The sequence below is a fragment of the Erithacus rubecula genome (assembly GCF_903797595.1).
Source record: "Erithacus rubecula genome assembly, chromosome: 18".
NCBI classification, from domain to species: Eukaryota; Metazoa; Chordata; class Aves; order Passeriformes; family Muscicapidae; genus Erithacus; species Erithacus rubecula.
In genome coordinates, this window is record NC_136670.1 from 8280595 (window position 1) to 8417764 (window position 137170).

At 53.0% G+C, this 137170-nt stretch overlaps 6 protein-coding genes, 2 long non-coding RNA genes and 1 pseudogene across 14 annotated transcripts; 4 read left to right on the forward strand and 5 right to left on the reverse strand.

Moving 5' to 3' along the window:
- Positions 1–1922: 1922 nt before the first annotated feature.
- SAMD10 (sterile alpha motif domain containing 10) lies at positions 1923–12789 on the reverse strand. Of its 2 annotated transcripts, none has more exons than XM_079321386.1 (5): positions 12683–12789; positions 7671–7864; positions 4898–5066; positions 3513–3653; positions 1923–3205 (listed from the first exon to the last, which is right to left on the reverse strand). In XM_079321386.1, exons 1-5 carry the CDS (start codon positions 12711–12713, stop codon positions 3141–3143), a joined length of 600 nt encoding a protein of 199 aa, XP_079177512.1. In that variant the 5' UTR covers positions 12714–12789; the 3' UTR covers positions 1923–3140. The 2 variants fall into 2 exon arrangements, with proteins under 2 accessions (XP_079177512.1, XP_079177513.1); XM_079321387.1 differs by having other exon boundaries at positions 1923–3248.
- Positions 12790–20708: 7919 nt separating this feature from the next.
- On the forward strand, positions 20709–45444 carry PRPF6 (pre-mRNA processing factor 6). The gene is made up of 21 exons (XM_079321382.1): positions 20709–21413; positions 22390–22558; positions 23389–23507; positions 23994–24072; positions 24718–24894; positions 25686–25841; positions 26494–26588; positions 27289–27445; positions 27654–27816; positions 30611–30729; positions 31372–31590; positions 32904–33026; positions 33819–33940; positions 35042–35180; positions 36328–36447; positions 37686–37862; positions 38615–38748; positions 39207–39298; positions 41278–41392; positions 43356–43482; positions 44201–45444. Exons 1-21 carry the CDS (start codon positions 20782–20784, stop codon positions 44351–44353), a joined length of 3387 nt encoding a protein of 1128 aa, XP_079177508.1. The 5' UTR covers positions 20709–20781; the 3' UTR covers positions 44354–45444.
- A 308-nt stretch (positions 45445–45752) lies between these two features.
- LOC306809669 (uncharacterized protein C20orf204) lies at positions 45753–52590 on the forward strand. Its single transcript, XM_079321385.1, has 5 exons — positions 45753–47231; positions 50221–50355; positions 50698–50760; positions 50863–51015; positions 51847–52590. The coding sequence occupies exons 1-5, from the start codon at positions 46929–46931 to the stop codon at positions 52003–52005; spliced, it is 813 nt and encodes a 270-aa protein (XP_079177511.1). The 5' UTR covers positions 45753–46928; the 3' UTR covers positions 52006–52590.
- A 4643-nt stretch (positions 52591–57233) lies between these two features.
- Positions 57234–66396, reverse strand: LOC306809897 (ammonium transporter Rh type A pseudogene; annotated as a pseudogene). The gene is made up of 4 exons (XR_013777849.1): positions 66280–66396; positions 59434–59805; positions 57581–58911; positions 57234–57441 (listed from the first exon to the last, which is right to left on the reverse strand). The product of XR_013777849.1 is annotated as an ammonium transporter Rh type A pseudogene (transcript).
- A 974-nt stretch (positions 66397–67370) lies between these two features.
- Positions 67371–71885, forward strand: LOC306809672. 2 transcript variants are annotated; one of them, XR_013776291.1, is made up of 3 exons: positions 67371–67584; positions 67680–67972; positions 68444–71885. It is a non-coding gene; the product is annotated as an uncharacterized lncRNA (long non-coding RNA). The 2 variants fall into 2 exon arrangements; XR_013776290.1 differs by having other exon boundaries at positions 67680–71885.
- Positions 69699–73134, reverse strand: LOC306809671. The gene is made up of 2 exons (XR_013776289.1): positions 73004–73134; positions 69699–70164 (listed from the first exon to the last, which is right to left on the reverse strand). It is a non-coding gene; the product is annotated as an uncharacterized lncRNA (long non-coding RNA).
- Positions 73135–75772: 2638 nt separating this feature from the next.
- Positions 75773–79783, reverse strand: SOX18 (SRY-box transcription factor 18). The gene is made up of 2 exons (XM_079321553.1): positions 79121–79783; positions 75773–77551 (listed from the first exon to the last, which is right to left on the reverse strand). The coding sequence occupies exons 1-2, from the start codon at positions 79521–79523 to the stop codon at positions 76701–76703; spliced, it is 1254 nt and encodes a 417-aa protein (XP_079177679.1). The 5' UTR covers positions 79524–79783; the 3' UTR covers positions 75773–76700.
- Positions 79784–94736: 14953 nt separating this feature from the next.
- TCEA2 (transcription elongation factor A2) lies at positions 94737–111969 on the forward strand. Of its 3 annotated transcripts, none has more exons than XM_079321351.1 (11): positions 94738–94949; positions 97260–97322; positions 97920–98025; positions 99127–99217; positions 104231–104364; positions 105771–105838; positions 106555–106698; positions 107031–107177; positions 109010–109081; positions 109635–110477; positions 110904–111969. In XM_079321351.1, exons 1-10 carry the CDS (start codon positions 94881–94883, stop codon positions 109641–109643), a joined length of 903 nt encoding a protein of 300 aa, XP_079177477.1. In that variant the 5' UTR covers positions 94738–94880; the 3' UTR covers positions 109644–110477; positions 110904–111969. The 3 variants fall into 3 exon arrangements, with proteins under 3 accessions (XP_079177476.1, XP_079177477.1, XP_079177478.1); XM_079321352.1 differs by having other exon boundaries at positions 105771–105827; positions 106544–106698; XM_079321350.1 differs by lacking the exons at positions 109635–110477; positions 110904–111969 and having other exon boundaries at positions 94737–94949; positions 109010–109126.
- A 141-nt stretch (positions 111970–112110) lies between these two features.
- RGS19 (regulator of G protein signaling 19) lies at positions 112111–127940 on the reverse strand. 2 transcript variants are annotated; one of them, XM_079321356.1, is made up of 6 exons: positions 127805–127940; positions 116965–117101; positions 116663–116799; positions 115244–115318; positions 114018–114252; positions 112111–113372 (listed from the first exon to the last, which is right to left on the reverse strand). In XM_079321356.1, exons 3-6 carry the CDS (start codon positions 116761–116763, stop codon positions 113184–113186), a joined length of 600 nt encoding a protein of 199 aa, XP_079177482.1. In that variant the 5' UTR covers positions 116764–116799; positions 116965–117101; positions 127805–127940; the 3' UTR covers positions 112111–113183. The 2 variants fall into 2 exon arrangements, with proteins under 2 accessions (XP_079177482.1, XP_079177481.1); XM_079321355.1 differs by lacking the exon at positions 127805–127940 and adding an exon at positions 119505–120063.
- Positions 127941–137170: the final 9230 nt, after the last annotated feature.

Consider the following 137170-nt stretch of genomic DNA (forward strand, 5'->3'; position numbering starts at 1 on the left):
TTGCTTGGCAAAAGATGAGGAGTGACCAAGCTGTGCCTCAGTCCAAGAGGATCCTGAGCAGTGTCTGCCTCCAGCTCCCAGGGTTCTGGTGCAACTCTCACCACCACAAGCTATCGCCTGTGAGGAAAACTGTCCTTGCTTGGATCCACCATCCAAACACATCCAGGCACACCCAGACACAGCCCAGCACACTCAAACACAGCCCAGCACACCCAGACACACCCAGACACACCCAGACACACCCAGACACCCTCAGCACACTCAAACACAGCCCAGCACACCCAGACACACCCAGACACTTCCCAGCACACCCAGACACACCCAGACACTTCCCAGCACACTCAAACACAGCCCAGCACACCCAGACACACCCAGACACACCCAGACACTTCCCAGCACACCCAGACACACCCAGACACTTCCCAGCACACTCAAACACAGCCCAGCACACCCAGACACACCCAGACACACCCAGACACTTCCCAGCACACCCAGACACACCCAGACACTTCCCAACACATCCAGGCACACCCGGGCACATCCAGACACACCCCAGCACACCCAGACACACCCAGAGACTTTTCAACACACCCAGGCACACTCCACCACACCCCAGCACATCCAGACACACCCCAGCACACCCCAACACACCCCAACACACCCAGACACACCCAGGCACACCCAAACACAGCCCAGCACACCCCAACACACCCCAGCACAGCCAGACACATCCCAGCACACCCAAACACACCATGCAGATGCATTTTGCTGTATGCCCAGAGATACTGAAGTCAAACCATGCCAGGGCTGCTCTGGATGCATCCCTGCTGCCTTGGGCAGAGTCCTGGGTGCTCCTTGGACAAACCATGGGCATTAGGTGGCACCAGACACCACCTGAGCCATAGTCCAGAGCCAGCCTGGAAAGATGCTCTGCTCTCACCATCACCATCCTCATCAGGACAAAGACCCAGAGCAGGGCACTGGGGCAGGACAGCATTCTCCTGCCAGCCCTGGGAGTATTTTTTCACCCTGCTCCTCCACCTCATCCTGTGCTGATGGGTCTCAGAAAGACACCCAAACAGGGGTCATGATTGGGGCTCTGGCCAAGAGCAATTGGTCAGGTTTCTGCTTTCTTCTGTGCCTCCTTTCTTCCATGCTGAGGAGCTGGAGAGAGCCAGAGCATCCTCAGGAGCACAGCAAGGGGCAGCCAGGCTCTGGGGCAGGACTGGGGGGAACCCTGCCTTTTCCAGAGGGTAGCCCAGCCCTGCTCTGTGCACCCCAGCTGCATTCCAAGCCAAATCTCCACCAGCTTACTGCATGAGCCCAGCTGGAGCCTGGAGAACACGTTTGTTCCTGTGCAGCTCCCAAGCTCTGGAGAGAAGCTCAGAGTCTCCCTCTAACGATGTGCAGACACCTGCAGTGTGAATCTGCTGTTTGGGCTTCTGGCCCCTTCATCCCCCCCAGCTCCCTGTGCCTCCCCACTGCTCCCACTGCCCCCCTGCTCCCCAGAAACAAACCCCTCTGTGGGGAAGATGGGCTTCATCCTTTTTTCCTTTTGGCTTCTTTTTCCTTTTCTTACAACTCAATGAATCCTCCCAGCTCTGTTGCTCATGAGTCTCCGATGAGGTGAGAAGGGCAAATTTTGCTGCATATTTGAAAAGGTCAGTATGGAAACAGGAGGATATTCTAATTCCTATGTCCTGGGGTGCCAGGAGCTAAACAGAGCAAAACCCTGGAGCTGCTTTCCTGTAGACAGAGTTGAGGGTCACAGACTCCTGACCCACAGGCAGACAGGGAAGATGTTCAGCCTAGCACGGGGGGATTTAGGGCTGCAAACATCTCCTGAGCATCCCCAGGAAGAACTGGAGGAACCAAATTCACAGGGCAGGTTCAGGTGTGGGAAGAGTCAGAAGAGCAATGAGTTAAAATAACAGTCTCTCATTTATTACCAGCAGAGAAGCAGGCAGGAGAGTGCCTGGCCAGGGAGCACTGTGACCTGCCTCCACATCCCAATGTCCCAGGGATTTTGGGGTGCTGCTGTTTTTGGACCCCCATGACCCACAGCCCTACCCTCATCACTTGAGGTGGAATGTGAGGAGGTGACAGCGTCCACCATGGTCAAAAATCCTGATTTACATGTGGATTTTCCTTATCTGCCCACAAGGACAGTCTGTAGCTCTGTAGGGGAGAGTTTGGGAAGTGGGGATGTAACAGCAAACATTTTCACCTTAATGATGGTGGAGGTCATCAGGAAGGTGCCTGGCTTTAGTGCCACCATCAGCAGCCCTTGGGCAGGAGGTCAGGACAAGAACCTGCCAATGCCTGGATGAGCAGAGCTCTGCAGAGCTGGTGGGAGCATGGAGCAGAGCAGGACCAGGGATGGGGGCAGGGGAGGACCTGGCACTCAGTGATCCCCCAGCCCCAGCCTGGGCATCATCCATCAGCACCCAGCAGCACCCCTGCCTGCTCCCCCAGCCCCTGCAGGGGCTCCCCTGTGTGCCTGCAGATGAAGGGTGAGCTCCTGGCACAGCTTCCTCCAGGCCATGGCACCCTCCTGGTGCATCCACCCTGCCTTTACTCCCAGATTTTCCAGCTCTGATGACTCAGCTCCCTTTATAACTCACCAAGTGGAGCTGGGTGCTGGGGTCTTGGCCCAGCCTTGAATTTTTTGGCTGGTTGTATCATCTTATTTGCTACTGATAACGTCACCTCCCCGGATGCTGGCAGGCAGCCCAGTCTGATGAGGAAACCAAAGCTCCCTAAATAAGCTCCGAGGCATGGACATGAGTTGCCGGGTGCTGGGATGTTGCCCAAGTGCATAATGCTTCAGTGTCCTGCACACAGCTCCGAGCTGTCCCTGGAACCACTGTCCCTTTCTCCACAGTGCTGAGCCCTGCCTTTTGCCATCTCCTTTTTTCCATCTCTTTCCCTGTGAACCATCAGGCTCAGGTGGATGGAAGTTCATCATCTGTCCCAGCAGCTGGTTTGCTGATTTTCCTCCAGCCAAGAGCCATGTCTGCTGGAAGAAACCTTCCATCCCTGCACAGGAACGTATTCCTTTAAAAGAAAGAGAAGGAAGAAGCAGGAGAGGAGCCCTGGAGTGTCTGGGAAGCTGTCTCTTCTTATTCCGAGCGTGTGGCTCAGGTCTCGTATCGGCGGTGCACAGCCCATCCCAGCGGAGCTCGGTTCACAGTGTTGGTGCAATCTGCCAAACAGACGGATCAGCTAGGAGACATTTCCAAAAGAAGCTGGAACAAGGTGGGAGAGGAAGGAATAAACATCCTGCAGGGTGGCACGTCGCAGCTCACCCGCTGCCAGCCCCAGAGAATCTCTCCCCTTTTGTGCAAAAGGCCACTGACAGATTTTGGGCTGTGCAGATTGTGGCAGCCCGTGCATCACAGCTCACCCCTGCGCTCCCTAAACAGCCCCATAACCCATCCCCGTGTGCCACAGCCCAGCCCTGCAGCCTCCCCCTTGGGGCTGCCCCCCTGGGGCTGCCCTGCTGGCCCTACCTTGGCTGAGCAGCTGCAGGTTCCGCACCTCCTCGCGCACCTGCAGCTGCAGCACCTGCTGCAGCACCTCCTGCCGCTGCGCCTCCAGCGCGATCCCCATGCGCTGCAGCTTCTCCCCGTTCAGCCGCAGCAGCGCCCGGCCTGCGAACACGGAACGGCTCGGTGCCCGGCCAGCCCCGGGAGGGCGGGACCCAGGGAAGGGCAGCGCACAGGGGAGCCCGTCAGCACGGGGCAATGAGGAGGGAGTGCGCTCTCACTGCCCGGAGTAGCGTGTGGAGTGACAGGATGAGGGGAAATGGCTGGCAGAGGATAGGGTTAAACTGGATATTGGGAAAAATTCACCCCTGTGAGAGTGGTGAGGCCCTGGCACAGGTACCCAGAGAGGCTGCCCCATCCTTGGAAGTGAAAGAGAAAGAGATGCCCCTGCCCACGGCAAAGGGGTGGGATGAGATAAGCTTTAAGGTCCTTCCAACCCAAACCATTCTGGTTCGTGACCTCAGTTTCAGAGAGCACTGGGTGGCAGCTCATGTCCCCAGCCTGTGTCAGGTACCAGGACTGCAATCATGTAAGCCATCCCCACAGGCAGCAGTGTTCCATTTCTCCACTCCACCTCCCATGAGGAGATGTTTTGGGGGAATGGGGGTGCCCATCACAACCCATTAGAGCTCTGGTCCCACCGAACCACTTCCCTCCAGTCTGGGGCTATTAGAGGAGGGATTGTAATCCAGCTTTTGTCCTTGCTTGCCAGCATACACTCACTAATGCTGCCTTTGTTGCCTGAGCAAAGGCTGGCTGAGCTCTTGCATTAGGGTTTTGCATCCCCCCCAGGCAGCTCCTGCCCTCACTTCCCTGCCACCATCCCCTGGCCCTGGCAGAGCTCAGTCTGGCCTTGCACATATTAAAGCTGGACTGGAATGATGCTCCTACACAGAAGTCAAAGCCACTGTCCCCAGGGAGAAAAGGAGAAGGAGCAGATCCTAGAGGTGAATCTCCTTGAAGGACTGAATTGGGAATTGGATTTGGACCTGGACAAAGACCTCTGAAACTTGGAGTCCAACTGAGCAGAGATTTTCCCCTTCTGCAAAAATTGTCAGTATTTAAAAAACTTGTAAAATTATTGTTTTTATTCTATGAAGCTAAGTGATTAGATGCTGTCTTATAAACCAATGTAATAATTTTAAAGTACTTCCAGCCTGTCCTGGAGCTCACCCTGGTGGCAGATGCCTCCTGCCCAGCCTGGGTCAGTTTCACTGTCACTCCTGCTCTCACCCTGGCTGCATCTCATGGGGAGAGGGGACAGAAATGGGGGTATGTCCATCTTCTGAGCCGTCACTGTCCACCAGGAGCCCGTGCTAATGGGGAATAACCCAGAGCACACCCTGTACCTGTGATGGCATGGTGGGAGAACGCCTCGACGTAGATGAGATAGTTGTGTGGGCAGTGCTTCTTCAGCCATTTGCACACATCCTGCTGGGTCCACAGCACCACTGGCTTGACCAGGCTGCCCAGCGTGGGGCTGGTGTGGTAGATGCCATAGTGGTCACAGCCACGGACCTGAGGGGAGGGCGATGGGAGACTGTTAGTGGGGTTAAAACCTGTGAGGAGGAAAACAAAAATCAGTGCATGGGGATGGAGGAGATGCTGGTTGGCTGCATAGGATTATGGTGACACTAGCAGACTTTGGCTGCACACCCTCTGCCATCTTTGGGCTCCCCCTGACATCAGTAAGGTTGTTTCAGCCTGGACTTATCTCACACAGAGCAAATCACACATCTTGAGCTGTGACTGCACAGGGGAGCAAGCCTGCTTCTCCTAGGGAATCCTCCAGGCTAGCTGGGAAATGGGGCTGGAAGATGCAGAAATCTCCCTTTCCCTGCTTTCAGCACCCAGGAGAGATTGGTGAGCTCTTCACTGCTGGTGATGCTGAGAATTCATCCTTGAGCAACACCAGCAACCATTGCTGCTCCAAAGCATCCACTTGTGCCCAAGCTGCTGGGACTGCCCTGGGCTGGATTACGGGCAAATTGGGGTGGAAAAGGCATCCCTGCTTCCCAAAGCACGAGGGGACTGGACTGCCAGGGCTCACCCATGCCCTGGACACGGCAGGGACAGAGCAGGAACAGCAGCTGATGCATGACACACCGGCATGGAAAAGGTCGACAGCGTGCGGCTCACGGTGTGCCAACATCGACCTCCGCGTGTGAACGCTGGCTAATTAAGCATGTCTAATAGAGGAGCAGGGATAATTAGTGTAAGAGGGACTCCAGACATCCCGCAGTTACTGAAACTAATGACACATTCGTGAGAGATGCTGCACAGGAGGCAGTGGAGGGCAGCTGGGCTGGGATGTGCTCCCTGCCCCATGCCAGGCATTGCCATGGAGCCTGGCCAGCCTGGTGTGGCTGCTGCTTGTGCCCGGGACAGCGTTTGAGCTTGGAAATGAACTGTTCGTCCAGCACAGCTCGTTGGGAACATTCAAGCAAGAGGGAAGAAGGCGAAGTAGGGAGGCTGTACATTAATAAGTAAGGAGTCCGTCTCCAAAGCAGATGGAAAATCCAACAGTCAATGCACAGGATGCAGTTTCCGAACGAAACCCTTCCCTTTGGGGGAGACCCCGGCAACTGCCCGGCTCCACCAGCCGCATCCCGGGAGTCGCTGCCTGCGGGAGCAGCCCCAGCCCACGCCGGCTGCGGGCTCCTTCACACTCGGCTGAGCGCGCCGGAGAGCGTGCCGTGGGGAGGAGGAGGAGGCGGCGATTTGCTCTGGATTCACTAACGAGTCATGATGAGGAGCGGAGGGGCTGGGGGAAATAACAACCAGCTTCCCGGGAGCTTTCCGCCAGCTTCCCACAGCTATTATCCAACTAACCCTCCGAGGCACGGGGGAAGAGGTGACAAACAACTGGCAATTTCCCTGGGCACGCACACGGCTGCACGCACATCGCTCATCGCACACAGCCCTGCACCGGGGACCATCCCAGCATCCCCAAACCCTGCGCTGCCTGCTCGGCGTGCATTCCTCCCTCCCCGTGGAGGGTCCCCGAGTGAGTCCCCGCGCTCCCCAGAGGGGCAGGGGAGGTGGAAAGGATCATGGGTTTGTTTTCCAGCCGGCTGAGCCGCGCTGTCTCTTTGATAAACTCTCAGCCGTGAATATCGAGCGCCGGTGTGGAGGAGAGCAGGCAGGAAGGCTGGGAGGCTGTTCTGGCAGGAAGGCAGGAGGTGACTGGGGGAACTGGAGGGTGGGAGCCATCCCTGGGCACTGCAAGGAGTAACTTGCATCACCTCCCTGCGATCTGGCATTTTTCTTTGCTTACGGCAACTTAAAAACCTTTCACTAAATCCTTCTGGGCAGCACATAGAGGTGGAGGAGGGAGAACTGTGATAAGCCACAGCTGGCAGCTGGAGGGTGGCTGGTGTGTCCCCATGAAGGAGTCATCTGAAGATTATGGGACAGTGTCACCAGTATAAGGGACATTGTCTCCCCTGGAGCTGCTGCTCCTGAGAGCATCATGACCATACCCATCTCTGTGGGATCCTTCTGAAGCCGAACCAGACAGGCCCTGTGATACAAAAGCATCTTCATGTTGGCACTGGAAGCCAGGCAGTTGGATTTGCCTTGTTTTCCTTCCAGCATTCACTGTCTGTATGGGCCACGTCTGAACCCAAATCCCAGGGTGTTAAGGAGGGGCTGGGAAGAACTAGAACCCACCTGCAGGGATGATATTCCTTCCTGTGTCTGTGCAGTAGTGAATGGATGGAAATTTTTGGCTCACAGCCTCCATAGTGCAATAAAGTTCCAAATTTTATCAAGACAATGGTCCAAACTTGGCTAAGAGATACACACAAGCGCTCAGCAATTTTAAGGCTTTATAAGGAATTTGGTCCTGGCATACTTAGTGCAAAATGGTATTAAATCCCAGCTCCAGGTGGGAGGGCAGGTGATGCAGAGAGGGGAGGTGACACAGAGAGCTCACCCCAGCACAACCTGATTGAAACACATTATATATGTGTATATATTGGTTACTATAACTAAACGCCCAATAATCATGAGGGCTTTCAGCAAAGCAAGAGCTGAAGGTCTGACCCTGCCGGGGAAGGGGCGATGCTCTTGCAGGGCTCCGTGGTCACAAGGAGCCGTGTCCCCTGGGGTGGGCGGTACCTGGGAGCCCTCGGTGCCCGGCTGCCGCAGGAGTTTGACGGTGCGGCCGCCGTCGGGGCGCTGGCTGCGGCCGTCGTGCCAGGTGAGGCTGCTGCCCGGGTTGCGCTGCAGGCGGTAGCTGAGGTTTTCGGCCGACACCGTGTGCTCCAGGAGGCTGCGGCAGAAGCTGAAGTGAGCAGAGGCGGCAGCGGCGGCTGCAGAGGGAAGGGGGGTGAGAAACGGCCATGGTGCCCCATCCTCCCCGTGCCTGGGCACCCAAAAGTGCCTTTTCCACCCCACAGAATCTGCTGAACTCAGGCTGTGAGCCCCTCTCTCCAAATCCTCCCTGTTCCTGCCTTCCTTTCCCATTGCCAAGAAGAAAATCCACCAGCCCAGGAGCCGCCAGCTGGCGCTGGGATCCAGCAGGCACCCGACAAGATGTTTGCCCACACAAACCCCTCGCGAGCGCCGTTTGTTTTGACACCCGCCAGCCGAGCAGACGCGGGACCCGCAGCTGATCCCCGAGACGTGCTGAGAACCTCCTGCTTGTCACTGCCACTCTGCCGGGACAGGAACCGGGAGGAGACCCAGGGAAGCTGCTCCTCATGGTCCAGGCTGACAGCAGACTGCCGTCACTGAGGGAAGGGGAGCAGAGAAACCCTCCCTGGGCAGCCTGGTGGAGAAGGGAATGCAGGCTGGTCCCCCAGCACAGACCATGGGTGCCTGGGGACAGCTACTGTGCACTCCAGTGATGGCCAAACACACACCAGCCCTTCAGCAATGACCACGAAGAGACATTTACCCACAACAAGTGCTTTTTGTCCCTTATTTATAGAATTTTAGGATATCCTGAGTTGTAAGGGACCCACAAATGTCACTGAAATCCAATTCCTGGTGTTTCAACAAGCTGGGGGTGTTGAGGTTGCAAAGCTTTCCTTTGAGGGGGGCTGAAGGGATCGAGCTGCCATAGGAGGAGGGTGAGTGGGTATTAGGGGCTCACGCTCTGTCTGCTCCGGATAAAAGCCAGACAGCTTGACATAAGCAGCTCTGATCCATGGAAGCAACGACCAGAGCATCCCCCAGCTCACCTGCTCCCACCACGGGGAGCCAGGAAAGTCATGAACCACCTCTGAGGGCAGAGCAGCACCCAGAGGAGACCCACTTGCAGCGCAAACCACCCTGGGAGAGCAGGAGGGCTGGAGAAATCCTGATGCAGCTCATTTTTCTAATTAGTGATGCTACTGTCCTGTCCATGGCACCCTGGGCACTGTAGCTGTGCTGGGATACCTCTGAGCTGGAAACTGCCCATCCAACTGGGTGCTGCAGCAGATGTAGACCTGGTAGGTCAGGAGGGGCTGGTGCCAGGGTTGTGTCCTTCAGCTGTGCCAGGGCTTACCCAGGATTTGCTGTAGGGAGGGAAGGGGGCTCTGGCCATCAGCAGGACCCATATCCATAGGGAGCTATGGCCTCCACAGCAGGATGTGAGCATCTCTGCTCCTGCAGCAAACACTGCTGGATGCAACACCAGGAGTGGGAGCAGATGGGAAAGAGGGGTGGAAGTTGAAGGGAAGAATGAACTGGGAAGACAGGCAGGTTCAGGGGCTTTGGAGGCATGGTTCCTCATTGGAGCAAGCAGTGGCTGCCCTGCAGCCAGAGGCCCTGGCTCCAGCAGCTCCTCCACAGTCTCAGTTTCCCCAGCCCAGCTCTTGGGTCCCAACTTTCTAGTCACCTGGCAGCACTCGACATGGGATGGTGGGGAGGGTGCTGAGCAGGGCATGTGGGAACACTTTGGAGCAAGGAAAGGATGGGGACAGAGGAGCCCCGTGTCAGGACAGCCCCGTGTCAGCCCGGACTGGCTCCATGCAGGGACATGGGGGTGACATCCAACCTCTTCTCTCCTTTCCGTGCTCTGCACAGGCAGTAGCCACAGCATTCCCAGGAGCAACCAGCCGCCCTCCATCCCCTCCGCCCCTCTTTGCTAAGCCGGAGGCTGTGCCCCCCGGCCAGGAATGCACATACAGCACCTCCCCCAGACCCGATGGCCCCACAGCCCCCCGGCCGTGCCCTGAAGACCCCTCACCTGGCTCGGGAGGTCCCTGCGAGCTGCGGATGGTGGAGACGCAGCAGAGGGATGGCCGGCCCTGCTGCATCTCGGCGGGAGGAGGGACGCGCGTGAGCGCTCGGCACCGCTGTCACGAGTGCGGCTCCATCCCTGCCTCCCCTCATACCTCGTCCACACCTGACTGATTCCCCCGAACGCCTCCCTCCCACTGCCGCTGAGCGCCGGCTGCACGCTCATCCCAGCTCCGGGCGGCCCCGAGCCGCTCTCACATGCACAGGGGGGTGAATTGCACCCCCTCCCCGCTGCCCCGTGGGCGTTTGATCCGGAGAGACGCTCGCTGCTTTCCTCTCGTGCTCCCGCCTAATCCCGCGGCAGGGCCAGCTGGCACTGGGATGGACGGGAAGCCTGGGGGGGCTGCTGCAGGGGACACCGGACCCACCGGCCACTAAAGTACCCTGGGGCCAAGCGGAGCCATGGCACGAGTGTGGCAGCGCCGGGGTCACCGGCGGCTTAGGGCAGCGGAGGAGCGGAGAAGGAGCGCGGTGATGAACAGCCTTGGAAGGAAGGGGCCGCAGGGCGCGGTGTGGGCTGCACCTGCTCCCGGCCAAAGCTCTCATGGCCGCGGTCGCTTTGGGGTTCAGAAGTGGGGACCGCACAGAGCAGGGGCTGTGCTGAATCCTGAAACGGGAATGCAGGAGCCTCCAGGCTGGCTGAGCCCGAGCTAGAGTGGGGAGGGCAGAGCTCGGCTCGGGTCCCCAAACAGGCACTGTGACCCCACTATCCAGGGTCCCTGTGCCCTCTCTGCCTGCCCCACTGCCTGCTTGCCACCGGGGAATCGCTGCCGGCTCGTTTCCATGGCTCTTTGATCCATTTTGGGCACCTGTCCAGCCAGGCAGGAGGGGAGGCCAGGTCCGGGTCCCCGCAGGGAGAGCAGCGGTGGGACAGGGTCTGCAGCAGCGGCAGGGACACACGCCCTCCCTGCCCTCACCAGGCACAACGCTGCTCCCGCTGCCGTTCCCTCTCCAGACACTTTTATGGCTGGTGAAACGTGAGAGCCGGAGAGGCTCAGAGCAGCAGCAGCTGCTGGTGGGGAGAGGGACAGGAAACCTCTCGGGGCTGGGCACCTCGGGGCAGGATGTGGCAGCATTCCCCTGCAAAACATTTCCATGTACGTGTCGAGTTTGCCCGGGCTGATCACTACCCGCAACCCGGCTGCCAGGGGACTTCCCGCGGGTGCTTCCTGCCCGCAGGTGACCAGCACCTGTCCGGGGGACACGGTGGCAGGCAGCCAAGCTGTAGGAGGAGCAGGCAGGGGCACAGCGAGGGGAGCCAAATGCCTGGACAGGCAAATACTGCCTGACTCCTGCTCTGTCCTCTGCCACCACTTCTCAGCTTGGCCTCGGGAACATCCCTGAGTGTGGGTGTCCCACAGACCTGCCCTCCAGATGGGACCATGTCTGCAGGCAGATGCAGTGGGGGCAGTCGGGCTTCCCGAGGTCAGACAGGCTTCCCGGGATTAATGGGAGAAGCTTGAAACAAGCTTCACAGGGAATGAAATCACTTCGTTGATTTTCCTGGCTGCCCCTGTGTGACGATCCTTAAGGGTGGGTCATCACACCGCATTTGGGAGGGAAAGAAACATTTAGCACTAAATACAATGAGGGATTTGCTTATAACTGGAGGTGGACTGGGGAGCTGTCGTCTCTCTTGCGTTCCTGCAGGCAGGTGAAGGGTGGATGGGAGCAGAAGTCTCTGACGACTCCTTGGACAGGGAATTTGCTCAGTTCAACGAGTGGCTTTGTGAAAAACTCATCCTGCTTTTAGTGGCATCTGCATGAGCTCAGCTGGCATTGCCATTGCCCTGGTCCCCTCTGTCCCTTCCATGTGGCTTCACCCCGGTGCATGGCAGAGGTGTTGCTTGCACTGGTGGAGCCTCCAGGGATGATCATTCCAGTGATGCTCTCTGGGATCCCCCAACACATCCCATCTTTGAAGCTGTGCCTATAGGATGGACTAGGTCCTGCCCTGAGCTACTCCCTAAGATCTGAGGAAGATGAAACCAGACTCAAAGAGGACTGACACCCTCTCCAGCTTCTCCAGATTCCCCTGGAGTGTGCTTGGCTCAGGCCCTGGGTGTGATGAGCATCACCCCAGCGCTTCCCTCTGAATTCTCTGCTTGCAGAGATGAGATGGGAGCCCCGCACAGGGACAGAGCTCAGGCTGGTGGCTGCCCACTGCTGGTGCCTCCCGAGGACAGAGGAGGAAGGGAACAAAAGGCAAGATGTCCTTTCTGTCCTCCCTGTGCAGCACGATGGGTGCCCTGGGCACAGTGTTTGGGGGGAATGTGCATGCCTTTGGGATATCTATGCTCCTGAGACTCCCATGGGTACTGCCAGGAGGACCCTGAGCACCCCATGCCAGAGGACTTCTGTAAGGTTGGACAGTGTGTGAGTGTGGGGTGAGGGCAGCAGACAGGACTCCAGTGGCTTTGGGAAGGCTCTCCTGGCAGGAGGCAGGTGTGAGAGCCCACAGACACGGACATCCTTGCCTGCAGTGAGCCCCCTTCCACCCTGACATGCTCTTCCCAGGGGTCCTGCCCAGCTCCAGCACCCCCAGGCCTGCCTACCCTGTCCTCACACCTGCATCCCTTTGCTCTAGCCAATTTTCTACCCCATTTCACTGGTACACCACAATACCAAGGGTAGGGCACGGGGACAGACTCTCCCCGGAATAGGGGAGTAAAGGGGAATGTGGAGGGACTGGCTGCCGGGATGGAGAGGACAGCACCGGGGATCGAGGGCAGGCAGACCCCTAGAACAGAGGGGACAGCACCGGGGGAGGGATGAAGAACAGACCCCCCAGGATGGAGGCGACAGCATCGCGGAGAGATGGAGGGCAGCCCCTCGGAGGGAGCGGATCGCCAGCTCCGTGCCCGCCGCGCACCTGAGCCCGCCCCGCCCGCGCCCGGTACCTTCCATGTCCTTGGGCCGGCCGCAGCTCATCCTCCGGCAGCGGCGCCGCGCTCGGGCGGGGACGGAGCCCCGCGCCCCCCGCGCCGCCGCCGGCACCGGGCGCTCCCGCCCGCCCCGCCCCGGTGTCCGCGCCGGGGGCGGCGCCGCCAGCCGCCACCCCCGGGGCTCCGCCCGCCGCCGGCCCCGCTCTGCCGCCCGCCCCAGGAGCCCCGAGCATCCCCGGTACCGCCGGGGTGCGGGCATCACTCCCCGGTCTCTGCCCGGAGCAGCATCCCCGCTGTCGCTCTCCAGCTGGGGGAACAGGTCCTTGGGGACACCAAGGTGCAGTGGGCACCACGGACAGGTTTTTGGTCATGTTTGTAGTGGGCACAGAGTGGAAAACACCTGGTTGTTCCCTCCACCCCAAATGTCTCTCCTACCCCCGACCTTCAGCTGGATGGGGAAGGCAGAGGAGGGTGCTCACCCCAATGGGTGCTGTATGAGCTCTCAGCATAAATGGGTGCCCCCCAAACCCCACTGGCACACCAGCATCAGGCAGAACAATGTCACCAGCACCCATCACTACCCCGGGGTGACAATCCTACAGATATTTTTGTAGATGCCTGCATTCATCTGTCACAGCTGACCCAGACAGGGACTGTCACTGCCAGCCCCTGCAGCCACCAAGGGAGCAGGGTCTGGCTGTGCACCCTGTGTTCATCCTGCACCAGGCTGGGAGAAGGCTGGGGACACTTCTGGCTGCCCAGGAGAAGGACAAGCAGATGTCTGTGCTGTGATACTCCACCTTTCAAGAGTTCCCTGCCACAGACCCACTGCAGCACAGAGCAGCACCTTCACCCTTGTTTTAAAAGGAACAACACCCACCTTAAGCACATTGTGTGATGATCACTGCCCTGTAGGCTGGAAAGGTGCAGCAGGTGGCAGTGACCTTGCACAGCCTCATGCAGGGTTTGTGTGGCTGTTCATCAGCCTTGCATAGCTACAGCATAAAACCCTCTTGGATCTGAGCTGTGCAGCTGTGTGTGTGAGAGTGAAGCACTTGCCAAAACTAAATTCAGCTCCCAAATCAATAGGAGCTTTCCAAAATTTTGGATGCTCAATCAGGAGCTGCTCTGGATGAGGCTCAAGCCCCTGACAAGGCTGGATGCTGGCTCAGCTCTGTGCTGGGAGCTGGCCAGGGCTGACACATTCAGCAAGCCAACCGTGCTGCCAGACAGGGAGTGGGGACAGCGAGTCACAAACCATTTGAGTAGGGGGGACATCAGACCCCAAACCCTGTATGGAGACTGCAAAGAGTCTACTAGTAAAAGATCCCTTGAGAATTCCTGGGGGGAGTTGGCATTCTTCCTCCTGCTTCAAGAGTGCGGGCAGGGCAATGCTGCTTGTTACAGGCAGATAAAGAAAGAACGTGTTCTCCATCCCTTTGAATTTCCCATTTCTCCCTCAGCCTTTGTCTACACACAGAGTTTTGAGCCATGGCAGAAATTTTTCATGGGAAATACGGTTAAAGAGGAGCCTTGGCAGGAAAAGGCTGATGTTGCTTGAGAAATGTGTGCAGATTACACCAAGCTGTTATTAAAAATAAGTGCTGCTCTGTTCTCAGCCTTTGCTTTCTGTGATTTTTCTGGTAGTAATTGCACTTCTCCAGCAAAAGGTTCACGTGTCAAGGGAATGGAATTCGTTTCCTCCTCATCTGCAAATAAGCCTGGTTCCAGCCCAGCATCCCAGTGGCCTGGGGATACTGTGGTGGGGTTTGGGTGCCTGGGGGAGTTCAGACTGCTCATCCATCCGAAATGCCAAAGGGTTTTCAGAAAAACCTTAAGCCTGGGGCTGCGTGGGGAGGGCTGGGGAAGTGGTGTGGTCCCTGTACCTGCACCATGCTCCAGCCATCCTTGGTATCACAGCATCCAGCATCACTCTTGGGCTGTCACTCAATCCCTTCCATGGCGGAGCATCCTTTAAACAGCCCCAGCAACTCTGTCTTGGGTTTTGGTCTGACTTTGGGTCTTTTAATGTCTGGTTGGGGACCTTACATAGTTAAATAGCAGGGAGGGAAAGCCCTAGACTGAGACACAGCTTGGGACACTCAAAGCACAAGCCAGGACCCCTTTTTCCCAAGGCATTGATGGTGTAGAGAGGGGACAAGTGAGGACAGTGGCTCCAGTGAGCTCTAGACCAACAGGCTTCCCCTTCACATGCGTATGGATTTGTGTAGGGAGAGCATCAGTGTTCCCATGGGTCCCACCCCTCCCCAGCACCGGGCTCTGGAGAGGATGCCAGGCTGGGATGATTCAGCACGTTCGTTTTTCAGAGAATAAAGGAAGTAATTAAACATCAGCTTTCCTCCCGCCGCGCCCCGCGAGGATGAGAGGGAGGAGATGAAAAGCCTTCAGACGGAAGTTATTTGTCCAAGGAGAAAAGTGGCTAATTTCTCTGGTGCTTGGCTTGTCTGCTTGTTAATGAAAACCGCTCGTCAGCAGGAAAAGGGAGCACCCAGCGAGGGGGAGGAACCAGGATCACACATCCCTCAGTGCCCGGGCACGTGGCCTCGGTGGCCTTGGGACATCCTGCCCTGTTGGGATGTCACCTCCACAGAGCCCCCATGGCACCCACCCACAGGCCCGGGGGCTGTGAGTGCAGCTGGGCACTGGGGACCCTCCCTCACTGCATCCCCACGAGTTGGGAACAGACACTGCCAAGCTCAACATCACGGAAGGGTTTTCCCAAATCCCAGCCCCCTCTCTCCCCCACCCCCCGATTATTTTTTTTTTTTTTTGTGCAAAGACTTCAAAATGAATTTGTTGAGGCACTTGCAGGGAGATAGAATCGAAAACAGCTTCGTGCTGAAGCCTCCTGCCTGGTGCGGGTTGATGGATGGTGCTTATCTCAACCAGGCATGGAAATATTTAGTGTTATGAAAATCTCTCCCTGAAAAGAATTTATTTTCATGCTGATAATAAAAGAACCAAAGCTTAGTGCTGCAGGGTGGGGGTGCTGCAGGTCACATCAGAACTCTGGCTTACAGAGCCCTGGAGGTACCTGTGCAGTCCTCTGGCCCCTGGCTGGGCAGGTGACCCTCTTGTCACTCACAGCATGACCTCTGCACCATCCCAAGGTTCATGGTTTACTGGCAGAGGACATCCAAGGCATTGCTCCCTCTTTGCTGCTCTCTGGGACACAGAGAGGGGTTGAAACAACAGAGGTTTATATAGATATATTTCTAATTGGAATTTGGCACATCGCGGTTATTTTCAAGGCAGCCTGTAATTATTTGAGAGACTCCTTTCCCTCAGAACAGAGGGCTGGCTTTTTTCTTTTTAATATTGTTTCCCCAAGTGAAATTGTGAATTTGCAACTTAATCCAATGAGAAGACACACATGATGTCACTCTGCAAGGACACAGCAGGACAGCAGGTTCCACCTCCTGCCAGGTTCCTGATCAATGCCCAGCAAGGTCAAAAAACATAAGAGTGGTATTTTAATTCTTTTTTGTATTTAAAAAAAAAAAAATATATATATATTTTAAGAAGGTGTTCATGAGTACTTGATGGGATGGGGAGGTTTTGTTGGTCCTGCAGTAGCTCAGCCCACCATGTGCTGAGATTGCCTCATGTCCAGCTGCAACTCTGCAGCAGCTGAAAGCTGGTCTCTGGCTTTTTCTGTCCAAACTGAAACCTGATGAAATTCCCACTAATTACTGGGTTTTATTTTTACATGTGTTGTAATTTTTTGGGGCCAAAAAAATTTCATCCAGCTCCATCTGCTCTCCATTAGGGAACTGAAGCTTGATCAGGATGGATCCAACCATCCTCACCAGGGTTCTCCCCAGGTTGGGCATTTCCACCATCCCAGTGCTGCAATTTTTCTGCCAGAGCTCAGAACAGACACAAATGAAAACCATTATCCAAGCAGAGTTTTCCAGCATCTCACAGCTAATGACCATACACCACCCTGCTGCATCTTAACAGCCTCAAGTTCTTATTTTCCCCAAGCCTGATTTCAGGGCTCGGGGCTGCATTCAATTGCTACTGAATCCGATTTATTATTTACATTGCAAGGTACAGCCTGGCATGAATTGATTTGCTGTGCTCTGATTGCCACTGCACATTGCTCTGGGATCTGGGAGCTGGTTGCTCACACAGCCAAGCTGCAAAATCAGAAATTATAGAATGCCAGAGTTCAAACTGCCCAGACATCCCAGTGTTCTACTCTCACCTTTGGCTGCATCTCCCAGGATGCAGGGAGTGCTGATCCCAATGGGAGTGGTGGGATGCATTAACTGGTGTCACCCAAGGGCTGTCACTCTGATGCTGCAGAGATCAGATGATTTTAATGTCACCCCTTACTGAAGGAGAGAGGTTTGGGGAGTTGGAGAGGGCAAGTGACTTTGGTTTTTAGGGTGGAGCCATGGATGGGAGTGCAGAACAGATGGAGAGAGCAGAAAGGATGGGGAATAACAGAATTGGGAAGCAAATGGGAGACCTGGTGTTTTGGGGAATTTAGCAGGCCTTTACCTTCATCACCATTTCACTTTCATCATCACCTTCACCTTTGCCTTCACCTTCATCATCACCTTCACCTTCATTTTTGCCTTCACCTTCACTTTCACTCCTTACCCTGCCCATGGTCGCAGCTTGCACTACCTTGAGTGTCAGGAATGAGTGAAAATCCCCCAAACCCAAGCCTGTTCCTCCAGGGCAATGATGGCCAGAGGCAGCAACTTTGCTGATGGCTCAGCTGTTAGAGATGAACCTGGAACAGTGGGCTGGAGGGCAGGACCATGGACATGCTGCCTTTGGACAGAGATTCTGCCCTCCCAAATCACCCAGCAGCCCAAAACACTGGGCACCTTGTGAAACATTGGTCCATCTGGCAGAGCTCTTGACTTTGGACATCCCCAGAAGAAAAGACAATTTTAAGGAATGCCATTTGGGCAGCAGCATTAGCATTCTGCTGGCAAGACACGGTGCCCTTGAGCTCTCTCCCACGTGGGGATCCTTCCCAGAAAACCCATGGCTGATGCCAGCTCTGCTCTCTGGATTGCTGAGGATACAAGCCTTGTGTTGAAGACCCTATAGGAATCTCTGCTAATTGTCATTGAGACCTCCAACAGCTTTGGAGGAGACTCTCAAAGGCAGCTCGCTCCCTCCCAGCTGCTGTGGGATCTTGGCACCTGCTGCTGCTGGCTCTGGCAAAATTCCCACTGCACACCAGAGCTCAGCTTGGGGTGCAGAGGGGAGCAGATGCTGCAGATGAGTCCTCAGGGCGCCTCTGTATCGTAGCATGGGACTAATTAAAACTTCAGAATGTATATTTACCTAATAGGGAGTTGATTTGTTAAGTAGGACATCCTGTCTTCAGAGGATTTCACGGTATCAGGTGATAATCAAGTGAGAACAGGCTCCAAAAGTGTTAATTTAGGAACTGAGACAACAGGGATTAAAAATAAGCCCTTGTTTTAGTCTTCTCTTGCACTTCCACATCTGAAATCCAAGTAATCATCCCATTTGGGAGTGCAAAGCAACGGCACCAGCACCCAGCAAGCACCACACAGGCTGAGGGGGAAATTGTGGGGCTTCAGTGGCTGAACTTGGGCTCTTTGCCCTCTCAGAGCTCAGCTGAGGAGCTGACACTGCTCCAGGTGTTCCTGGCACCTCTGGGATGTGCTGTCCCTGTGCCTGGCACTGGCACACAGGAAAGGGATGGATTTCTGCTCAGGACTTGTGGGCAGGTGTTTTCAACAAGGATTTTCATAGAATCATGGAACAGTTTGGGGTGAAATGAACCTTTAAAGTCCATTCCATCTCATTCCAACCTTCTGGCTTTTTCAGGGACACCTTCCACTAGACCAGGCCGATCCAAACCCTGTCCAGCCTAACGCTGAACACTTGCAGGGATGGGGCATCCACAGCTTCCTGAGCCAGTGTTTTACCACCCCTGCTGTAAAAATGTTTTCCTTATATTTAACCTAGATCTCCCCTCCTTTAGTTTAAAGCCATTTCCCCTTCTCCTATTGCCACAGGCAGCAGCAGGAAACAGTGCTTGGGACGAGCCCCGGGCTGATCCTGCCCTGCGGATGCATTCTTGCAGTGCTATGTGATATTTAAAAACACGAATTCCCAGCCTGGGGAGAGCCCTGGGGTTTGTTTTCCCGTTGTCCCGGGAGAAGCTGCTGCTGCCTGTGCTGTCCCCGGGGACACAGAGGCGGCTTTGTGTGAGCAAGGGGCGCAGTGACCCGGCCGTGGGCTGGGCTGCTCCTGCTGCGCTTTGGGCGGGACCCTGATCCCAGTCCTTGGCAGGATCCGCCTTGGTGAGCTCCTCCTTGCACTCAACCAAGTGATTTTTTTTCACTTTCAAACCTTTGTGAGCGATTCTGGCTGTTGATGTGCCCGGCATCCCCTCCCACCTCGCTTTCCTCAGCCACACACACACACAAACTGAGCTTGGGAATTCCCAAACCAGAAATGGGATGACTCTGTGCACCCAGGGGAGACCAGTGACCAGCTGTGGGTGTTCTCATCCCTCTGGGGTTTTATTCCCATCCCCAGAAGTGCCACTGAGGGTGGTAAGAAGCACTGTGCCAACATGCAGACCAGGCAGCAGCTCTCTGCAGGTAAAAGTGCAGAATATTTGCAGCTTTAACAGGTGCTGCTGCCCTTTACCCCTTCAGATTTTATTGCACCAGGGAGAAAACATCTTTTCTTCCAGCTTCACACCCTGCTTTCAGGTGTTTTGGAGGGCAGAGCAAGGCACAGATGCCCCACTCCTTCCCACCATGGGGATGGGCCATGTCCTGATCCTGGGTGATCCCAGGAGCAGCTCAGGGATTTCTCCCCACTTTGCTTCCCACCCCACCACCCCTCAGTTGCATTATGAGAATAATTGCTGATTAATTACCCCATTGGGCTTTTGGCCAGGCTCCTGCAGCAGCCCAGTGCCAGGCTTGAGTAGCAAAAGCAAACCCAAGGAGAAACCCATGGAGTGTCCAAAAAGTAGAGAGGGGCTGGAGAGGATGCCTGAGGGCTGGATCCTGAACAGCTCATCCCTGCTGTGCTCCAGCACAGGGAAGATCAACCCAGAGCTCTGAGTGCCTCTGCTGCCCAGGCTCAGTGGGACACACAGCCAGTGCTCTCCCCTGCACTCACCAGGACACACCAAACACAGGGTCCATCCCCAGAGATGATTAAAACTCATTTATGGTTGATTTTACTTAACCTGTAAACGATTCTGAGTTTTCTTATTGTGCACGTGTTGCTGTGTAAAGAGAGAATATTTAGAGCCCTAACACCAGGCCCATTCTGGGGTCACCCTGCTGCCATCCCTCACCTCAGCTCTGTTTTCAGCAGATCATCCTAAAAGTGAAATTCCTGCAGCTTTCAGGGCCTCAGCAGAGGTTGGGAATTTCCCTGCTGCCCCCATCCATCCATGGGTCAGAGAGGCTCCTGAAGGGCTCTCCTTTGTCCTTCATCCTCTGGCAGGATGGGAAAACTCAATTTATCTCCAAAACCCCCCAAATCTACCACATCCAGCCCACAGGGGCTCCATGATGCTGGATGTGCTAGAATGTGCATGCAGCTCTGGGTATTTAGAGGGGTCCAGTGTGACAGGCTGGGGATTCAGGGGGTCCCACACCCCTCCCTGGTGCTGAGGATGCTTCCATGGGCTCTGCCCTCACCCCAGGCTGGACAGGAGAGCTGGGATCCTGCAGCCTCCCTCCCTCTCTGCCACCCCAACTGTTTGGCAAGAGGGACTTTTTAATTTTTTTTTTTTTTTTTTTCTCCAGCAAAACCCAAAAATAGATTGATGGGAAGCGGCTGGGGGTTGGGATGCCATTAGCATGCAAAATGGGGCTATTTATCTTCCCTGCAGCTGGGTTCTGCTCCCAGACCTGGCAGGGGGAGGCAGGGCTGGTGCTGCTGCTGTGGGATAGGGACAGTCCCCAAAACAGCCCCAGCCCCTCCTGAGCCCTCTCACTGCCTCACACGGTGCTGTGTGACCCTGGGGACGAGGAGCTCGCAGTGCCAGGGTCACCTGCCCCCCTCACCCCTGGGGGACACCTTGGCATGGCCATCCCTGCTAAAAGCACAGCAGAGCTGGAATGAGAGAGCCTCAGAAGGAACGAGCAGAAAGCCAGCTTCTGCTGCCAGAGATAATTTGTCTTGGAAATTTTCAGCAGGGGGGAAGCAAGGCTGACACCTCGCAGCCCTGCACCGAGGCTTTGTCCAGCTGCAGGCTCTCCTGGGATGATCCCGGCCCTTTTCTGCCATTGTGCCTGGGGGTTGTTCAACACGGTGTCAGCTTCGCTCCCTGCAGGGCCGCTCGCCGCCTGGGAGGTTCCTCAGCAGCTGCTCGTTTCCTAATAAAAATAAAAATTGCTGTAAATGTTAAACTCCGTGACAGCACAGCCCAACATCCCGATCTCAGCCCCATCATCCCCATGACTTCATCCCCACCATCCTCATCATCCCTCGGGACCTCCGCGTCGCCAGGGGGCGCGCTGCTCTCCGGCGGGAGCGGAAGTGCCGCTCTGGCCCCGCGGGCAGCCCCGCCTGCTCCCGCCGCCGCTTCCGCCGCCGCCGCTGGCCCGGCCGCCTCTCCCGGCTCTGCTCCGGTCGCTGCTCCGGTCCCGCGTCGCTCTCGCCTCGCCGCCATCGCCATCATGAACAAGAAGAAGAAGCCGTTCCTGGGCATGCCCGCGCCCCTGGGCTACGTGCCGGGGCTGGGCCGCGGGTGAGACACTGCCAGGCCTGGCCTGACCCCCCCACCCGGTGGCTCCGCCGGGGCCCGGGGCTCTCCCGAGCCCTTTCGCTGCCCGGCTGGGCTCACACCTCCCTGCCCCACTCATCCCCGTCCCCGCGGGGTGGCCCCGAGCGGATTTTCAATGTTGTCCCTTCCTAAGGGTTCGCGTTCGCGCTAGCTGGGCGGGTTTTATGTTTAAAGGCGAGCCTGGCTCCGAGGATGAGTTCCCGGGTGCTCCAGCCGGCAAAGAATTGTGTCCCTTCTGATCTTGAGACTGTGTGTGCGTGGGAGCGTCTGAAAAAATTATCAAACTGGGGGCTTTTGTTGAGGGGACAGTGAGCGGGTTTGGTGGCGGCTGAGACCATTTTTAGGGTGTTCTTTGCTGGGTATGAGTTGTGTTCGACCCCAATGATTTTCTATTGCTTTCCCTGGGGAGATCCTGCTGGCTGTGCCCCATGGGATGCTGCCAGACGAGTGTGGGGGATCAGAAGAGCTCCAGCTGCCCCATCCATTTGCCTGTGGTGTCCCACAGGCTGCAGAGACCCAGAGACAGAGTTTAGAGAGGAGGCCATGCTAGGATGGGTGCAGAGCCATGAGCTGGGTGGTTGCAGTGCATTTGTGGAAAACGTTCTCCCTATAAAAGGTTGCCCAGAGAAGCTGTGGCTGCCCCTGGATCCCTGGAAGTGTCCAAGGCCGGGTTGGATGGGGCTTGAAGCCACCTGGGATAGTGGAAGGTGTCCCTGCCCATGGCAGGAGGTTGGAATGGGATGAGCTCAGAGATCTTTCCAACCCAAACCACTCCATGATTCCACGGACATTCCCCCTCCCGCCGGCTTTATGAATGCTGGTCACGGGGAGTGTCTGATGCCATTCTCCCAGAAGAATGATATTTTCCCTGCCTGCCTGAGCAGTGACTGTGACAGCTGGAGTTGCAGTGAGCTGAGCAGCCCCTGGTTTGTCCCTGCAGAGCCACAGGTTTCACCACCCGCTCTGATATCGGCCCTGCCCGCGATGCCAACGACCCCGTGGACGACCGGCACGCGCCGCCGGGCAAGAGAACCGTGGGGGACCAGATGAAGAAGAACCAGACAGCAGATGATGATGATGAGGATTTGAATGACACCAACTACGATGAGGTGAGGAGCTTTCATCATCCTGCAGGTGTTTTTTTCCAGATGGAGCAAGAGGCCCTGAGCTCCCTGCTCTCGCTATGGACTTGCTCTTTGCTGAGGCTTCAAACCCAGAATTTCCTGTAGCATGCAGGCAGCAAAACCTTTGATATTTATTGATTGAGACCTCAGGATGCACAGTGGCATGATGCTTACTGATTTTTGTTCTGGCCTTGCTCCATGGGTTATGATTTAATTACTGATACAGAACCCTAAGAGTCTTGGGAAAATATCTAGAAATAAGAATTAGTGTAAGCATTTCAGGGATTATATTTTTTTTTTATTCTCCACAAATGAAAGCTTGTGTGCTTTGACAAGATTGGACTTGATGATCTTGGAGGTCTTGTCCAACACTAAATGTGTGATTCTGTTCATATATTGTCCTTAAGTGGCCTGTGTAGTCTTGTGTGTTTAAGTCCCACTTGGGTTGGTTGAATGTTATGATATTCTTTCTGATTGCTTTCACTGGTACAAAAAGCAAAAGTGGTTAATGGAAGAGAATGGCTTTTCTATCCTGGGATCTCATTTATTGCTGAATAGAAGTGGTTTAGAGAGAGAAGCAATTTTGAAAGAAGCAATTTTGAAGCAGTTTTGCTTCAAATGGTGTGGGAGAATAAACACCACCACGGGGTGGTAGAAGGAGGATGCTTTTATTTACAGATGTGTTAGTCTGAAGCAGTGTTGTCAGAAACAGAAACCTACATTTTCAGGTGATTGTTAGCTGTAGCAGGAGCATAACAGAAGCTTAAAAAACCTGCCTTTTCTTTCTTTTTTTTTTTTCCTCTCCAATTTCCCAGTTCAATGGCTATGCTGGGAGCCTGTTCTCCAGTGGCCCCTATGAAAAAGATGATGAAGAAGCAGATGCTATTTATGCAGCTTTGGATAAGAGGATGGATGAACGCAGGAAGGAGAGGAGGTAGGAGAAGCTACAGCACTGGCAGGGGGTGTTCTCTGGGTAATTGAGGATGGCAGGTATTTTGCACCACTTGCTTTGATAGTGGATGTGGTTAAATTACTTCTCTGTAGTTAATTAAGAGTCACTGTAGTTTATTAAGATGATGTGGGGAGATGCTGAGCAACTGATATTGATGCATCACAGACTGCACAGTAGACTGGAAATTGTTAGAAAAGTCACCTCATGCTTGTGAACAGTATGTGTTACTTGTTAAATTCACTGCTCATTAAGAGGAGGTTAAAGACTGAAGACACTTGAAGATTTCTGTTTTTACACCATAATACTGTCTTATTTGATAAGGATCTCTTATTATAATGTTGATAATCTAATCTTGGAAAAAAAAAATGCCTTTTTTATGCCCTAACTCTTACTAAACACATTTTCATTTTAATCAAAGACTTGCCAAAGTGTTACTCTGAGCATAACCTGAGTATTCCTTTTCCTAAGGGAGCAACGAGAAAAAGAGGAAATAGAAAAGTACCGTATGGAACGACCCAAAATTCAACAGCAGTTCTCAGACTTGAAAGTAAGGAAAAAAATGTCTGAAATGTGGCTTTCTATGAGGTACAAGAGGTGGCTGTGTGTTCTGTTTTGTGTGTTTGTTTCTTTGCTCGGATTGTGTGTGTTGGCAAATGAGTAGTTTGATATTCTCCAGATTAGAATTAATTTCTGTTGGAAGAATAAGCACAGTTCATGTGGGTACACAAGGCAGTGAAATTTCTACCAATTTTGATGTGGTCAATTTTGTTTTTGTGCATTATAGAAGGTGCTACACTTCTGTCTTTGAGGGAAAATGATAACTTGTTGGCATTGCAGAAGTAGCTGAGGAGAATCTCCTAACTAAATCTTCTTTTAAATAAAAATGCATTGTTTAAGCTGTTGTCTAATGATTAGTAATAAACCACTCAATGCTCCAGGCACTAGGATTAATCTGAATGTTTGTAGCTCTGAATCTAATAACAAAATTGATTTGGAATCTCATTCTGGACTAAAACCAAATTCTAATTAAATACATCTAATTCTTTTGCGCCTCGGATTAGGAAAAAAAAATCTGACCCTTAACTGTTTAATTGATCTTGAATTATTTCAAGAAAATAAATCTATTAAGGAGTTAGAGCACTTAAAAAGCCATTTCTGCAGCAAATACTGATGCCAGCTCCTGTCTGAACAGCGGAAATTAGCAGAGGTCACTGAGGAGGAGTGGCTGAGCATTCCTGAGGTGGGAGATGCCAGGAACAAGCGGCAGAGGAATCCTCGTTATGAGAAACTGACTCCTGTCCCCGACAGCTTCTTTGCAAAGCATTTGCAGTCAGGGGAGAATCACACTTCTGTGGACCCACGCCAGACAGTGAGTACACAGCAAACCTGGGCAAGATGCATTAGAGATGAGTGTTAAACTGGGATTTGGGGGAAAGATACTTGACCAAAAAACTTGGTGTGGTTTGTGAGTCTGCCAAAGGAATTCTGGCTGTTAAACTCATGTGCTTGCTGGAGGCTTTCAGTGCACAGCCATTAGCAGAGAAAACCTGGAGATAAGCAGAGAAAACCTGGTTTTTGTTTTAAAGGTGAAAGAAAGTATTTCTTTTCTTATTTGCTGAATGCAGGGTGGCAATAGTTTTGGTGAGCATAACCATTTATGTCACAATAATATCTTGCAAAAAGGAACAGAAAATAAAGTTAACTTTCACTAGGTTTGCCTAGTTTTGGGGCAGTTGTGTTAATAATTGTTTGCTTTTGAGTCAACTGAAAATGAAGTAATTTAGCTTGTTGCTCTGTGGCCAGAGTCTACTGTGGTCACAGAATTATAGGAGCAGCTGACTGGCCCTAGACTGGCTCCAGGTGTCCATTGGGTTTCTTTGCAAGTGTTCTTGTTTGAATGTGACAGGTCCTGTGCTTGAATTTTTCACTTGTTGCTTATTTCACTGACTTGACTAAACTTTAGTAATTACCTATAGATTTGCAAATCCTGTATGAGAAATGTTTTAGGATCCAGGGAAGCCTTATGAGAAGTACCTGTGGGAGTTTGGCATCTGTGTCCTGCAGCTTCTGGGGAAGTGCAAATTAGCAAATAGTTTGAATTATTTTTGAAATCTCAGAAGAGGTTTTAGGAATTACTTTCTCACTTTTTTTTTTTAATAGCAATTTGGTGGACTGAATACTCCATATCCAGGGGGTTTGAATACTCCATACCCAGGAGGAATGACACCAGGCTTGATGACACCTGGGACAGGTGAATTGGACATGAGGAAGATTGGCCAAGCCAGGAACACTTTGATGGATATGAGGCTAAGCCAGGTAAGGATGTGGGAAAGCAGGATCTGTCACAGGTATGCCTGGGGTTAATGTGCTGTTTTAGAAAAGTGTTAAATCTGTTCTCTTGGGTGTTAGAAGATCTAAGAACAGCTGAGCTGTGAAATAGTTTTGTAGTCCCTCTCCCCAAATCTTATGCCCTGAAAATGAATAGAATTTCCTGAGAAATACCAGTTTGTCCCTGGAATTCTTGGTCATTATGGGAGAGCAGACTGCCTGGTTATACCAGAGGTGCCCTTGAGGCAAACAGCACAGGTAGTGCTACCAAGGGAAGCATCTCTTCTGTTCTATGTAGGGATGCAGGACAAATTGCTGAAAAATACTGATTTTTGACTTATTTTTCATTTATTTTTTTTTAAATCTAAATCTGGTTTATTCTAAAAAGAAAGCCTTTAGCTGGCAGGACTGCAAGACCTTTGGGTGACTGCTTATCATCAAGCTGCTTCTTGTATGGATTTTAATGTTGAAGTTGTGTATTTTAGAAATATAAAAAAGCTAATAAACAAGGCATTGTGTTTTTCTCCTTCCTTGCTTTTGAGAACAGAGGAATGTCTAGGATTTTTGTAGATCCACAGTCTTTTTAGGCATTCAGGGGATGTGAGTGATTATTTCAGTATCTCTGACTTGACTTTCCCAGGTGTCTGACTCTGTGAGTGGCCAGACTGTAGTGGACCCTAAAGGATATTTGACAGACTTGAATTCCATGATTCCCACACATGGAGGAGATATCAAGTAAGTTTAAGAGGGATTAACAGATTTATCCTCTTAGCAGTGGCACTGATCCTATATGTAAATGGAAATCTGTCTGAGTGGATGCTTTCAGCTGGCATTTAGTTTGTAAGAAATACCAGGTGAGTTTTTGAGGATGAATTCTTTTAACATGAGATCTGGTCTAGTCTTTCAGCTGAGGTATTAGCATCTGACCTGGATGCATCAATTGTGGAGATTGTTTCCATACCATCCCTATTTCCATGCCAGAGTGATGGCAGTGTGTGGCTGCCTGCCAGCCAGGAAATAACCTGGTTAATTGTACCTGTGTGATGCTAATTTAGGCTTGATTGATGACCTCTAAGAACCTCTTTAGCCTGGAGTTTGATATCTGTTTCATAAAGAATTGCTCTTTAAGTCAGAGCAATATGTGCAAATATCAATGCTAATTCTTGACTTACATCAGTGCTTGGGCTTATCAGCTTCTGGCTGCAAGTGCCCAGCTGTAATTCCCAAAAATCTTGCTTAAATACTTAACTGGTTTTTACTGTGATCTCGCTGTGTTAGTGTATATTTATAAGCTTGTTTTGGTAGAATGTAATTTGTGTCCCCAATATGGAAAAATTTGAGGTCACAGTTACTGTTCATCTGAGCATATCCTGGCTTGGGAAAATTGTTTCCCAATGTGCTGAAAATTTTCCTTCCTGTTTTTCACCTCCTTTAGTGATATCAAGAAAGCCCGTTTGCTCCTGAAGTCTGTTCGAGAGACCAATCCTCATCATCCACCAGCCTGGATAGCATCAGCCCGACTGGAGGAGGTCACTGGCAAGCTCCAGGTGGCTCGAAACCTCATCATGAAAGGAACAGAGATGTGCCCTAAGGTCAGAATTGCTTTGCTTGCCTGCTGACCCTTGTGGGCTAGTTAGGAAAAAGTTGGGGTTCATGAGCAGCAGAATCTCTAACCTTGACTGAGGCTCTGCCTGCTACAGCTTCACTGTCAACAGTATTACAAAGCACCTGCTTAGCCAGAAGCTGTGACTTTATATCCTTGTTGTGATGTAAAGGAAGATGGGCTGTTTTTCCTGACAGAGTGAAGATGTTTGGTTGGAGGCTGCTCGGCTTCAGCCTGGAGATACAGCCAAGGCCGTTGTGGCCCAGGCTGTGCGGCACCTGCCGCAGTCTGTGCGCATCTACATCAGGGCAGCAGAGCTGGAGACAGACATCCGTGCCAAGAAACGTGTCCTCAGGAAAGGTGAGAGCTCCTGAGCCCTCAGGGAATGAAGCCATTGCACCTTTGAATTGTCTTGTAAGTTCTTCAAGATGTGGCCCTAAGTTCAGGTGCTTTTTTTGCTTCCTTATTGAAATTAGTTGTCAATTTGTGTACTAATGGTGGAACTTGCTGCTGTCGAGCCAAAAAATCAAGGTGTTGAAGTATTTGTAGAACATCCTTCAGCAGAAAGCTGCTGGTACTGAACAGTTCCAAAATGTTATTTCACTTACCTAAGCTTGATCACAATTAGATAAGTAGATGAAAACAATTAAAATTATGTTCTAAGGATAAAAAGGTGATCTAAATGTCACCTTGTGGTACTTTTTGTAAAAGATACTGGAATTGATTGTTCCTACTTGCTTGTAGCCTGTTAGACACCACAGTGGCTGCTGCTGGAGGAGCTTTAAATATCTTGGGGTTCTCATATCATTGAGCCTGTTGAGCTGCAGGATTTGGTTTAGTGTAGCAAGTTTTGTCCTTGACAAACAGCCTTTTTCTGTGGTGCTTACCTGAAACTTTACATCTTCTTGGATTGCATTGCATTTGGAGGCTTTCCTCTTTCTTAGAATGATTATCTTTTCCAAACAATGATCTCTTCAACAGCAGTTTGTTGTGTTGTCTTGAACCCAGGTCTTCCTCAGAAGTTCAAAATAAGAATTCTTTGATTACTTTAAGTAGCTGGGCCTGTATCAATAGAGATTCTTTCCTTAATGATTACTGAATTGTATTAGTTACATCTCCTGTCTTTAATCTAGACAGGGAAAAGGGTCTGGATTTAATACATTTACTGAATCATTGTGGAGCAGTCTGCCTCAAAATGATTTAGGTTCAAAGGAATTAGTTGCCTCTCATCTCTTATGTCTTGCATGTAAAATTACACATCTCTAGTGAAATGACCTCTTACTACATCTGGATGAAAGGCACTTCAGAGTTGCTGGATTTGAAGTTCTGAAGAGTTTAGATATTAACTATTCAGTAGCTTTTTTAATTTCCGTTGGCTCTGCAGTGTAACATGGTGTGAAGTGCTGCTCCTGTGACACCGTGTGTCCTTCTCAGGAACAGTCACACATGTTGAACAGAAAAGCATTTTAAAGCAGCAGAAATAGATCTGAGTCCAGCTTAGGTAGAGGAGAGTCTTGTGTGAGAGCAGTTACTTACCCACTAGGAACTGAGCTTTGCTCAAACACTTTATTTATGAAGAGAAAAAACATTCAGTTTTTTGACCACCTACCTAATCTCTTGATACAAAGCTGTTAGTGGAATGGAACTGGATTTATCATTCTCTTCCCAGTTTCTGCCTGTTAACAGCTTCACAGTGCTCTGCTGCCCAGGGACCATCAGTAATATGGAGCTTGGAGCCTTAAGTAGCAGTATAACCCATTATTTCTCCCCAAATAAAACAGCCTCAATGCCAGGTAATGTCACTGACGTGTGACCTTTCATATGTTTATCCTCTCTGCTTGCTGTGTGCATTCTTACTATCCAGCAGAACCTCTGGAGTTTTTAAAGCCTCAGTCTGATTGGAGACCCAGCAAGTTGAGTGGCTGAGCTTAAAGTCCAAAAATCAAGTTCTATATTTATGAAAGCATGTTCTGTCCTGCAGAGTGATGCTTTCAGCTCTTGCAGACTGACATTATTCACTTAAATTCTTCAGGAATATCCCCTGCAGCTGCAGACTTGGAGACAAATGGTTAATGTCTGTTATAAGTGTGTGTTGGGGTGGGATGTGCTCTGAGTTGAGGCTCAGCACTGTGTCTCTGCAGCAATGAGCAGCAGTCTTGCCTGGAAGCTCAGTTAGTTCCAAAGTGGGTTTAAATGTCTTTTCCCCACTCATTTTTGTGTCCCTGTGACTGTGCTTGCTTTATTGAAGAGGGATGTGCTCAATCCTCTGTTACTATGGCACATTTGTGTACAGTCACCATGGAAGCAGTGGAAGTAAAGCTGCAATGCAGCTGCTTCCAGCAGTCTGGGGTGCAAATTGGGGTGACAAAAGGCCAAAAAAAACCTTTGGTTTTTCAGTCTCTCTTAACGAGACTGGCTAAGGGAAGTTGTTGTTTTGCATTTAATGTTTCAGACAGCACATGTAGGACAGGCTGCAGAGAATGCAGTTCTACCAGCAGCAGCTAACTCTTGTTCAAGATTAAGGAAACCTTGAAGAATCCTAATTAGATGGAGTCTGTATTGGATTGCTGGAAGCACAGTTGGTACTCGTGGCTTAGTGTCAATGAGACCTTTAAGTTTTTATGCAACCCTGTTTTTATATTTACATGGCAGGACAACAGCTTTTTGGGAAGTCAAGCTGAGGTCCATTGAGGTCCATTTTTACATGAAAACTGCATTGTGAAGGGGCAGTTTCAACATGTAAGGAACAAGGCTGTATTATAGTTAGTGTTGAAGACGTTTCTTTTCTATAAAGGCAGACCCAGTGTGATTTAAGCTGCCCAGTTTTGAAGATCTTCATCTGCTCATTTACTGAGACTGGAGGCTTTGTTCAGCCAGGTGTTTTACTGAGGAGGATGCAATTACAGCTTGTACAACAAAAAAAGCCTTTGGCTCTCCAAAATCTGTTTCCAATTAAAATGATTAAGTGTTTTATTTTCTGATTTTAAATTCTCATTGTTGAAACAAGAGCCCAAATAAGTAAATTCCCTCCTTTCCCTCCTTCAAGACATTTCCTTGTAATAGCCTGAATCCTTTATTATATCATGTTTAAAAAATACAGCTCTCATTGGTAAACTATTTTATCATTATTGACATAACTGTTTTGCCTCTGTAGCCCTTGAGCATGTTCCAAACTCGGTGCGTTTGTGGAAAGCAGCCGTGGAGCTGGAGGAACCTGAGGATGCCAGGATCATGCTGAGCAGGGCTGTGGAGTGCTGTCCAACCAGTGTTGAAGTGAGTTTAAAAAAAGTGAAATAAAAAAAAACAAACCTACACCCCACTTCAGGCTGCCAGTAGAGCTTTGCAGGCAAAAGGCAGGGTGAGCAGTGTTTCTCCCACTTGCTTCATGCCATAGTGGGATGTGATGAGTAGTGGAATGTGTTTTTTTTCTTTGGAGTTAATTGTCTGGTGGTAATTACATGCCTCATTTTGGTGTGTAATTGTTAGGTTAGTCATGGCAGTGCACAGCTGTTCCTGCTGTAGGCACTGAGCCATGTTTGTGTCCATGTGTGGTGCCTTGACAGCTGGGAAAACAAGTGAACATTTAACCTGGTGAATCTAAAAGTTACTCATTTCTGAAACAGAACCAGAGTGTTCAATTCAGCTGTTTGAGAGGTGATATGAGCAGAAAATAGGAGTGTAACAGCCCAGCAGATGGGGATGATACCCAGAGATGATCAGGACTGAACTCAAGGACAGCAGCAGCTTGTTTCTCCTCTCCATTGGTATTCCACAGCCTGCTTGCAGTGCTTGAGGACAGTTGCCAACCAGTAGCAAGCAGCGTGAAGCTGCTTATCTCTGTGGGCTGACACTGCCATACAGCAGCCTTGTCATCTCCTTGTTCTCATCTCAAATCCATCTTTTGTTGCTGTGCAGCTGTGGCTGGCTCTGGCAAGGCTGGAGACATATGAGAACGCTCGTAAAGTCCTGAACAAAGCCCGGGAGAATATCCCGACGGATCGTCACATCTGGATTACTGCTGCCAAACTGGAGGAGGCCAATGGAAACACCCAGATGGTGGAGAAAATCATTGACAGAGCCATCACATCCCTTAGGGCTAATGGTGTGGAAATCAACAGGGAGCAGTGGATACAGGTATGTGCTTGGTCTTGAAGGCTCAGGGGGACTCTTCGTGCTCTGTTCTGAAGGTTGCTGATGGTGGGTGATGTGGGGCAGAGTCATTTTGCACTTGGCTTATCAGTGAAGGTCCCTGTGAAGAGACAAGAGATGAGACAAAAAAGCTCAGTAGGGTCAAGGCCATAAGTTACCCTGGGGTAACGTCACATGTGTTTTGCTGAGAAATATCTGGTTTGCTTCTGTCGTGGAACATAAGTAGCTTTGAGTTGAAGCAGCTGCTGCCTTAAGTAGAACAGAGGCTTAAAGCCTTCAGTAGAGGATTTATGTATTTTTTGCATATGTCTCTTTTGGTTTGGCAGGTATTTGTTTGCCCCACAAGTCTTTGTCAAGTGGCATTATGAGAAATCAAAACAAATACTGCATTTGTAGCATGTAGGAAATGTTCTGTTAGTCCTGTACTGAAGTTCTTTCCTCCTGAATATGTTCTGTGCTTTGTTTGATCATAAGTCTTTAAAGCAGTTTCCTACTAAAATAATTTACAATGGGTCAGGGCAGCAAAATATTTTTATGCTGCTTAAGAGTATTGATAATGAATGAAGTATTTAATATTAAATGGATATCCTTGCTAACATCTAAAACAATTCTGACTTTCTTTACAGCAGTAAAACAATTAAAGGTTAATTTCAACTTTTCTTTCAAAAAATCCATGAGCACAGTTGTGTTCTCGAGTTCCTTCTCAGTGCTAGAACTGCTCCATTTCTGTTATCTGATCAGAGGGCTTTTCAACAAGTTTAAGCAAGACATGCTTGGCTTTCTGAAAGCTTTGTGTGTCAGGGAACTCCACTTTTCCATACATGCTCTGGTGAGATAGTCTTTGCACCTTTGACTTTACACTTCTTGATGAGGTACTCCTAAATTTAGTTATTGCAAAGCCCTTAATCATCTCAAAGCTGAAAGAGGGTCAGTAGTTTTGATGTTACAGTTCTTCCGTGTGAAATTTTTGCATTTTTTATTGGCCAGGTCCGTGCTTGGCTCAGCCCAGGGTTGTGGAGCTGTAGAAAAAGACTTCTGGGTCTGGAAAGATCACCTTTTCAGAGGATAGAATTAATGTGACCTGTTTCTTAACCAACTTGTGAATGATTCTATGTGCAGCTCAGGCACCTTCCTCCTGGGTGCAGGCTCCTGCTCAGTGTCAGGCTGTGTTTGAGCAATGTTTGTGCTGTGGCAGTGACCACAATGTCTGTGTGTTTGTGCATGAAGAGTTGCCATTGCAGACTTTAACCTCTTGTGCTGGGCTCTCAGAATGAGCAGGGCTTTCCTTTTGTTTCTAGGATGCTGAGGAATGTGATAAAGCTGGAAGTGTGGCCACATGCCAGGCAATCATGAGAGCTGTGATTGGGATTGGCATCGAGGAAGAAGATCGGAAGCACACCTGGATGGAAGATGCAGACAGTGTATGTCCAGCTGTGATCCTGCTTTCTGTTGGTTTTGTTTCATTGTGGGTTTGTGTTTTTTAATTAGAGGAAGTTGAACTGGTGCCTGGGAAATTGCTCTCTGCCTTGAGAGGTTATTATAGAGCTCTATTCAGATTTGAGTTTCTGCTAAACAAAAAAGACATTGGTATAGCTTGTCTGCTAGTTTGGTGTGGATTTTTTTTTTTTTTTTGCCAGTGTGAGACACCAACAGAGATTGAATTATGAGTAAAGGAGCTGAGAATTGAGTTTCAAGGCATAACCATTGTAGCTCAGGAGTTAATGTAAGACTGGATAAGGGAGTGGGTAAAAGTTTTACCAGGCTTTTTTTGCTTTAGGGGAATAGTTTGAACATGTGCTAAGAACTAAATCATATTTCAGCATGAAAAATGTCCAGCTTCACTAGCTTTAAATTGGGCTCAGAGCAGTGAGGGGCACGTGCTGTGGTGCTTAGGGTTTTGCCTGTGAAATAACAAAATGAAGTGTTAACATGAGAGCCTTTCCAATGCCTTACTGAGGTTTCAAACTGGCCTGTGAGTGTCAGTCCCACTGAAAGGCCAGGGATACTTGTGCTCTGTAGAAGGATACTTGGAAATTCTTTCCTGCTTCCTTTTGAAAAGCTGATTGTTAGTGTTCTGTTCTCTATTAATTCCTCAATTCATGGATTACACCGAGTTACTGAGTTCTGGGTTGAATTGTGCATGTGTAATTCCTGCTTGCTCTCAATTCCAGTGCTCCCCTAAGCTGACTTAGTCCTGATCTGTTTTCCCTCAGTGTGTTGCTCATAATGCCCTGGAGTGTGCCCGAGCCATTTATGCCTATGCCCTGCAAGTCTTCCCCAGCAAGAAGAGTGTGTGGCTGCGAGCAGCCTACTTTGAAAAGAACCATGGAACCAGGTATGTGTGCTGCACAATCCCTGTGACAGGGGGACAGGCTGGGGAGGAAAAAAAAACTACAGGATGGTCCCTGGTGTGGTGCAAGTGCAGAGTTATACAGCTGGATGAAACTCACTGGTGTTTTTTACAGGTCTGACCTTCTTTGTTATTGTTGTGCTCAGAACATCCTTAAGTTTTATGAAGTCATAAAATGGTTTTTGGCAATAGGGATTGCATGGTAAAAATAGCTGTGAAGAGACAAGGTAGGAACAATTGTCTTTGAGGAGGCATCTCTGGAAAAATATAGGGATCCAAATCACCTAAAATGTGTTTTATTTAGTTTTTCGTAGATAAACTACTTCATAGCTGAATGTGTCCAAACATTTCTGGTATTTTCTGATTAAACACTGAATGTGTATCACATTCTGAATTAAGATTAGTGTTATACTGTTACAGCTCAGGCTCTTTTAAAGTTTATTCACTAAGCTTTACATGTCAGAAACTTTCTGCCCTCAGCTTAGACTAAAGCAAACAATCTCTGCAGTAGGCCACTTGTACATGTGGAGCCATCCTCATTAAAGCCAACAAGGCTGTGTTGTGGAAGTGACTGCAGATGCTGAGTTCTTCCTCATTCAAACCTTTTTTTAATTTGGAACAAATATACCTTCTCTTTTGATGTTGTTTTCCCATGTTTCCCAGTGGTGGCTGGCTTTTAAGCCCCATGTTCTACCTGAAAAGTGTATTTGCCAGAAGAGAAAAAAATAAATTGCATAAGATCAAGCCAACCTCATCTGATAATTCTGAAAACCTTCCTGTCTCAGTTTCTACTAAGTTTTGTTAAGCAGAATGACTCTTTCCAAGAGAAGGAGCTGTTTGTGTGAGGCCTCTTTCCACAGAGGTTATCAAAGGTGTCTGAACAATGAGCCGTTTGTGGAGTGCTGATTTCAGAACCCTTGTGAAAAAAGACCCCACCCTTTCCTTGTTATGAAACAACTTATCAAGGTTTACAACATTGGACTTTGCAACAATATTTATAACACTGAGTGATAGTGGAAGTGGTGTGAGAGAGTTTGCCTTTGGCAGTACCTTGAGGGATTGTAACTTGCTGTTTCTTGTCTTCAGAGAATCCTTGGAGGCTCTTCTGCAGAGAGCTGTTGCTCACTGTCCCAAAGCAGAGGTGCTGTGGCTCATGGGTGCCAAATCCAAGTGGCTGGCAGGAGATGTGCCAGCAGCCAGAAGCATCTTGGCCCTGGCTTTCCAGGTGGGTCTGTTACACTTGTCAGAGAGTGTTAAATGTGACAGGTAAAGAATACAGGGCAGGCTTTTTCTGTCAACACCTGTTTCCTGCTGCCTTTCAAAGTGAAAGTGACTTCTGCTGTTCTTTGATTGCTTTGTGTGGCAAAATATTCTCCTGTAAAATAGCAGCAGGCTGGAAGCAAGGCTGTGGTACTGCTCTGTTAGTAATATTACACCAAAGTCTGAGCTGGAACAAGTTGTCCAGAGAGGTTGTGGCTACCCCATCCCTGTAAGTGTTGAAAGCCAGGTTGGATGGAGCTCTGAGCAACCTGGTCTGGTGCATGGCATCCCTACCCATGGGATTGGGATGAGATGATCTTTAATGTCCCTTCCAACCCAAACTGCTCTGAGATTCTGTGAGTTTGGAAACCATCAGTTTTACTAGCATGGCTCCCACCAGCCCCAGTCATGGACCAAAATCCTGTTGTCTTGGGTCTCCTCAGGGAAAGGGTTGTGGTCTGCCTTAATGAGGTCACTGCATTACTTATGTCTTGGATCAAACCCACTAATGAAGGGAATTGCCTGAAGGGGATGCTGTAGCAAAGATAGGCAGAGTGTTTCTAACACTGGGCATTAGGCTTAAAAGCTAAGTGGAAAAAAAATAAAAATAAAAGACAGATCCTGAAATGGAAGGTAAAAGATACTTCCTTAATCTGTTCTCAGTGCTCTTTGTTACTAGGCCGAAAAGTTCTTGACATGGTTGCCACTGAAATGACTTTTATTGGAAGGGTTTTCACATACCTCAGTGGGGAATTCAAGCTGCAGCTTTTTTGCTTGAGGGTAATAAAATGAGGGTCTCATTGTGGCAGACCCTGTGATGTTTTCAGTATTTAAACTGGAAGTTCAGAAGATCAAGCATTACTGCTTTTCAACAATTGAGAAGCATCCAACTTCTAAACTGGCATATATCTTTGTGTTGCCCATCTGTTTTGGAGGATTTCTATAAACTTCAAAGGTCAAAGAAGACTGGGAGGAGCTTGCACTGAAAAAAAAAAAAAATCCTACTGTGGATTGACAAAGCTCTGATTTCAATTTTAATCTGGATCAAACAGAGGATTAAATCTGCTGTTGATTCACTGTGTGCATTTGCCTGTCACTTTGTGTTCCTGCAGGCCAACCCCAACAGCGAGGAGATCTGGCTGGCTGCCGTGAAGCTGGAGTCTGAGAACAATGAGTATGAAAGAGCGAGGAGGCTGCTGGCCAAGGCTCGCAGCAGTGCCCCCACAGCAAGGGTGAGCAAGGGGAGGGTGCAGAGGCTCAGGCCTCTTGGCCACGGGGGATTTGGGATGGAAGGAGGAGTTCCTTCAGTTGTGTGGCCGTGGGGATTGGCCGTGTGGCTCCTGCCCCTGCCTCGCAGGGCTCGCGGCCGCTCTGCCGAGCGCTGCTCCAGCGCATTGCGACACAGAGCCGTGGCACGAGGGGAAAAAAGGCTACCATCAACTGAAGGGTTTCAGTTGGTTTTTTACATAAATGGCAAAAGTCAGGAAATTCCCAGTTTACAGCTGTTTGTGTAATGTTTGTTTTGCATAAAAGCACATCTTGGAAAAAAGAGAAAATACTTTCACAGAAGACTCACTTATGCTTCTACTAAAGACAGCTCTGGGGTGGTTTGGTGCTTAAAGTTACACTCCTGTGTTTATCTCCAGTTACCTCTGGTATGATAAACTCTGTTGATTTTCAGCTCTTCAAACAAAAGCATTTTGACTTGTCCAAGTAAATGAAAAGTTAGTTTGATCTCTGTCCTCTGTTCCTCCCCCTCAGTTGTTGTTACATCCTGCATCTTTTTAACTGTCCTCCTCCTCCCTGAGCCAGGGAGCTTCTGCAGCTGGGGCTGAAGCTCTGCTCTCAGACTTGATGCCTCTCTTGTAAGGTCACAGTGGGGGAGTTTGGGAATGGGGAGGATGGGGATCAAAGAGCAGTAAGAGAACCTTTAGTTTGTAATATATTTCTCATAGCTGTGACTTCCCTGCAAAGCCAGAGGGAATGATTTGGGGGACAGAAAAGTATATGTACCAGTTTGTAATGAGCAGGACAACAGTTAGAGCCTGAAGCCATAATTAAGAAAGGATGGTCTTGGTAGCTTGGATCTGAGGAGATCAGATTGTGCTGATGAGGAGGCTCAGATTTGTTATTTGGTTGTGCTCTTAAAGCTGTCCTCTTTATACAAGTACTACTTTTCCAGCCCAAGCTGTTCTACTATTCTTAGATAATGCAAATGCCAGCTCTATGTTAATAATTATGTAAATAGATGAGATACAGGTTAATCACACTGTTCTAGCTCCCTGCATTTACCTTTCTCATTGTTATTTGTTCCTGCTACTATTTAACTCTGATATTTTAATTTCTATTTTACTTCAAATTGTAGCTAATCAATAACATTCTAATTGATGCATGAAAGTGGGAGCCTGCTGCTTTGGCACATTAATGGTGTTTCAGTGGCTGCTGGTAAACAGCTTTGGTTTGTTCTCAGGTCTTCATGAAGTCTGTGAAGTTGGAATGGGTGCTTGGGAACATTGCTGCAGCCCAGGAGCTCTGTGAAGAAGCCCTGAAGCACTATGAGGACTTTCCCAAACTGTGGATGATGAAAGGGCAGATTGAGGAGCAAAAAGAGCTGGTAGAGAAAGCACGGGAGGCTTATAATCAAGGGGTAAGGTGGATGTTACTGCAGGTTTGTTTTGTGCTGCTGGCACGGAGAGATGTCTGTCTTTGAATCAAAATGGAGAGCCAAAGACATTTCTGTCATTGGTTAAAACAGTAAAAGAAAAAAGAAATTAAATAAGCAAGAATTTCTCTTACCCATTAGCCATATGCAAGATTGACTTTCTTGCTTGTTAGAGTTGTCTGTATGCCTGACTCCTCACAGGCAGGAGAAAAGGCTTTGCACAGTAATTCTCTAAGACTTGTAATGACTAAAGCCAGAACTCTTAAAAGAAAATCTTTCTCAGCAGGTCTTAGATACACACTGTGAAAGGAGTTGGCCTGCAGAGCACTCCTCTCTCTTTTAAATGGTAATTGGTGTTCTTGGGTATGAATGCTCAAAGTCGACAGCCATCAAAGTCATTTGGACACAGGTTTCTGCCAGTGTCCCTGACTCCCTGCACACTCTGCTGTGGTTTGGGGATGTATGAGAGCCCTCCATCTGCAGAAAGCACAAATTGGAGCTGTGTTCTTTCTCTTACTGCTGGGATAGCTCAGTCATACCTGATGTACCTGACTATTTTGGGTACAGGAAAAACTTCTGTGCTGTAAGACTAACTGGAGAAATTTGAGAGTTGTAATCAACTTGATCTCTCTTCTTCTAAACTCTCCAGAAGGATATAGGGAGGGAAGTTCTTTTCTGTAGGAGTTACAAGATTTTTTTTCAAGTCTTTTGATGAGCATACTTTTTTTTTTAAACAGTTGAAGAAGTGCCCCCATTCCATACCTCTGTGGCTTTTGCTGTCCAGGTTGGAGGAGAAAGTTGGGCAGCTGACTAGAGCCAGAGCCATCTTGGAAAAGTCTCGCCTGAAGAATCCAAAGAATCCAGATCTCTGGTGAGTTGTGTGGAGTTGAACTGAATTTGGGCTACAAATTCAATCCGTTCTTCAGGCCAGCTATTTCACATCATCTCCACCATTTGAGCCTGGGATTTAGGACCACGCCCACCCTGAAGTTTCTTCTGGACTAATAACTTCTCTGAATAGCAGAAATGCTTTTTTGTCCTGACTAGCTACTCTAAGGATTTGGGAACCAGTTACTTCTTGACTGATAATTGTAGTGCACAGAGCATGCAGAGTGCACAGGGCTCTTTCCTTTCTGTTACAGTCCGGTTTTCAGATTGTTTTTTATCTGGACCATTATGAAAGTCACATTTATTTTTAGATGGAGAGGAATGGGAAGATGTCAGTCACCTACACATATTCAGAATATGGTCAGATACTTGCAGTTTCCACTGTTTGTTTCAGCCTAGTGAATGTTGTCATAAATATCCTCAGAGTCTCTTCCCCACCAGGCTGGAGTCTGTGCGCTTGGAGTACCGAGCTGGGCTGAAGAACATTGCAAACACTCTGATGGCCAAGGCACTGCAAGAGTGCCCCAATTCAGGTGAGCTGGATCTCACTTCCACCTTAAACACAATGGTTGCCCAGCTGATAGAAGCACATTTTTTCCCAAGGTATCCTTTCTGGCCAGGTCTCAGGATATGTTGTTTTGGAGAGGTATCAGTTATCCTTCTGCAGAGGCAATGCTGAGGGTCATCAAGAGCAATCCCAGTTACTTTGTGCTCTCTCAACACCTGAAGGGCTGTGGGTTGGTGTTGTTCCATTTTTTCTGTAGTATCCAGTATATTACTGGATCTGTGGTCTGCAGTTAGTCCCCAAACTTCCGGCAGAAATATCTTGGATATGGGTGGGCTTTTCTCAGAAGCCAGCAGAAGTGTGCCAAGGTTTAAAATGAAAAAAAGACACTTCAGTGTTTATAGTTAGGAAGTTCTGTGGAAAAAGTTCCCTGTCCCTCTGGAGTACAGCTGGCCTGAGGAGATTCCCAATTGCTGGTTTGCCTGCACTGGTTGCCTGATGTGAGTTTAATAACTTGTGCTGGCAGTGAATTTCCACCACAGTCATGATTAGGGGATCATGAGCCATAAATGTTCAGTCCTGGTTTTTGGTTATTTTACCTCATGTAAGAAAAGGCTAGGAGGTTGTATGATGTATGTCAGTTAGTTCTAACCAGCAGTGGAAACATTTGCCTATCGGGATGGGAGGACAAAGTGCCTAACACATCCCTGTTTTGGGGCAGAATTGCAGGAAGACTTAATTACTTAAACACGTTGATGTCTTTGGGGAGAAGATGTCACATAACTACAAATTGTAGTAACTTACTGCAGGACAAGGCTTGGCTTGCCTTCAGGCGAGGTTTTGAAAGGTGGCTGCTTAAGTCCCAGTGAAATAATTTGAAATTAAATTACTTTTATGACATGATAAACTCATTGCAGGGTACCCTGCGTGTGAGTGGGTCACCAAAGCAGCACTACCCAAAATCCTGCTTTGTTTTTGTGAATGACCTAATGAGTGTTTGCCACCACAGGCTGTTTTACAGATCTGCCTGTTGCTATGGAAATGGGCAGCAGGATCTCAGTTTTTGTTTAAACAATTGCTTCCAACTTTATCTTAGACCTCAACAAACCATAATCAAAGCCTGCAGGACTTGGCTCGTTGGCCACCTGTGGTCATGTAAACCAGAGGTTTGGGTCCATTGAGTGCTGAATTGATTCCTGATGGGTGGCAGGCTGCACAAAGAATAAAACAGAAATATTATGGTGTTTGTGATCCTATATATAAAGAGCAAGAAGAAGAGTATCTCTCCTGTCTGTCACTGCAGTTATCAAAGCTCGTGTGTGTTCCCGTGGTGCTGTTTATGGGAAGTGAGAGCACTTTGATGGAGTCCTGGCAGACACCATCTCTCAGGCTTTGCTTTGAAGTGATCAGGTGTGCCTGGCTGACATGAGAAACTGCAGATTTCATGCTCCCCTGAGCATATTTCCTTCCTTGCTTTTGGCAGTGAGAGGAGCTAGGGATTAAACCCAGCTTTCCTGGATCTATTCTATCCTTCATCAATGTGTGTGGAGCCAGCATCAATAAGATTGTAGTGCTCTCCAGCACCCTTGAAACTACTCCCAGACTGTGCTTTGCACTTTTTTGAGACTTCTGCCCCTCCAGTTGCCTGTTGAAACAGACAGATACCTTTCCCTTTGGAAATGCTGATTTGCCCTCTCTGTCCCAAAGTTTGCAGTGTCTCATCTGAAGAACCTGAGCTCTGGGTTAGGCAGTGCTGGAGGTGCAGGAATTGTGATACAGAAACTGCCAGAGCTGAAGCTCCAGCGTGGTGCACACAGTAACTAAAAATTCAGAGTACTGATTGAAGTATCCATGTGGAAAGAGTGATCTGGGATGAGGCTGGGGATGAATAACCACCAGGATGGGGCTGTACTGCTACTTGTGTTGCAGAGCAGTGGCCTGATGTCAGGGTGGGGAGGGTTAACCTCAAAATAACACTAAACAATCTTCCTACTTGATTTGATTAAGGAATCCTGTGGTCAGAAGCAATTTTCCTTGAAGCGCGACCGCAACGAAAGACCAAGAGTGTGGATGCTCTCAAGAAGTGTGAACATGACCCACATGTCCTGCTGGCTGTGGCCAAGTGAGTTCCTGTGCTTGATGCAGTAAAAATATCCGTGTCTGTGTGTGGCTGCTTCCAGGATGGAGCACTGCACTCCAGCACAGCCATGTGATTCTGGCTGCAGCAGCTCTAATAGGTCCCAAAGCAAGGAGCAGCTCTCCAGCTGTCTCCTAGTAACTGTGCAAATCTCTCCCTTGATTCCAAGTGGGGAATGTCAGCCTGCCCTCGAGCTGTTCTGGTGGGTCTGGGACTGGCACAGGCAGCAATCCACTCACACAAAGCCCTTTACCAGTGCTAGGTGTTGGTACCCTGCAAGCTGCTTTCTTTCTGTCCCTTGGAGAGAATTTCACTATGCTGTCAGGTGAGCTAGGCTTTATTAAGTGGTTCAGGATATGTTTTAAGTATCTGTGAAAACAGGGACTTTTTGTGTTGATTATTTTTCATGTTTTATATGGCTGACTGTGTAGTTTTCATCTTTTCTCCCTATCCTAGTTTTTGTCAGGTGTCTTTTTAAATTCTGAGCTAGATGTTCTGTTCCTGAATGTCTCCTATGTCAGTCTTCTTCAGCTGGAGCCAGCCCAGGCACTCTGTAGTTTGCCCTTTCTCTGAAAGGGGAAGATAATCTACTAGGAAATCTTTAGTCCAGGTTGAGTTGTGAGGATTGTGTTGAAAACCCACTGTTAGAATTAACTTTTGCAACATCCTGCTTTGATGTGTGAACAGCCTTACAGCAGCTGTGTTGGAAACAAACTTACTTTTCTCCCTTTGTGAATAGCAGAAGAGGTTAATACAGGAGACATTTTGCTCGAAGTTGCCCAATTCTTTCACAACTCTACTTTATAAGCCAAAGAAAACTGTAGGATACACTCCAGTGACTGCAACACTAGGTTCTGCCAGATCCTGACAGCTGACTTGTTCAGCTTTAGCAGCAAGTGAGAAAAATGTTAACTTTTGCTTTATGGCAATTGCTTCCAGGCCCCTTCTGGTGCAACCTCAGGCTGTTTAACAGCTAATCCCAACATAAACAGCTTCCACCACCCATCAGGACTTGCCTCTGTAGGTACAGAGTGTCACACATCTGTGACAAACTTTTGTTAAATATGTTGCTGAAAATGGCCACTACCTGCAGGTGTTAAACTTCTGCTATCATTGTTCGTGCTCTTGTAAATCACAGTTTATTTAACACAGAACAATCAAGAGTATTATAGGGCTTAAAAACAATCACATAAGCTGTATAATTTTATGACAGGCTAAGCTCTTTATGAGGGGTGGCTGATTTGATAAAGACCTTATAGCTCAAATGAACTCTTTAATGCAAAGAAGTGAAACCAAGAGACTCGTGACTCAGCTGGTTCATTACTGGGGAGAAATTTCAGCATTGACCAGTGCCTGGATGAAATGGCAGCAATGGGGCTGTGCCAGGCTGGGGTTTGAGTGCAGAATCTTCCATGCTTCTTTTTACTTGGAAAATGGGGCTGACAAGGCAGGTCTGCTCCACTTCACTCCAGCAGGCTTTGTAGGTGTGAGCATCTGACCATACAGCAGCCAGTTACCAGCTTTTAGAAGTTATTTAATTGTTAGATGCTCAAATTGACTTGAAACATAAAGAAATTGAATGAGTGGGAGTAGATGTAAGCATGTAATCCTGTCTGGAACAGCAAAATTAAAGCAATTGGGGCAGCAAAGGTTGAGCTCAGTAATGCTTCCCCTCTTAGCAGAGTTTGTGCCTGGGGCTAAGCTATCCTCTAAGTCATCCTGCCTCACTGTGGGGCAGTGGAGAGCAAGTGCTGGATGTTCTTTTCAGTCTTCTCACTCCCTTCCCGGGGGCAGGATGATCTGCAAGTTGCCTAAAAATCTGCTGTTTGATTCCTGGGAGAGCAAAGAATTGGAGCACCTGCAGAGCCTCTAAGTTGGAGCTGTTGTGGGTTGGCATCTCCCTCTAAAGTGAGGCTGTTTGTCAGCTCCCCTCTGCTTTTCCCAACAGGCTCTTCTGGAGTGAGCGCAAAATCACCAAGGCCAGAGAGTGGTTCCACCGCACAGTGAAGATTGACTCTGACCTGGGGGATGCCTGGGCCTTCTTCTACAAATTTGAGCTCCAGCATGGCACAGAGGTGAGTGTGTGCCTGGGAACAGGGGAGGCAGCAGCAATCCCTGCCTGCTGGGGTTTGCCCAGTCCTGGGATTGCTGCAGTGCTGGGCTGAGCACGCTGCCACTGCTCCTGCCTGTGTGGTCACAGGGGAGGCTGGCTGTCACGCCTGGTCATGAATGAGCATGAACAGGCCTGTGTGGTGGCTTTTAAAAGGTGCTGTCATTAGCTGAGCTGTGTTTCAGGCTGCTTTGCTGTCCACAGTCCTGCTGGTTCATGCAAAAATCTCTGAAATCAATCTTCATCTTGTAAAACTCAAGCTTGCTCAGAGGGGATTGTGCTAGAATTGAGTACAGGTTGCACGTGAGCATAGCCAGAGGAACAGCCAGCTCTAATCTCTTACAGCAGTTTTTACTGCTGATACTACTGAAATGATGGGGGTGTTTATCTTTGACTTCAGAGAGACCTTTCACTTGACACAGCTCCTGCAGGTGGCAATGCACAGGAAGTTTCTGCTGCAGTTTCTTTGCAATAATCAAAACTTGCTTACTTGCATCTCAGCCAGTTTGTTCAGCCAGGCAGGAGACTTACTGCTTCTGAATTTTGACTTGGACTTCCTTTGAAAACAACAGACACCAAATCCCACCATCATCTTTTGAAAGAGTGTTTGAATTAGGGAGGGTTCAATTTTTGGCTGTGTTCTGGATCAAACCAGGACAAACTGTCATTTCTCTTCCCTGTAGGAACAACAAGAAGAGGTGAGGAAGCGCTGTGAGAATGCGGAACCTCGCCACGGAGAGCTCTGGTGTGATGTCTCCAAGGACATAGAGAACTGGCAGAAAAAGATTGGAGAGATTCTTGTGCTTGTGGCAGCCAAGCTGAAAAATACCTTCTAGAGTGTGCTGGCCTCAGCTGCCTCAGAGCTGCCTGTAGGACTCAACCTGCTCGTGCTGCATTTGCTGTTTCAGTGGCGCAGATTTTGAAGGACAGACATGGATGATGATAGAAAGGAGCTTTCTCCCAAAAGGAAAAGCTGCTTCCTTCTTTCCCCAGCATGGCCATCAGCTTCTGCAGCACATGGGAACATTGTAGCTGGTGTCACTTAGCAGACAGGAGCAGTCTTGTGAGGCTCTGTTGGCATTTCCATGTTGACTCCTGATCCCCCCTGCAAACACAAGCTTTAATTAGTGCTTGTATGAATTCTGACATGTGGCAGTCCCTCTGTTCTTGACCCTGGCATGTGTTCCCTGTCCCCCTTTAGTGTTTGGCCATCTAATGTTGGTTCCTTGTGGGTAGATCTGGGTTGTTGCTGTTGGAATACACCGAGTGTCCTTGAAGGAGATGGGTGGAGTTTTGGGAACAGCCCAGCAGCACAGGGAAAGGTCTGGGCTGGCTTCTCTTCTTTGGGTGCTTTAGTTTGGTCTCTGCTAATGAGCTGCTGCACAGCTTGGAGGTGTTCCTCCAACCTGAGCAGCTGAAGGATTTTGTCAATTTCAAAAGCATATTTTTAGAGAACTTTTGCTCAATTTTTAATGTATATAGTAAAGCTATAAGCACAGTGGTGGCTTACAGTAACAAGGCAAAACTCAGCAATCTCTGAAAGCCCTTTTGAAGGAAGAACATTTATTTAGGGCTGTTGGGAGACTGTGCTGTTACACAGCTGTGACTGCCTGTGGCTGGGAGGTTTGGGATGGCTCCCTCCAAGTGCAGGTAGAAAAAAGCAGACTCAAGAGAGGAAGAGCTTTGTGTTTGGGACCCTTTGTACACTGTCTTTAATTTTCTACACTTGTGATGTGTATTATTTTTACCCCAACCTCCTGACTTTCTTGTGATCATAGAATGAGGAGTTATACTGTCTTACACCTGAGGCTATAGCAGCTGTATCCAGGTCTGTTGATGTGCATTATCTCATGTATTTAGTTGGAGGAGAAACTCCCTTATTACTTGTTGGAGAACATGTATAAAATACAGTTTCTTTTTTTCTTTCCTTCTGTTGTCTTCGAGCGTGGTCTTGCCCTTTGATTCTGACTGGGAAGAGTGGGTCTGATAGCAGAAACCTTTGGACTTATCAGGCTCCCACCACTCTGGGAAGGTGCCTGCCAGTGGTGGCTGCTCCAGGCTGGGCTGCAGCCTCTTGCCAAAACGGATGAGAAGCCCAAAATGGATCTTTTAATGCTGGAGCAGAAACGGTTGGTCTGGAAGCAAAAGCCTTTTTATCTTTGGGTTCCTAATGGAAACTCCTGTGGATTCTCTGGAATAACCTATGAAAGGGAATAGATCATGGATTCATCCTTTAGGTGAGTGGGCTCAGAGAGAGTGGAAGAGTTTGGGAAGGGGAATGGAGATGTTCAAAGGAGAGGGTAGACATGGCAAGGGAACCTGTCTGGACAAGGATTCAAACTGAGTCAGAAACTGCCTGATAAAACCAAGTTTAAAAGTAGTTTTCAAATGTGTGCTGTCCTTCAGCCTCTTTATCCTCACATGGGGGCTATATCCTGCTTTTCTGGGCAGGGAGTGTTGCAGTCTGATTCTTGGTGTAGTGATGTGCTGAGGAAAGCTGGGTGCCTGTGATGCATAAATGCCTCTGCCCAGCAGTGCTGTGGTGTTGGTGGCTGCAGAATTGGGATGGAAAATGGAAGTGGGAATTGAAGTGGTGTGGCTTTTCCTGCTGGAGGGATTCCTGGGTTCCTCATGCCACACCTGCCCCTTGCTTAGGTGGCAGCACCACATCTTGCAAAGAATTTTTGGGATGTGGAATCCCCAAGGAAGGGGCCCTGTGCTGAACACTGTGCCACCTTCTCACAGCATCAGGCTCCTTTGGCCACCTGCTCCTGGTACCTGCAGCCTCCTACAGAATGTAGCTTTGGGCTGCATTCCTGAGCTTGGGGATTATTTTTCCTTACTTAAAAGGGATCATCAATCTTAGGAGCCTTTTAATGTTTGTAGATATCTTGGTGGTTTTAAAATGGATTATGGCACCCATGAATTTCAGCTATATATAGAGCTCAATAAAGAAGTTATATGGGTCCTGTCCCAGTGGAATGCTGCAGTGTGCTGTGGGTCCCATTTCCTGGGGAGGAACATTCTCACCAAGCTGAGCAGGACTGGATTATTCACCATTTGTTCTATTTCTTACTCAATCACTCACATTCAGCTCCTCAGCGGAGCCTTGTTGCTGTCAGTTCAGTTTTTCCCAAAATTGATACAAATTGAGTCAGGGCAATTTCTGTGCCTGGGCTGGGGCTGAGGTTCAAAATGCAGAGGGGAAGGAGGAGAGGGCTTTGGTTGGAAGCACGAGGACACTCCTCGAGTTGATATTTTGGGAGTCTCACCCTGGACAGTCGCTTTTGTCATGGGCTGGTGCCGTTGTCAGCGTTCACCCATAATGAATCCAGAGTGAAGCAATCACCCCACGCCAACAGAAATCGAAACTGGGGGGGTTTGCACAGCGTGTGCAGCTCCGGGACAGGGATGGGACGCGTGGGTTGGGATCTCCGGGTGGGTGCGAGCAGGGGGCAGTGCCCTGCGGCGGGGGGACCCTGCCCCGCTGTCCCGGGAGGGTCCCGGCCCCGCAGCCGGGCACGGCGCTGCCGGGGGGGCCGGGGCTGCCTCCCCCGCGGGGGCCGGGGCTGGGCCGGCGGCGGTGCCGTGTCCCGTCCCCTCCCACCGTGGAGCCAAGTTCAAACCGCGGGCCCCGGCGCAGCGGGACGGGGCCGGACCGGGCTCCCGGCACCGCCGGCACCGCCGCAGGGGCCGCGCCCGCGGGGCTCCATGGTGAGTGCGCCGGGACACCCCCTTGTCCCCGGGACCCCCTTCCTCTCCCCCGGGACACCCCCTTGTCCCCGGGACCCCCTTCCTCTCCCCCGGGACACCCCTCCCTGCTGGCACTGACGGACCGGAGCCCGCCGCCCTGCCGGGATGGGATCAGCTCGGCCGGGGTGCGACCTGGGACCTGTCGGCAGGTGACGGGTTCTCCTGAAATGAGGCTTGGACCGACCGGGAGAGGGGCCGGTCCTTCGGGAAGGGAATCGGACTGGTTGGGGTGGGGCCGGACCCCTTGGACAAGGGCTTGGAGCAGTTGGAATGGGGCTGGGTTGGGTCCAAATGGGACTTGGATCCTTAGAAGGGTCACGATGGGACAGAGAAGGAATCCGTGAGGATGGGGCTCTGGTCTGGCTGGTCCAGCTGGGATCAGGCTGCTGTGTGTGGGATGAGGCTTCGACCTCGCTGGGATGGGGCTTGGATGTGGCCGGTCCTGAGGGAAAGAACGGAGGGTCTGTCCCTGCCTTGGGGGTGGTGACAGAGTCTCTTTGGGTAGGAGGGAATCAGGGACAGAGTTTGTCTGGCTGGTGACCCGGTGGGATTCCCAGGCTGGCGGCAGGAATTGCCCCTTGCTGCCCTGCTGGCTGCGACTGCCAGCAGGAGCTGCTCTATCTACAATGGTGATTCCCCTTATCTCCTCGTATTTGCTGGAGGATTAGAGTGAGGATGAGATTAGCTGTGCCTGTCCTGCACCCGTGCTTCCCAAGGCTGCTCCTTCACTGCCAGCTCTCCCCTAGGAAGGGATGTGCCACCTGCCTGTACCTTGCTGTGGGATGGGGGTGAAGGCAAGAGGAATAACCCTAAATCAACTGCTGAGCTTGTTCTCCTCCATCCTGGAGGGGGAGAAGTCCGGAGCAGGATTTGTCACCTCAGTCTCCCTGCATCCCTCTCTTGTCACTGCTGCTTCCCTGCTTTCCATGGTAAGGGGAAGCTCCTACAGCACCTGCTGCCTCCTGTCCTGGCTGTTCCCTGGACTTCTCTGCACTTCCTTCTGGGCTGAGCACTGAACCCAGGCTTGGCTGTCTTGGAATGCAGGAAATGGTGTGATTTCTCCAGAAACTGGATCCCAGTTGTTTAATAAACCACTTCAGGGAAGTAATTCCCATTTTCATGGTAAAATTGCACAGCCTTGCCTTCCCGGTAGAGGAGACTTCTGGAGAGTAACCCTTAGACTTTGATCAGGGTGTCCTCATGGAAGCAGTGCTCTCCTTTGATGTCTCTGGGGATTATACCCTCAGCTTTCTGCTCAATCATCTCTGGGGCAAGATCTCTCAGTGGTTTGCAAGGAGCAAAGTCAGCAGCAGAAAAAGGCTCTTCCCTGCCCTTCCCAGCTTCCAGAAAGGGCTCAGCACATCTCTACGGGAAGGTGTGTGATTATTAGGGACGCTGAAGAGCCCAGAGGGATTTCTACTGGTCATACCTAGATTTGCTCCTCTCTTTGCCTGTGCCTGTGCTCTGAGGTGATTGTTGTGTCTGTGTGTTCCCAGAACTGTGCTGTGTTGAATTTTGCCTCATATTAATCCACCATCACTCCCACTGAGCTGCAAGAGGGTGGTAAAGAGGGTGGCTCCTCATTTTCTTGGAGCCAGGTCCGGATTGATTAGGGAGCACAGAGCAGGTGTGGGTTTTACAAACAAACCCCCCAAGTTCTCGTTGAAGAGGGCAGATGGAGTGTGCCTGGGCTTGGAATTCAGTGAGGGAAACCCTTCTGGTTTATTAGAGCAGAAGAGCAAGCTCAGAGGTGCTGGGGAAGGCAGTGACCCCTGAGCTGAGGTGGGAGCAGCAGGCACAGGCTGCAGGCAGAGCTGTGGCCCCTTCCCCCTCTCTCCTGCTTTGGCTGCAGTGCAGGGGTTGCATAGTTGGAAGGAGCTGAGCTGCTTTCTGCCTGCCCAGACCTGACACCTGCGGCACGAGGGTTGTTTGGGAGGGGGTTGTGTTTGGAGGGGGAGCTTTTCCTGAAAATGTGAAATGATAGAAATGCCAGGATGGGGCCCCAGGGCTGTGCCATCGTTCAGCAATGTGGAGATGTGTTGAGCTGTTGGGCTCCTTTCCTGGCACAAATTTTGAGCTCCCCATCCTCACTCTGTTGCTGCTGGGGTGCTCAAATATCCCCAGTCCTGGTCACTTGAGCTTGTGCTGGCTTTTCTTCAAAGCTGTGGGATTCATCCCTGCTTCAGAGGGTCCATCCACCCCCTCCCTGTGCCCCTGTGCCAGCTCAGGTGTCAGCACTCGGGGTTCCCCTCTCTGCAGCAGCCAGCGTGGGGCTGTTGGGAAGGTTTGGAGCCAGAATGCTCAGAAGCAGCTGGGATGTGCTGGTCACAGCAGATGCTTGTGCTGCTTCTGTCTGGCTTGTGGTGAGGGCTCCTGAGCCTGGGATGAGCATGAGATGTGGGGAAGCTGGAAAAATGCTGTATTAGTTCTATCCATGCAGCAGAGGTGTGGGAGCATCGTTTTGAGGGTGTTCAGATCCATTTGGGCTCAGATGTGGATGTTGCTGATGGGGACCAGGCAGCTCCTGCCTCCAGCACCTCTCCAAGGAGCCCAGAACCTCCCTCTCTGCTCCCCTTGGGTTTTGACCTTGGAATGACACAAAGTGGGGATCTAGTGGAACCATGTTGGGGCAGAGAGCTCAGGGTTGAGGCCCATGGACTGACACAAGTCCCCTGTGCCAAGAACTCACCTGCTGGCATGAGAGAGAGCTCTGTGTGTGCCATGGGCAGTGCTGCTGGGCTGGGCTGGAGCTAGAGCAATTTCCCAAGAGCTTTGCTCCATGGAGAGATGGCTCATCTAGGAGGATGTTCTTTGGGAGAGGAGACAGTTGAGGCTCCTCCATCACATGTCACCTCTTCAGGTACAGGTCCAATGGAGCTTCTGATAGAGTAGAAAGCAGAGCCCAGAACATTCCTTAATCCCCAGCTGACTCTGAGCCCTCCCCTGGCAGATTTTCCCCCGGGTGCTCTCCTGTGCTGTTGTGCTGCTCCTGCTGCTGGCCGTGCTGAGCAGAGGCAGGAGGTGCAGCATCGCCAAGATCCTGCGGCAGTACCGCGCCGTCATCTTCCATGAGATCCAGAACCTGGTGAGCCGGGCAGGGCTCTGGTGAGCCGAGGCAGGGCTCTGCCTGGGGTGGGCAGGGCTCTGGTGAGCCGGGCAGGGCTCTGGTGAGCCGAGGCAGGGCTCTGGTGAGCCGGGCAGGGCTCTGGTGAGCCGGGCAGGGCTCTGCCTGGGGACAGCCCTGCTCTGGGAGTGCTGCTGGGCTGGGTGCAGCCCTGCTCTGGCCTGTGGGGAGGGAAGCTTAATACAGAGCTGGTTGCTTTGCCAGCAGTGTTGGGGAGGGGGTTGTGTTTAAATGGGGGATCCTGTGCTGAGTGGGAGGCACTGATCCTGCGAGGTTCTGGATCTTTTTGCTTTATTTCTGCAGAGAAACCTGACTGGGTCGGTGTACAGGAGTGGGAGGGCTGGGCCCGCTTGTCGTTCGGACAAGGTGAGCACGGAGGAACCCTGGGCTGGGGCATTGTGTGGGCTGAGCCCCCAGGGAGCCACAGAGCCTCCCTCCCTGCCTGGGGCCCGTGCTTCTCCTCTGCAGGACCACAAGATCCTGCTGTCCATCTACAACATCAGCATGTCCCTGCGGGAGGTGGGGGCTGGCACCCTGCAGGGCCCTGAGGAGCTGGCGGTCTGGAGGGTGGCCAGGAACACCAACTTTGTGCTCCGGGAGAACTGCAGGAAAATCAGCAAGGTAGGAAGCCCTCTACTTCCCAGCCACGTCAGTGGCTCCCAGTTCCCAGGGCTGTGGGCAGATCTTGCCTTCTTTCATGCTCTCCTGGCTGCCTGTGAGGAGTCTCTAGGCTCTGCCTGCTTCATTCTGGGAGCTGGGGAATGCTGATGGCACATCCATCCCTGGGGGCTTCAGAACGACCAAGGGAGGGGAGTTCAGCTGTGACAGTGTGGGCCAGGCTGGTGGGATTTTACCACTGGCTCCTAAGTGGGTTTTTCCACATGTACCACGATGCCATGGCTGAGGGGAGCACAGGGCCTTGTCCTGGTGGGATGCTCACCCTGTTGGGTGCATTTACCCTGCCCTGCTCTTGCTCCTGAGTGCTCATAGGCAAGAATTGGGATTTCTCCCCTAACGCTGGTCTGGGTTGAGAACCCCATCCAGGAGGATCCCTATGGCAGCATCAGCAGTTCATCAACCAGCAGGGAAAACCAAGGGCAGCAAGTGCCAGCTCCCAGCTCTGCCTGGCCCTGGCACAGTGCTGGGACTGTCCTCCCTGCCACTGCCAGGGTCAATGGCTGGGGACAACCTTGCCTGGGGTCTGCTGCTGGGGGATGGAGCTGCTGCTGCTCTGGAGATCTGATCTGGTGTCTGTGGGTGTGCTGTGGGGTGCACACTGCCAGCTCAGAGACAGCCACCTCTGGGGTCTCTTGGGGACCTGAAACCATATCCTTGCCACGGCCACGAGCAGTTTATCCACCTCAGCCATGCAGTGTGCGGTGGCCTTTGTCCCCTGACTAATGTCTCTTTTGACGCGGGGGGTTTCTGCTCCTGCCCGGGCTCGCACGGCAGAGCCCCCCGCGCAGCGCCCCCGCCCCGCCGCGCCCAGGCGCCGCCGGCCGCAGGAGGAAGCAGCTGCGGGAGCTGGGCAGGAGGGCGGAGAGGCTGGCGACCTGCTGGGAGAAGCTCAACGCCCTGTACGCGCCCCGCCAGGCACCCTGGGACTCGTAGGCACACTGTCACCCCACGCCGGGGGATGTGCTGCTCCGGCACCGCGGCTGCCAGCGGCTTCCTTGGGAACCTGGGACAAACTCAGCCTCGAGGGCAGAGGGGCTGCTGCCAGCTGATGCCCCGGCTGAATTCATCCTCCTGCTCCAAGCGGTGCCCAGGGACCGGACCCACCACCCGTGGCTGGGGCTGGCAGGTTGGCTGGCTGTGGGATGGCTGTGGCAGAAGCCTGGAACACCAGAAACACTGGGAAGAAGGGAAAAAAAATCAAAAATAGGTGAGGTGTGGATTCTTAATTGCTCCTGGCCTTGCAACACCTGCTGCTCTCTTGAGGACAATGGATGTGTTTTGGGGCAGAAAGAGGAGATGTGGGCTCTGGAAGCTCTGCTGGAAGGGAGGCCACCGTGCATCTGCAAGGCTCTGAGGTTATGAGGGCTGTGCATGGGGACAGGTGTCCCTGAGGCACTGCTGGGCTCTGCAGAGCAGCTGGGCACCCACAGTGGACAGGGAAGCAAAGGTGCATTACTGGGCACCCGGGGAAGTCTGGGAGTTCTGATATCCAAAAATCCCAGGCAGGTGTGGGGGCTTGAGGCCCCCAGTGCCAGGCAGCAGCATGGAGGGACCTGGCTGCTTGGCACTCCCCAGCTGGGAGGGAATGGTGGGGTGTGGGGTGAGGTGAAGGGAAGGGTATCTTCCTTTTCACTGTGCTCTGCCAGCACCCCAGCTGTGGCCTCCACTGCTCTATTGAGTGGCAAACAGCCTCTGGAAAGCCAGAAATAAACCTCACCTCCCCTGGAACTGCTTTGTGTGCTTTATCTGGTGATCCAGGGGCTCTTGTGCTGTGGATGGAGCTGGCACAGTGCAGATTTGGCCATGATGCTGGGCCTGTGGAAGCCCAGGCTGAAGCCCACAGCAGTGGAGGGCACAGTGGCATCCTGCTCACTCTATCTGCACCCCTGGTGTGTGGGCGATGGAAACCAGGAGCTGCTTTTTTTGGAAGGACGTTTCCCCTGCAGCAGCACCAGGAGAGGCTGCAGTGTGCCCCTGCCTCAGTTTCCCCAGTTTCTCCACCCGTACGGTTCTGTCCCAGCCCCGAGCGGGGACGGCTGCGGAGACACGAGATGGCAGCAGCGGGCTGTGAGTGCGGAGCCGAGCCGGCCACTGTCCCCACCGGCTGTTCCCATGGCCACCCAGCATCCCCGTCCCCAGCGAGCCTCGGCCCCCGGGCCGCTCCGGGCAGCGCTGTGAGCGGTGGGCGCTGCCACTGAGGAGATGGGGGGCGGCTTTCCCTGGGGCATTCTGGAGGTTCAAACTGGGAAGGGGGGATTCGAGGAGGGCACGGCAAGGGATGCTCAGGGGTCCCTGCCCACTCCCTGCCTCTCGGAATTGGGCTGGGAGGAGCTGGGAGAGCTTCATAACCAGGGGTGGGTGGGACAGAGCCCTCCCTGCCCTGGGCACATCGGAGTCCCTGGGGTGCAGCAGGGTGCAGGCAGGACCGGCTGATTTGATGGGGCAGGACAGGGACCCCGGTTCGGGGGTAGGGGCAGGGAATGCTGCTCTTGTAGGGTCCCTGGAAGATGCTGTCTGCCTGGCACGGGCAGGCTGGCACCAGGGGCCATCCAGGGAGCTCAGCACATCCCGATGCCAGCGGCCTCCTGGTGCCATGCTCCTCCCCGGCTGGCCCCATAATGCCTGGGCTCCTTCCTCCCAGCTCCGTGCTCCTCCTCGGGAGCGAGCACTGCCCTTTCTTCTGCCCCCGCAGGAGGTTTTGCACTGATTTAGTTCCTAGGTTTTTTTCTTGTTCCTCCTCCCTTATCCCAACCACGGTCCCTCCACAAACCACTAGCATCCCAAAATAGCCCTATTGACGCTTGATATCCCACGGATGAGGCTGGGGGCCACGGCAGGACCTGATAGCTTGTGCACCAACAGGATCGGGATGGTGGCCTGGGACAGAGTGACTCACAGCCTTCTTCTTTATCAAGGCTGGAGCAAAGTCCCCCTTCCAGTGACCTGTCAGCACCTTTCCAGATAAACCAGAGCAAACCATCTCCCTTTACTACCCCTCCCTCACGGGCAGCTGCTGCTGAGCTGGGAACTTGGTGTGGCAGTGGGAATGAGCGTACGGAAAGGAAGGAAAGAGTGAAGGAAGAAGCAACAGGGAGGGAGAGGGAAAAACGAGGTCGAAGTGATGGTGGAATCACGGCAAAAACAGCCGGAAAAAGGAAACAGGCCCTGAAAAGTCAAATAAAAATAGCAGCGAGGCGAACCCAAGTGTGCAGCACATGGGAGTGAGCGCATTTCCTTCGAGGGCAGCAGCGCACGCTCCCGGCTGCTCCGGGGGGCGGCTCTGATGTGGCTCCAGCTGCTGCCATGGCCCCCCCAGTCCCCCCGTGCTGTGCCAGGCTCTTGGCAGCAGCTCAGTGCCCACCCAGCCCCTGCCTCGCCCGGGGTCCCTGCGTGCCCTTTGCAAGCCCCTCCGCGCCGGGGCCGCAGGGATGTGGCAAAGGCTGCACGCGGGTGTCAGAGCCGAGAGAGGGGGTTGGGGGCTCTGGCCGTGCCCCCGCCCCCGCCCGGTGCCCTGTCCTGCTTTGCCAGATGCATCCGAGCTCTGTGCGAGCAGCACAATCTCTGCTTCCTCCCCTCCCCGCTTGTTTTGCAATCACAGCAGGGTCCCTCGGGGAGATGGGGGTTGGTGGAAGGGCTGTGGGGACAGGGATAGGGGCGAGGATGAGGGCTGGTGCTCCTTGCCAGGACCAGTGGGCTGCATCCCAACCCAGCTCGGGGCTAAATTCAGAAGCAACAGCAGAACCCAGCGTGTGGGGCACTGTTCAGTGGTGGGGGATCAGAGTGGGATGCCATGCCTGGGGCCCATTCAGGGATGCAATGCCCAGCTGCTGTGCTGTGGGTCCACACCGGGTACTGTGCCCAGGAATTGTGGATGGGGAGCTTAGCCAGGGGTCCACACTGGGGGACCATGCATGAGGACCTTGCTGGGGCTGCTGTGGTTCCACCGAGGCACATTTCAACCCTCCTCACCATCACTGTCCCACCAAAAAGCAGCTGAACCTGAGCCATCACCATCTTGGGGTGCCAGCAGCCCCTTCTGGCTCTGGGGACCCTTGCCCACATAAGCCCCCTGCTTCAATCCTCACTCCCTTTGCAGTGGGGCTGGGGGGCCCAACCCCTGGCAGCCCTGGCACACGCAGGCTGTGTCTGATGGAGCAGAGCAGCATTTTGTTCTCTCCCATCTCCCCGCAGCTTCGCGGAGCTGCTGAAAGCCCAGATTTACAGTGTGATAAACGCTGGAGGCTCTGCAAAATATCTGACTGCTCCATCCTTTGGAGAGCGACTGGTTTGGAGGAGCGGGGAGCTCTGGGCAGCACACCCAGAGGCAGAACAGCGGGTCTCAGGGAGGAGGGGTGGCCGGGACTGGGGCTGATGGAGCCGTGCCATGATCCAGGTGGGTCCCAGCACCCCTGGCCGTGGGTCACTGGGTGACTAAGCCCCTCTGGGCAGTGGGAAAACGCTGACCCCCATCATTTATTGGGCCTCTTGCTGCTTTTTGGAGCATCTGCCGACCAGATTGTGCCTCGGCGTGCCGGGGTGCCCGTGCCAGGACATGCCAGCCGGGAGGCGGGGTGTGCCCGGCCCCAGCTCCGGGTGTGCTCCCTCCCCGCGCCCCCATCGCTCGCTCCCCCACTGGGTGCCGCGGGCAGCTCAGCGGGAGCCTGCGTCCTCATCCTCGCTGGGAAGGGCTGGGAGATGCTGGAAAGCGGCTGCTCCACTGTCTCCGGCAACAAGAGGTTCGCAGCCTCGGGGCTGTGCCTGCATATGGGTGCGAGTGCACGGATGTGTCAATGCGTGTGTGTCCGTGCATCACATGTGTCTGTGTACCTGTATGTGTACCTCTGTGTGTGTCTGGGGTTCTGTGAGTGTGTGCAGGGCTGTGCACACAGGTGTGTGTGGTTACAGGTGTGTACACGCCTGTGCATGCGGCTCCTCTCCACGGCTGCTTCCCCGCAGGGTGTCTGCACCCCCGCTGCCCCTGCTCCCCTTGCCCCCTTCTCCCCTGCCCCTGCTCCCCTTGCCCCCTTCTCCCCGTGCCAGGGCTGCCTCTGGATCCAGCAGGCCTCGACACGGGGCAGCCTCGGGTCTGCGGTGCCGGGGGCAGCGGGAACACGGCTCTCACGGAGCCTGGGCGCTGCCGGTCCTGCCCCGATGGTTCCGGGCTCCCCGGGCGGGTCCCGGTCCCGGTGGCCCTCGGCACCCAGCGGGAGCCGGGCAGTTCTGGGGGCCGGGCCGGTCCCCGCTCCGGTGGTTCATGGGGCACATCCACACCGAGCTGCCAAGAAGATGGGAGACTTCTGGGGCTCGTCTGAGGAAGGGGGAACCGAGCTGCCTCCCGCTCCCAAGGCCCCTGGCCCCACTGCTCAGCCCGCAGCATCCTGCGCCGGGGCCCATTGTTCGGCCGCGCCGGGCTGCGGGGCAAGATTTCTTTGTCAGAGCTCGGCAATATTTTATTCTAACAATTAACCAAACACGCCCGGGCCCCCAAGCCTGTTTGTGATTATTGGAGGGCGAATTCCCCAGCCTCTCTCCCTCTTGGTGTTGGCTCCGCCTGGGGCTGCACCGGGTGGAAGGGATCCAGCCCCTCTCCCACCCGCTCAGGGCTGGGGACCCCCAGCCGCGCCGACAGCCCCCCACTCCTGCAGCCAGCGCTGGGGGCTCGGTGGCCTCGACCCCCTCGGGAGCCCACGAGCATCGCCCGCATTGTCTCGGCAGCAGCGGGATCCGTGGGGGCGCAGGGGCAGCGGTGATTCATGGCAGGGGGGATGTGAATCACAGCCCTCGCTCTCCGGGCAGGATGCGGCCCCGCGCTCCCAGCTTGCCGCATGCCAGCCATGGACCGCAGGCTTTGTCCTCCGCAGGGTGGAAGCGGCTCGCTGCCCGTGGTGGGATGGGATGGGGCCGCTGCTCTTCCTGGGATGCTGGCGCAGCTTTCCCAGCTCCAGCTTCGGGGTGGGATGAGGGTGCTGCGGGTGCCTCCTGCATCCTGGCTCTCTCCGAGGCTCCTCGCCATGCTTGGGCTGCATCCTCATTGCTGCACCAGGGTAAAAAGGGTTGGCACTTCCCTTTGCAAACTCTCCTGGAGGGTGAATTGCCCAGCTCAGGTTATCAGATCCCTGTAAAGTCCTTTGCTTGGGGCTATTTCCCTGCTGCTGCTAGTTTCACGCTCCGGGCAGTGGATACTGAGCTCCTTTCCTGTGGCTGTGGCCTGAGCTGGCGGCCTCCTCCAGGCGCTGCCCGTTGTGGGAATCTGGAGCCGAGGGTCGGGGTGAGCGCTGAGGGCGATGCTGCTGCTCGCTGAGAGCGAAGCAGCCGAAGCCAATGCTCTGCAGAGCGGCTGTCTGGGTTGGTGAGGGGCTATTAACCATGCTGGGGGAGACACCCCGAGCAGGTCGTTTTTCTGGCTGCTGCCGGGAATGAAAGGGTGCTGGGAATTACTGGGACACGGGAGGGGGGTTGCAGCTGCAGGGTGGGAGGACGGAGAGGCGATCAGTGCTGTGGTGCTGACCCAGCTGTGACAGCACCTTCGACAGCTGGAGCCAGGCATGGGGCAGGAGCGAGTGCAGACAGCATTTCCTGCCTGCTGATCGTGCCGCTAGCATCCCCTGGCTCTCCCCGCTTCTGCTGCACACCACTGCCTAAACCTGCTCCTTCCTCAGCGCTGCTGTCTGGCCACGGGCTCTCAGCCTGATCCTGGATCTTAAAATACAGCGAGTCATCGAAGCAGAGGCGCTCGGGCGGCCGGGCCAGGCAGGGCAGGCGGAGGGCGGTCCCAGTGAGGAGCCCGGCGAGCAGCGAGCCACAGGCGGCCACCGCCAGCCCCGCCGCCTGGCGCAGCGCCTGCTCGCCCGCCCCGCGGGGCCCCCACTGCCCCTCCAGCACCGAGCTGGCATTGTCCCCAGCGGGGGGCAGCTGGGTGGGCTGGGACCCGGAGGGGTCCTTGGATGCCACCAGCACGGCCAGGACGCTGGCTGCCGCGCCCAGGATGCCGGGCATGCCGTGCAGGTTGTGGATGCCGCACTGGTCGAGGAGTGTGAGCTTCTTCCCCAGGAGAGGGGTGAGGAACCTGAAGCCGAGGATGCACACAATGGCCGAGAGGCTGCCCAGGGCAAGGGCGGCCACTGGTGGCATGGCCATGTCGGCCACCACGCCGATGGCCACCCCGCCCGCCAGGCTGCCGTTCTGCAGGTGGCCAAGGCTGAGCTTGCCGTCGCTCTCCAGCAGGCTGGAAACCACCACGGTGGTTATGGCACTGGCACTCATGGCCAGGAGGGTGTTCAGGATGGCACGGTGCTGGGCATCGCCCGGCTGGCACAGGACAGCAACAAAACTGGGCCAGAAAACCCAGAGGATGAGTGTCCCCACCAGGGACATGAAGTCAGATCTGGGTGTTGGGGTCTCCTTGGGATGCAGTGGCTGTTGTGTTGCCCTGAACAGAGCCTTGGACACCCCAAGGCCAAAATAGCAGGAGAAGACGTGGATAGTGATGGTGCCACCCACATCCAGGACGCCCAGACAGGTGATAATGACCCACTCGCTGGCGAGGTAGATGGGGATTTCACAGGTGGCCATGACGAGCAGCTGGCAGGGGCTGACCCTCCCCAGGATAGCCCCCACAGAGATGAGCACTGTCACAGCAGCAAACTCCGAGATGAGGAGTTTGTGGAGGTCCAGGTGGATCTGGCCATGGTGGAAATGCTGGAGCAGGCCCTGCAGCACCAGCGCCCACTGCATGGAGAAGTTCAGCAGGAGGAAGTTGTGGGTGAGGGCGCTGAACCCGTAGCGGGGCAGGAAGGTCAGCAGGAGTCCCAGCCCCACCACCAGCATCACCTGGATGTCCTGGAAGAAGGGGAAGGTGCTGTAGATCTGGTTGGCCACCAAGTTGGTATCTTCCTCCGAGGGCTCATCATAGGTGACAAACAGGGCAAAGAAGATGAGTAGGGCACCCTGGAAAAGCCCCAGGAAGAAGGGCAGGAGGCGACGGGGATAGGTGGAGGGTGGCACAGCCATTCTGGCGTGGACAGGAGTGGTCAGTGGTCAGCGGGGCACTGGTGTGAGGTGACAGCCCAGCAGCGCTTCAGGGATGAGCTCTGCTTGCTCCTTCATCTGGAGTTTTATGGCCATGGTTAATTATTAACCAAAGACCTAAGTTTATGTTCCAGAAGAGGAGGGGTCTGCCCCTCCCTTCTTTAAACACAACACCCATAAAATAACCACATGTTCTTGTTTGGCCGCCATAAAAGTGGACATGAGGGGCATTATGATTTTGAAGGGAAACAAGCAAAACCTGTGGTGGGGCAGATGAGGGGAGAAGGAGTTTGGTGAGGACCTGGCCAGGGATGGGGGTACCATGACACTCACCCCCATGGAACTTATCCCCATCCAGGAATGGAGACCTCCCTGCTGCAAGCCTGGAGTGATGCTGGCAGCTCAGACAGCCCCAGCTCCTGCTCTGGCTCTGCCACATTCCACTGCAGGCTGGCTCTGGCACTGTCGCCACCCCATTCTGCGGGGTGATGCACGTTTTCCTTATCCACCACTTGGATTTTGTGAAGCACCATAAAGCTCCAAGGTCAGGGCTGAAAAGATCATTTTCTCACAGGTTTGCATTGGTTTAAATGGCTGGAAATTCATTAACAATTAGCGCGCGAGAAAAACAAAGCCCAGAGCAGCCAAGCAGCTACCCCGAAGTTTCTGGGTTGCTGCTTAGTGTGACATTTTGCCAGTGAATGTCTGGAAAAAAAAAATTAAAAAAAAAATATATGAGAACCACAAGAACAAAAGGCAGAAGGGTTGGTAAATATTTGTTCCAGAGAGGAGATATTTTTGTGCTGTCCCTGATCTCAACACCCCTGCCGCGGGCGCTGGCTCCGCGCCGCTCTTCGTCATTGTTACTGGAGGATGAGGCAGGCGAGGGCGCAAAATGGGAAACAATTGTTGAATAATCCACACGAGGCTCCTCTGCCAAACCCTCCCCGGCCATTTTTCAACCCAAAGATGCTGGAAATGGGGGCAACAGAGAGGAGGAGGTGGTGCTTTGAAGGCAGTGCCTCTGATGGGTGAGGAGGGGTTGTGTTGTGCCCAAGCCATGGCCAACAGCAACAGAGGGGTGGTGGGTCAGTGGGGGTTTGGGGATGGGAGTTGGGATCTTTGTCTGCCCCTAATATGTCCCTGCTGCATGGCTGGTGGTGCTAATGGCAGTGGATGCTCTCATGGGGATCCCTCACCCAAGGAAATCTGGGGCTGGGGTCTTCATGGTGCCATTTGGCTCCCTGAGGATGGGATGGGTAGGCAGGATGCTCCCATTGCTCCTGCTCTTGGCTGCACAGGGGCACAGCCTGACCCACCTCCTGTGCCTGCTGTCAGTTGCCAGTTCCACCAGGCAAGAAGGACAAAGGGATGCAGGCATTTTAAACCCATTGCTGGTATAAAAAAGGTAAAGAAAGAAGATTTCAGCCCCCAACCACTCCTATGACCCATTGCACACTACACCAGCCCATCAAAGGGATTTTCAAGGAGCCAGCCTGGTACAGTGAAAGCTCTTTGATTGATTGTGGGTGAGATGCAAACCCAGGGAGATGCTTGGAGCAAGTTGTGCTCCTGTGATGGAGGAGCTGGGCTGCTCCTACAGAGCTGAGGAAGCATTTTGGCTCTGGGTGAGCAGGGGTTGGGCTCCTCTCAGTGTATTTAGAGGTGTGTGCTGCCCGTTTGCTCTTCTTCTGCTTCCAACAGCATCTCAGCCTGCCTCTTCCTGATTTGGTTTAGGGCTTTTCAAAGGTGTGGTTAAATCAAATGCTAAAAAGAAAAGCTATGGATCAGGTCTTTTAAGAAACAGAGTGCTTGGAAGACTTCAAGGTTATGGCTCAGTGCCTCCTGCAAGGAGGAGGAGGAAGATGCCAGAGGGATTCATCCTTCTGGAGCATCCCAGCACTGCCAGATCTGCTTGAGAGGACAAGGAGCACACTGGGAAGTTTGGGATGTAAATGCTCTCCTGGATCTGGCCATCATGTCTGCCAAGAGGCAGAGGTGTGGGGGACCAGGAGGCTGGGGTTCCTCACTGGGCTCTGTGGGTCAGAAGATGCTGGGGACACACGGGGAAGCTCCTGGGCAGGGCTGGGCTGACAGACAGTGATTGGGGATGGGCTGCTTGAGGAGATGGCACAGCTCAGTCAGTGGGCAATAGGGAGTTGCAGGGTCAGCAGGATGTCACAACCTTTTTCCACTTGGAGATCTTGCTTTGGCAGCACATGGGGTGTTTCTCTGGGCTCCTGGGATTCCCTGTGACCCACAGCCCCTCACATCCCTACCAGCAGCACCCTCAGCTCTGCTACATCCACAGGGCCAACCAACACCACATTCCTTTGATGAGCTGTTGGGTACCGCAATCCTCTTCCCTTGGGAAAAGACCATCCTATGAGCCTTTCCACTTCCCAAACCAGATGAGGCACAAAAAGCAGTGATGCCCAAGTGCTCCTGGGACCAATGACCCCACAGCCAAGAGGGGGGAATCTGCCAGTCTGCAGATTAAAAAATAACCTTTATGGCACCCATAAATGAAGTTCGAAATTCCAAGAGGTCACTGGGAAGTTGAAAGTCTCCCCCAGCCCTGGGGTGCCCCTGAAGGCAGGGAATGATTAACCCCACAGTGCAGGGTGTGCCATTGGGATGCCACGGTCCCTGCGGGGAGAAGGTCCAATCCCTCCAGTAACATTTGCAGGCACACTGAGTTTTCTCTTGGCACTGAAGGACAAGGGATGGAGGAAGCATCTGGCGAGGGCCTGGGCAGCAGGGAGGGAGGGGAGCATTGAATTCCACCCCCCACATCCCCCTTTCACTGGAGGGGGCAGTTGTTTTATGGCAGGAGGACTGGGGAACCATTTTAGCAGGATCCACGCTGGGACTGCTGGAGGAGTTCCCCGCTGAGGGCTGGATACAAAGAAAAGCTGAATTAACCGAGGGTCATATAAGGCAACAGGATCTGACAGATCCGAGCCAATATATGCTGGCAGCAGCCAGTCCATGGCACTGTGAGAAACACTCCTGCAAATTTAACAAATCCCCATGGTCTAGAAAGTCATGTACAAGAAATTACTAATGAAGGGATCTAGTCATATCTGGATTTCCAGACGTTGGTCATGCTCCCACCGCGTTCTGCAGGCCATATAAGTACATGGATCAGAATCCCGGGTGCTGGAGACCAGGAGGATTGTTACGATCGTCTTGCCTGACCTCCTGCGTCAGACGAGGGCTCCCGGCGAGGAGGGGACACGGGGCGGTGGCGGCTGGATCCTGCGGCTGTGCGGGGCCGGGGACGGATGGAGAGAGGAACCTGGAGGGGAGCGAGGTTTGGGAGTGCAGCTGTGGCTGTGGAGAGGCTGGGTGCTCCCATCACCGGCACCCAGATGGGCGCTGGGCAGGAGGGAGCAGGAGCCCCACATTCATCCCTGCAGGGCAGCACCGTGTGATGGGGAGAGACTGCTGACAACACCGCCGAGCTGGGCATCGCTCTTTAACCCAGCCTGGAGCTCCCCAAAATTCCTCATTCCCTAAAGACCCTGCCGGAAAGCCGGGCTACCTGCGCAGCTCCCACTCTGCTCCATCCCCTCCAACAATACCCACCCTCCCGCTGCCCGGACGAGCCGGGAGTGATCACCGGGGATGTTTTGGGAGCTCCGGAGCTGCTGTGACCCCGCGAGCCCCGGTCCCGCTGTCAGGCGGCGGGCAGGGGGCCAGCCCCCTCCTCCCCAGCCCCTCGCAGCCGGGTCCTGCCGGGTGGGGGGGACACAAAGCCCGACAGACGTCACCCCGGCATCACGCGGCCCGAGTGGCCTTCTCCATCTTGTTAGCACATTGTGTAACACAACATGTGGAGGCGCTGGGACCGCACACGCATGCACTCCCCGACAGCCCAACCGGGGGAAAAAAAGGGGGGGAAAAAAAAAAAAAAAAAAAAAAAAGAAAAAAACAAAAAAAAAAAACCAAAAAAAAAGGAAGCAATTTAAGCTTTGAATCTTTCTCTTTAAAATGTTCTCATGGCTTCATTAGAATTTGCAGCCACAGAGGCTTTGAAGAACATGGTATAAGGAGTGAAACATCTGGAAAAATTAGGATTAATGAAAACATAATTCCCAAGACTAAAGGAAAGATTAATCCTGCGTTACCACTTGTGTGTTCCACAGCTTTTCCCCAGCTCGTAACACTGAACTTATTAAATCGCCTTGAGCTGAGTTTTCCTTTTCTCTCTCCCTCCCCTATGGAGCCCAATGGAAGCAGCTGATGCCAAATGTAAGGATAACCAACTGTGCTGGCCAGTGCTGGCAGGAGCAGCCCAGCCCTGTGCCAGGTGGGCACTCACTGCCCAGCAGAGCTGCGGGGGTCTCTGGGTGGTGGTGGTGGGGTCCAGCAGGTTTCAGGGTGGTCTGTACTGGGCTGTGGGTGCTGTACCCCATTGGGGCTGCACCTGCTCCTGCCTGGGGTCCTGAGCAGGGAGTGACCAGCTCGTGGGATGGGGGATGCTGGGGAATTAAAGATAAATCAATGAGCCCCCTTCTCTGCTGCAGGACGCTTGGGCAGGGGGAGACTGAAATGGCTCTGAGGTGCTGGTGTCTCTGGGTGGCTTTTCTGTGAGAGCAAGAGTAGCCGTGGTGATGTGCCATGCTGTGCCATGCTGTGCCATGCTGCGCCATGCTATGCTGTGCCATGCTGCGCCATGCCATGCTGTGCCATGCTGTGCCATGCCATGCTGTGCCATGCTGTGCCATGCCATGCTGTGGCACCACCCTTGCTCCAGGACCCGGGCTGTGGCCAGGGAGTCGGGACATCCCAGCCCTGTGCCAGCTGGCAGTGTTCAGCTTTGTCATTGTGGTGTTGGAGGGTATGGGATGGGGGGACATATTGGCTGTGCCAGCCCCTGTTCAAGCCCCGTGGACAGAGCTGGCCTGAGGTCTTGGGCAGCTGAAGGTGGAGCTCAGCCACGCTGAGGGACTCTGGGGAAGATGCTCTGAGGTGACAGACCCTATGTCCCTGTAAAATCCTCCAGCAATTCCTTTGCCACCAGCAAGTACCACTGATGGGTGCCAGCGCTGGTTTGGGGTCACATCAGAAGTTTGTTCCTGCAGCTTTATCACCACAGACACTGATCTGCACAAACGGGTGGGGCCGGGGAAAGAGTGTCCTCTCCCCAGAGCAAGAGGCTGTGGAATCGTGGTGCTTCTTGGCAAGAAGGAAAACAAGGAGAGTTGACTCCATTATGCCTTCATCCATCCCGCCCTGGACACAGGGAGGCCGGGCACTGCCTGCTCCACACCTGGGCTGGCTCTGCTGATCAGCCCAGCCCAGCGATCCCGGCAGCTGGAGCCTGCAAAGCTCGGGATGCTCCGAACGATGGGGACAGAGAGCAGCACCGTTCTGCGAGTCTCTGCTGGGATTTGGGTGGGCTCCTGCCTGCTGGGTGCTCCCCACGACGTCAGGGTGAGGGAACCTGATGCTTTCTGCATCCCCTTCTTGCCTTCTACCCCGGATTATGCCAGGACGGCATCTGGATGGAGCCAAAGGTGTGTTTGACCCATCCACGGGAGATCGCTTGCCCCAGGCCTGGTCGAAAAAGGCTGCTTTGCCCCACACATGGAGTGAAGGAGGAGGCAGCGTGCCCAGGCCACTCCCCAAGAAGGGGAGGCTCCCGAGGGACTCAACGGGACCCCTCTCTCCCTCCTTCCCACGCTGCCGTCCCTCTCAGCTCCAGCTTGTTTTCCAGAGAGGAAACCGGCAACCTTGCTATTCTCTTTTCTTCTTATTTTTTCTTTTTTTCTATTTTCCTTTTTCTCCCCGAGCGAGCGGCGGGGCCCAGCTGGGGGGCAGCGGTGGCGGGCGCCAGGTGCCGGCGGGGCGGCGCGGGAGGTGCCCGCCGGCCGCGGGGGGACAAAGCCGGCGACAGCCCGCGGGGCTCGCGGCCGCATTGTGTGAGCGAGGAGGAGATGGATGAAGGTCACATCCTGCCACTCTTCCGATGCCCGGCACCAGGAAAAAGCTGCGCTTTGTAAATATAAAAATAAACAACAAACTCTTCCCCCCATTTACCACCGTCCCCCCCCGCCCCAAAGAAAACAACAACAGCCCCCGCGGTATCGCAGCCACCTGCTCGGGGAAGTGATTTTTCATATAGGCAGGAAATGGGGGTCTAATTAAATCTGGGGTCAAGAACATAAAGGGAGAACGAAGTTTATTTAGGAGTTCTCGAGGAGGGCGGGAGGGGGATGCTCAGCTGGGCTGTGGGGGAACCCCAGGATGGTGTTTTGATGGGGCTGGAAGGGACCTGGGGATGTTTTGGCCCCAGGATGAGTGGCAGGGCATCACCTTCCTCCTGCCAGCGGGTCCAGAGTGCCCCAGCGGACAATGGTGGCAGTTCGGTCCTCACTAGGGCAGGGATGCTCTGGGGGACTCCCCACTCTCCCTATCCCCCTGCGGGTAGAGAAAGGAGCCCGGGGAGCATCACGCTCAGACCTACAAGAGTGTCCCCAAGCCTTCAGCGAGATCATATGAGGTTCCTGTTTCACAAGACGGAGGATGGCATTTCCATTGTGCTCGCCGGGGATGTGTTGCAACGGGGCAGCCGCTTCCATCCTTTGTCCTCCTCCCCGCAGAGGAGGAGTCTCAGCCTCTGCCAGGGTGACCCGTCACACCCTGATCCCCCCCCCCCCCAGCCACCAAATTTGGCTCCACTGGCCGCGGCAGCCCTCCTCGGCGGGTCCCGGCCGCAGGCATCGCCCCAGCGCTCTCGGGCTCCAAAGGTGCCTCCTTGCAGCCCCCGCACTGGGTGTCCCCGCCAGGTTAGGGACACTGCAGGAAGGTGATACCCACCCCGAGCCGCTCCCAGCGCTGACCCTGGGGTGCTCCAGCTGCCTTCCCCTGCCCGCTGCGGGACTCCTGCCTAATTTTCACCACCAATTAATAAAAGAGAGACTTGACCCCACCAAAGCCCAACTGGGGAGCTCTGGGTGCTGGCAGCAGCCCCAGCTCCCCAGGATGATGCCACCACCCCGGCCCCTCTCCCATGCCCGCAGCAGGCAGCTTCCAGCTTTTAGGAAGCACTGCAGAGACCTTTGCCTTTGGGTCGGGTGCTCCCAGTCCAGACCCGCTTTCTATTCCCCAGCTGGGGTGTGCCGAATATAAAGTATCACAGCATTGTTATGAAAAATAATTCAAACCCACCAAAAAGGCCAGCAGCAGATGGAAGGGTGAAATCGGAGCAATCCAGGCTGGCTGTAACCCTTCGTGGGCAGGGAAGGCAGGGGACCAGCATCCACATCCCAGCCCTGCCGCTGGTGCTTGCGGGTGTGGAAGGGAAGGTGATGGGCTGAAAGTGTCCCAGTGCAGACTGTGGGCAGCACAGGGAATGGGGGAAGTCGTGCCTGAGGGCTCATAAAACAGCCGGACTTTTTTCCTCTGGCTTTAGGGATGCTGGGGAGCGCCCTCATGCCCAAATTCCAGCTGAAGAATGGGGCGTGCAACCTGAGCACTACTCAGCCCGGGGACTGCCCGTGCCCGCACTGCAGCGGGACGTCAGATCCCTTCTGTGACCGCTGATGGTTCGCAGGTGCCACCCACCACACTGGGTGTGTGTCCCCTCCCTGCCACCAGCATCCCGCCGCCGAGCCGGGTACCGAGGGTGGCGCTGGGGACGAGGACGCGTCCCCAGCCGCGGGCCTCGCTCCAGCTGGGCGCTGTTTTGTAAGGACTCCTGGGCCTCTGCGGCACAGAGATAAGCCCAAGAATTCGCCGTCAGTTCCAAATATCCCGTCCGCTTCCTCCCGCCGTCCTCGCCGCCGCTCCAGCCCGCTTGTCTCATTTCCGCAGCAGCGTGCTGGGGAGCGCTTCCTGTTTTCCCCCCGGCCCCGGGGCGGCGGCGGGGGGCTCGGGGGCGCGGGGAGGAAGGGCAGGACAATGGGCGCACGGCGGGACGGGCAGCTGCCCATCGCCCGGGATGGGGGTCCCTGGTGCCCCGGGAGGGAAGGGGAAGGCGGGTGGCAGGTGGCAGCAGCGGGGACGTGGGTCCTGGGCTGAGCTGAGATTGCGGATGGGGTTTCTTTCCTTTCCTGATTTCTTTTTTTTCTTTTTTTTTTTTTTTTCAAGGGCTTTGCTGTAAATCAGCCCAAGCTCCCTAGAGAGCGTCTCTGTACGGCAGTGGGAGCCCCTGCTCCAGCTGGGCATGAGGACAGGAATGAAGCCAGGTGGAGCACAGCCCTGGGTGGGGGGACCCTGCCCTCTACGTGGAGTGAACCACCACCCCCCCCCAACCCCCCTCAAATAGCATTTTAGGGTCCCTCCAGTCAAACAACCCACCACAACTCCCTCCTCACCAGCCACAGCATCCCCAAGAGACTGCCACCTCCCAGGAGCTGTGCCATGGGGAAGGAGATTAGGATGTGGCTACTCCATCCCTAACTGCAGCTTTGAGAAAAGAGGGACCCATTTCGGAGCTCTGCTCACTCAGAGCTCAGCAACCTCCTGCCACAGGTAGGACCAGCCAGGGAGCAGCCCCGTGTCCCCCTGTTTTCGGGGTCCTGGGCTGAGTGTGAGTGTTTACTCGGTGCCTTTCTCACCACTCGCAGCATGGCAGGAGTTATTCAAAGGCGGGCGGAAGCGAGCGCAGCAACTGAAACAACAATGAAAAGGAAACAGAGCTCGAAAAATTCTCCGTTCATAAATCAACTGAACTGCAGGTGATCCCTGGGCAGGAGCGAGCTGAGGAAGAGACACAGCTCAGCTCAGCATGGCCAGCAGCCAGGCAGGCTCCAGCCCCCCAGGCAGGGGTGGGGAGGCCGGGATTTCCCAGGGTGGTCCTGAGAGATGCTGGGGTCGGTGTCTGTGTCCCCGGGGCCTCACATCAGGGACTTTGAGGCAGGTGAGGCGCAAGCATTGCTGGATTTATTTTTATTACATGTTTTTATACAACTGGGTGAGAAAGGTGAAGTTGTGCTGGGTGGAGTGGGTTTGTGGGGTCAGCACTGCATGCACAGGCACAGGCACATACCTCCTTTCCAGGCCAGAGGAATGCAAAAAGCCCAGGGATGTGATGGAGTACAGGGACAGTGCCACAGCCCCTCATGGCCAGGAGAGTGGGGGATATGGTAATTCTGGTTCTTGAGGGGTTGCAAAGCAGCCCCATGCTTTTTATTTATCTCCATGCCTGCCTTTTTGGGTTGAAATTCCTCACTTTGGGAGCAGAGAAGATGAAAAGATGTGGGTGAGCATGGCTCCAGTCTGTGGCTGTGCCATGGGAGGTGTTGGGGTTAACGGGAGATGATCCAGGGTTCTCGGCAGCATCAGGTCATGGCTCCTTGCTGGGATCTCATAAAGGCTTTTTCCTCCTTAGGAAATAGAGCTGCTGGATTGGGACAGGCTCCTCAGTGCTGGCAGCATCTCTGCACGGGCAGGGGATGGGCATGGTTGGAAAAAATCTCTCCCTCCTGCCTCCAGTTGTGTCCTGCAGCATCTTGCTGTAGGCGGGATGGGGCCAGTTTGGGCAAACCTAACTGTCCCCTCCTAGCTGTCCCCTCTGCCAGCTCCTGCAAGCTGAGACCCTGTCCTGAGGACACCAAAAGGAACTTGTGCTTTTGGGACCAGTGGATGGCCCCAAGGACCAGGCTGGTGGCAGTGGGCTGACCTTACAGCAGAGGAAATGATCCAGTCATGTTCCCCACACTGGGAGAGCCAGGAGAGATTGCATGTCCCCCTCTGCTGCTATCCGTCCTCCCTCCTGTGAGTTCCCTGTCATCTTGTCTTTTGGCAGAGCTGGAAAACTGGGAGACCACCGTAAATAAATCCTGTGTCTTTAAGCAGTTTTGTACAGTACAAGAAAATGCACTCGTTGAATTACAGCTTTTTAATCAAATACATGTAACCATGTCACTTAAAGTGCTCGCGAAAAGCAAGGAAAAAAAAAACCCCAACACAATTGGAAGAGCACAATATTAAAACCAGCTGCCTGCTTACCCCCACCACAGTTAATAGTTTTTGAATGTTCTGAATGAGAGAGAAACCAGAGCCAAGCTCCACTTTCATGTCCATCTTTCTGATCAAGCCCTGTCAGACGGGGGGAGCCGGGCAGCCTGGCACAGAGGGGGATGCGGGAGGGCTGCCCTCCCTTGTCCTGCTGCTTTGCCCATCCCTTTCTCACTGTGCTGATGGGATGGGAGAGCCCACGGTCTTCCTGCAGGCAAAGCAGCACTGCCTGGCTGGGACCCAGCCCGGAGGTGGGAGCACAGGTTGCCCAAGCCACGCAGAGGTGAGGGATGCTGCTCTGGGGCATCACCATCATCTTGTGTGTCCCCTCCTGACCAAATTTAACCCAACTCTACCTCTCAATGCTTCTTCCTGCAATCAGTGCTTGTCCCCCTGAGGCTCTGCACTACCCACAGCATCCCTTCCTCCGAGCACTCCAGCGCAGTGCCACAGCCCCATGTCCCTTTCCCTTGGGACACACAGACCAGCACCACCTCAACGCCTTCCTCTGGCCCTGCTGGCCACCAACCCCCCCACCCAGCACAGCCTGCCAGCCCCCCGAGCCGAGCAGTTCCCCCGCAACGTGGACCACTGCTCATTAAGCATGAGGCAGAGACCACCAAATATGTCAAAACACACTTAAAATTTATTGTTTCATACCATACGTTTGAGTCTCTTGAACGCCGGCCAGTGTTTCTCCCTCTCCTCGATGGGGCCTATCTGCTGTCACCGACGCTTCGCCTGGATGTGTAGCCCGCTCTCTTGCTGGCTTTTTTTTTTTTTTCCCTCCCCCTTCTTACTTTAAATGCAAAATACAAACAATTGATGGAAAATGTACATTTGTTCCATATGGGACGGTCGGAGTGTGGAGAGGAGCCAGCAGAGGCATTTTTAGGCAGACTCCTCTCTGCAGCGGATGGCTGGATGGCTTCCCAGAACGGCCCCGCGCGGCCTGGCCTGACTCTCCTGACGAGCTTCAGACGCTCTGTGACGCTCCCACGGCGCTGGGGGGGACGGGATTCAGTTCCCTGAAGGGATCAACCTCCCTGGGCTGCCGGGCACAGGAGGAGGGAGAGGCTTCCACCAAAACCGCTGCAACATCCCGGAAGGGTTGAGCTTGGGAGGCGATGGGGAGACTTGGTTTAGGATTTATGTAGGGAGTTGAGTTAGGCTCAGTTGGGTTGTGTTGGGTTAGGTAGGCTCAGTTGGGTTGGTTGGGGTTGTGTTGGGATAGACTGGTTGAGTCCTTGGGATAGATTCCATTGGGTTGGGATTGGTTAGGATGGGTTGAGTTGGGTTGGGTTGGTTTGGGTTGGGTTATGCTGGGTTGTTTTATTTTGGGTTGTGCTGGGCTGGGTTGGTTTATGCTGGGTTGGGTTATGCTGGGCTGGGTTATGCTGGGTTGTTTTATTCTGGGTTATGCTGGGCTGGGTTGTTTTATGCTGGGTTGGGTTATGTTGGGCTGGGTTATGCTGGGTTGGTTTATGCTGGGTTGGTTTATGCTGGGTTGGGTTATGCTGGGTTGGGTTATGCTGGGTTGGGTTATGCTGGGTTGTGCTGGGCTGGGTTGGGTTGGTTTATGCTGGGCTGGGTTATGCTGGGTTGGTTTATGCTGGGCTGGGTTATGCTGGGTTGGTTTATGCTGGATTGGGTTATGTTGGGCTGGGTTATGCTGGGTTGGTTTATGCTGGGTTGGGTTATGTTGGGCTGGGTTATGCTGGGTTGGGTTATGCTGGGTTGTTTTATGCTGGGTTGGTTTGAGCTGGGTTGGGTTATGCTGGGCTGGGTTATACTAGGTTGTGCTGGGCTGGGTTGGGCTCAGCTGTGTTGCATTAGGTGGGTTAGGTGGTTGGGTTAGATCGTGCTGCATGGGTAGTGTTGGGTTGTGTTGTGTTGGATTGGTTTGGACTAGGTGACCTCTGGAGAACAACCCCAACCCTGCCATGACCCTTTGGCTTCCTGGTACATCACAGCATTGCTGAATCACCTCAGAAGGGAAGCACAGAGTGGTTCTCACAGATGCTGTGGGGCTCAGTCAGCTCAGAGTCAGTGAAGAGAAGCCCCCAATTCCCTCATGGTCCACACAATGAGACCCAAACCCACCTCCTTCACAGGGACCTGTCCTCCTCACAGGAACCCCAGCATGGTGCTGTTGTTATGGGGCTGGGGACTGGGGTCCAGGGGCTTTGGTGGCCCTAAAGCAGGGGAAGGAATGTGATAGCTGGTGGGGGCAAGGCTGGGAGCTGGGGGAGGGACACGACAACCTAAGCTCCATGAGGGATGTAGAGGCTGAACTTTACAGCAAGAAAACTGCTAAAGCATTTCAGGCTGCACAGATTTCCCAGGAAATCACATAAAGGACTCCTTGCTGGTTTCTTTTTTTCTTTTCTTCTGCAAAACCTGTAACATTTATGACACCCCAGCTCGTGTTCCCTGCAGGCAGCTGCCCTCCCCTGCCTGCAGAGAATTCCTCTGCCAGGAGCAGAGCTGGGGGGACACCCAGCCTCACCCGAGTGCTCCTGCTGCCCAGCAGCTCTGGGCATGGCGCAGAGGAAACGGGCCCTTTCCTGTCTGCAAGGAGCACTGAGATTTCTAAACATTTCCTTTCCCAAACTGGGCTGCAAAGAAGAAACTTGGGGAAGGCTTGGGAACTTTGCTTCTGCCTGACCAGGAAAGGTTGTTCTGGGAACATTTGAAACCCTTCTTTGCATTTCAACCTTTTTATTTTGATTAGCTCTCACCACAGAATGCTGTTACCTCTCCAAAGGTTTTGCCTCCCATCTAAAAAAAGCTGGAAACTTTTTTTTTCCCAATGCACTTTTTCTCGAGTCAGGAAATGTTTTGGAGCTGTTTCCTACAAACAGGTTTGGTTTTGATTTTTTTTTTCCTGAGAAAGGAGGAGGGGGAAAGTATTAATCAAATCACTTCATCTAGTGCAGCTGCCTGGTGCTTTAGTGGGGAACCAGCACTGGCAGCATGTTTCTTTTCCCAGAGATGCCCCCACTCCAAACACCCAAAATACAGGGACCAAGAGGCTCTAATTCCTTTTTCATTCCCTGATGATGATCTCAGTTATCCCAGCCAGGATGACTTCATCAAGGCTGTTATGTCAGTGTTCCCACCTCTACATGAGCTCTGGGCTGGGATGGCTGGGGCTGCCCTGCAGCTGCCACTTGCCACCCTGAGCATCCTGCTTGCCCCTGGCAATGCCACAGCCTCAGCCTTGGGAACAGCAAGCTGAGAGCTGAACGATGCTGGTCTGGGCTGGCTGGCACATGAGGTTTTAATATTTGGGTGGGTGATGTCATTGAGAACTCCACAACACTGTAAAAAATCCAGAACGTCTATAAAGCTGATCTGTGAACCTCCAGCAGAACACACACACACACACACACACACACACACACGGATATACACATGGACACATGGACAAACACATGGAGATGCACACACACACATGGATGCACCTACATGAGTATGCACAGATGTATCCACAGAGAGATGCATGCATGGATACACATGGAGGAGCATGTGGATGAAGTGCAGGCTCAGACACACAAAGGGGCAAGGAGAAAGATGCACAAAAAGGAGCAGCACACACGTGCAGAGGTGCACACACATTCACACCCACAGCCCACCCAGATGCAGGCACACAGATGTGCAGGGATGTGCACACACCCCCCATGCCTACACACATGGACAATGCACACAGGGATGGAGTGAGCACGGATGCATGCAGTGATGCAGGCACACAGGTGCTTGCACACCCACTCACGCTGATGCACACGGGTAGAATCCACTGTCCCACACCCCCAGGGGACACAGAGCAGATGCCACCTGCCCACAAAGCCCAGGTGGGACCTGGCATCGCCCCCCCTCTCCCTGCATCCTGGGAAAGCCGGCAGGATGGGCTGTCAGGTTTTCCATTTACCTGTCAAGTACCTTCTCCATATTTCTGCTGTAACGACCTGCTAAAAGCCCCTCGATCCTCCTCCCCAGCCCAAAACCATCCGGCCTTGAGCTTTGGAGAGATTAAGTCATAAAAATCGGAAGGGGCTGTGCAGTAACAGCCCCTGCCTGAGCCATAACGGCAGTGAAATCATCCCCAAACTATGTCAGCTCCAGCCATTTCCAGTCCCACGTCACACCTGAGCCACTGGCATGCAGAGAAGGAAAACACTGGGGGATGGTTTCCTGGCCCCAGAGCAGCTGTGCAGGGACAGGGGAAAGATAAAAATAATATGTATGTTCAAAATATATAAAAGTTACGTATAAAATATTGAAAAAAATGCAGAAAGATACAAAAATATAAAAATAAAATCCAGTGTAAAAAATTTATGCAGATTAACATAGAATGAATATATAAGATAAGAAACAACATATAAAATTATAAAAATAATATGTAAGATAAGTGGTGTGGTTAAAGCTCATTAAGGACCCAGCACCGCTCCCAGGCTCAGCTGAGCCCTCTGCCCTCCTGATGGAGCCAGGTCAGCCCCTGTGCCATCAGTTCTCACCAAACCCTGGATTTGGAGGTGCACAAACCCTGTCCTGGTAATGACTAAACTAGGAGGCTGTAGCAGTGACACTGTGGAGAGGTGGCTGCCCAAACCTCTGCTGTACCAGCACCAAACCAGGTTAGTTTGGGACACTTATTGATAAAGTTGATGTCAAAACAGTGAGTTTAGGTGAAAAAGGCTGTGTGATGGTGGAGGTGGCATCTTTTGGAGTTTGGAACAGTTCTTTCTGCCTGCTGATATCTGTTCTGTTTTTTTCCTCTCTCCTTTCTCTCTCTTTTGTTTCCCTGTGACCTGGGATAGGGCTGGCCAGTGAAGTGGGGCTTTCACAGTGGCTGTGGCTTTAATGTGGTGTATCATTGGTGCAGTTATGGATGGGAATGACCATCCATTGCAGCTTTCAGTACCTGCTGGAGCCCCACAGGGCAATGAATCACAGCGTGGTTTGGATTGGAAAGGACCTTAAGGGCCATCAAGATCTAACCCCTTGCCATGGGCAGAGATACTTTCTATTAGACCAGGCTGCTCCAAGCCCAATCCAACCAGCCCTTGGACTTCCAGGAATGGGGCATCCACAACTTCTTCAGGAACCTGTACCAGATCATCACCACCCTCATTCTAAAGACTTCTCATACCTAATTTAAATTGACGCTCCTTCCATTTAAAAACCACGGTGAGCTGGCACATCCCGAACCACAGGGAAAGAAGGGAATTTCTGCTGCCGAAAAATGACTTCACATTTGCTCCACCATGTGATGCACAGCAGCTCTCCCCTGCACAGCAGGGCAGCCTGGCCAGGACGGGCTCACCGCTGCTTTGAACCGCAGGAAGTGACCGCATCCATGCCTGGAAGGTACCTGGAAGCTGGGGGCTGGAAAATCACTCAGGGCTTTCTTCTTCTCCCCCCTCTCCCTCATCTCCTTCCTCCCAGGCCGCTTCGGGGATGGAGCCCATAGCCGGCTGCTTCCTTTCATAGTCATCAGCGGCGGCACAGGATGCTTCTCATTTGGTGTTGTGTTTGTTTGCTGCAGCGCGGGTTCTGGCACCCGCCGGGCGCCCGCCAGCCCTCCCGTGTAGGTAGTGAGGTCATTTTTCCATGTATTCCCCCTTTTTACATACTGTATATGGAAAGACAATGAAGCGCCTTTGTGGCGTTCCATGGGAACGCGTCGCCAGCCCCCGGAGTGGTCCCGTTTATTAGCGCTTCACATTCAACAACAACAAAAAAAAGTGAGTCAGGATTGAGTCCTGTTAACACTAATGTGAATTTAATTTAGGAGAAGCTTGAAAATTAATGTCATTTGTTAAATATCCATTTCCCCTAAAAGGCAATTCTTTGCCAACAACAACAACAAAAAAACCTCTTCTATTCAATTTTTAAATTTTTTTTTTTTTTTCAAACAGCCTTTTTTGGCGATATCAGCCTGGTTTAAATCACTCGGCGCTCAAGGAACGGATGCCACCGGGTTTTAAGCAACAGATTGTTGTTTCTCCTTTTCAAATTGAACAAAAAATCTCCCTGTAAATCATAGAGTGATTCACAGGAGGGGGATGAAGCTCCGGCAAAGCACCAGCAGCTCCGAGCAGGATCCGGCTGGGCATGGTGATGGCTCAGCAAGACTCACCACTGCTGGAGCCGGGAGAGCCAGGGAAGGCCAGGAGGAGGAAAGGCTCTGCTACACAGAGTTTTCTTCCAGCTCTGAGGATTGCAGAGAAGGCATTGGAGCAGCCTGGCTCTATTTTTGGGGGGTTTCATGGGAAAACAGGGTGAGCCATGGAGACCACGCATGGATGCGCTGTCAGCCTTCCAAAACAATGACCACACCAAGGCTCGTTTTGGAGGAGGATATCACATGTTTTATTATATTTTAATCTGAAAACAGCTGCTTTTCCTGCTGGGAGCATCTCTGGGCGGCACAGTGAGGTGCTGTGGGGCTGCTGCCAGGATCCCATCCCATCCCATCCCATCCCATCCCATCCCATCCCATCCCATCCCATCCCATCCCATCCCATCCCATCCCATCCCATCCCATCCCATCCCATCCCACTCTCCCGTGCCGAGCTGAGCAGAGCCGTGCTCGCAGAGCCCGAGGCGGCTGACAGAGCGGGCGGGCGGCAGCTTGGAAATTAATACATTTGCCAGGTTGTCAAAACATTAATCAACGGATACAAAAATCTGGAAATGGTTGGGACAACATGTATTTGCGGAAAATATGTGTTCACACAACAAGCACACAAGATGGGAACAATTATATGAAGATGTTTTAATAATTAACCAGAATAAAACAGTTTGCTCTCCATACAGTTCTAGACAATAAAAGTGTTTGCAGTCATATTTTTCTTTTGTACAAAATTCCAGTCAGTTGTTCCTCAATATTTACATTATCATTCCCTTTTCACAAAATATCTCCATTTTTCCCCCCTTCCCTTTTTTTTTTTTTTTTTTCCTTAAATCCAGCTTTGCTACATAAATGCTTTAGATCTCATGGATATCCCTTGATTTCTTTTTAAAAAGTCTAATAAAAAAACCCCAAAAGACATTAAATACCATTTTATATATAAAAATGCTTAGTAAAAATATAGTTTTGTTGCCCAATTAAAATATATTGCTGAGAATACAGTAAAAACTGTCCTAAAGCCCACCCCTAATGGGCGCCGACTCTTTAACAGCCCCGGCAAAGTCTTTCTAAAAGCTTTTTCCCCCTAAAAGTTTGCCTGTCCTTGGATTAAATAGTGGGGACAGGTCACACTTTGACTCATCCTGGTGTGATTGTTTCAGGCAGGATTTACTGGAATTGGCTTGAAAATGCCCCTTGGAGCTGGTGGGAGCTGGAGATGTGCCCTGCCGAGGGCTGGAGCGGGGAGCACAGCGGGGAAAGGCGTCTATCTGTGTTATATAGTTATACGGTATATCAGTGAGTTCAGCATGGTCTGTCTCTAAAAAAAAAAAATAAAAAAAAAAAAACAAAATAAAAAAGAACAAACAAGTAAGCGATGCATTTAATGAGATACTCTAAATATGATGGAGCTCGTGGTTAAAGGAGGATGGCTTTTTGTTTTTAGAGGAGAGACGGGGCTCTCCTGGTGAGCACATTGGATGGTGGGGTCAACCTAACCGGTGATGCAGGGGCTATAGTAAACAGCACTGCTGGCATCGGACAGGGCAGATATCAAACTGCTCTCCTCACAGGAGATGCTTCTAGGAGTCACTTTGGACAGGGACACATGGTAAGGGAGGCCCGAGGCCTCGGGACGAGTCCTGCTCATGTTCAAATACTGGTCAAACTCGTTGCGGTCAACGTCTGTCCAGAGCTCGGTTTGGTTCAAGTGATCCACGCTCTCCATGTGGTGGGCTTCAGGAGGGGGCGACAGCTGGCCCAGGTGGGCGGAAAGCCCGTTCTGAGTTCCCGAGCACATCTGGTTGTAGTAAAGGCTGGAGGGATGGGGAGTCCTCATGGCGTCGGCCAAGTGCGAGGGGGTCTGCGTGTAGGGCACGGCCACGTCCCGCCCCATGCACTTCTCCTGGGGAAACTCCATCTGGTGATGGTGGTGGTAGCCGCGAAAGGGCATCATGTTGCAGTCATCCTGCATGTGCGGAGGGAAAAACGCCGGCTCGGTCTGTTCCAAGACATCCAAGGGAGACATCTCAGGAGTTGGCAAGCCATAGTTTTCAATATCCGACCCCATGGAGTGGAGTTCTCTGAAGTGGTTAAGTGGGGGAGGCTGGGGGTGGCCCGGCTGGCTGCCGCCATGGTGACTCATGCTGAAGTTGTCACTGCAAGGCTGGGAAAGGTTATGCAGGAGGATATTGGGTTCCATCCTCTTGATTTTCTTGGCTTGCTTCTTTCTCCTTGGGCGGTATTTGTAGTTGGGGTGATCCTGGAGATGCTGGATACGCAGTCGCTCTGCCTCTTCCACAAAGGGACGCTTGTCGCTGGCGCTCAGCGCTTTCCATGACTGGCCTGGAAGAGGAAAGAGAAGCTCTGTGAGAATGGCTCAGCCACCTGGTACTGGCCAGGGCATGGGGACACCCAGGGAAAGGCAGCCCAGGGGTGCCTGCAGGAGCCCAGGGCTCCTGCTGACGGTTTGGCACCTGAGCAGGGTCTCACTGCTGGCACCAGGAAGGGCTGGGGAATGGGTTCCCAAGCCAGGCTGTTCCTTTGTCCCAGCAGAAGGCTCGGGCAGTGCCCAGCGCTTCAGTGCTGTGGGATAATGGGGGTACACAGATTGGGAGCCCCTCTGCCAGGGCTGGGGATTCTGCCTCCCACTGCCCCTTGGTACAGTCCACACTCCCTGCTTCCCTGCATCTCGCATCCATAGCCTGCACCTCTGCAGACCAAATCACCTGTCCCAAAAACTCACAGGACCATATCCTGAATCCCACATCCCCACACCCCGCAGCCCCGTGTCTCTGCATCCTGCTGCTCTGTCTGGCCATATCCTGCTTCCCGTAGTCCCGCATCCTGCAGCTCCATTTACCCATATCCTGCTTCCCGTGTTCCCACATCCCGCATCCTATAGTCGTGCATCCCGCATCCTGCAGCCTGTATTCCCATATCCTGCATCCCTGCAGCTGTGCACTCCTCAGCCCTGTATCTCTGCATCCCGCAGCCTTGTTTCCCTGCATCTCGTGTACATGCAGCTCTGCATCTTCACATCCTCATCCCACAGCCCCATATTCCCACATCCTGTAACACCACATCCCACAGCCCTTGATCCAACAATCCTTCATCCTTACAGCTCACATCCATGCAGCTCTGCATCCTTGCAACCTGCAACTGGTAGCCCTCCATCCCACATCCCTACAGCTTGTGTCCCGCAGCTCTTTAACCTTGCAGCCCATAGCCCTGCACCCCCAGCTCTGTATCCCTCAGTACCCCACCCTTGTATCCCAGCTCCTGCACCCCCATATTCTTGCAGTCTGCACCCCACACTCCTGTACCCTTGGAGCCTGGCTAGCAGAGCCCCATATCCTTGCATCCTACAGCCTGCTGCTTTGTATCTGTGCAATCTGCATCCCAGAGCCCTGGACTCTCATAGCACACATCCCAAATCCCTGTACAGATTGATCCCACACTCCCAACCCTGAATCCCTGTACCCCAGCAGTTCACATCTCCAGCTCTGTATCTCTGCATCCCATTGCCTTGACTATCAGAACCAAACCTGCCTGTCCCTACAGCCCCAGACCCGTACTCCAACTTTCTGAGCTCTGCACCCCTGTATCCCGCACTCTCGCAGCCCACATCCCCAGACCTGTACCTCCATATTCCTGCATTCCCAGCTCTGTACTCCCATATCCCTATCTCCTGCTCGGTATCCTCCCCATCCCACAGCCCTGGATCCCCAATCCCGCATCCCCACGTCCCTAGCTCTGTAAGCCTGCATCCCACAGCACTATATTCTCGCACCCCCGCATCCCCAGCCCCGTAACACAGCATCCCCGCATCCCTCGCTCCACACTCCCGCATCCCCATCCCCGCGCCCCCCATCCCCGCGCCCCCAGCCCTCCTCCCGCTGCGCTCCCGCTCACCCAGCATCTTGCTGAGCACGGCGTTGTGCAGGTCGGGGTTCTGCTGCGCCAGCCGCTTGCGCTCATCCTTCGCCCAGACCATGAAGGCGTTCATGGGCCGGCGGATGCGGGAGTCCTCGGCGGCCTTGCCCTCGGGGCGGCCGGCCGGGGGGCTGTATCCATAGCCCGGCTCGGGGCTGGGCGTGCGGCTGGGGGCCGCGCCGGGGGCCGCGCCGCCGGGGCCGGGGCCGAAGGCGAAGCCGGGCTCGGGGCTGGGCGTGCGGCTGGCGGGGGAGGCGGCTCCCGGGGGGCGCGGGAAGGCGAGCCCGGGCTCAGCGGCCGGCACGGCGGCGGTGACCCATGAACAGTCGCCCCGGGGTTGCGATATCTCCTCTCGGCAGTAGTTAGACTCAGATATATTCATTCCAGCTGGACAGCACTTTGTGTCCGACCCGAGCGGGTGCCGGAGAGAGAATCGGGATTCCTGCCGCGTCCCACCGGGTCCAGCACCGCCGAGCAGCCGCCCGCAGTTCGCCTCCCTCGCCTGCCTTCGGGGGACTCGGGCTCGCCTGCGTTTGTTTTGGTTTCTTTTCTTTTTTTTTTTTCCTATATTTTTTTTTTATTTTTTCCCCCCTTTCCCCACAAAAAAAAAAAACTTTTGGGATGATGCTGGGCTGGAAGGGGCAAAATATAGCCGGGCTGGACCAATCAGCGGGGCGAGGGGAGGAGGAGGAGGAGGAGGAGAGGAGGAGGAGATGAGGGGGAGGAGGAGAAGGAGGAGTTGAGGGGGAGGAGGAGGAGGGAAGAGGGGCGTCCCCAGGCACCAGCAGGAAGAGCCACCCGGGGAGGGCCGAGCTGGGACCGGTGTGGAAGCTGCTGCTGCCCCGTTCCATTCTGTCCCAGGAGGAGGGTTGATACATCTTTCTTTTCTTTTCTTTTCTTTTCTTTTCTTTTCTTTTCTTTTCTTTTCTTTTCTTTTCTTTTCTTTTCTTTTCTTTTCTTTTCTTTTCTTTTCTTTTCTTTTCTTTTCTTTTCTTTCTTTTCTTTTCTTTTCTTTTCTTTTCTTTTCTTTCTTTCTTTCTTTCTTTCTTTCTTTCTTTCTTTCTTTCCTTTCTTTCTTTCTTTCTTTCTTTCTTTCTTTCTTTCTTTCTTTCTTTCTTTCTTTCTTTCTTTCTTTCTTTCTTTCTTTCTTTTCTTTCTTTCTTTCTTTCTTTCTTTCTTTCTTTCTTTCTTTTCTTTCTTTCTTTCTTTCTTTCTTCTTCTTTCTTTCTTTTTCTTTCTTTCTTTCCCTCTCTTTCTCTCTCTTCTTTCTATCCTTTCTTTCTCTAGGTCTTTATTTATGTCTTCCTTATGTTTTTTTCCCTCTTTGCAAGCCCCTTTTTCGCTCCCTGTGCCCTGCCCTCGCCCCGCACCACCCGCGGTGGGGAGGCAGGGAAGCGTTCAGCTTCTCCTGCCAGGCTGTGTGCGGGAGCACAGGGATGTTCAGGGCTCGGCGTTTATTTTTCTTACAACTGACTCCGTGTGTGTGTTTTGGCCAGCATTCCCCATCCGGGGCTGGGAGCAGCCCTGGGGTGAAGGCAGGGGTGAGCCCTCTCCCCCCGGCAATTTTCTGTGGGAATTTCAGTGTCAGGCAAAGAAACCGCTGCTTGAGTTTGTTTCATTTACATGAAAAGCGTTGTGTTTTCTAGGGATGGGGGTTCAGTGTCAGCCAGGTGATGTGGGAGGCAGGGAGGCAGCTGGAGCTGGCACAGCTGTGCCATCACTGCATGCCTTGGGTACCCACAGCACGCTGCCATCGGCAGCCACAGCAAAGCTGCACGTCCCCTGTCCCCTGTCCCCTGGTCACTTGGCTGCCATCCAGCAGGGATCTGCAGTGCCAAGGGTCAGGCTAGGTGGTCTGAAGGTCCTTCCTGCCCTTGGCACTGGGAGTTGTGGGTTCTGCAGGATCCATTTGCAGTCAAGGGGAGTGGCTGGTGTACCGTGCCTGCCCCCTGAAATCCCCGGGGCAACTGGGCTGACTTCAAAGAGCTGCCCCCGATCCGGGTCCCTGCCCCCAGGCCCTCTCTGGCTGTGGACACATGCCCTAGACCCCAGCCTGAAATGTGAACTCAGCCTAAGGAAGGCTTGGGGCACTGGGTTGTGCAAGAGCCCAGCTCCAGCCTCTCAGAGCCGTGGGGTATTGCATGCCATGGTTTCTGTGTGTCTGGAAGTGATTTGGACAAGCCGATCTGCTGTTAACCCTAAACAAAACAAAGTCCTCTAAAAAAATAAAAAAATTTAAAAAAAAATAGTGTCTCACTCATTCTTCAATCATCAGCCAGGAGTGACAGAGGTTGTGGGTGAGATTTCCTTCACGTTTCTGGAGCTTCTTATTAAAATTTTGGAAGTGCAAATCAGCACCAGTCTACAGGAGAGCCCACACAGCTGCAAGGAGTCTCCTCTCCTCTCTCCCCATCCAGAGGGAGCTGGAGCACTGCTTTGCTGGAGAAGCAGTCCCTGCCACCATCCAGAGCAGAGCCCTGGAGGCTTTGGCTCTTTGCCCCTGCCCTGGGAGAGGCAAGGTGGGTGCTGGGGGATCTGGGGACTCCCAGGCTGGGACCTGTGGCTGCCTGTGGAGTGAAGTGAGCAGCCTTTGGGGCAGTCAGTCTGGGCAGCTGATGGGAGCATCCCCCTTCTCCCAGGCTTCAGCCAAGCATGTGGTGATTTCCCTGATCACATTCTCTCTGTGGCCTCCTCCATGGCCCTGGCAGAATCCTTGGCTTCCAGGTGTGCTCAGAGCTGCCCTGGAGCCAGGGTTGGACGTGGTGGCACCAGCTGGATTTGGGATGTGCTGGGGATGAGCTGCAGCAGGGTGGGAATGGAGGCAGCTCTGATTTTCCTATCCCTGGAATGATGTCAAGAGCTGGGGCAAACTCCCCCCAGGGGAGGCAGAGCTTTGTGTCCACACTTGCTCTGTGCAGCCACTCCAAGGCTTGGGCTTCTTCTACATGGGATGACCAGGGGCTCAGAATTCTCCCCCTGTTGCAGGGGGCAGAGATCAGGGTGGTGCTGCTGTCCCTGATACAATGGGATAGTTGGAGAACTCCATGGAGCAAAACTGGGCACCTCAACCCTCAAACCCACCCTCACACTTTGCATTTGCTGTTGCTTCTGCATCATTAGGAAACCATTAAGGGGAAAAAAAGGAAAAAAATGAAAAAAATTGCAAAGAAGGAAACAAATGGAGAGGAAAAAAAGGAATGGGCTGAAGGGCCATGGAGTGTGGCAAAGCACAGAGAGAAGGGAAGGAGAGCTGTGAGGGGGATTGAGCAGTATGCAAAGCACACAAAAATACCTGGATACAGAAATGCTTGTGTGCCAAGAATCCAAAATATCCTAGGCCAGCCTGGGAGGACTCTGCCTTCACAGGCTCCCCTCCCTCTCCCCACAGCCAGCATCACAGAGCTCCACTCCAGGGAGTGAAAGCCCCCTCACCCAGGTGTGGGGTGCAGTTGCAGGGTTTGCTCCTGGCTCAGCTTTCCTGGGAGGGGGACAAAGCCTTCCCTTCACCCTGCTGCCCACAGGGCTGGAGTGTGGGGTGCTGGTGACCCACTGGCTCCTCACCAGCCACATCTGCAGCTGCTGCAGGGAGGAAGCTCTGGGTGGGCATCCCTGGGCAGAACCAGACTCAGTACATGCCAGCCGAGTCACCCCCATGCCCTCCTCAGGAATGGAATCAGGCGAGATGGACTCCAGTCCAGCACACAGCCTCGGGAGCAGCGCATTTTTTAATTTATTTTTTTTTTCTTTTTTTTTTTTTTTTTCATTCCCTCCCCAGTTTTATGGAGCTGGCAGCTGGCTGACCCCACCCCGGCCCCTGGCTTCCCCTGCTAGCATCCCGCGCAGCCCAGCACCACACCTAGCAGAGGAAGCGTGGCGGGACGGCCGCCTCTGCTCCCCAGCACAAAGGCATTGTCCCTCCCCACCCACAGCCCGCCCGCTCCCGGTTATTTCTCCCAGCCAGGTCCAGCGCCGAGCTCCCACCCGGCTAAAAATAGATACGGCACCACCTGGATCATCCCAAGGGGCATTGGAGATTTGAGGGCTCAAAAAGGGGCTGGTGGGGATGGCAAGAAGGGAAGAGCCTGTTGCCAGCTGAGCCTGATGGTTATTTCTGCTGCTGCTTGTGCGTTGGTGCAGGAGCCCCAGGCTGAGGCTGTGCAACCAAATCCAAGGGACTTGTCCCCAGAATTTGCATCCAGGTAACAGAGGTGGAAGGTGGAGGATGCTGGCAGGATCCTGTGGTGGGAAAATTGCTTTTTATCCTCATTTTGCAGAGGGCTCAGGGCAGGGGCAGGATGGGTCATTGGGCTTGGCTACATGTGCTGCACTCTTCTCTGCTGTGGTGCCCAGCACTGCCTTCTCTTCCTCACACAAACCAGCCTTGCCTCCAGATGTGTTCACACCACTAACTGGTTAATCACCATGCAATTACCAGCAGTGTGTGGCTGATGCTGTTGTATGTCCAATTGGATGAATGAGATATTTCACAGGAAGATATTTGTTATTAATTATAGCAAATAATTATCATTATGCCACACTGGATCTGTACCCAGAGCAGTGCAGCCAGGTGGGATGGATGTGACCTACACCCACAAAGGAGATGGGGATCCTCAGGATGTTCCTCACATAGTTTGGGGGGACCTGTGCAGCACGGCCCAGGCTGGCATCTCCCCCCGTGCCCTGAGAGGTGCCCCCATGTTGGCAGGTCCTGTGGGCTCCCCTGGGGCTGGGGCTGTCCAGCCTTGCTGGAACAAAGGCTTCTCAAAGAAAGGAGCTTCCTGGAGAGCAAAGGACTCAGGGCTGGGGCTGTGTGTGAGCCCTGCTGGGAGGCTGAAGTCATCCTCTGGGAAATGCTGTGTTCACAGGAGCCTCCCCTTCTCCAGGGCCCAGCTCAGCGCCCGGTTTCCTCAGGCACAAATAGTTCAGTGGGTCAGACAGAGCTGGAAAGTGCCGAGCGAGTCAGTTGGGGTTCAGCATCCGTGTCAGGAGTGTCCTGGCTGCAGCCACGTGCCTGTACAAGGGTGACAAATCCCCTGTGTCCCCAGCCAGGGACCAGACTCCCACCCAAGCAGGGGAGAGTGGGTGCTTGTGTCACTCCAAGGTCAGGGAAAGCCCAGTTCAGCTGTTTTCTGCTGCCAGCTCCCTCTGACAAGTGAAGGTCATCAGGGACAGCAGGAAGGAGTCCTGGCCCACAGTGGCTCTCTGCCTGGGTGCTCAGTGCCACTCTGCCCTGCTGCCAACCCCACCACAGATCCCCCGCAGCCGCAGGAGCTGAGCTGGGAGCACGGTGTGGGCTGCATCAGCCAAGCCTGGCAATCAGACACTGCATCTGAGGAAGCAGAGAAAGTTGTCTTTATTTTCAGCTCTTTTCAATAACCAGAGGTCAGCCTTGTTTATACAGGATTATAACTGGAACGACAACAGCGATATCCATTGTGTGAGCAGAGAAAGCCACAGCTAACCTGAAAAAGCTGTTTGCTCCACATGGGTGCAGCCCCTGCACCTCCTGGGTGATGACCAGAGACCTCCCCAGGGCTGTCCTGCCTCCCCTTCCCCTGCTATTGCTCTGCCACAGCCTCTTCTGGCACAGCCAGCTCGGGGTGCTGCAGTTCCAGCCACATCATCCTGTGTTTGCTCCCAAGCTGTACTCTGTGAAACCTGGGGTGAGATCCCCACACCCCAAGCACGAGCAGAGCTGCTGCAAATCCCACCCACGGTGCTTATGGATGCTAAATCCCAGCAAAGGCTTCAGCACAAGGAGATCAGAGCACACAGAGCACAGGGCACACGCTGCCTGGAGTCACTACCCTGGCAGCTGATTGCAGCAGCACTCGCTGCTTTAATACCCAGTTCCCATCACAGAGAGAGCCCAGGCTTTTAGGAAGGAAAGTCTTACACTTCTACCAACTATTTCAAGACTTCCATAAACACATTTTTGGTTGAGCATTAATGAATTACCTCAATGCAGAGCCACTCATGCCAAATACATGAATACAGAGTGTAGAAAAGCCGCCGAGAAGCAGATTTGGCTGCCATTCAGCTGCTCCGATCCGCACAATTTCTTTTCTTGATTATAGCAAGAAAATGCTCCCTGCCTGTGGCACTGCATCCTCCCAGGAACAGGCAGCTGGCCGACAGTTGGGCTGTGCAGAGCCTGGGCATGCCGGGGTTATTCGCTGCTCCCATCGCTTGAGTTGGCAGAAACTGCTGCTCACTGGTGTCTGTGCAGGAGATGCAGCCAAGAACCAGGATCCTGCTCCCTCTGCATGCCCAGGCTGGCTGCCTCAGGATGCCTGACCTCCTTTCGGGTGCTGAGGAAAGGAAAACTGCAATTGGAAGGATTTCTGAGCCTGGATTTTTTTGGGAGGTAGGTTGGAGCTGCCCATCTGTGGCCCTGCAGCCACACATGCCCATGAGAACCACAGCCATGAGCAGCTCCAGCATGGCCCCTCTCCATGGCCTCAGTCTTGGGGACTCCCAGGAGATGAATGATCCCCAAGAAAAGTGCAGTCTCCCCTTTGAATACATCTTTCTCACAGGGCTCTTCTCTGAGCACTCCCAATCTCTGCACCCACATTAGAGAGTGGCTGGTGGCACCACTGTGGGCATTGAGGTCCCCAGCTGGCAGCAGAAGGATCACCCATCCTCTCTCTCATTGGGATGGCTGATCAGCAGAACAGGACATCTCCATCTAGGAAAGGTTTGCTGTTCTCAGGAACTGATGTGGCTCCAGGCATGTTTTAACTTAGCATGAGGCATGACCTCACTGGGCAGCAGCTGATGGCAGATGGCAGCTGGCTGTGCCATGCACCCCTCTTCCCTTTCCCCTCTTTCCTCTCCTCTCCCCTCTCTCTCCACTTCCCCTGCAGCCCTCAGCCCAGTGCTTTCTGCTCAGGTTTTCCATGCACTGGCTGGTTTTTACTCACAGGAAGGTGGCTGCTTGGTTTGTGAGCATCACCACAACCAGGCCTGGAGGAGTAGGAGCCTTCTGCAGCATTCCTGGAGGAAGAGGAACACTGCAACATCCCTGGAAGAAGGGGAGCCCTTTGCAGCATCCATGGAAGTGACAACCTTTGCCCCACCACATTGCACACAGGATCTCATGGCCACCTCTGTGCTGCATCAAGGCTTTTGCCACCCAGGAGAAAGAATGGGGATGTTGCTGAGAGAACCTCACCTTACACAGACAGGGATGTGGAAAAGAGGAATTCTGGCTCAGGGTGGTGTAGGTGCTGCTGTGGCTCCATGCCTCAGTTTCTCCATGTCTTGTACAAGGCATGGGGTGACCCAGCCTTTCCTTGGCCCTTTAGGGACAGCAATCCCCCCAGCAAAGAACAGGATGTTTCAGAGAGTGCTTCTACCCTCAGAGAGAATGATGATGATAATAATAATACTAATAATAACACTAAGAATAAAGAAAAGGAGCTGAGAGCATTACCTCCTTGTCAGCAGTGGAACAACTTTTGCTTTTAGGTGCTGCACTGGGGACATTAAAGGGAAGGGAAAGAGGATGTGCTGCATTTGTAGATTAAACCCCCAAGAACTGTGACATCCATCCCATAAATTGGCCTAAAAATGAGATTTTAAAGCTTGTCACAGGCAGCATCATTTTCTTTGCTTTCTGATTTCACAACATCCTTTGTGCTGCAGCTTGGAAAGCAGCAGTGAAGTGCCCTGGCAGCATATCTGGAGCTCGGGGGTGGTGGGAGCAGTCCTGAGGGGTTTGGCACAGGGATGCAGGGTGGGATGAGGAGGGTGCTGCGGCCCCCGGGCCGTGCCGATGCCGGGGATGCCCGTGGCTGGCGGAGCGCAGGGGGCCGGGGCAGCAGGGAGGCGGCGGGGAAGGGCTCCAAGGGAAAGGCTTTGTTCGCGGGCCAGCCGGGAGCGTGCGAGGGCCTCCGGGCTCCAGCGCTTCTCCTGCACTTCGCTCCTGCTGTGTGCGGGAGCCGAGCCAAGGTGGAGCACTGCGGGGTGGAGTGGGTCCCCGAGGAAGGCAGGGGACAAGGGACGGCCGTGCATTTGGCCCTTAAATTGCCTGGGAAAGCAGCTCTGTCTTTCCATCCCCCCCCAGGGCTCTTCTCTCACCCAAGCTGAGGCTGTTTCCCAGGCTGCTTGCCCTGAACACCTCCACCTCTGCCCTTTGCCAGCGACCCCTCTTCTTGGCCCATGGAGCCCGTGGATCTGCAAGCTCAGGGGAAGGATAAGGAAAGGCTCACGACAGAATGGCCCTTCGTGGAGCGCTCAAGCTGGAGAAATAAGGTTAAAGGCTCTTATCTGATGGAGCTGCAGCCTTGCCAAAGCCTGTTGCTATCAGCTCGGGACACATGTGCTATTGGCAAAGCTTCGGGGACACAATAATACAAACAGTTTTCATTGTCGAGTCAACAATGATGGGAGAAGGAGCCTGGTGCTATTACCGGTATAAAAGGCACTGTAGGAAAGCTCAGGACAGGAGGATGCAGTCGGGATCAACAGCAGGGTTTAGCAGATTACAGTTATATTTGTATTCGGGAAGGAGAAACCTTCCATCCCCAGTGGGCTGGAGCCAGAGGGATGGAGCCAGCGGTGGGGGTTTAGGCTGTAAGGAAAAACTTTCAGAGCAGCACTGGAAGCAGCTGCAGCAAAGTGCTGATGGCAGCGGGTTTGGACAAGGGCAGGTTTGCAGCATGTCAGCCCAAGGTTGTGCTCCGAGGAGTCACTCAGCAAAAAACTCACGCCTGCAAGGCAAGAGAGGCTGTGCAGCAACAGCCCGAGGCTTGCACAATCTTCCACATTTTCACTGAAAAGTCTGTTTATTTGGAAAAGCCAGTGTTTGCAGGGTGGGTGGGTGATGTGGCACACACTGTACCGAGACCCTGCTGTCACTTGAGCATATTTGAGGATGATGGGGAGAAGGTGGGTGCCTCCATAGGGCTGGTGCACAGAGGTCAGGCAGTATCTGGGTGTTTCACAGGCATGCTTCTAACACACACATTGCTTACCCCCACATTCCTTCTCCTCAGCCTTCCTGTCCCCTGTCAATCTGAACAGGGTATTTTTGGAGAACACATACTCCCGTGCCATCCAATACCCTCAGATGTGGATGGCAAGGTGATGGGGAGCATCACCTCTATTGTGCCCATGGTAGTGAGGAAGAGAATGCAGGTTTGCCAGCTGTTGTGCCATGGTGGCAGGAGTCAAGCATCTATTTATATCTATCTATCTATCTATCTATCTATCTATCTATCTATCTATCTATCTATCTATCTATCATCCCTCAGTCTATCTATCTATCTATCTATCTATCTATCTATCTATCTATCTATCTATCTATCTATCTATCTATCATATTTCTATCATCTCAGGCACAAAAGCCTCCCCACCATGGGGGGCCGTGGGAGGCTGAAAAGCCGGACAGGAGGTCAGGAAATTGTTGGCTAATGTCAGGGACCGAGTGGGGCCAGGGTGGCCATTCCCACCGGGAGCGATGATGTCAGGCGGCGGCCGGGGCCAGAGGCAGGAAGCCCAACGCAGCCAGCGAGTCTGTCCTCCTTGGACTTCCCCGTGTGCTTTCATGAACAATGCACCTCATGTCAGGGACACTGGGAGGCAGGTCCTCCTCCACTTGGGACGCTGCAAAGCTCATCCTCCTGCACTGGGAACACCGTTGTTCCATTCCAGGTGCTGCTTTTTGCTCGTGTGGCCTCTGGGATGGTGCTGGTGTGGCACCTTTTGCATGGGGATTTGGGGTCTGCTGCATGGCTGAGGTCTGGAGGTGACAGCTCTGCTGCTCTACTCTGCTGCTTCCCTGGGTGGCACATCTGGCCTTGTGTGAGGAGAAGACAGGCTGGTGAGATCCAGAGGAAGTGCTTGGAGGAATTTTGGCCATGCAAACCCTGGCCCTCTCCCACTTCTAGCTCGGCTGGGACAGGGTACCTGCTTCAAGCATCCAGCGTGCTTCAGTGTCCAGATACTCCATCTGGAAGTGGAAACAGCAATTACTCAAATGTGACAGAAAGGCTCTGGCAGTCTGAGACACTTAGGGAAGCTATGATGTGGAAAAGCCTCTCCAAGCTGCAGATCTCTACTGAGATGAGGAGTGTCCATGGCCCTGCCTGTACCCTCCCAGCCCAGACAGCTGGGGCTTAGTTTTGCATCTTGGCCCCTCTGTGCACTGAGCGAGCATTCAGAGCGAGCAGGGGCTGCAAACGAGCGGCCGGGACAGGGCAAGACACTTGGTCACAAACAGCAAGAGGGAGAGGGACTTCCTGGGGACAACGAGCTCATGGGTGGCCCCAAGGACTGGAGTTCAGCCTCTCCCTCCACCCCACCCAGCACACCCTTGTTTTCGCAGAGGTGCCTCCGCGCTGGGGCCGCCGCAGGCTGCGCTTGCCAGCGTTTGGCAGCGATGGCTGTGCTGGTGCCGACAGGCCGGCTGGCATGCTTTCCCCCGGGGAGGCTTTAGCAGGAGGCTGTGCATTTCTGGGAATTGTGTTGGTTATTGTTCGAGCTGCAAGTGTGCGGCGCGCTGATGAGATCAGGGCTCGGTGCTCGGCGCTGGGGCAGCGGAGCCGCAGCAGAGCCGCTGATGGGGCGATAAGCGGGACAAGGTTCTTATCTGCGCTCGCATCGCTGCGGGGAGCAGAGGGCACGGCACAGCTGCGCTGACCTGCCTCTGCTCCATGAGGGCAGCGAGCAGGGAACACGCTGCCTTCGCCCTCCGGCAATCCGTGGCTGAGCTGCTGAGTTGTTTCAGAGAAAAGGCCCCAGCCCTCCGCGCTGAGCCTCTCCTTCCTCCCTCTCTCTGCCAGTCAATCCCTGTCTCCAGCCCCTCCGAGGTCTCGACCCCAATCCTGTTTGCTCTGCCATATGCTTGCTCCTTTGCTAACAGGACATAGGTCCCGTCGATCCCAAACTCTGGGGGGGGGGTGGGGTGGGGGGACAGTATGAGAGCTTGCAAAAGCACTGAGAGGAAGGGGCTGGAGTGTTTGAGCCCTTTGCAATCCTTTGCTGTGGCTGAATGAGAGGTGCAATGTTACCCCATGAGATGTTACCCCAATCACTTTCCTCCTCCTCAGGAGGATGCCCTCCTTCTATGCACTGTGGCTTTAGACACAGAGCAAGTCATGAGACCCTGAGGAGGTCAGACCTGCTGCCATGGAGGGGCACTGCCATCCAGAGAGCTTCCCACTGCCCGGGTCTGCAGATCACACGGGTGAGCAGGGACAGCATAGGAAATGCTACATGGGAAAGCCCTGTGTGGGAGCCCAGGAGCCCCTGCCTTCCCACAGCAGACTTATCAAGGCACCAGTTCAGAGTGGTGCTTTCCATGGGCCAAAAGGGAAGTGCATACACACCAGACTTCTCGGGGTCAAGGATGCTGGGCAAGCAGTGAGAGGAGAGGCTGCAGGGGGCAAGGGAGGGAACCGGGGCGTGGGGAAGGAGACACAAATAGCAAAATGAATGGCTTGAACTTCCTATGTTTTATGGAGGCGAATAAAAGGAGACAGAGAGGGGGAGAGAAAGGAGACTGAGTGCCTGCACAGGCTCTCTTGCTCACACAGGTCAGCCCAGACCCAGACACTGCTGGTGGCTCCTGTGGGGTGGCAGCCTGCACCCACTTGGCTGGCATGGCTCTGGGCTGGCTGCTGGTCTGGCCCAGCACTCCCCAGGGGCATCTCATGAAGCGTGACAGGCTGCTGCTTAGCATTTATTCCTCTCCCTGTCATTATTATTTTGAACAGCAGCCAGTCTAATTAAAATCATTATGAGGAAGAGGTTTAGGGAAAATCCAAAGTGTCTCAGAAGAGCATCTGCAAAGCTGGAGGTCCAAACTCCACCCTGGCACTCGTGATGAGCAGGGCCCATGGGAGCCATCATCTCCTCTGCATCCTCCCTTCCATGCTCCCCGTTTCTCAGGGTGGCAGAGGCTGGGCTAACACACAGGGTGGTCCTGGCCACATTCCCCTGGCAGCTGCTGCCCACTGTAGCCAAATGCTGCAGCTTTTCCTGGCGTAGGACTTGTCCCAGGAGGTGCAGATGGCAGTGTCCCCATGCATGGGTGCTCACCTGTAGCTCCAGGACAGATGCAGTGGGGAGATGTAGAAAGTAAAGGACATAGAGCCTCTGTGGGCTGCTCTTCCAGAATGGCATGGATGGATGCTAAAATATCTCCTGGGAACCATGATGCTTTCTGTTGTATTAGGAGGGCCTGTGCCACCAAGAAGGTGTAGAGAGGTCCCTTGGCTCTTTAAAGGAGAAAACAGGATGGTCTCTAAGACAGAAATGAAGTCACCATTCATGCCACATTCTCCAGGTTTTCTAAGTGTTTGAATGGAAGATTTGACTGCTTCAGGGTCAAAAGTCCCCAGTGCCAGGACTAGGGGAGTAAGGACACCAGACAGCTGCAGCAAGGAGGGGAAGAAAAGGCAAGTCCCTGCCTCCATTCCAAGGCTGGCACAAGTACATGGTTAGAGGATCAGAGTCAGGGGCCCTCCAGCCAAGGCAGGCTCATGATGTGAAAAGGAGGGGAGACATCAAAACCCCTCCCCAAAATAAGTGCTGCTTTGGCAAAGCCTACAACAGCTGCTTCCATCTCCTGCCTCAGCATCTACCACCTACTGATTGTTGTTCTCTGGATGGAGTCACTCATTGCCAGCTCAGAGTCCAGTGTGTCACCCAGGACAGCCAGTCCTCCAAGCAGTGACCCAAGGCTGAGTTCCTGGAGATCTGAGCACCCCTGAAGTTAGGGGGTGTCTTAGGACAGAGGTTCCCTGTGGGTTTTGTGGTGGGTGGATGGACAAGGAGCCCTCATCTCTGCTTTTTCCAAAAGTGGACCAGACCAAGCCTCTGGTGGCTGGGAGCAGAGAAAGGGTGGGGTTTGATGGCTGATCTCCAAATGGCTTGAACTTACTGGGGATAGTGGAAGCAGGGAAAGCTCATCCAACTTGATCCAGCCCATTTGCTGTGCTCAAATCTGATGAGAGCCACTTGGGAAGTACAGTAGCCCAGTGGAAAAAACAGGTGAGATTTTGTGGGGTTTTATTTTGCAGGAAACTTCTCCTGGCTCACCCAGATCTCCCTGCCAAGGGCAGCTGCCAGCAAGGCACCACATAGAGAGATTTTCAGGGAATCTCTTGGTGTGCAGGGGTCAGCAAAAGCCCCCTCCCAGCCTCTCCCTGAGGGACTCGCCCCTGCTCTGTTTTTAGCGCATTCAAGTAGCTGCTTTCACAAGAGGTAAAAGAAAGTTCATGGATCCGTTGACAGATCACCCCAAGCGGGAATTTCTTTGGGAATTCCTGCAATAGCAGGTTGGCTCCCGCGGAGGTGGAGTTTCCTCTGGATCTACCTCCACCCAGGCTTGGGGAGCGCTCCGGCCACCGGCTCCACGCTTGGGGGGCTGGGCTGAGCGACGCCACCGCTGCTTCCCAGCCAAGGTCAGCCAGAATCCCTCCCTGCTCTGCAAGCCTGTTGTGTCCTGTTAACCCTTGGGAAGAGCGGAGCCGCAGGGCTGGGCTGCAGAGCTGCCCTGTGCCCCCAGGCACACAGGGGCAGGGGACATGCCCAGCAGGCACACAGGGCTGCAGGCATGAGGATTTCGTGCCATTCTGTCCTTTGGGGACCCACTGCCACGCAGGCAGTGCTAGACCCTGGGTGAGGCTGGTTGCCCCTGCAGGAGGCCAGCGCTGGCAGGGTGATGGCTCCTGCTCGAGGCAGGGAGCGACGGGGGTGATGGCACTCGGCATCAGTGACTGTGTGCTCTGGAATCTGAGACACGTCCCCAGCCATATTTGTGGTCAGGAACCATCTCTGCATTGCAGCAGCACAAACCACACTCACAGTGGCAGCAGTGCCGCTCGAGCGTGTCTCTGACGCTGAGGATCTGCATGACCCGACCCCACACACGGGACAGGCAGCTGCCCTTTGCAAGGATCTACAGAAGGTCCCCTTGTTGGGACTTGTTTCCTCCTCCCTGACAGAGGTGGGCCTCTCCAAAGTGGTGATGACTGCACAGCCAGACCCTGCACACCCCAAGGGTTGGAGGATTTCCAGGTGCTGCACAGCTCCAGACTGCGGAGTGGAGGGAACTCTTGTTCACAAACATGGGGCCAAGCCAAGAAGTTTCAAGATATCATGCCAGGGAGAGGGTCTGGGGCTCACATTTGTTCTGAGGCCACCTTTGCTGATTTAGGGATGAACTGACATATATCTCACACATCCAGAGAGCAGCTCTTGCTCAAGGGGATCCAAGAGCTCCGTGGTATTGCTATAAATCTCCATGGTATTGCTATAAAGAGCAACAAGCTGGCAGCTTGCTAGTGGGCAGATTTGGGGGTCAGCCACCCATCAGAGCTTTAGCACTGATCTGTTCAATACTTCTCTCACTGGAAGTATTCAAAACTCATCTGGACAAGTGTCTGTGTCACCTGCTTCAGGTGACCCTGACTCCGAAGTGGGGTTGGATGATCTCTAAGCCTTTGAACCCTACCAATTCTGTGATTTTGTGATTATGCCCTCAGTGACTCAGCTGCCCCAGGACAGAGTGCAGTTGGAGATGAGCGCTGGGAATTCTGTTTCCCATGACCTGACTGTGAATCCCGAGGCCACACGTAGCATTCCCTATGCTTCCACATGATCGGGGCAGGACACGGCCGCTCTTCACCAGCACAGTCGGGGGGGCATCCTTTGAAACATCGGCGCTTGGCGAGGGCTGTGCGGGCGGCTGTGCTTGGAAGTTCTCCCTCTGCCAGGAGCCAGCTGGAGGCAGCGACAGCGCTCAGCAGCAGCTCCCGGGGGACGCGCTGCCCTCGCACAGTGTGCGAGTGCCATCTACAGGGGGTCCAGCCCGGCCCCCCAAAACATCCGTCACTGGTAACTGCTGAGCATCCCCAAGGCCGCATGAGGGGCACAGCCTCGGCTTATCCCGGGAGCGGGGTCAGCACAGCCATGGACGAGAGGCACAGTCACAGAATGGCTCGGGGTGGAAGGGGCCAGTAAAGCTCATCTTGTTCCAACCCCCTGCCATGGGCAGGGACACCTTGAACTGTCCCAGGTTGCTCCAAGTGCAATCCAGCCTGGCCTTGGACACTGCCAGGGATCCAGGGGCAGCCACAGCTTCTCTGGCACCCTGTGCCACGGCCTCACCACCCTCACAGGGAAGACTTTCTTCCCGATACCCCATCTAACCCTGCCCTCATTCAGTGTGAAGCCATTCCCCTGCTCTGTCACTCCATACCCTTGTCCAAAGCCTCCCTCCATCCTCTCTTCGAGCCCCTTTAGGCACGGGAAGGGGTTTTAAAGGTCTTCCCGGAGCCTTCTCCAGGATGAACCCCGCAGCTCTCAGCCTGTCTCCACTGCAGGGCTGCTCATTATCTCCGTGGCCTGCTCCGGACCCGCAGCAGCATTTTGGGACCTGGCCGTTCCTGCCGTGCCATGGACGGGCCCGGGGGTCCCTCAGCCCCGGCTCCGCTCCGAGCCCCCTCGGCGGGTCGAACCGCAGGCCCCATAGCGCCCCCGGCGGCCGGGCGGCACCGCGCGGGACGGGCACAGTGCACGCTGGGAGATGAAGTCCCACCCGTGGGCTGTGGTCTGGTAGGAGGCGGGTGGAGCTGGCGTCTCGAGGACTACAACTCCCGTCGTGCCCCACGAGCGCCCGCCCTGACTGCGGCACCGGGGGTTGAGGTGGGCACCGGGCACCGACCGCAGCTCCCCCCGCCCGGACCCCCGTCCGGCCCCGGCACCGATCCCGGGGAGCGGCGCGATGGGCGGGGAGGACGAGATCGTGCGCATTGCCAGGCGCCTGGACAAGATGGTGGCCAAGAAGAACGCGGTGAGTGGCGGCGGCATGGCCCCCGCAGCCCGGTTGGGGTGGGGAGCCGCCCCCTGCCCGGGGCTCTTGTCTGGCGGGCGCGCCCCCCACCCTTCCCGCAGGATCCCCCGCTCGCTGCCGCGCTGGTGGACCCCCAGCTGTCCCTCGGTGCGCGCTGTGAGGGGCGTCCCCCTCCCTAGATCCCGTTCTGGGGGCCTCTCTTTCGGTGCAGCCGCGGTCATTACATCGTGCTGGAGCAGATGCTCCCCCATTAAAGTGGGGTTCTCTCCCCCAGGGCCCGTCGCCCTCTCCCTTCCGCATCCTTTGCGGAGGTGTGGGATCCACCCACTGCCAGTATTTGGGAGGGCAGCGCTGTGTGCCCCCATCTCCGCGCTCCGGGGCTCACGCTGTGCTGCCTGCCCGCTGTCTCCTCTGCACAGCATCCTCAGCCCTTTTCCACTGGGAGCCCTTTGGAAGGGGACTCCCCACCAGCACCGCCTGGAGCTCCGGTGTGCCCTCGGGAAAAACCCCGGTGCTGATGGATTTGCTTCCTGCATCCCCATCCCACTGCAGCCTGCTCGGTGCCGTGGCCTCTGGGGTGTGGAGGGCTGGCCAAGCTGCACTCGAGGGGTCTCAGGGTGTGCTGTGACCTGGGGGGACAGGAGCCGGTATTTTCCAACTTAATGGGATATCTCAGTGCTTGTAGGGGCACAGTGTGCAAGTGCTAAGGCAGAAAGCTGGCAAGGGTTTGTGCTGGAGGTAGGTTGAACATCTGTGTTTGGGGTGGGGAAGAGGGATTTTGGGGCTGGGAAGGGCTGTGGGGAGTGGGAGATGATGGGTGAGGAAGGGAAGGGATCAGAGGAGTGGGATATTTGCGTGGTGGGATGCTGAGTGCTGTTATCACATGAACTTTTGAATGTTGGACTGACCCTGCCAGCCGTGGGCAGGGCAAACACTGTCACTTGTGTCGCTGTTGGAACTACCCAGGGAAGTGTGTTTGGGCTAAAGCACAGCCTGTGATGTCTGTTCTCACTGGTGGCAGGTTTTCAGCATCAGTGTTGAAATAGGAAAGGAGCAGCTTTGCAGATTTTGCTTCCAGCTTAGTTGGGAAAGATACAGCTTCTTACAGGAGGGGTATGCAACATTTCCTCTTGGCTAGCATTTGAGATAGTGCTGAACTGCAGCATGTTGTGTGTTTGCTAATCTTAGAACTCTTCCTGCAGGACAGTTTCCTGGAGTACCTGTTTGTTGCTCTATTTTTTTTCGTGGACCCTCATTTGCTGCCATTTTGCTGAGTGGCACCATTTGGAGTCAGGAGTCACCAGGTCACTTTGGGTGTTCAGGGCTGGAGGAGCAGGAAGGTGTGAAACAGCCTGAGGGGGAAGGCAGTCCTTAAATGTGTGCTTTATGCTGGTTTGAGTTGTCCTGTGCACGCTGAAAGCTTTGACTCTGCTTTGATTTTGGCATCTGCTCTGTAGGCTGGATTGCAGCTGGGCTGCTCCTGGGATGAGCTGGAAGCAGCCCTTCTGCATAGGGAGGATGGGATGTGAGGCCAGGGCTGGCAGTGCAAGCAGCTTCCATTCCCTACAGTGGTGCCTGTGCAGGCCTTGTGCTGCAACTGGGCTTGGAGTGGTTGGTGTTGTACATGAGCTGCTGAATATGAACACTGGAAGCCTTGTTTGAGGGAAGGGGGTTGGGAGGAAAGAGCCAGCTGAATGGAGACAGGCCTACCCAGGCTGGGGTGTGCTAGAGGGAGACAACTGATTTCCAGTTCTCTGAGTGACTGCCAGTTTTAGGTTTCTACAGATTCCTAGTCAGATTTTTCCTGGTCCTGGGTTCTGTTATGTAGAGATGATCTAGGGAGACTTCACAGAAGAAGTTTCAAGTGACTAACTCTTCAGCATCACAGCTTGCTGGCTTTGCTGCTGGTCTCAGCTTTTGTCCTGAGCAGAGTGGGGTATTAATATGAAAGCTAGGAAACAGCTACATGGAGTCATTGACAGCTGTAATTCAGAGTGTGTTTTTCAGGTGTGAAAAATGTTCAGTGTGCCAGAATAATAAACTAATGCTGCACTTGCACCATACACAGGCAAGGGCCTGTAGCACTCTAGTAGTCTTCTGTTTTACCCATTCCAATAATTCAGGTGCCTTCAGGTTGCAGGATCTACTATCTGTCTGGAACAGCAACCCCAGCAGTCAGCTTGTTGTTGTTTCATGGAATGCTCCTTGGTGTTTTTCCCTTTGAATTCAGCTTTCTGTGTCTGTTCCTAAGCTGTTGAATTTCTTTAATAAAAGCCAAGGCACTCATCCTCTCTCTCTTTTCCTCTCCAGGAAGGTGCAATGGATTTACTGAAAGAACTGAAAAGTATGCCTATGACTTTGGATTTACTGCAGGTGAGTTGCACAGTTATAGTAAAAAGCTGAAGTTTGCATCTGCATGAGTTCAAACTTAATAGATTTCCTCACACTTCTCACCTCATGCAAAGAATCAAAATAAACATTAAATCCAATAAATAGTGCAGAAGTTGGGTTTTGGACTTGCAGTTAAAGAGCTCTGGGTCACCATGTGTGTATACTCAAATCTTGTTTGTTGGCTGCAAAAAGAGGAAAGACTGGGTTAAAGTAGCAAACACAGAGGGCAGTCGTGGGAGAAGTTTTTTGTATTGTTGATATTTAGGACACTGGGGAGGAGTGAGCAGAATTACAATTTAGAGGTTGTGATGCATCTTGGAGTTTTTCACTCTAAGCTTGAATGTCACTTACAAGTGTGTGGGGAAGGGATTTGTGGGAGGTTGGATGTGTCTTCTGTTCAGTTATGCAAGCTGGAGAATGTCACCTCCCTCTTCCAAAGCTCTAAAGATCATGGAATTGTTCTGAAAACCTTTGGATACTCCTGTCTTGATCATGGCTTTGGCTGTCATTATTTGAGATTCCAGTTAGTAACTAATAATGGATCAGTTGTGGAGTGATTCAGGGGGTGTTCCCTTGCAGTCCACCCGCATTGGGATGTCGGTGAATGCGCTGAGGAAACAGAGCACAGATGAAGAAGTGATATCACTTGCCAAATCCCTCATCAAATCTTGGAAGAAACTTCTAGGTAAGGAAATCAGCATGTTCCTGTCAGATTCAGCTTGTGAACAGGCTGCCTTCAGTGGGAGGCTGAGTTTTTTGGGAGAGCTTATCTCTTGTTCTGAATAAACATTCTAGCAAATCAGCCTTTACAATTCCACCCTCTCTGTCTTTCAAGTTTTGTGTCCTATCATGCATTCCCCTAGATTTAGCTCCTGTTTAGCCAGCTCATCATTGGAAGAGCACTGAAAGCTTCAGGACTGTTAACTTATACCTCTTGACATAATAATTAGCAATGCTATTTGTAGAAACAATATCTGTGCTCTGAACCCTGTGCTGCCACTTGTGCTCTGTGTGGCATTAACACCATGTGTGCTGTCAGCCTTGTGCAACAGCTCAGGAAGGGGGGAAGTGATGGGATGCATTTTGGGTGGTGAGTTGGAGAAGGATCTTAGTTCACTATCTTGGCAAATAAACTCACATGGGCCATTTCCAGCTGGAGAAGCTTTCCTGGTTATAGGCTCCCATTTCTTGCTAGGCTGGATGAGTGCTAAAAGGGCTCTTTTCCTGTGCTGCCTGGATTGTTACCTCCTCATTAGATTGGGTGTGTGTTGGCTAGACTCAGACAATTTACCTCAGGGTCAAACTTGTTCTACAGTGTCATGAAAGTCCTCTCCAGGGTTGTGCTGTTGGCTTTCAGCAGCATTTAGGAATCAGAAGAAGCTGTACTCTCACCAGGACCAGCCTGTACTGGCCCTTCAGCTGGTGTTGGCCTGAAATCCTGCTTTTAGTTGTGCTTGAGAGAACTTGATCTAATCCCTGCTCAGCAGCCTCTGAAAGAAACTTTTGTGAAGAGGCATGTCTTGTGAGGAAGCTTATCTCCCAGACAGGGAAACTGATTGCTCTCTAGTTTGGTAAGGAAAGCTTTTGTTTGATTTGGTTTCTACTTGGAGGCAAGGAAAAGGTCTGTTGGAAAGCAGGAAGGCCATGAAGGCATTTTCTCCTGATTCTTTTTGGGGGAATAACAGCTTGCTTTAGGCCAACAGTGGGTAGTGTGAAAATATTGAGGAGTATAGGCAGGGCTGTAGCATAAAGACCAGTTCTGAATGGATTCCTCTTTTGAACACAGATGCTTCTGAGGAAAAAAATGAGGAGAAAAAGAAAAGCCTATCTTTGCCAACATCTTCCTCCAGGGATACTGGTAACTCAAGAGACCAAAGGTAATGCTTCCTTTTTTACCAAAGATGACACTGTTAGAGAATTTAAATGTTCTTAAGGAACCTTACCTTAATTTTTATTTTTCAGTGTCTGAGTCAGGAATTTTGTGTAGTCAAATTTCTGGTCAGAGACACTGAAAGTGTTTCTTCTTCAAGGTTGGTCTGTGTGGTGCTATTAACTAACTCTAATACAGAATTACACATCTAAAAATGCAGTGGATTTAGTGAGTTTTAAAATTTAGTACATATTTTATTTAATTTTTTTTCTCTTGGTTCTGTGTTGTTTTTTCTAATAGAAGAACATTCCCCTATTCTTTTTTTATGTTGCATTTTATGCATTTTTGTTTATTTCTAACTTTGAACTCCTTAGAGTGAAGATTATTTTTGGCCTTTCCAGTGTCAAGTGATGGATGGGATTGATTGATACAACACTAAAGTAAAACTTCCATTTCTTTGTCCTTGACAAATGCCAGGAGAAGTCCCCTTCTCCCTGTGGCTGATGTCCCCCAGCTGGCAGGTCAGCTGCATGCTTGCTCCTTGCCATGCCTTGACTGCTGCATCCTGTTTCCACTGCCTGTGACTGCAGTTGTTGAGTGCAGACAGTGATCAAAGGGGAAGGGAAAAATGGGATTGAAAGCTTTGTTCTAGAAATTTCTCCCAGCCTCAGATCCCAGGAGGGTGTGTGCTTCCTAGATTTGGCTCTTAAGTGCTTTATCCAATTTCCCAAGTTTGACAGAAGATTTAGAGTATTCAGGCTGTAGTCCTGCTGGTTTGCAGGATTTTCCATGTTTGCAGCCTTTGTTGGTCACTTTCTTGTCACTTCTGTGTTTTTGCTCAGCTCTCTCAGGCTTTGTACTTTGGGGTGAGCCTTGATACAGAGCTGCTGATGCTGATCTCCATGACTTTAAAGGATTGGTATCTTTGGTTATCTCACTTCCATAAAATGGGAAAAAGGATTTGCTAAGTATTGCAATGAAAGGACCTGGGAGACTTCACAGCCAGGCTGAGTTCAGTGGTGCAGTGCAGAGTGGGAGCCAGGGCTGTCCAGATCTGTGTGGGATTTCACTCTGAACAGGATCTTGGCTGTAGGCACAGAGGCAAAGCCCCTCCTTGCTGCCTCCTTGCTCTGTCACTTATGGGACATGTAGAGTGGAGCACAAGCTCTGCCTTGTGCTGCTGATGTTCCCTTGTGCTTTAATGTGCTGCAGATACTGCAGTTTTATGGGGTTTTTTAATCCTTGTTGCTTTTTACTTGTATTCAGCCTCCATCTTCTGACTGGCAAAGCATCCCCTTGGCTGTGAAGGATGAACAGAAGCCAATGGATTAGTGTAGCCTAGACCAGGAGCAGGGGCCAGCTCCTGGTGTCAGTCTGTTGAGCTAGGCTCTCTTCCAGAAACACGAATGTTTTTTCTCCAGTCCTGTAAAATAAACTACTAATCTGCCTGAAAAAAAATAATAATTTATTGGCAGAGCAGAGACTCTGTTCTTTGAAGCAGAGACTGCAGTGGAGTCAGACTGTTTGCTCTGTGTGTGATAGCTGGTTCAGATGAGGCTGCTGTCAAGACACCAAAAAGATCAGTTTGTATTCAGATGCTTCAGACTCCTTAGTCTGTTAGATATTGGCTGTGCCTTCCATTTCGATCAGGAAAAAATATTTAACTAACTCTTAGCCTGAAACTCATCTTGCTTTCTGGAGCACAGATGTAGAAATCCCTGTGTAGTGACTGGAGCTATCACTGCAAGACCTGAAGGCTCTGAGCCAGCCAGTGTGGAGCTGGCACCTGTGAATTTAGATCTGCATTACTCTAATCTAAAGCATATTCTCTTGTGCTGTAGAGTTTCAGACCCATGGTGTAGTACATTTTAATGGGCTGTGTCTAATGTTTCTGTCTCTGGCAGCATGAGGGTTTTCTTTTCCAGGATTCTCTAAACTGCCTTTATTAGGAGCTTTTGGATCTGTGGCCTGAATTTAGCTCTTCTGTAGGATTTTCTTCCAGTGCAGCTCTGAGTCCTGCTTGCAGTCCCTGGCTGCTGCTTTGCCACCATTTTGTTCCAGCATAACCTTGTTTTATGTATAAACTTTTGCTGCCTGGGTAGATTTACAAGCTCTTTCTCCTGTTTAACAGGAACAGTGTGAACCACAAGGATTTCCTGAAATAAGTCTTCTAGGTTTGTTTGAGCTCTATTTCCCAACTATTCTATTTATAAACTAACCTCTAAACCTTAATAAATAATTTTCTGTCTTTGGAATGGCTGAGAAGTCTGTTTCATCTAATTCTTGAGGGATCAGCTCTCATCTCAGTGCATGGTTGATGTGTGTGTGTGCAGGCAAAGGTATCTTTTCTCATCAGCTAACAAAAGTGGGACTACCATGCTGAGCTATCTTGCTGAGCTTTTTTTCCACCCCCCAAGGAATAAACATCTCAATATTCAAGTCATAGCATTTGCAGATAGAACCTTCCTGAAAAATCAAGCATTATCTCTGCAAATAAAGGTTTGAAGACTTGTGTTTGAGGACTCCTTCTAGTGAAGGGCAGTGCTCTGAGTTCACACTGAGGTCACTGAGTTCACACACCAGGTTTTGCTCTGGGAAACCTTTGTTTGCTGCTTGCAAAATGATACAAAATTTAAATCTGGAAGAGATCTCAAACTTCTGCAGCCCCTCCTCAGCTCAGCACAACCTCTGCCTGAGCTGTCCCTGAGGCTTTTTTCAAGCTCTTCACAACACTGGAAAACTTCAGGGCAGGGCATTTCCACAGCTGCCCTTGGCAGTATTTCCAATTCATAACTCACCTTTACAGTTTAAAACTTACTCTCAATCAAAACCTATCTTACTAAATTCATTTCTACACCCCTTTTGTGGATTTTTTCCTACCATCTTCCTTTGTAAGGAATTTCAGGACTTGTCTCCTTTAAGTTTCCCTTGCCACAAACCACCCATATTCCTTCAGTACTTTTTTTACTGTAAGTATGTTTTGCCTTTATCCTTTGGGAAGTCTAATTTTTCCAAACTATTTTATGTAACATGAGAAGCTGTGATTTTTTTAGATGGGTTATTCCTGAATTATTGGTTATTCCTTAGTGTATGCTCTGGTATATACACCCCCATGAGTGTTGCCTGTGATTTGTGTGTTGCTTCTTAAGCACAAAAGTACCTGATGGCAGTTTCTACATTCCAGATGGGAGAAAATCATCATCTAATGGATTATTTAAAGGCTAAGTTGTTTCTTCTTTTTGTAACATGTGCAGTGTAAATCCTATTGAATGTTTTGAGCTGTTTGGATACAAATCTGTTCTTTAATAAGCTCCTGCAGTGCCGACCAGTAAGACCAGCTGGTAAAAAGGGGTTTTATTCAACTACTGGTCAAAGAGAAACACAGTGAGCTCACAGTACAATCTCCCTCACAGAGTGCATCATCTCCTTCATATGAGCAAGAAATCAAAGTTCTTCTTTGGTTTGACCTGAGCAATTTTCCAAAGGTTCAATGGTGGATGCTTCTGAAAAGGGCTTGGCAAGGTTCTGAACTGTGGAAATCCAGTAGCCCCAGTAGTGATCTGTGGGATTTGAGCCAGATTGGATATGACCTTAGTCATAGGAGCTCCCAGGATAAGTCCCTAAAGTCATCTGGCTCAGTTTGTGTGGCAGCAGATTCAGAAGGTTTCCAGCTTAGTGCTGTTTTTTTGTGGGCTGACTAATCCCTTCCTGGACAGTGTAGTGGAAGTGCTTGTTCATAACAAATTTATTTTTGATGGCAAAGAGCTGGCAGTAGTGACCCAGCTTAACAAAAATTGTCAAGCCACTTGGATCTTCAAGAAGATATTGCCATCATGGCATGGGTGAAATATTGAGGTTTCTTTTTTTCCCTTTCTGTCTCTTTGTGTAATAATACCAGGCATTGGCCATAAATACAGGAAATTTTACAGCCAAATCACTAAAGCCAGAGCAATCTTTGCTGAAAAAAAAATTGCTGTTCTGCTGCCTAGATTTAAGGGGAAGAACAAAGCTCTAGAAAATCATCTGTGAATCATACTAACCCAGATCTTTTACCAGCAGTGTTTGCAGGACCGACTAATTCCATGTGCAGATGTTAGACTTTCAGGGTGCACAACCAGCTGAGCTGCTCTTTGAGGTTCCTTCTCTGCATACAGACCCTGCAGTAGTGACTCAGCCTGCCCACATCATGTGCTGATTGTGCAGGCAGGTCTCCATCCAGCTCCCCTGGCAGGTGACCTGACTGAGTCAGCCACAGCAGGCAGGTGTTTGCATTTCCTTGCCTGTGCCTGTGATTGCTCGCTGGTGGAAATGCAGTTATTTTTGAGAGCAAAGCAGTATTTCTTAGTCCTGTGCTAGCTTGGCATCAGTATGAGCTGTGTAGGGCTGCTCTTCTGTGAGATGAGTAATCAGTGTCTTGCTCAGATTACAGGAAAAAGGAAGATCTTTTATGTGCTACACTTTGATGGTGGTGTTTTTAAAATATCAAAGCTGAAGGAGCCATTTTCTTTCTTTTTCTTTGTTTTCCTTAGCACAGCTCCTTCTTCTGGAGCTTTCTGCTTGCTTTGTTCTGAGGGCAGTTATGGGCCTGGTGTCCTGCAAAGTTAAAGAGGAAAGAAGTACCATGAATCTGCACTGCACTGCCAAACTGAGAGAATGCTGATGGTCTCAGATGTCCTGGGTGTATTTGGGTTACTGGTGCTGTCCAACAGTAATGTTTTCACTTGATGCCCAGTGGTGCAGCAGCTGATACGTGTTGAATAACACAAGAAGGTTGGCAGGGTTGTTCATGGATTAAACCTCTGCTGGCAGCCAGCAGTGTCCACAGGAGAGCTCGTGTGTGAGCTGAGGGCGTTGGCTGCTGTGCTGTGCTCTGTGCTGATCTGGGATAGTGACTTTGCACTGTGTTCTGACTGGTTCTGTGTTATGATTAACAGGATGCTTGGCCACATACCTGCTGCTTCCTTCTCTGCTCTCAGTGGTCCAAACTGAGATATTCTGACAGGTGAAGTTTTTCTTTTAGCTCCAACAAAAGGCAGGAGCCTCCAAAGACTCCGACCACCCCCAAAATCACCACCTTCCCTCCGGCCCCCATCACCTGCGACGCTGTGCGCAACAAATGCAGGGAGATGCTGACAGCAGCTCTGCAGGCTGATGGTAAGTGCTGGGGGAAGCCATGCATTGCCCCAGGTGCTTCAAGCTCCTGGACCATTCTGACAGAGACTGTCAGTGCCAGCTCAGCTTAGGCACACTGTTCTGGAGCAGCCTTGTCACAGGATTTTTGCCACAGCTCAGTCTAGCCACTGGCCACCCCTTTGATGAAGTGGCTGCTATTGCAGCATTTTTGGACACTTACACAGGGACCTGGCTGGAGCTGGAGGCATGACAATGTGTCAAGCAATGGCTGTTAAGAACATGGGGTTTGTCACACAGGGTTACTTGGGGTCTTCTGCTCTGCAACATGGGGTGGTCTGTGCAGAAGTTTCATCTTTCAGGTGTGCAGGGATTTGCTTCAATTTCTAGATCTTTTCTGATTATTGAAATAGAAGCTGTCTTTCCTGTCACCCTTGGGGCACAAAATGAAGCTGTAACTCAGTACATGGACTTTGTAGGAATAGTGCTTATGCCAGTCAGCATCTGCTGCCAATCTGCTGCCTTTGCAGACAGGAGCTCCTTAAATACTGTGGTACTCTGGATCTGGGGTGGAACAGATCCCTCTTGCATTCAGACTGTGCCATCTCAAGTGAGAGGCAACTGCAGGTTCTCAGCATGTCTAGAAATTTGAGCATCTGGTTACATCCACATTGCAGATCCCTTTTAAAAATTGGGGTCTAAGCACTGCAGAGTCTTATTAGTTTGGAGCCAAGGAATGTAGATGACAGATGGAGAAGTTCATGAGGTCTTCATTTCTAGCCTTCCTGTGCATGTGTTTATATGCGGCATTAAATGCTTTGCACATCTCTTAGAAAAACCCTTTCCATATGAAATCTTGGAAGGAACTCCCTTGAGCCTTTCCCTAAGCTCAGCTGTGCCCTTTCTTCCCTGCTTTATGGTGTTGGTTATCATACTGGCTGTTCAAATCCATGGCAGTTATGCACTCTGTAAGATGCTGTTAAACTGGTGTGTGGGAGAAGGGGGGAGGAGCAGACAGTCCTGAGTTGAGATGAGGAAGGGAGGCTTGATCCTGATGCTGCATGCCTCCAGGCCCTCCCAGATGGTTGGTCTGAGTAGAGTTACTTGTCATTGAGCTGAATATCTGAGAAAACTCAATTCCTTATTTCAATTATATGAAAAATATATTGGAAAACTAAGCTCTTGGGCCAAGGCTGTTGTTAGCTTTGTCTCATGCAGTCCATATCCTAGAGGCACAGGGCACAGACTGGCTAGATTAATGTGTTTTCATCACTGCCCTTTTCCAAAGGGTCAGAGAGTACCAAGGGCAAAGGCCAAGATGCCATTTGATGGGAAGAGCATGTGAATCAGATCTGTAGCTCAGAAATACTGAGCCTGGGGAGCCCTGGCTGGCTGGAAGGAACTGAACTCCTGTTTCTGCTGTCTTACAGACGACTACATCGCCATCGGTGCCGACTGCGAGCACATAGCAGCCCAGATTGAAGAGTATATCCTTGCTGTACTGTGCTTCCTCAAGGGCTGCATGCCTCCAGCAGTGAAATCCATGTGCTCAAAGGAAAAACAGGACTGTCTGTGCATAAATGTTCTGCTGAAGCTTGTCAGGGTTCTGGGTCTGGTTCCAGCTCTGCTTTGCTGAGTTCTGGGTCACTAAGGAACTGCCAGTGTGGAGTGGGGAGCTCAGAGACTGTAATGCCTGGTTTGTCTTTTACATCAGAATTCTGTTTCCTGCTTTTGATACTGTTTCCAAATACATGCAACTTCCCTGTGCTCCCTGTTGAGGAAAGTGTGCTGATCTAGACAAAAGCAATGGAAAGGATGGAGCAATGAGGATCAAGTTCCATGTTGATGTCAGATAAGCTTTATGGGAGGAGTTTGCTTGGTTTGGTGACTGTGGGGTTGGAGGTGCAGCTGGGCTTTCTCAGTGGAGAGACTTTTGGCTGCCTTGCTGAGAGAAAGGGAAGGTTGTAGAAGCTGAGCATAGCTGAATATTTCCAGCACAGTGAAACAGCCCAAGCTGGAAGCCCCTGGACTTTGGGACTGTATAAACCTGCTCTCAAATCCAGCACAGACCTCCCAGAGCAGATGCTGCTGTTGGGTCCCAGCATCTCTATCCTGGCAGTGGGTGACAATCCCTGCTCTTCACAGGTGGTTGGGAAGTGCTTGATGCCTCTGGCTTGGTTGCAGGCTCCTTGACTGCCCTTACGCATCTACCAGGATGTCAAGAACACCGACATGAAATACAAAAACCGCGTCAGGAGCCGCATCTCCAACCTGAAGGACTCCAAAAATCCTGAGCTGAAAAAGAACGTGCTGTGTGGGGCCATCACCCCTGAGCAGATTGCAGTGATGACCTCAGAGGTGAGAGCAGGCTTTGCTTTTCACAGGGGATGTGCCCTGAGGCTTAGCTGGGCTGCTGCCAGGGTTGCAGTTTTCTCAGAAGCTGCTGCCAGAGTGCATGGAGTGAGCTTGCTGTGGGGTTTGCAATGTGGGGAGTGGTTTGTTGGGCCTTCACATCATTCTGGGGCCCTGGGTATGAACCAGAAACCAGAATTGCAACAGGCTTTCTGTCTTAATGCCCATCTGTCAGGCTGCCTTGTCCTGTTGGCTCTTTCCACTGTAGTGGGTGTGGTGGTAAAACTGGGCAGATGTGATTTTATTGCTTTTTTTTTCTTTTTTTTTTTTTTTTAAAGGAAATGGCCAGTAATGAGCTGAAAGAGATCAGGAAAGCCATGACAAAAGAAGCAATCCGAGAGCATCAGATGGCCAAGACAGGAGGGACACAGACTGACCTCTTCACCTGTGGGAAATGCAAGAAGAAGAACTGCACCTACACCCAGGTTGGTTTTCCTGCTCCTGTCTTGGCCTCTGCAGAGGACATGGTCCAGCACAGTCACAAGCTTGCACTGCTCTGGGACAGGTCCTGCAGCACAGCACAAATTTTGCTACTGGTGGACAGAAAACACTCAATGTTGTCTAAAATGTACTTCTGCACGTGTTTCTGTGAGCTTGTGTAACTTTTGGGCTCACTTGTACAAGAGCAGGAGTTGTGCAGCACTTAGGAAGCCTTTGGAAGTTCAGCAGTGCTCTATGCTGAAAGCAGGTGCTGGGAATGGTGGGATTCAGACAAGAAGGGAGTGGGTAGTGTAGAGAAGAGGCTGTAGAAACTGAATCAGACACGTTGATGGTACTAAAAGCACAAATTAAGAATGTAGATAACCTGCTGCTGGATAAGTCCCAACTTATTTAAAATCAAATAGCATGAAATGGGTGAAACAAAAGAAATAAATGAAGCTGTGATGTAAGCAGACAGGATTTTCCTTCCCCATGACCAGCTGCTGGAAGCCTGCATTACCAGTGCTTTTTAGCTTCCATGTTTGTGCCAGGCATCTGGAGATAAATGTGTCTTTGCTGTGAGTCAGTGGTTTAAAATGTGCAGATACCCAAAAATGCACCAGCAGCCACCAGATTGCTGCTGAGTGACTGCGCACAAACTGCGTGTGCAAGCGCCGGCTGAGACTCCTGCATCTGCTTGGATTGACATAGCAACACATGGAAAGAGAAGGAGATCCAGCAATCTGACTAGGGAGTTTCCTTTGGCTCAGCAGCAGCCTTGCATCCCACAGGCTGGCTCAGGCCTCTTTCTGCCAGTGCTCCCAGTGAGCATTCCTGGGCTGTCCCAGCACATGGCACTGTCTCCACCTGTAGTGGGCTGGAGTTCGACTGCCTGGGATTTCAGCAGGAGACAGCAGTGTCTTCTAAACAGAAATATCAGGAGGTTTTCTGTATTTTGATTTGTTTTCTAGTGAAATCACTAGTGGGTGATGAGATGTAAGTCTCAAGCAGATGAACAGGCATTTATGAGCATGTTGAAAGCAGACAGTAAAGGGGGAGAATTACAGAATTTAGCTATCCAGCATTCTTGCAAAAATGGTTAATTTGCATCATGCAAATACTGTGACTGTTGCACATTGGGTAATTACACATGTAGATCCCCATAATCACCCCTCGGCACAGTTCTGCCTGACTAGTGTGGGGAGTACCAGTGTTTTCAGTCCAGATCTGCCTTGTGGTATTCAAATGTCACGAAAATCTGGTTTTTAGTAAAGTATGTGTTTCTGGCAAGAGCCAGTCAGAGGCAGCAATCACATCTGGGTTAAATATCAGAGTTCCTTAATGGCTCAAACACAAACCAGACTGGAACTGTGCAGAACCTGGTAACCCAGAGTGTGTTCCTGTGAGGCCAGGATGTAGGACTGCTCTGTAAATGGGAATGGTTTGAGTGCTTTTTTATGTTCTTGTTCTTGGGACTGAGGGATTTGTCATGGCAGTGCTGGCTACATCCCTTCCTGAGGGACAGTTTGGGGAGGGATTGGCTGTGGGCATGTTCACTTTCAGAGTCATCTGCAAGAAATGGGCAGTAGATTGGGTGAGGAGGGAAATGTGCTGTCCCAGAACTTGTTACTCAGGTAATGTCAGCCTGAAGAGGGTTATGATGTGTATACATGTGTGTATCGGTGTGTAACACAACCACCAGACTTACTTTACTGGAAAACCCCTCATCCCAAACCACAATCTCTCATTGATTTTGAGAGCCCAGCATGAATCCCTGGAGGCTGGAGGGGAGGGCCATGTGTGATGCTCAGCTCTCACATCCCTTCTGTCCCCCCAGGTGCAGACCCGCAGCTCCGATGAGCCCATGACCACCTTCGTCGTGTGCAATGAGTGTGGCAATCGCTGGAAGGTAGCACACCAGGGCTATTACTGGCACTGAGGGGTGTTGGGCTGGCTGCACCCACCATGCTGCAGGCCCTTGGCTGCTGCTCAGTGGTGCTTGCCAAACCCTCACTGGCTCTAGAGAGTGATCTTCCCCCCTCCCCAGCACAAAGGCAAGAGCTTTTGGGTTCATCCCTGCTGATCAGCTGGGGTCATTCCCACATTCCCTGTTCTTCTCATATCCCTTCTTCTATAATCAACTTTACAGTGCTTTCCATGCTGCCTTTGCCCTCTGAGGGTAGTGGTGATGATGTTCAGGATTTCAAAACTGCTCTTTTGTGCTGTGCACAGAGCTCAGGAGTGAGCAGAAACCTCCTGGTCAGTGCTGAGCAGAAATGATGTCACTACAAAATGCCAAACAGCAAAAAATTCACATGGGAGCTCCCTTTGGCCCCTGCTTCTGAGAACCCCCAAGCCCTTGCCAGCTTCTGCAACAAGCCCACACATGGATCCTTACCTTCTTCTGCAGTCCCCTTGGCAGTGAGGTTTCTAACTGGGGTTTAAACTCCCTTCTCTTGCAGTTCTGCTGACATGTGCCATGGCCCGAGAGCGGCAGCCAAGCGCAGACCTGAGCGCAGCCTCCACACGCCGGCTCCCGCCGCAGTTGTGTTTGTGTCCCAGTGAGTTTGCATTGTCACACGCTGAGAGCAGCAGCAGGGAGGCCTGGGCCTCAGAGAGCCACAGCCCTGGCTGACAGCTTGGCAGGAGAGTCACTAAACACACCCAGTCATTACTTCCTCATCCTAAGCGAGTATGGTCACTTTCTCTTCAAAACTAATATTAAACATTTTTGTCAGTTTCTGACTTTTATTTCAACTGTGTGTGCAGCACTTTGTTTTTCCAGCATGGGAATTTGACAGGCGGTCCATGTCCAGGTGGATGAGGACTGAGCAATGCCTGGAGCAGCAGAAAGTGAGATGTGACTTGCAGGCACACCCTCTGTGTGAAGGCTTGTTTCTGTCACCTCATGGAATCTCAACCACTGGGCCAAGGCCTGGGGCAGCTGGGTGGGCAGCACTGTTGACAGGACACAGCTTTTGGAGCAGAGATCAAATGTTGCTTTCCATCTTGGCAGTATTCATTGGATTTTGCACTGATTCCTTGGCATCTTGAGCCTTTAAATGCCAATAGCATTGGCTGCTGTGAAGATAAGAATGTACTGCCTAGGTATAACAAACTGAAAGCAGAAAATTCCACCCCAAACTGTTCAAAGAGAGTCCCAGGCACTTTCCTGTTTGTGCTCTGCTTGTAGCTTGACAGCTGAAAAACACCCTGGAGTTTCAGAGGGGCTTTCTGGAGAGGCTCAGGAGGAGGGAAAATGCTGCAAATACAGGAAATTTTCCAGAGGCTTGGATCTGGACAAGGTAAGGGCTAGAGGGATGGGTGGGAGCTGTTAGCATTTAGCTGTAGAAGTGGAGGAGATTTGAAGTGAGCTCAGAGTTGGTGCTTGGAAGGGGTCAGATAAGGAAAGATCCTGTAGCGAAACCAGCCCCAGGTGCCACATCTGCAGATGTGACTGGAGGAGACCTGCAGAATCAGGCTCCTTCTGGGAGCTGAAGCTAAAACCTGGTGGGGAAATTCCATCTGAGCTCACAACAGCTTTCAGCCAGACTTAAAATCCCTCTTCTTTCCTTGTCATAGGCTTTTACTGGGGTGATGCAGCATTTGGGGGACCCCAGGAAGGTCTGTGGGTCTGAGGCTGCCCGGGAGCAGTGCTGTGCTCTTGTGCTGACGGGCAGGGCAGGAGCATTTGCAGTCACATCTCTGATGGCATCGCTTCCCTCTTCCAGAGTGAAAAACAAGTATTTCCACTGGCTCCCCAGCATGCCAGACAGCAGACACTGAGCAGAGACCTCGGAGATGTTTGGAGAGGAGTGAGCAGCCACATGAAAGCAGCGGAAAACGTGCTCCCAGCCCCTTTGAGGGCTGTGCTGCTCCGGAGGCAGGGATCCCACCAGCATCCTTCGCTCAGGGCTTTCACTTTACAGGGTGCAGCCAAGTCTCCCAAGAAGGAAAATATTCAAAGATGCTGACAACTCCTTTAAGCCTCACGAGTCTTGTGGTGAATGGGATTATTCAAGCCAGGCTTGGGAGGGAGCAGTGTCCTCGCAGTGATGCCGAAAAAAAAAAAGCTTCAGCATCTGAAAGCCACACTGACCACAGCACTGGCTCGTGTGCTGGGAAAGGGAGCCAGCTCTTTACCAGTGCCTCTGCCTTTCTTCTTGTGTTCCTGTGAGGAGTGGAGCTGAGCTTGTGTACAGCCTTCTGACAATCCTGAATTAGATACCAAGAGTCCCAAGGAGGAGTTTGGGAAATGTACCATGTCATTTTACAGTGCTGTTTTATAGGATAACCAAGGAGAGCCAGGGAGGGGAAGCACACTGGATAAAGAGGTGTTTCAGAAATAAAGATTTGCTTGTAGGGTGCTTAGAAGGGATTGGGAGCAAGAGAAATACTAATTATCTCATGGCAGCAGGGTCTTCCCTGTGCTGAGACCTCTGTGCTTTGTGAAGGGGCTCTGACCTCTGCCATGCTCTAGAACAGCTTCAGAGATGTTCAACTTCCAACCCTCAGGCTGGGGCCACATTTGAGAGCATTTCCTTTACTCACAGAATAAACCCAGAACTAAAACTTCCCCTGTGCAGGGTGGGGATGCTGTAAGGGTGCAGACTGGGGGAAAACCTGCCAGTAATAACAATACCAACATTCCTAATAAACCATTGCTGGTCTCTTTCAAAAATACATTTTCTTGAACTGTATTTCCAGCTTGGCAAAGAAAACTAAATTTACTGACATGAATTTCCACACAGTCATGCCATGAGGAAGGAAGGAAACGAAAACAAAAAAAAAAAACCTGAAAGAATTGGTTTGTTTAAAAAATATGTTCAGTAAAAAGCACTTATTTTTCTTTTGGAAGGGTTGAAGGGAGGAGGGAAGGGGGTGGATAAATAAGAAACTGCTGTGGTAGATCAGGAAAAGCAAAGACTGGCAGCAAAACCTCTCTGTTGGCTTTGTTTCAGTGTGAAGGGCAGGGACAGACATGTTTTAATCCTGGATGCTGAGCCTTCAGTAAATCATTCCTTGTGCTGTGCAAAAACATGGGAATTCTGTTTCCTTCCTGTGACTCTTCCCATCCTGCCTGGAGCCCAGGTCCCTGCTCAGTGAGGGAGGGACCAGGGCAGACCCCTGGGCTTCTCCCCACTGGCAGGGCAGGTCTGGGCCAGCTGGGAGCTCTCATGCAGGTGTCCTGGTGCCTGTGGGTTCTGCAGGAGGGCAAAAAACACCTGCACAGGTGTTCTCCCCCTCTCTGAGGTCCATGAACAGGGATGGAAGATGCTTTGGGGTGAGTGTGTGGTGTCCCAGGGCTGAAGCAGTGCTGATGTGTCATGGGGACTGGCAGGGGAGGCAGCTGTCAGACACCCCCTGCCCACCCCTGAGCACATCCCCAAGGCCCCTTCTGGCACCTCAGAGCTCTGCCCTCTGCTCCATGTGGATCCAGTGGCAATACAAACAGGCTCTAGCACCACCCCCTGCCCTTTGGGCCACCTCAAACAGCTGGAACAAGGTAAACCTGACAAGTTTTTTTATGTACAGAGATGCTCATCAACCCCCCCACCCCCGCACCTCAAGTCCCCCAGTAAAAGCCAACCAAAAGAGCATTTAAAATTAAAAAAAAAAAAAACAAGAACAAACCAAACCAACAACAGTCAACCTCCCCCCCACCTCAAAAAACCCCCAACCCAGTCCCCAACTGGGTCTCAGGTGGCAAATAGGGACGAGCTGTGTCCCCAGGTGTGGTGGAGATGGGATAAAGTGACCTCTTCCCAACAGGGTGTGGGGGGAGCCAGGCCCCAGGCACTGTCCCAGCTCGCCCTGGCCAGTGCTGGGGACGGGGCAGAGAATCAGTAGTATGAGCTGGCCCAGGCTGTGTCCTGGGGACTGTCCTGGAGTGTGGCCCAGACACCGAGGTGACAGTTCATAGGTAAAAAGCTAAAAACTTGGTGAGGTCTGGCAAGGAGGGCCCCTGGCCACCATGTCCCCACTGGTGTCCCCACGGCTGGGGGGTGCCCTTAGGACTCCGAGGAGGAGTGGGAGACGGTCTGGAGCAGCGATTTGTAAATGGCAGAGTTCAGGAAGCGGGGGTAGGAGTCCCTGTGCATCAGCGTGTAGATCTGCAGCTGTGCGTCGTCAAAGGTGTGCGAGGACGGCTCCTGCATCTTCCTGTTGATGACCTCCCGCACCCGCGAGTCCAGGCTCACCTGGGGGGCACGGAGAGAACGTGGGGCTGGGGGCCACCCAAGGGGAAACCCCCAACCCAGCACCCATCCCTGCACCCCCTCTCACGGGAAATTGGGCAACAGTGCAGCACCAGATGTGGGGTGCTCCATCCCAGAAGATACTGGCACTGGAGCCCTGGTGGTTGGGAAGGTTGCAGGGAGGAGTGTGATCTCTCTGGGTCCCCTCTGTGTCCTCCAGCTGGGCACAGGGAGGTGGGTTGGGGTGCTCCTGCCCTGGGTACCCCCTCTCCGGGGATGCTGCAGGCGGGATGCAGCATTTTCTCGGCCCGCTGGTGCCCTCGTGAGGTCTCGGCCCCGCAGCACAACCCGGCCCGTGGTTCCACTGCCAGCAGCATCCCGGGGGTTTTGGGGAGCTGGATATCCCCTTCCCACTGCCATTATCCACTGCCAGCAGCGTCCCGGGGGTTTTGGGGAGCTGGATATCCCCTTCCCACTGCCATTATCCACTGCCAGCAGCGTCCCGGGGGTTTTGGGGAGCTGGATATCCCCTTCCCACTGTCATTACCCTGCCAAAGTGTCACAGGGCTCTGGCAGCAGCTGAAACAGCCCTCTCCCTAAGAGCCCTCCCCAGCCCCATTGTAGCCCCTCCAAGGCTCTGCCTCCTACCTCCTTGGGAGAGAGGATGGAGATGTAATCCTCGTAGATCATCCTGGCCTTCTCGTCGATGGTGTGCTTGTTGCACTCGGTTTTGAGCTCCTCACATGCCAGCCAGAAGAGCATGTTCTCCTCGCTGTACTCAGTCCGCAAAAACTCCCGGAAGACGTTGCGCCCCGCTGGGCTCTTCATCAGCTTGTCGAAGGACTGTGCCCAGCCCTGCACCTCCTCTGGCGTGGGTTTGGCACTGACAGTCCATGGGAAGGCAAAGGGATGATGTTAAACCCAGCCAAGGGTCCCAGTGAGTCCCTCCTGCTCATCCCTGGTCCCATCCCAGAGGAACTGGGCCCAATCACATCCCCTGTGCTCATGATGTGGTTCCTGCTCAGGCTCCGGTGGTACAGAGCTTTCAGAGGTCACTTGTGAGGTCTGTCCTGGTTCTGCTCAGCCAGGCTGGGCCATGGCCTTGCTTTGGGCTGGATTTCCCAAACTGGGAGGTATTTTGGTGCTGGCTCTGCACAAATCCCAGAAGGAGGAAAAGCCCTTTGGTGGAGAGGCAGCTCTGAGCCAAGAGAGACTGACATGGGTCCATCACCCCTCTCAGCTGGGGAGGGAGAGAAGGGAGTGGAGAGAAAGGGAGGGAGGCTGTTTCCCAGCAATTGCTCAGCACCTGCTCAAGCAGCCCAGATACACTCATTATCCATGGCTAATTAGCACATCTAACCCTAACCTGGCTGTGCCAGGCACTGCACAGAGCCCCCATGACCAGGTGTCACACTTGTCACTCAGGGAACAGGTGCTTGGTGCCGAGCATTCCTGGAGTGGGGTGCTGGCCCAAGCTGCTCCTCCCTGAGTGAACATGGGACACTGCTGCTGCTTCCACTTCAGTGCTGAAACCCCCTGGGAATGGCCTCTCCCCTCCTCTGCCTGTGGCTGCAGGATGCTCTTGGCAGTGGGTCTAAATGGCAGAATGAGGTCCAAAATCTGCTGGGGTTCTTCCTTTTGCAATGGGGCCAAGGACAGAATCACAGCAGGATTCAGCCTGTGGCTCCAGGCTCCAGTTCTCTTGGTGAGAACTGGGAATGAGCTGCTGGACACATTACCAGGAACCCCTGAGCCCTGGTGTCCTGATATCTGCCTGTACTCCAAGAGTGTCCTGATTGCCATGGAGGGTGGCAGAGGGGACAGTGCCATGCTGTGCTTGTTCCCCCACACCACTGCAGTGCCCCTGCACTCACCACGCTTCACAGTTTGGGATGGTCTCCAGTTTGGTCTCCCGGGATGCTCTCCATGCTCGCTCTCGGTCCTCGTTCCTGATGGGGAGACAGAAAGGTAGTCAGGGGCATTGGGGACACAGGCACACCCCACCTGGACCCCTGAGAATCTCCTCCGTGGGCACCAGCACCCCCTACCCACACCTTTCTCTCACCCACTGCCCTGGTGGCACCCTGGTTCCCTCATGCAGCTTTGCTGTGACCATCTGAGGGTGTCCCTGTGATGTTCCTGTGCTCAGGCACTGCTGTGGCCCTGTCCCACTCCACCACTCAGGCTGTGTGCCAGGGCCATGTGCCAGGGCCATGTGCCAGGACTGAGCAGAGCTGGAGTGGCCACAGCAGCCGGCAGAGGTCAGTGCTGGATCGGCCCAAGGCAAAGCTGTTGTGTCATGGACAATCATCAGTAAATAAACAAGCATTTATTGGTGATGTGCCAGCAGGCAGACACTGGGATAGAGGTGTTGGGGCCTGGGGATGTGGTGTTCCCTGTCCCTGTGTCCCCTTGTCCCTGGGGGTGCTGGTGGCACAAGTGGAGAGCAGCCATCAGCCAACTTCCCCTGGGCCCTTGAATTTCAGTGCCCAGCACTGACCGCAGCCCTTCCTGCTTGCGACACACAGGACTGGCTGTGCAAACCTCTGCCCCAGCGTGGGCAGCTGGGGTGGGCAAAGCTGTGGGCATGTCCCTGCCTGTGCCACCCCCAGGGCTCACTGCCTGCCATCCCTGAGCCACTCAGCAGCCAGCACTGCTTGCTCCAGGAATGGGATACGGGAAGAGTTTCTGTCCCATCTCTGGGATTTCTGCTCCATCTCTGCTTGCAGGCTCTTGCAGAGGTGAAGGAGAGACACAGGGAATGCCACCAAGCCTGGGGCAGTGTCTAGGAAGGAGATGCACAAGGCTCAGCTCCAGGGTTTTTTGCTCCTCCAAACTTGCTGCTCTTGGTGGCTGGAAAGACCAAAGCTGCTGCGAAGCCGGAGCCATCAGCAATCTCTGAATGAGCAGATGCTGAGGAGAAACAGCAGATGGATGCTCCAAAATCTGGGCTATCCAGAGAATAAAGAGCTGGAGGTGCTCAGTAAGGACAGGATATGCAGATGGAGGCAAGCAACTGGTTTCATCCTTGGCTTTGGGCAGTGCTGGTAGGGCAGGGCTGGACTCTGTGCCAACTGCTCCAAGGCAGATCTTCCCAGAGGGCTTGTATGGACTGGGACCATCCTTTCCTGGAGACCAGGAGAGTCCCACTGCTGCTTTCTGCTCTATGCACTCTAAGAGATTTGGCTCACCAACAGGAGCCGTGGTGCACCCAGCATTCTATGCCTGCTGTGCTGATGGGTGGGTGATGCTCCCTGACCCTGCAGGAGCCAGGGCCGGGCAGGGGCACGTACCACGAGCAGCTGCAGCAGCAGCACCAGCAGAAGCAGCAGGCGTTGGGGCGGTGGTTGCTGGCGGGTTGCACCGTTGTCGGAGAAGTCTCATGCCGGGACATCGGAAGGAGTGACTCTGTGGCCGCGGGTCCTGCGTACTGAAAGGCAGGAGGGTGGAGAGCTCAGGGAGCTGCCAGTGAGCATCCCCCACCGTGTGCAGGCACACAGAGATACAGGAGAACCCCCCCCCCCGTGCAGTGACTTGCTGTGATTTAGTTCTGGCTCCTGCTCGCCACCCTGGCCCCCAGCCGGTCACCCCTCACCTGCGTCCCAGCCTCATACACGGAGGGCGGGGTTGGGTCGCGCTTCAGGGGCTGTTCTGCCGCTCGCAGCTCCTCCCAGCCCGCGGGTGAGCTGTGAGACCCCCCGGCTAATGTCCCTGCCGCCTCCTGGATGGAGCCTGGGGAGGGAGAGGAGTGGCACCAGGTCACTGCACAGAACCCTGGCCTGGCTCCGGGGCTGCTCAGTGCTGGGAAAAGCCTGGGCAGGTGGCAAGCCAGGGCAGGGCAGCAGGCAGAAAGTGCAAGAAAAGGAAGTGAGAAGGAAAGTAGAAGAGGAAATGCATTGGGACATGCTCTGCCAGTCCCCTGCTCTGCCTGGGATCCCATCCCACACTTTGGGGATGCTGTGGGGCTCACTGCAGCTGGCAGAGGGGCTTGGCAGGGTGAGGGGCTCAGTGCTGGCCCTGCACACCCCTGACCATGCCCTGTGCCATGAGAAGAGTGACTGAAATCCCTGCTGTCTTCAGGCAAGGGATGGGGAAGTCAGAGCTGCTCCACGGCATCATGTGATGGAAGGAAACAGGGTGGTGCTGGTGAGTTTTCACAGCTCCTGGTGCTAAACCAAACCTTGTCCCATGCCACCTGCCTATCCCTGCCTGCACTTCTGGCTCAGCCTGGAGCAGGGATGCTCCAGGGTAGGAGAAATGCTGGGTGCTGGGCTCAGCAATCACAGTCCTTCCCCTGCCAGAAGGAAGGAATGGAAGCAGAGGCAGCAGCATCCCCACCTTGAGCAGCCCCAGGTCTCATAATCTCGGGTGTGAGCCTTGCTGTGGACTCAGCAAGGGGACAGAGCAAGGCTGCAGGATGCAGGACACAGCTGTGCCCAAAGCCCTCCATGAGCCCTGGGGGCAGAGCCCCTCTGTTCCCAGCACAGCCATCACCCAGCAGTGCTTTCCTGGGCCCTCACAAACCCTCCCACAGTCCCAGTACTCCCACAGGAACGAAAAAGGAGAGAGACTGTGTTTCACTCCCAATTGTCCCTATTTATAGCCCCAAGTGCTGGCAGGATGGCTGTGACCTTGTCCCCTGGTGCAGCAGCAGCTCTGCTCCCTCTCGCACTGTGCTGCCTTCGGGTCCATTTGACATCCCCCCCTCCCTTTTTCCCTTTCCATTGCTTCCCCTGGCCCAACCATCTTCCACTCCAGCACCCTTCTTCCCACTGCCCACCCACATCCCACTGCTCATTCCATGGCACCAGCACTGCTGGGGGCTGTGACACCAACAACAAGAACTGGGGTCGAGGCTGTGGGAATGGGGTGAGCAGGACAAGCTGAAGATGGGAAAACCCCACTCCCTCCAAGCTCAGACTGGCTCTGCCACAGCCCTGGGCTATAGAATGGTTGGATTGGGGGTGACAGAAGGACTAGGATCTGGGGGCATCCAGGTATTTCTCTTTGCTCCTTGGCCAGAGCTGACCCACAAGTGGCTGAGCCAACACACCCTGGAGAGGCAGCAGGAGGGGGTGGCATCCCCTGGCAGGAGAATCCCCTTCCCATGCCAAGGGGGTGCACTCAACACCTGGCCAGGAGCAGGAGCAGGAGCAGGTCTCTGCCCACCCTGTGTGCTGTGGGACACACCCAGGGCCATTCTGGAGGAGTGTGTGGGGAACAGGGAGAAAGGAACTGTGGGTCTGCACAGGGACCATGGGGATCTTGTCTGACAGCACTAAGAGCTGATGCTGGTGTGATCCTTGTTGGCACTGAAAGGCAATGCCAGCACATCTGGGTTGGCACCAAAAGCCAAGCTCAGCACATCTGGATTGGCACCAAAAGGCAATGCCAGCACACTCTGATGGACACTGAAGGGCACTGCCACCATGGTCCAGATTTGCAGGGATGATTTCCCATCACTGTGCATCCCTTAATGCCCCCGCCATCCCCACCTCCCCGTGCTGGGGGGGTCTGGGTGCCATGGGGCTGTCACCAGCTGCCCCAGTGCCAGCCCTGCTGTGGGGCTGGCAGATAGGGAAGTGCTGGAGGGAAGGCGAGGGCGTGCGCTCGAGGCTGCAGAAAGAGGAAGGATGACAAAAAGGGGACATTTCCCCACAGAGAGAAGAGACGCCCCAAAAGCCACCCTCCCTGAGCTCCCCAAGCCCCCATGAGTCTGGAAGTCCCGTGTGCCAGGTGTCCCTGGGCTGTGCCAGGTGGCATCACACACCTGAGATGTCCCCATGATGTCTGGCACCATCCTGTGCTCTTACCAAATGGAGTGGGGACCTTCCATGCAGCCAGACAAGATGAGCTCTCCCCAAAATTACTTTCAAAAGAGAACCTCCCCTTCTACCAGGCCTTGCTGAGATGCTGGCCCCATCCCATACACCTGCACATGAAGCTGCTCGTGCCCAGCTCACCCTGGGCAAAGCAGCCTCCCCCAGTTCTGCAGCATGGGGCACAAATCAGCACCCACCTCAGCGCAGGGGCACTCCCAGCACAACCTGTGCTGCCCCCCAGTGTGCCCACCAGCCCTGTGCCATGGGTGCTGGGGGGACTGGGGGTGTGGGAGCAGCTCCTGTGTGTCCATACCTGCAGCCTGGCCACTGCACCAGCCAGGGCGACCCCGGCCGGCTCAGGGGGTGCGCGGCATCGCCAGGAGCGCCGCGCCTGCGGGCAGGGAGGTGGGGGAGAAAAGAAGAGAAAGAGAAAAGAAAAGCGGCCAAACATCCTCTCACAGGAAAGGGAGTGGTAAGGGAAGTGGCAAACTCAACTGAAGAGTTCAGGCCTTTTTTGGGAAAGCCCCAGCCCGGCCCAGACGCTCTCCTTGCTGCTCCATGGCGGGGCCAGCTGCCCCATCGAGGGGCACAGTGGGTGCCACCAGGGGCGAGCCAGGTCAGCCTCCAGCCTCCCAGGAGGGCTGGATCTGCAAGCACGAGGGCTACCAAGATGGGGCTCCCCAGGCAGGACTGGCAGCGATGGCAGCTTCTCAGAAACAGCCCTGGTGCTGGAGCAGCCCCATGGCCAAGGAAGTGGCTCTGCCGAGTGACAGGCAGAGTGTCCCCAGAGTGCCTGCAGGCTGCACCGAGGTCCCGGTGACCAGCCGAGGCCACTGCAAAGCGACAGTGCTTTCTGCCACGCTGTGCTTCCGATGTCCCCGGGCTTCCAGCAGTGCCCGCAGGGACAGAGCCGGCAGCGAGGTGGGCAGTGCGGGAAGGGGCAGAGCTGAGCGTGGCTGAGTCAGAGCCCCGGCAGCACCGTCCGTGCGAGGTGCGATGTGCCAGCCCGATGCACAGAGCGCAGCCCTGCTCCCTCGGCCAACAGTGACTCACAAACAAAGTTGTTTGGTTTTTTTCCTCTTCAGGAAAAAAAAGAAACAGGAGAGAGAGAAATCAGCCGCCAACCTCGGTTTTCTTGATTAAATTCACCCTCGGCACTGCTGTGGGCGGAGGAGGCTCCAGCCCACAAGCGAACAACACCGCTTGCGGTCTGCACTGGCGGCTGCCCCTCGGCGGCATGGTCTCACCACAGGTGGAAAGGGGCAGCAAGGGGAGCAGGAGGGAGGAGGGGAGCTGGCAGCCGCCCCCGCTCCCTGGGGCAGCGCCATGTGCTGCTATCAGCTCATCCCAGCGCCCGGCCCGGCGCGGCCGCTTCCCTCGCCTTCCCCGGGACACGCGCTGTTATCGCCTCTCCTCCCAAACCCCAGCGCGGCTGTTTTGCTGCTGCTGCTGTCCCCAGCGCCACCCCATCCGGAGGGAAACCTTCCTGTCACCCAAAAGTCACCACTGGTTTCGGCAGCTCCTTCCTCTGCCGTCACCCCCTGGCGCCCCGGAGCTCAGCCGGGCTCCGCTGCTCTGGGCACCTGAACCTCATTTATTTCCCAGATGGTTTTCCAGGACTCCCTTTGCTGCTACAAGGCAGGGAGAGAGCTGGGGCTGTCAGGATACAGTCACGCTCCCATGGCCTCTGGCACCCCCAGCTCACAGGCACTGAGAGTATTTTTATTCTCTGGCCACCTCTTGTCACTCTCCACCCCAGGAAGGACCTTCCATTCGTATTTTATGAGTCAAAACCGGGACAGCAGCTTTGCTGCTCATCACAGAACCCGGCAGGGATCATTTGGGTTGGGACAATGAAACCCCCAGTGGCAATGGAGACAAGCCCCTGTCACAGCCCAGTGATGCATCAGCCAGGAGCAGCTCCGGCTCTGGCCCCTCTCCCTGCCTGGGAGGAGCTGCAAACACCCATCACCTGCTAGACCAGCCTCGCTGGATCAGCACAAGGAGAGCCTGGCAGCCCGTGTGCTGCTGGATTCTCCAGTGTCTAATAAGGGCTCAGCACAGCCTGCAGCTTCCCCACCCCCTCCCTGGCATTTTCCCAGGAGGTCCCAACACCTCTGATCTCTGCCAAATTTGGCTGGAATTAGCCACCGAGTGCAACCAGGGGCGAGGCAGCCCAGCAGGCAGCTGGGGTGGGTGATGGGGGGCTGGCAGTCCCGGGACCCCTCTGCCGGGGTTACCCCATGGTGACACGGCCCTGGAGCCCCACAGCTGCCTCCCGCCCCCGCAGCCTGTCCCAGCCACCTGCCAGCAGCACAGGAAGTTTTAGGAGTTATTTTTAGACTCGGTTTTCAATCCCCCCCCTCCTTAGCAATGTTTTAGAAAAAGATTAAAGAGGTTGAGGGTTTGAGCCCCCTGGCTGTGCGGGATGGGGCTGGGCTGACCCCAGTGCTACCAGCACAGAGGTGCCAATGATCCCTGGCAGTGGCTGGGTGGGCTCTCTGGGTCCTGCTGGGATGAGGGCATGGTTGTGTCCATGTGGCTGCAGTGTCCCTGCTGCCCTGCAGGCCCGTGGCACTGATAACACCACAGATGTGCCTGCACACGTGGCCAGCGGGTGCCTCGGGGGAGATGCTCTGCCCTGCAGGGATTTCTCTGCCATTCCCAGAGGCTGGAAAAGCAAATCCTGCTGATGGAAACTGTGAGATGCTTCAGTGTGCCCAAACACCTCCCCAGTCCTTGACACCATGAGAGCTGACAGCCCCTCTCCTGCCAGGACGAGGATGATGCTGGGGTCCTTCTCCAGACCAGCCATCTCCTCTGCTCCTACTGCATTTCTGCTTGAGCAGAAATAATCCAAAACAACCCCACCATAAGCCCTCCCAAAAGGACCACATGAACCTCTCCAGCACCTGCTGGGAAGAGGAGAACAGACCCATGGCTCTGTCCTGGCACCACAGCTGGTGGGCAGCACAGCAGGCACAGCGCTGCCAGCACCCATCCTCTGGTCTCAGCTTTTGCATTGAAACAGAGTTAGTTATTTTATAGCATAAAAATAGCCCCATCCCAATCAGCTGGGGGATTTAGTAAGGCAAGCCCTGACAATGATGTTTCTACTACTACTAGAGGTATTGTGGTGTCAGGGCAGGCGCCTGCTCTGCCTCCAGTAATGATTCATGGGAAAGGAGAAGATCAGTGATCAATACTCAGCAGGGGCTAAACGGATGGAGGAGCCTGGTGGCTGATGGGAGGGAAGATCAGAGGAAAGGGAGGGATGTGGCACTGGCATGGCCAGGCAAGAGCTGAGCTGGGTGGGGGGCAGCATGCTCCTAGTTCATAGCAAACTGCCAGGACCCTGGGACTGCAATCTGAAGGATGGAGAATGGCATCTTTCAAGGAAATGAACCAGAGAGAGAACCAAGGCAGGATTGGGATGAAAAGGAAAGATACTGCATCAGAGGGCAATGCTGGATCAAAGGGCTGGCTTAGCACTGCTCTGAGAGCTCCCAAAACAAATGAGGGATGATTTTCCCCCAGACCTGGCACAAACCCCACTGGTTGCATCCAGAGCCTGCATGGGAGGCACCAGGAGGTGCACGAGGAGGTTTGGGAGCCTGAGCTGGCACGGGCAGGAGGTGAGCCTGACCACGCTGAGGACAGGCCTGGCCCTGCTCACCAGCCACACTTCCTGCCCAAGTGTGGCCCCACATGGCATTGATGTGGTCAGGACAGGGCTGAGCCTGGCTCAACTGCTGCTGGGACCAGCCAGGCCAGGGTCAGACCAGCAGCACAGCTGGGGACAAGGGGAGCAGGTCCCAGGGGAATTGCCCACCATGGTTTATTCAGCTGTTGATACTTCTGCCTGCACATTGCCAGCCCTGAAGGATGCCTTTGGAGGCCTGGCTTCAAGCAGATGTCACTTTGTGCTGGTGGGGACATGTACCTGGGTTGGGACATGTACCAGGTCCCTGGATTACAGCTTTCAGAGCTGGGCTGTCACTCGTACCAGCAAAACTTCCTCCCACATCAGACTTTGGTCCTGCATTAAAACACTGAGAGACTGAGGAATGAGCCCCCCAGGAGACCATCCTGCAGGCAAACAAACACCCAGGGAAAGGGGGATCTGGTGACCCAATGTCCTGGCCAAGTTCTGGACAACCCCAAGGTTCACTGGTCAAGGTGCCAGGGCAGCAGTGAGGCTCTGCCCAGCCCCAGCCACCAGAAGGGATCAGGGTGAGCAATTAATGTTCTCCAAATCCAGCTGCCCTGGTGATTTAAACCCCAAGCAAAGGGGAATATTGTTCAGTTCCATCACCCTAGGGAGGAGCTGGCAGTGTGGGGAAGAAGGAAGCACTGTCACCCCATGTGGCCCCATGGCACAGAGGTGGGCCTGGCCCTGGGGCAGTGTCTGGCAGTGCAGCTGCTGCATCCCACTGCTGCCAGACAGGGCAGGCACAGCTGGGGTGCAGGACCCTGGCCATGGTGAGTGCCCATCACAGGCATTCTGGGCTCAGATGGTGGGAGTGGGCCTTGCAGGGGATCTCAGGGAGACCCTAGATTTGACAGGCCATGGTGGTGCTTTTTGCTGAGCCCCCAGGATGCTGCAGGATGCAGGTCCCACCAGAGGACAGGAGTTGCTGTCACAGCAACACATTTCTGCAGCCCCAAATCTGCCTTACCAGCTCTCTCCTCCTGGTGAAACTCACACCAGAATCTCAGGAAGCATCTTCCCTTCATTTTTGTTGTTTTTTTTCCAGTCTAGCATGAAGCTTTCTGTTGCTTTTTTAGAGCTCCTGCCTACTAATGCCAATATGAACCTGTTTGTTCTTCTCCTGCCCTTTGCCCTGGAATGCTGCTTGGGCATTTGCCTTCTGTCGAGGAAGCTACAGCCCTGCTTGGGCCCAAACCTGCAGGAGGGGGAGCAACTGGAAAACCCAAACCCTTTAGGCTGAAGCAAGAGGGCTTCCAGCACTGGGAGGGGGCTGCCAGTGCACCCACAGCCTGTTCCAGAGGCACAGCCATGCATGGGAATGTCGTGAGCTCTGCTCTCGCCGTGCCCATCCCGTTGTTGCCCTGGAGGCTCTGCAGCATTTCTGCCTCCAGAGTGGGCAAGTGCTGACAAGTGAGTCTGGAGTGTGGCAAACCTGAGCCCCTGAGCCCAGGGTGTCTCCACAGCTGGAGCAAAGAGCCCTCAAAAGGTCAGCCCAGGCTGGTTCCAAGTGGTTGGAGAACTGGAAGGGTGGCTTGTTCTAAAACTCGACCATACATTTTCCTGCTGTCAGGAAACCCCCTTTTTTCCATGTCTAAGATGAATGGTGAAGCTGAACCCCAAAGGACTTTGTTGTTGTTTTCATTGCTGCTCCACCCTTCTTCTGGTTAAATTTTGCTTCCATGAAATGGCCAAGGGCAGGAGGTTTTGCAGGATGGGTGAGTGGCAGAGCACTCCCTGCCTCTCTTGGTACACTCACCCAGAATGACTGAGGTCCCATGGACCCAGAGATGATGGGATAGGCTGAGGTATCACCCTCCATGCCCAGCACAGTGTCTGGGGAGGGGAAAAATCACAGGCAGGAGGTTTCTGTTACTGGTCCACTCCAAAGAAGGAACCCAGTGGATTTCCAGCCAAAAATAACAGAAATAAAATAATTCTCCATGCTCCCAGGGAGCACTTTCGTAGAAGGGTGAAAAGTCGACCACAACTCTGGGTTTGCTGCCTTGTTTTACACTGTGCTCAGGGTTTGGATGAAGCCTTCATCAGTTTTACCCCAAAGTCACCAGCTCCTGTGTCCCCAGGTCCTCCCCAGGCTGGGGAGCTGCACAGAGAATTCACCCCAGGGCTCGTGAGCCATCACAGCCAACAGCTCCTGCAGAGCGTGCACAGCTGGATTTAAGATGTTTGATCCCTGTGAAAAATTCTGGATGCCCTGAAACCCATGGGAGCAGAGGGGAGAGGTGGTCAGTGGTGTTACCAGATTTGCCATCACGCTCATTGAACGGCCAAGGCAATGAGGATTCAGGATTTTCTGCAGGTCACCCTCCCTGTGCTGCATGGGGCAACCCATGGAGAGGCAGCTGGGAAAGGAAATGGGCTGGCTGAGCTCACAGGGATGGGAACGAGCTGGAGGAGACTCGAGTGGTGCTGGTGCAGGATGAGCAGTGACCAGGGAGATCCTGGGGCTGGATGCTCATTGCAGAGGCACCAGAGTTGGGGCAGTGATGGCACCCCAGAGCTGCTTCCCACTCTGTGACAGGGTGTTTGGAGTCCCTGCGAGTTCAGTTCCTTCCCCTCTCACACCCCGGAAGATGTCAGACACTTCCCCTGTCCTGTGCTCCCCACAGGTAAAACCCAGGCTGTAACACATGGGGGGATGCAAAAAACTCACTGGTAAAGTCCAGGATCTTTTCTTCTCCACAAAATAAGAGATAACTAGGAAATAATGTATACAAACAGATTTAGACCCTCCCCTCTCTGAACAGCTTCTGTAATGGAAATGCAGAGAGAGATGTGCAGATGAATAAGGAACTGAGCAATAGGAAGTCTCGGGTGAAGGCCATGGGAACCAGATCACTCAGAACCTGCTGCTATTCCAGGCAAGAGCCCACACTGCTGAACCCTGAGAGCGTGGCAGGGCAGTGGTGGTGCCTGCTGGCCTTGCTGTGCCCTGCCTATTCTTTCTTGGGGTGCTCAGGCATGGCCAGGGGTTGGTACATGAACTGATCCGAGGAGCCAGAGGAGCTGGGGGGGAAAGGCAGAATGGCTCTTACCTCCTCCTGAGCTTTCCAAATTTATTTTATCCAGAGGATAAAAATTTGCTAAAAAAAACAAAAAAAAAAAAAAGAGGAAAAGTCCCAGCAGCTCAAGCTCATGCTCTGCAGAGGTTGAGGAGTGACACTGTGGCTGCTTTGCTACCCCTGACCTGTTGCTCACAGGGAAGAGCTCTGAGCACTGAGCTCACCCACTCACTTTGCATCAGCCCAGCTGAAACCCAAGATGCTGGAGCCCAGATCCAGCCTAAAAGCAAGTCTAGAACCAAAGCTCAGCCAAGATGGAGAGGATGCACTTCAGGAGGCAGCTGATGGGCCGCTCCAGCACCTTGGGCAGACTCAGAACCAACTACCCTGCCAAGGTATTTTTCTCTTTTACCCTTTCCGTGTTTCATTTGAATTATTTATCTGCCTTCAGTTCCTTCTTTTTCAAAATAATAATATCAAAACAGGTGCTTGCACCCTGACTGAGATATATTCGTGTCACTGAACCCCTGATTCTCCACTACAATCCTGCGAGGTGGAGGTTGTTTAAATGCTGAAGAACATGACTGTATTTTGATTAGTGGCTTGAGTCATTTGTGGGGAAGGGCTGACGCGGAGCAGCTAAAATCCTTGTAGGGAAGTCTGATGTGGCGCTCTCCCTTGGGAGATACTCTGAAATATGTGCCCACTGGGGTGACCCGTTTTCCCAAAGAAAACGACATGCACCAGGCCAGCAAATGCCATGGCTCCGCTGACACAGGATGAGCATCTCCATTGACGGGGATGGAGATGCACCCAGAGGGGAATGAACTCCCCTCGCAGCAGGGAATCCCTCCCACTCGCTTAACACTTTTTGTTTAGTTTCTTAAATAAGGCCATGGATCCGTGCCAGAGCAGCCTCGTGGAAGCGGCGGGGAGAGGGAGCTTCCCGGGGAAGCTCTCGGTGCCCGGGGCCGCGCGGTGGCCGCGCCTGGCCCTCTCCATCCCTCGGCCACCGAGACAGCGCCCAGCGGCGGCATCCCGCCACGCCGCCCACGTGAAGGGCTCGTGCTGGGCCACCGCCGCATGTCACATCCCTTCGGGGGACAGCCGCCACCCCGACACCACCCTTGCTCCCTCAGCCAACCCTTGGAGAACCCCGCGGGGAGCGGAGCTGGAGCTGCCCTGACCTCAGGCAACCTTCCCGAGCCCCGGCCGGCTCAGGGCTGCCCATCGCCCCGGCGAGGCTCTGCACCCTGCGCACGGTGCCCGGGAGCCGCACGGCCGCGGAGCGCTGCCCGGCCGAGCCGCCGCGGGGATGCTCCGGCGCCGCCCTGGCACCCACCTGTGGGTGCACAGGAACCGGGGAGGGATCCTCCCTGCAACCCCCGCCCCGGGCTGGGCAAACCCCGGTGCAGCCGGCCCTGCGGCTGGAGGTGCCCCCCTCCTTCCCCCTCTCCATCCTCCTCCTCCTCCTCCTGGCAGGAGCCCTGCCCTCCCCTGGGGGGATGCGGCGGGGAGCTCCCCCTCCCCGCTCGGTGCTCGGCCGGTCCCCACGGAGCATCCCCCCGCCCCAGCGCTCGCACATGGGGCCGGTGACAGGCAGCAGCCGGACACACGGACGCGCGGACAGACAGACAGACAGGCACGGGCAGGGCTCTCCATCCTCCGCGGGGCTCGGCGCGCGTGGGGGGAGCCGTGCAGGAGGGAGGATGCCCGGAGCAGGGCTCCATGCACGGGGGGAGCGTGCAGAGGGGCTGGGGGAGGGAGAGCGGGTGGGCAAAGCGGGGTCCGCCGGGGGAGCGAGGCTGGGCTGGGCAGCGGGAGAGGGAGGGGGCGATGGGTGCGCGTCCCCCCCATCGGCGGCAGCCCCTGGGTACTCACGGGCCGGGCATCCGCGCCGCCGCCGCCGCCGCCCCCGGGCGCCGCCGCTGCGCTGCCGCCGGGCTGGGCACCGGAGGGAGAGGGAGCGGCAGCGGGAGCCGAGCGGCGGCGGCGGCACTGCGCAGGCTCCGGCCCGGCCCCGCCGGCCACTTCCGAAAGCGATTGCAGCCCTGGCACTTCCTCACGGCACACGCACACACACACACACACACCCACAGCACCCACGGGCACAGCCCCCCGCCCCCAGCCCTGCACCGGGCATCCGCTGCTGTGCTCAGCACCGGCATCACAGAACCGGCACTGGTACCGCTGCCAGCAGCCCGGAGCCGGTGCTTGCACCCTGCACCAGCACCCAGTGTCACCCAGCACGCAGGACGAGCACCACGCACCCACTACTGATAACCAGTACCAGTACCACGCACCCAGTACTACACCCTGCTCCAGCATCACATACCCAGTACCGGCTCCCAGTACCACCCATGCACCCAGTACTACACCCTGCACCAACACCACATACCCAGTACTGGCTCCCAGTACCACCCATGCACCCAGTACTACACCCTGCACCAACACCACATACCCAGTACCGGCTCCCAGTACCACCCATGCACTCAGTACTACACCCTGCACCAGCATCACATGGCCAGTAGTGATTCCCAGTATTCACAGCCAGTACTTACACCCAGCATCGTGCACCCAATACTGGCACCCTGCACCAACAATGGGGATCCCCTCTGCCCCTCTGTGTTTTTGCACATCCCCAGGGGATGGGGAAGGGCTGTCTGTGAAGCTTCCCCCAGACTGCTTCCTACTCCTGCCCAAGAGTGGCTTTCCCTATGTCTTTTTTTTTTCCTCTCAAAAGCGGGGATTATACATCACTAAAAATAAAGGGTGATAAAACTTTGGGAGAGAAAGGAGGCATAAAAATTTCATTATCTTGCCAGCCAGGGAAATTATCCCACTTTATTATTTAAAACCTCATTAAAAACCATTTCCCTGGGAGAGACAATGATCAAACCACCATCTATTTCAATCCTTGAGACTTGCACTCGGCAACGTGGGGGGCGTGCTTAAAATAGGCCCCAAATGTGACTCCTGCAGTGACAACTCCACCCCGACCCCCACCCCTGCGAGCAGCATCTTTGAGTTGCATCCCTCTGCACTGGGGGATCAGACAGACCCGATGTGCCTCCCACATACCTGCCCTGTCCAGCACTCTGGATTTTCCTCTTTTCACCCATCCAGATCAGGACAGAGGGATCTACACAGCTCTCACCCAGAGGGGGTTGCCCCAGGACCTCTGCAGACAAAGTAGGGTCCTTCCTCTGACTGCAACTTTTGCAAATTCGGAGCAGCTCCAGTGTGGAGTTGTGACTGCCAGTCTGCTCCCTCCTGCTGTGTGACCGGGCCACCAGCCCTCACGATTTTCTTTAGCAATTCATTTAACTGGAAGCTCACAAATGCCCATAAAGACTCCCACGTCTTCAAGAACTGCTTTTTAGTATGCTTTTAGGACTTTTAGAAATTCCCATGAATATTTACCCCATCCCTGGAATTGTTCAAGGCTGGGTTGGATGGAGCTTGGAGCAACCTGGTCTAGTGGAAGGTGTCCCTGACCATGGCAGGAGGTTGGAACGAGATGAGCTTTAAAGATCTCTTCCAATGCACACCATTCCAGGATTCTATGATTTCGTCTAGTGATTTCTTGTGATTGTCCATCCAGTCTGTCCCTTCAGATGATGATGAGAAATCGTGGCTGTTTGTTTGCTTTTTTTAAAATGTGGATTGGGAGGAAACACTTGGAGCTTCCAAACCCCCTGCACAATGGGGCTGCCAGTGAACAGCCAGACTCTGAGTGATCGGGGTGCAGCAGCTCGGCCTCGCATCTTTTCCAGCAACTGGAAATGCTGCCATCACTAGCCAGGAACACTGCTGCGGGTCTCCCCCCGTGCCAGGCAAGGACTGGCAGCATCCTGCCGCGCCCGGAGGCACCGGCGGAGAGAGCGGCAGCCTTGCTCGGGCAGTGTCGGTGCTGAACGGTGACAGCCGGGGGCGGAGGCGCTGCCCGGAGCTCCCCGTGCCCCGGGGCCGCTCGGTACCGGAGCCGTCCCGGCCGTGCCGGCCCCGCGCCCGCCGCTGCAGTAGCGGGACCTGCCCGCAGGTGCCGCCCGACTCCGCCGGGAGCGCGGCCGGCGGCGGCTCGGGGGGCGCGGAGCTCCGCGGGTCCCGGGGCTTGGGAGGGCGCGGAGATCCGCAGATCCCGGCGGTTCTGGGCGTCCGGGAGCTCCGCAGATCCCGGCAGCTCTGGGGGTCCGGGAGCTCCGCAGATCCCGGTAGTTCTGGGGTCCGGGAGCTCCTCAGGTCCCGGCGGTTCTGGGGGTCCGGGAGCTCCGCAGGTCCCGGCGGTTCTGGGGGCCCGGAGCTCCGCAGGTCCCGGCGATTGAGCCATCCCTGGGGTCTCGGGGATCCTCATGGCCGGGAGAAGGAGTGGGAGCGGGGAGTGGGGAGCGGACCCGCTGCAGTGCGGGGCAGGTCCAGCCCAGGGCGCGGGGCAGCCGCGCACCATCCCGGGAGCTGCTGCCGGTTCCTCGGTACCCGACGGACACATCCACTGGGCATTCCATCGGTGTTTCCCCTAATTTTCTGCTGGTATTGCTAAGCAGCTCATACCTGGCCAGCAGGACCAGGACGGCCACTGCCCTCCCTGTGCTGGGAACTGCTGAGGTCACACCTTAAAACCGGTGTTTGGTTGATAGGAAGGACATTGAGGTGCTGGGGTGTGTCCAGAGAGGGGAATGGAGCTGGGAAAGGGTCTAGAACACAAAGACCTGTTGAGGGAGCTGAGGAGGCTCAGTCTGGAGAAAAGAAGGCTCAGGAAGGACCTTTCACCCTGTACATTTACCTGAAAGGAGATTGTAGCCAGATGGGGGTTGATCTCTTCTCCCAGGGGACAAGCAACAGGACAAGAGGAAATAGCCTCAAGTTGCACCAAGGAAGGTTTAGGTTGGATAAAAGGGAAAATTCCTTCACAGAAAAGGTTGTCCAGCATTGGACAAGCTTCCCAGGGCAGTGGTGGAGTCACCATCCCTGGAGGGATTTAAAAGCCATGTAGATGTGGCACTTGGTGACATGGTTTAATGGTGGGCTTGGCAGTTGTTGGGTAATGGTTGGGCTCGAAGATCTTAGAGGGCTTTTCCAACCCAAACAATTCTGTTTCATTCTGATTCTGTGATGCTAAGAAGGTGCTGGCTGAACAGAGGTGAGCTCTGCCTTAGGCTGCAGGGAGCTCTGAGTACAGCACAACACCAGCACCTTCAGAGCTGATTTTACTCTTCATGGAGAACTCCAGTAACTCCAGGCAGGATGCTCAGGAGCAGGAGGTCTCTTTTGATGAATATATAAGATAAACCAGCCTGTGTCAGGACTGAGATACAGCAAAGTTCCCAACGAGTCTGCAAAGTACAATTTGCTGGAGAAATCTTGTCAACAGTTGCTCAATTCCATCTCCAAAGTGCCCTGCAATATGAGCCTGGCTGCAACAGCAGAATGTACTGATTTCTTCCAGGGTATTTCCAGCCTGTGTGTTCCTTGAGAGGTTGGCATGTGCTGAAGCTGGATGGATGAAGGCTCCAGAGGTGTTTTGCTTTAGGAAAGCCTTTCCCCCACCAGCTACCTGGGCTTTTTAAAGCTTTCCAAGCAGCAGAGCATATTCAGATTGAAGTGACCAAAAGAGAGGCTCCTGACACTGGGCTCTGAGGAAGCAACAGTCCTTGAGCTTCTTAGCCCAAGTGAGAGGCAGAGGAGAAGCAACTCTGCGCTGTCACTCTGCAGGAAGTGCTTGTCAGAGCTGAGATTGTAAAGGTCATGTTCACCCTGTTCCTGAATGTGCAGCTCCTCTGTTGAGGGCAGCTGGGGACACGTTGAGGTGATGCTCCTGTGTGTGCACACAGCTGCACGTGAGGCTGCAGGAAGCAGAGCTGCTCTGCAGACCAGCCCTGCTCCAGGGCATAAATTCACCCTGTGTATCTCTGTCTTTGCAGAATACCTGTTTTGAGCTGTGCAGTCTCATCACAGCTAATTTATTCCCTTGTGAGAAGAACCTGTGCACTCTTTATAGCCTTTTTACTCTTTGAAAGCCTCAAAGCTTCCTGTGGCATGTCAGACACACATTTCCAGTCCCAATCTCTGCCTTAGCTCTCAGCTGTGCTAAAGCTGCATATCTCTGTGCCTCCCCAGGACTGCTCAAGAGTCATTCTGGTTGGGGTCACGTTTTTTCCACAGGGACCTGAAGTGCAAAGATTGCCTCTCCTGTACTCAAGCTTGAAGATAAAACAGCAACTTGAAGTTCTGGAGTGTGTCTGGAGGTCGTGGAGCAAAGTTCAAAAGAGGATTTTTCACTATGATGCCCAGCATTTAGTCTTTAAATTCCCTCCCATTTAGAGGGAAAAGGGTCGATTATTTTGATTTCCGAATGTAACAGAGCAATTATATGCAATCACATTGTATATCAGCCCACTCATGTTCTTTCAAATTATTATCTTCAAAAACTTTTTAACCCTTTGGCCACTTCTATAAAAAACTCAGAGTGGTTAGAGCTGAGTTTCTGCCATTACAAGCAGCTGGGCAGAGAATGACCCTGCCAGGACTGCAGCTGTGAGAAAAACCAACACATGCTGTCAGACCTTATTAGACACTGGAGAATCCACTGGAGTTGACATTTGATTGATGCCCAAACCGTGGGAAAAGCTTCAGTCAGGGTTTGTGCCCTTGCAGGCACCCAGGTCGGTCCCTCCAGAGACGCCAGCCTGCTGAAAGCCAGACTCTGCAGATTCTGCAGCTCCCAGAGCTGTTTGTTTGCTTTCTGGTGCCAAGCTGGGAGGGGGTGGGCAGGGAGAAGAAGCTTAGCAGAAATCTTGGCCCTGAGGGCCAGTGCTGGTGTTCCAGGATGGGGCTAAAGGTCCCAAAGCCTGCCTGTGGTGGTGAAAAGATGCTGCCCTTGAAGGAGTCACTGCAAGTTATCAGCTCTGCTGCTGGGTGGCACAAACTGACAGTGCCTTGGAAGGTTCTGAAGTCCTTATTACTCCTACAGTTGTCACCTGAGCCTCTCAGTGTCCTACAGATTGTCCCTCAAACTCTCATCAGTGTTTGAGAGGTGGCTGAACACTCATTATGGGCTATGTCAGAGAGAAATGGTGACAAGGAAAAAGCTGAGGTGGTTGGGCTCCTCTGAATACTTTTGGCTGAAATTGAGTCAGGCAGAGGAGATCTGGGCAGATGTGCCCTTTCCTTGACTACGAGATGGACAGTGAAAAGAGCTGGACCACATTTCAGAAAGGCACAGATGTTCTGCAACTCTAACAGCAGATTGGAACAGACAGGAATTAAGAGACACTTTGGAGATCTTCCAGCTGTAAAAACGAGCATGGTTTGGTCTGATCCCTGTACAAAAATTCCCAGGCAGGTGGAACAGCTCCTGCAGATGTGTGGAGAGCCCATGGGAAATCTCCACTCTTTGGCTGCAGGGGAAAGGTGATGCTGATGCTTAGAGATGAGGTGAGTGTATTTGAGAGGAAGGTTTGGGAAGTCAAGTGTCTGTCATGAAAAGAAAGCACTTTGCCCAAAAGGGAACGACAAAGATACTCTCAGCTGTATAATCCACCCTGAGAACTACATTCTCCCTTTTTTATTCTGCTTGCATGAAGAGCATTTCTCCATTGCTTCCTCATCTCTAAAGCATTTGGTACACAGAGTTCATGACCTGCTGACTGCAAGACGGCAGGCAAAGCAAATGATGGTTATGAGTGTGTGAACAAATATCACCCTGATATTTCCTTTTTAACACAGCAACGTCCAGGAGTCACTGTCAGGAAAAGCTGGTCATGATTTTGAGGTTTCTCACTTGTATGTTAAGCTGAGAACAACTTTGACACGCACAACGATGATATTTGTATGTGGTTTTTGGTTTAACACCATACAATCCTTATTTCTCATTGATTTCATTGACACTGAAATGGGTAAAGCTTTGATTGCAGCCTGATTCACATTGCCTGCAATGCCAGAGCAAACACAGTTGAGCTACAGGATTTATATTGGCATCTTACATCACTAAGACCTGGTGAGATGATGGAGTAAAGGAGAGCAGGGTGCTGTGCCCTGAGAAAATATGTGACTTCCCAAGTTATGATAGTAAATTTCCCTCAATCCAGGAGAATAAAGACAGTTGGAACATAGATATTTTCTCACTTTCCCCTCTTCTTTCTGTAGTGGGTGTGGGGCAGAGGCCAGGTATTATTTGACATCCCTGCACTCTTAAGATATTTTCACTGTAGAATTAAGTGTCAGAAGTAAGAGCCTTCTCCCTGCCTGGTTCAGTGTGAGAAGCACCTTTTCTGAAGGGAAAGGGTTTATTTTTGCTCAGTCTTGAATCAGTCTCAGCTTTCCCTGCTGTGAGAGCTGGAGGAGGAAGGGAGGCCAGGCCTTGTGTGTAAGGATTCATTTCCTCCAGGTCACTAAAAACCCTCAGATTAGGTGGCACTGGGGTTCAGCTGCCCTAAGCCCAAACTGAACTTGAACCAGAGTCCCCATTTTAAACTCTGGTGTTTTGGGGAGACAGCCCTGCCCTGCTGCTTGTACCAATCCTCCACTCTGCTTCTCCTGCTGGAAATGGGTGTGCAGAGGTCTGAGCTCTGAAATCTCACTGTTATCTAAGACCTGTCCTGGGGACAGACTTAAAAATATCCCAGGAACAAACGGAGCGCCGCATCCTCTTGGTGACACGCTCTGGGATAAGAAGGGAGCTGTTTGCTCCTTCCTCCACCCCTTTTCCCTGTGAGACACATGCAATCCGTGCAGCTCTCCCTCTGCTTTAGTGGAGGGAGGGGCAGTTTCCTGTTTTTACACAGAAATTAGATCGATCCGGGATGCCTTTGTGTGGCTGCTGGTCCCGATGCGCACACAGGGGTCCACGGGCTCTCTGAAAGTCACCTCCTGGAAATGGATTTTATTTATTTATTTTATTTATTTTATTTATTTCATCTTCCCTGCTCGTGCCTTGATGCTCCTGGCTGTACCCCACGAGGTGAGGATGGAGGGACATCCTCCCAACAGAGAGGTTCCCAAGCACCATCTCCCTGCAAAACCAGTCTGCTTTTCCAGTGGCTCCTTCCAGGGTGTTTCCAGGTTCCTGCCCCAACCATGGGACTGCTCTGGCATTAACATCCCAGGAATCTGCTGCAGGCGGGCAGGAACAAAGTGGAGAGAAATGTTTACAAGTGCTGGGGGGAAAGCACAGGAGGGGGAGCAGAAACTGCTCAGCCTGGCAGTCTCAGCTGTCAAGGAACTGGTCTTGCATAAGGAGAAATGGAGAGCAAGCAGCAAATTGGCTTTGCTGAGTGCTTTGGCCACAATTAATAAGGAGAGAACTGGGCAAAGGTAGTGGATAATTAAGTTGGCTGATAGCAGAGCTCTGTCCAGAGCAGGAATGTGTTGTATGCTGTCAGGCTAAAATTAGCAACATTTTGTTATAGTGCTTTTCCTTCACAAAATGCACTCGGGTAAAGTTGGCAGCTCCCTTTGGGGAGGGAGGCACCACGTCCTGATCCTGTGTGGTGGAGAGCTCTGGGGCTGGCAGAGGAGCAGGATGGAGCTGAACCCCTCACCTGGAAGACTCAGGTCCCTCTGCCTGGGGTGACCTGTGGGATGGGTGATTTTGCCTGTGAGAAAGCTGGAGAATGGAGGGGTGAAGTGGCTTTCTGAGGTCACCAACTGAGTCATGGGTAAAGCCAGGAATAGAAGCCAGCAGTCAGGCTCCCAGCTGCTGTACCTATGGTTATTTCTGTTTATGCTCTTCACTTCTCTTGCCCATGGTTTACTGAGTGCATTCCAAGAGTAACTTGCCTGCCAAACTTCCTCCCCTCTAAAACCAGAAATGGACAGATAAGATAGTAAAAGAAATAAGTTTAACTGCTGGTATGTGCACAAACATACCTGAACCCTGTCCAAGTTATCAGCCAGTTTTTTTTAAGGCTCTTTTGGGGCAGGAGAAACTCCTCCAGTCTCAAAGTGCCTATGGCAGTTTGCTGGCGTGAGGTCAGATGATTTATTTGCTTTGCCTGTGGTCAAAAGGAGAAAAAATTTAAAAGGGAAAAAATAAAGAAAGATGTTAGACATAGCAAAACCCGGTCAAGTGACTCCACTATAAATCCCATGAAGGCAATGGGAGAATTGTGGCTCTGGGAATTGAAAGTTTAGACTGTAAACCAAAATAAAACTGAAACCCCAAATAAATGCTACATTCTCACCCAATAAATTTTCCCAGAATGCCTTATCTGTTTCTCAGTGAAGGCCCTGAGACTTTCTTCCACCAACTTGTAAATCAGATCGGGCCCAAGGCCAGAGGATCTGGAAAGTCCTAAACTGGGGGGTAATGACTTGGATCCTCCTCATTCTTGGCATAAGCAGAATTAGGCTGCTCTGTTAGCTGCTGTTCAGAGGCAGCATATAAAGGTTAATCCAGGTAGCAGAGCTGACATGAAGTCAGACTCTTACATCAAATGGTAGTGGCACAAGAGTCCAGCAATGCTGTGCCTGAGCCTCAGGCTGCTGTCCCAGGGCAGGCTCTGAGGATGGGCACTTGCCTACACTGTGACCTGAGCTTAGATCACCCAAACTGCCTCTAGGTGTGGATCAGAGGATGGGCTTTGCATCCCAGAGCAGAGTCCCATCACATCTTCATACTAGCTGTCTCTCCTTTCTTCTCTGTTTTCTTTTTATTTATTTATTTATTTATTTATTTGTTTATTTTCCTCTTGCATTTTGCCCTTTCTATTTCTATTTCAGTGCTTTTACTGCAGTTTTGTTTTATGGTTCTCTTCATTCCCTGACTGAGAGGTGATGCACTGTGTAAGGCATGCAGAAGCTGCTGCTGCTGGCACGAGTCCCCTCCCAGAGCAGAGAGAGGTGCCTGGGTCCCCAGGCTGTCATCTGCCCCTCAGGATGTGGCCATGAGTGTTCCTGACAGGGATCTGCACTGTGGCAGCAGGGAGCTGCCTGATCTTTGACCAGGAGGGATTCAGCATTGTGTGGTTTTCTGTGTTTCCTCTGCTCTGCTTTGCTGGATTCTCCCCAACTTTTCTCTGGGATTTCTCTGCACAGGGATCAGGCTGGAATAATGCTGGTTTGGTCTTAGATTATCTCATATACACAGGCTATCTGTTTCCAGGAGGTGACTTCCAGAGTGTCCCAGGCATAAGAGCTGACCTCTTCTCTTTGCCCTCGTGGTGATTCCCTGATGCTGGAGCTGATGAGAAGTGTCCAACCAAACTCTCCCTCCTCCTGCCAGCCCTGGAGTTCCAGGTCCTTTCACAG

Bases quoted from the DNA above. Each gene is read 5' to 3' on its own strand.
- LOC306809669 (XM_079321385.1), top strand. From the start codon at position 46,929: ATGGGACGCGTGGGTTGGGATCTCCGGGTGGGTGCGAGCAGGGGGCAG. The intron at 47,232-50,220 runs GTGAGTGCGCCG...CTCCCCTGGCAG, and splicing joins CGCGCCCGCGGGGCTCCATG to ATTTTCCCCCGGGTGCTCTC. The intron at 50,356-50,697 runs GTGAGCCGGGCA...TTATTTCTGCAG, and splicing joins TCCATGAGATCCAGAACCTG to AGAAACCTGACTGGGTCGGT.
- RGS19 (XM_079321356.1), bottom strand. From the start codon at position 116,763: ATGTCCCGGCATGAGACTTCTCCGACAACGGTGCAACCCGCCAGCAAC. The intron at 115,319-116,662 runs GTACGTGCCCCT...TCTCCCCATCAG, and splicing joins TGCTGCTGCAGCTGCTCGTG to GAACGAGGACCGAGAGCGAG. The intron at 114,253-115,243 runs GTGAGTGCAGGG...ATGGACTGTCAG, and splicing joins ATCCCAAACTGTGAAGCGTG to TGCCAAACCCACGCCAGAGG.
- SOX18 (XM_079321553.1), bottom strand. From the start codon at position 79,523: ATGAATATATCTGAGTCTAACTACTGCCGAGAGGAGATATCGCAACCC. The intron at 77,552-79,120 runs GTGAGCGGGAGC...TTCCTCTTCCAG, and splicing joins CGTGCTCAGCAAGATGCTGG to GCCAGTCATGGAAAGCGCTG.
- SAMD10 (XM_079321386.1), bottom strand. From the start codon at position 12,713: ATGAGCTGCGGCCGGCCCAAGGACATGGAAG. The intron at 3,654-4,897 runs GTACAGGGTGTG...CCGTGTTCGCAG, and splicing joins CTCCCACCATGCCATCACAG to GCCGGGCGCTGCTGCGGCTG. The intron at 3,206-3,512 runs GTAGGGCCAGCA...TCTGTTTGGCAG, and splicing joins CCTGCAGCTGCTCAGCCAAG to ATTGCACCAACACTGTGAAC.
- TCEA2 (XM_079321350.1), top strand. From the start codon at position 94,881: ATGGGCGGGGAGGACGAGATCGTGCGCATTGCCAGGCGCCTGGACAAG. The intron at 104,365-105,770 runs GTAAGTGCTGGG...GCTGTCTTACAG, and splicing joins AGCAGCTCTGCAGGCTGATG to ACGACTACATCGCCATCGGT. The intron at 107,178-109,009 runs GTTGGTTTTCCT...CTGTCCCCCCAG, and splicing joins AGAACTGCACCTACACCCAG to GTGCAGACCCGCAGCTCCGA.
- PRPF6 (XM_079321382.1), top strand. From the start codon at position 20,782: ATGAGAGAGCCTCAGAAGGAACGAGCAGAAAGCCAGCTTCTGCTGCCA. The intron at 24,895-25,685 runs GTGAGTACACAG...TTTTTTTAATAG, and splicing joins CTGTGGACCCACGCCAGACA to CAATTTGGTGGACTGAATAC. The intron at 31,591-32,903 runs GTATGTGCTTGG...TTTTGTTTCTAG, and splicing joins ACAGGGAGCAGTGGATACAG to GATGCTGAGGAATGTGATAA.